Source organism: Sabethes cyaneus, chromosome 1 (genome assembly GCF_943734655.1).
Source record: "Sabethes cyaneus chromosome 1, idSabCyanKW18_F2, whole genome shotgun sequence".
In the NCBI taxonomy this organism is placed as follows: Eukaryota; Metazoa; Arthropoda; class Insecta; order Diptera; family Culicidae; genus Sabethes; species Sabethes cyaneus.
This window is the reverse complement of record NC_071353.1, coordinates 42,110,443-42,245,664: the sequence shown is the minus strand read 5'-3', so window position 1 is coordinate 42,245,664 and position 135,222 is coordinate 42,110,443. Positions and strand designations below refer to the sequence as shown.

General features: G+C 40.3%; 8 protein-coding genes across 21 annotated transcripts; 2 read left to right on the top strand and 6 right to left on the bottom strand.

Moving 5' to 3' along the window:
• Window positions 1-14,468: 14,468 nt before the first annotated feature.
• On the top strand, window positions 14,469-34,129 carry LOC128732710 (intermembrane lipid transfer protein VPS13B). The gene is made up of 12 exons (XM_053826030.1): window positions 14,469-14,540; window positions 14,630-14,919; window positions 14,977-17,668; window positions 19,193-22,304; window positions 22,990-24,555; window positions 24,622-24,734; window positions 24,893-25,424; window positions 30,190-30,404; window positions 30,465-30,955; window positions 31,009-31,151; window positions 31,215-32,975; window positions 33,281-34,129. Exons 2-12 carry the CDS (start codon window positions 14,655-14,657, stop codon window positions 33,743-33,745), a joined length of 11,355 nt encoding a protein of 3,784 aa, XP_053682005.1. The 5' UTR covers window positions 14,469-14,540; window positions 14,630-14,654; the 3' UTR covers window positions 33,746-34,129.
• On the bottom strand, window positions 25,397-27,950 carry LOC128732713 (alanine--glyoxylate aminotransferase). The gene is made up of 4 exons (XM_053826032.1): window positions 27,158-27,950; window positions 26,041-26,136; window positions 25,737-25,982; window positions 25,397-25,669 (listed from the first exon to the last, which is right to left on the bottom strand). Exons 1-4 carry the CDS (start codon window positions 27,826-27,828, stop codon window positions 25,501-25,503), a joined length of 1,182 nt encoding a protein of 393 aa, XP_053682007.1. The 5' UTR covers window positions 27,829-27,950; the 3' UTR covers window positions 25,397-25,500.
• Window positions 33,877-39,820, bottom strand: LOC128732715 (protein THEM6). Of its 2 annotated transcripts, none has more exons than XM_053826034.1 (2): window positions 39,714-39,820; window positions 33,877-34,758 (listed from the first exon to the last, which is right to left on the bottom strand). In XM_053826034.1, the coding sequence occupies exon 2, from the start codon at window positions 34,756-34,758 to the stop codon at window positions 34,177-34,179; it is 582 nt and encodes a 193-aa protein (XP_053682009.1). In that variant the 5' UTR covers window positions 39,714-39,820; the 3' UTR covers window positions 33,877-34,176. The 2 variants fall into 2 exon arrangements, with proteins under 2 accessions (XP_053682009.1, XP_053682011.1); XM_053826036.1 differs by lacking the exon at window positions 39,714-39,820 and adding an exon at window positions 34,888-34,994.
• On the bottom strand, window positions 34,935-36,539 carry LOC128732711 (nucleotide exchange factor Sil1). Its single transcript, XM_053826031.1, has 2 exons — window positions 36,295-36,539; window positions 34,935-36,233 (listed from the first exon to the last, which is right to left on the bottom strand). Exons 1-2 carry the CDS (start codon window positions 36,410-36,412, stop codon window positions 35,017-35,019), a joined length of 1,335 nt encoding a protein of 444 aa, XP_053682006.1. The 5' UTR covers window positions 36,413-36,539; the 3' UTR covers window positions 34,935-35,016.
• A 271-nt stretch (window positions 39,821-40,091) lies between the features above and the next one.
• Window positions 40,092-41,131, bottom strand: LOC128732714 (protein THEM6-like). Its single transcript, XM_053826033.1, has 3 exons — window positions 40,936-41,131; window positions 40,638-40,864; window positions 40,092-40,570 (listed from the first exon to the last, which is right to left on the bottom strand). Exons 2-3 carry the CDS (start codon window positions 40,765-40,767, stop codon window positions 40,107-40,109), a joined length of 594 nt encoding a protein of 197 aa, XP_053682008.1. The 5' UTR covers window positions 40,768-40,864; window positions 40,936-41,131; the 3' UTR covers window positions 40,092-40,106.
• A 544-nt stretch (window positions 41,132-41,675) lies between these two features.
• Window positions 41,676-44,418, bottom strand: LOC128743637 (thioredoxin domain-containing protein 9). Its single transcript, XM_053840255.1, has 4 exons — window positions 44,334-44,418; window positions 43,117-43,306; window positions 42,683-43,042; window positions 41,676-42,623 (listed from the first exon to the last, which is right to left on the bottom strand). Exons 2-4 carry the CDS (start codon window positions 43,291-43,293, stop codon window positions 42,504-42,506), a joined length of 657 nt encoding a protein of 218 aa, XP_053696230.1. The 5' UTR covers window positions 43,294-43,306; window positions 44,334-44,418; the 3' UTR covers window positions 41,676-42,503.
• Window positions 44,419-55,357: 10,939 nt separating this feature from the next.
• LOC128741751 (uncharacterized) lies at window positions 55,358-68,286 on the bottom strand. 3 transcript variants are annotated; one of them, XM_053837777.1, is made up of 2 exons: window positions 67,932-68,286; window positions 55,358-57,553 (listed from the first exon to the last, which is right to left on the bottom strand). In XM_053837777.1, the coding sequence occupies exon 2, from the start codon at window positions 57,487-57,489 to the stop codon at window positions 55,900-55,902; it is 1,590 nt and encodes a 529-aa protein (XP_053693752.1). In that variant the 5' UTR covers window positions 57,490-57,553; window positions 67,932-68,286; the 3' UTR covers window positions 55,358-55,899. The 3 variants fall into 3 exon arrangements, with proteins under 3 accessions (XP_053693752.1, XP_053693760.1, XP_053693742.1); XM_053837785.1 differs by lacking the exon at window positions 67,932-68,286 and adding an exon at window positions 57,918-57,998; XM_053837767.1 differs by lacking the exon at window positions 67,932-68,286 and adding an exon at window positions 57,710-57,802.
• Window positions 68,287-72,772: 4,486 nt separating this feature from the next.
• On the top strand, window positions 72,773-131,029 carry LOC128733018 (oxysterol-binding protein-related protein 8). Of its 11 annotated transcripts, XM_053826547.1 has the most exons (13): window positions 72,773-72,924; window positions 73,053-73,207; window positions 73,301-73,599; window positions 75,814-75,924; window positions 117,721-117,776; window positions 125,692-125,841; window positions 125,954-126,185; window positions 126,259-126,480; window positions 127,266-127,414; window positions 127,476-127,654; window positions 127,932-128,796; window positions 128,994-129,310; window positions 129,368-131,029. In XM_053826547.1, the coding sequence occupies exons 3-13, from the start codon at window positions 73,443-73,445 to the stop codon at window positions 129,648-129,650; spliced, it is 2,721 nt and encodes a 906-aa protein (XP_053682522.1). In that variant the 5' UTR covers window positions 72,773-72,924; window positions 73,053-73,207; window positions 73,301-73,442; the 3' UTR covers window positions 129,651-131,029. The 11 variants fall into 11 exon arrangements, with proteins under 11 accessions (XP_053682522.1, XP_053682523.1, XP_053682529.1 ...); XM_053826548.1 differs by lacking the exon at window positions 75,814-75,924 and having other exon boundaries at window positions 72,774-73,207; XM_053826554.1 differs by lacking the exons at window positions 72,773-72,924; window positions 73,053-73,207; window positions 73,301-73,599; window positions 75,814-75,924 and adding an exon at window positions 116,223-116,338 and having other exon boundaries at window positions 117,180-117,776.
• The last annotated feature ends 4,193 nt before the right edge of the window (window positions 131,030-135,222 follow it).

Genomic DNA, 135,222 nt, shown 5'->3' with positions numbered 1-135,222 from the left:
CCTTTCAAAATTTACTACTGCAGCGAAAAGTGTTTTGAGGAATGCAGCTGCAGTTTATGATAGAAGCTAAATAGAAGCCACTTGTCGTAGACTAAGGTGGTTCGATCACTTTGACTCATTTTTGATTCATTTGACATTATCGTCTCAGCCGAGCAAAATTTGATAAAGTTATGTATGAGATATTTGTAGAACTCGTCATTATTATCTACAATTTTGCTGAATAAAGTGTTGATGTAACTTTAGTAGTTACGGCGCTACAATACTAGTACCTCTTTAGTAACTAAATGAACGTTCCCTGGTTCTAGTTGATCACTAATTACACAAAAATAGATCTAATCTGATCAAATAACACTTACACTTCGATGTAGTTTGTTTTATGTCAACACGCCTCGGTAAACAAACTCTTAAAAACCTATGGTAACGTGAAAAACTTGATGATTTCAGTGTTTACTGTGGTTTCCAGCAACGCCTTTACGCTTCCCTTGAGAATTTTTGTTTCTACATTTGCACGCATTAAATCAACCAATCAGGAAGCTGACTCTTTTTTGACAGCAAATTGGCTCTTTTGCGATACAACGTGTCACGTTCTGTCCTAGCTCTTACCCAGCAATTTCTCGTGGTTACAACCGTAATTTGGGCAACCTCAGTGAAGATCGGGTAACCCACCCGATGAAAAGTCGTATGCTGACAAGAAATAAGACGCTCATGTGAATGGAAAGTATTACTACAAGAAATTACCTTACCAGCAATTTGCCAGCCTTGAGCATCTGATCCCATGTCAGGGACGGCTCGTGATAGTAGGCGTCTTACTTCAGGTTAAATAGAAGCGGCTCACGATAGCGTCTGACTCGAGCTGGTTGGTAAATTAAAAAAAAAAAAACGCGTTGTCTCGGCACTAAAGCTAGGATGGCAACCTAGCATATGACAACCTAGCTAAACTAAACTATTAGGAACATTCAAAGGAACACGTATCGGTATATTCGGTTTAGACCGAAGCGACGAAACTGAGACAGTGAATGAAATCTCAGTATTTGGAACTGCAGATCGCTGAATTTCGAAAGTAGCAACCGGGTGCTGTTCGAAACTTGTATACAGTTTTACCAGAGCGAAGGCACACCAATACACTGGAAACGGGCTTTATTATGCTGCGCTAGGTAGATTGCAAGATCGCGTGACCCACTTGTAGGTCACCCGGCATCGCACGTACAAAAACGTCGATTGACCGCACTCTCTTAGATGACCGGTTTTTTAATGTTATGAACATACGTTCCTTACGTGATTTGGACATTGATTCTGATAATCACCTAGAAGCAGTATATGTGCTATTAACCATCGAAAAATCATCGAAAAATATTTGTTTTGAGTCTATAATGACATCAATATAATTATAGAAGCTGAATATCAGGCAGCTAGACAACCCAGAATCTTCCAAGAACTACGCACGAGGATAGTTAGGTGCTTGAACTCTCGAACAGGGAGCTCCGTAGCCACAAGGTTACCAAGTCCGCTTTGACAAGCTAGTAGTCACAGGTTCGAATCTTAATAGAATCAGGCCACTCAATGTCAGGTGATCGTAGCAAGAGCTTATTCTTAGGCTCATCATTACCTTTCCTTCATGCTGAATTCCATATTACCCCGATGAAGCCTCTTGATAGTACAAAAGTAATTCTTATAGTTCAAGTGTACTGGTCAGAGGGACGCAATGAGTCCTCGCCAGGGACGACTATAATTAGAGATAGTACTGCTAGTGAGGAACAAGTGGGTAAAGTAGAGCAAGTTTTGAAGGAAGATTAAACCCCCATTACCCACGCGTGCATAAAATTCACTCAATAGTGATATACTAAATAGTGATTATAGTGGGTGCCACAGTGTGCAACAAATTGTGCAATGAATTTTCCGCAATTGTGATCAACGAACTGAACGATGTAAGCCATCGTTCTCTAGATGGTGCCTATGCCTAGCACAATGTTCTCAGCGACTTTCCCCTTGCTTATTATACACTTATATTTATACTCGAGCACAGCGGTGAGGCTATGTTTCAAAACGTGCCTTTTTGGAAAATGAGTGGTTTTGCCTAGGCGAAGGAATAAATGCGATTATCTCGCCTGTTTGTCTGTCGTACAAGGTTTCGTCGGGAATTATCTCTAGCGGGCTCCGTGGGAGCTCGCGTCACTGCGGACTATCCGACGCAAATTCCAGAAATGTCGGGATTACATCACATATTTGTTGATTTCAAAGCAGCATACGATAGAGTCGATCGAGAGAAAAACTATGGCAGAAAATGCACGAACACAATATTCCGGACAAACTGACGCGACTAGCCAGAGCCACATTGCATTGCATCAAGGGTTGAGTTGGGTGTGCATCTAGGGAACAGTCTCGAGTACCTTCGACACGCTGTGAGGGTTGAGACAAGGTGACAACTTTCCCGCTGCTTTATATGCTATTCCAATAATCCGACGAGCGGGAATCGAAACGAGAGTCTAACATTTTATCAAAATATAGTTTAATGTAGGTCTTTTTTTCTTTTTCCTGTATGGACTCATCACTGCGACCAGTATGGTTTGATCTATTGTGATATCGCCCGGGTGTTTGCTGTATAACCCGCACTGCATTTATTTTGGCTATAGTCGCTATTGAGTGAGCGATATGCTTATTGAATTTTATGCGTGCTTGTGTGTAATTTGAGTACCCTTCCCTCAATGCTTTTTCTCTACTTTACCCACCTCGTTCCATATGACAGCGCTGTCCCCAATTATAGCCATCCCTGGAACAGCTAACCAGTGCATTGAACTATAAGGGTCTCATTTTTGCAGTCAACAGGCCATATCGGGATAACGTAGAATTCAGCACGAAGGAAGGGTGGTGAGGGGCCTGGGAATAAACCCATGCTAAAGTCACTTTGCCATCGAATGACCTGATTCTACTAAGATTCGAACCCATGACCATTCGCTTGTCAAAGCAGACTCGGTAACCTTGCGACTACAGAGCCCCCCAATATCCAAACTGCAGAAAATTTTCTTCTTTTGGACCAATTTTTTAGCTTTCAATTCAAACAGTTCAACAATTCATGTTGAACTCTGGTCACCCCTGTTCTGTGTGGCAGTGACACCGGCGATTATGACAACAATCGGCACTGTCGCACTTTTCTCATTCGTTGGAAAGTACCTTTGGGTACATCGGTGTTGCCGTCAATGTACCACTTTGTTCTATTCCACTATGTATTGCAAAGAATCTCAAGTACGTCACTCGTTGCACCAATGAATAACTATTGCTGAAATAAAACTATCGAACATTGAATGACACACAACAGTACACGAGCTGCAGTTTTTTGGCCATCCTGATGATACACATTTAGACGGTGTTTACGGCGAAAACGATACATGATATTATATCATTGACGGCTGCTACCGAGACATGTTATTATGTCATCGTGGAAAAACGAGTAAGTACAAGACAGCCGCATGCCAAGCTTTGATCAATCCGATCCACTACCAAATAAGCGAACTATCCTTGTTTCATTTCGGTCAAAACAGCACTAATTATGTAATATCAGATACGTTTAAAAGCAAAAGGGTAGGTTTATTACACATAAATGTAAGAGTACAACGCTCTCAATGTTGATATTTTGACATTCACCTTATAAAAAGCTTTCTGCCGATTGGTTTTGCAACTCGTTTTTTGTCACACGTAACAATTGCACTAACGTTTATTACCGTGTAGTTATCCAAACTACTGAATAGTGTTTCGTTTTTGAGACCGTCTGTCCTTTATAAGGATAGTCTTCTGAATGATCGATTTTCTTCCTTCATCCAACTACAATCTATATACATAAACATAATGTCTCGTCTGTGAAAAGGGGTCGTTTTCCTCTCCTATGTTTGCTCGTACTCATACAGACACACCAACAATGACGTCATGTCTCAACTTTTTAACGACGACCGTAAGGATGCTGGAAAAATATGCTCCGTTCTTCTCTTTCGTGAGGTTTCGTCATCCACTCACACATGCACTGTGTTGAACATGCTCCTTTTTACACGAACACGTGCTACAAAACGAGACATTAGTCGGCATGAACTGAACAGGAACAACTGATGTACGCAAACGTTGCGTGACTGATTATTCCTATGGCGGGATTATACCTAATGCTCAGCATGGTTAGTGTGTGAATTGTGCAGGAATGTCTGGTATTTCCTGTTAAGAACTCTATACTTACAAGCACTGAGCCACCGGGCATCAGCACGTTTCATTTACGCAACATGAAATCACTTTCGTCCTTGGTACTTTCACCAATTTTAGTGACGAAAATTATCGTAAATTTAAGAATTTTGTGTGAAAGTTGGTTTCGGTATGCCAAATTAAAAATAATGTATCGGTTATAACTAACCAGTAACACTACGTATACGTGCGTCAAAATGATCAACCTCATAGGACTATGTATAAAATTCTATGCGGCACCTTTATCTATCTTGCCAAAAGCATCGACGAAACATTAGCACATCTGACGCACGACTAGCCGAACGGAATTTGGATGGTTTATTTGAAACATGATGCAATATTTGTATTACTGGAGGTAAACTTACCGTGCCTTACACATTGATTTTCAAACACACCCACTGGCACAGAAAATATTGTACTTCAAACGACCTCTGAACGAAATTCGTCCGCCGTAAGGAAATGCACGTTGCTAATGGAAGCCGTCTACTAACAAAAATTCTGTGCGCTCTATATATGTATATTACCGCTAAGGCTGAAAACATGAGCCACTGGTAAGTTTGGAAAATTCGCCTAACTAACCAGGGTATTCTACTAGGTAGTTAGTAAAATGTTCACATCAAAAATCTATTTTTGTCGTAAAGATCTATTTTGATTTGGTTCTATTGAGTCCACAGCTCAATGTCAAACTCAGAAATTTTGTTTATAATTTTATTCCAACACCGAAAACTTATAAAACTTGGATGTAATTGCAATAAAGAAAAGGCCACGAATCATATTTGACAAATAATGTAGCTTTTGTTTACATAGCAAACTTAGTTTTTGCGATAAGATAAATTGCTTTCTAGAAAAAATTTGGTTATTTAAATGTAAGTTTGTGAATAAGACCAAATCTAAGAGTCGTTATAGTTGTAAAATATAAAAAACACACGTTACGTTCGATATAAACAAAAATTACAGAGCGTTTCAAAATAGGCGATACCATTCCTGGCAAGCTGCAAATTATAGGCGTAATAAGTTGAATTGTTGAAACAATGCGTAAATTAAATTTTCTGAACCGTGAGCATTTGGCATTTGGCCCTGGTGAAAGTAATCGTTATTAGATTTTCTGTGGCGAACATAAATGCTGGTATTAGGTATCTGTTACGATGCAGGATTTTTTTTTGGGCAGGTATAGTGAGCTAAATATTAATTCTAAATATTGATTATGTGATATGGATAAAAATATACTACGACTCACAATTCAGAACAGCATGTTGTATACATATATTCATTCTCACATTTTCTTTATTCATTTTCTTTTCCGTCGTAATCATATACCATAGCAAATCAGCATGAAACAACATGGGGGCTCGTCCCATTGCAAACGTGCACTAGTGGTGGTCGTCTACATGCCTCACGGCTGTTTATATCGTTTGTTAGTTGAATGGGAGAAGAAAACCAGCAACATATGAACGACTCTCTGTTCTGAATCGGATGTAGTAATCAACAGCCAAAATGTGAAATTCTATTTTAAAATAAAAGAAAAAATAACTTCAATCCACTAAATGGTGAATAGCTTCGTCACTTTGTCTTGTATATTTTTACATATGCAGCTCGATTCTACATTTTGATGAAGGCCATTCTGATTTAATTTCCCAACTTGAAATAAAACCCTCCCTAGGATTAATTTAACCCTCCCACCCTCCGGCAAAATCGCCGGAACTAAGCGTGTAGGGCGCTATATCTCTGCGTATTAGCGCTGGTAAGAGGAAATGCTTATCAACTTAGGGACTCGACTGGCTCATTTCATTGTGCCTGATTTTTATTTTCGGGTATAAAAAATTTAAGTTTGTCACATGGTTTCGGAACCCATAAATCTCGCATGTCCATAGCATTTTTTGAAATAAATAATAATAAATTATGGTTATGTTTTGTAATACCATTACCATGATATTAAATTTATAAAGGTGTATTTTAGATCTTAATTGTTCTTTACAAGAAAATTTTCGAATTACCGGTGCTTACATACATACTAGGAGTATCGTTTTGAATGGCAACTTAGCATCGTTTGCTTTCGTGCCTCGCTCGTTGCATTTTTGTTTGGTTTTAAAGGTCATTTTGAATTCACTAGGGCAATCTTAGCAACGACGCGTTAACAAACCGGAACCTATATTGAAGTGTTATAAGCGATGTATCTCGGCTGGTAAATGGCTTGGTAATGCGTACCATCGGTTCCTTGTGCACTGGGCATAAAATAGACCCCACAGTGGTTCATAGCCTCTTACCTAGCAACTCCTACCCCAACCTCCTCGTGGTACCAGCCGGGATACGAGCAACCTCGGGTGGAGATCAGGTAACCAACCCCGGTGGAAACCAAGGTCGTATGCTGACAGGGGGGGAGGGCTCCTTCGAGCTACGTTGGCCCTCCGGCGATACTGTGGGGTTGGTTGCGGGCTTTGCAAGCCTGAACCACTAAAAAAACCAAAGCAATGGACTCCGTAAGTAATAATAATAACTCTAATCGGAACAATCGGCAAAGACCCAGGCGACGAAAACGGACTAACGATTGGAAATTAGGAACATGGAACTGTCGGTCTCTAAATTTCCTCGGAAGTACCCACGTGCTTTCTAAAGAAGTGAAGAGCCGCAAGTTCGACATCGTAGCGCTGCAGGAGGTATGCTGGAAAGGAACGATGGTACGTACGTATAGAGATGGTCATACCATCTACCAGAGCTGCGGCAATACACACGAGCTGGGCACAGCTTTTATAGTGATGGGCGAGATACAGAAGCGGGTGATCGGGTGGTGGCCGATCAACCCCCGAATGTGCAGATTAAGAATCAAGGGCCGATTCTTCAATATAAGCATAATTAACGTGCACAGCCCTCACCTCGGAAGTACCGATGATGACAAAGACGAATTCTACGCGCAGTTGGAGCGTGAATACGACCGTTGCCCAAGACATGATGTCAAAATTATCATCGGGGACTGTAATGCTCAGGTTGGTCAGGAGGAGGAATTCAAACCGGTGATTGGACGGTTCAGCGCTCACCCGCAAACGAACGAAAACGGCCTAAGACTTGTCGACTTCGCCGCCTCCAAGAACATGGCCATACGTAGTACCTTCTTCCAGCATAATCTCTATCATCGGTACACCTGGAGATCACCCAACCAGACAGAATCACAAATCGACCACGTTCTGATAGATGGTCGGCACTTTTCAGACATTATCGACGTCAGAACCTATCCGGGCGCTAACATTGATTCGGACCACTACCTAGTGATGGTAAGGATACGTCAAAAACTATCTGTTGTGAACAACATACGATACCGCCGCCCGCCACGGTATAATCTAGCGCGACTGAAGCAACCAGAGGTCGCCGAAAGCTACGCGTTATCTCTCGAAACCGCGCTGCCGGAAGAGGGAGAGCTGGATGAAGCCCCTCTTGAAGACTGTTGGAATGCCGTGAAAACAGCCATTAACAGCGTAGCGGAGAACGTCATAGGCAGTGTGGCACCGAATCGACGTAACGAATGGTTTGACGAGGAATGCCAGCAGATATTGGATGAGAAGAACGCAGCGCGGGTACAAATGCTGCGTAGAGCCACCCGTCAGAATGTGGAGCGATACAAACAGAAGCGGAGGCAGCAAACCCGACTCTTCAAGGAAAAGAAGCGCCACCAAGAGGAGAAGGAGTGCGAAGAACTCGAACAGCTGTACCGCTTTCACGACACACGGAAGTTCTATCAGAAACTCAACGGATCTCGCAAAGGCTTCGTGCCGCGGGCCGAAATGTGCAGAGATAAAGATGGAGGTATCTTGACTGATGACCGTGCGGTGATCGAAAGGTGGAAGCAGCACTACGATGAACACCTGAATGGCGTGCAGGCGGAAGACCATGATAGCGGAGGAAGTGACCACATTGGTGCAGCAAGCGACGAAGATGTGCCACCCCCATCGATAAGGGAAGTTAAAGAAGCCATCCAGCGGCTGAAGAACAACAAAGCAGCGGGAAAGGATGGCATTGGAGCGGAACTTATTAAAATGGGCCCGGACAAGTTGGCCGGCTGTCTGCATCAATTGATTGTCAAGATTTGGGATACGGAACGACTACCGGAGGAGTGGAAAGACGGGGTTATCTGCCCTATCTACAAGAAAGGTGATAAGCTGGATTGTGAGAACTACCGAGCCATCACTATCCTGAATGCCGCCTACAAAGTGCTGTCCCAAGTCCTCTTTCATCGACTATCGCCAATAGATTTGTGGGAAGTTACCAGGCCGGCTTCATGGAGGGTCGGTCTACAACAGACCAAATCTTCACCCTGCGGCAGATCCTCCAGAAGTGCCGCGAATTCCGAGTCCCCACGCACCACCTGTTCATCGATTTCAAAGCCGCATATGATAGCGTAAACCGACAAGAGCTATGGAAAATTTTGGACGAAAACGGCTTTCCGGGTAAGCTTACTAGACTTATCATGGCTACGATGGATGGGATCCAGTACTGTGTGAGAATCTCGGGTGGATTGTCGGACCCATTCGAATCTCGCAGGGGACTTCGACAAGGAGATGGTCTTTCCTGCCTGCTATTCAACATTGCGCTTGAAGGTGTTATAAGGCGAGCGGCGATCGAAATGCGGGGCACGATTTTCAATAAATCCAGTCAATTTATCTGCTTTGCTGACGACGTGGATGCTGTCGGCAGAACATTTGAGGCGGTGGAAGATCAGTACACCAGACTGAAACGCGAAGCAGAGAAGATTGGATTGCAGATAAATACGTCTAAAACGAAGTATATGCTGGCGGGCGGGACCGAGCGCGACAGGGCTCGCTTGGGCAGCACCGTGGTAATCGACGGGGATGAGTTCGAGGTAGTCGACGAGTTCGTATACCTTGGCTCGCTGGCAACAGAGGACAACAATACCAGCCGTGAGATTAAAAGACGTATTATCAGCGGAAGTCGGGCCTACTACGGACTACACAAACACTTGCGGTCGAACAATCTGAGCCCCCGTACAAAGTGCACACTGTACAAAACGCTAATTAGACCGGTTGTCCTCTACGGGCACGAAACGTGGACATTGCTAGAAGAGGACCTACGAGCACTCGGAGTTTTCGAACGGCGGGTGCTAAGAACCATCTTTGGCGGAGTGCAAGAGAACGGTGTATGGAGGCGAAGAATGAACCACGAGCTCGCGCGTCTCTACGGCGAACCAAGTATTCAGAAAGTGGTTAAAGCTGGACGGATACGTTGGGCAGGACATGTTGCTAGAATGCCGGACAGCTTTCCTGCAAAAATGGTTTTCGCATCAAATCCGGTAGGAACAAGACGAAGAGGGGCACAGCGAGCGAGGTGGCAAGACCAGGTGGAGCGAGATCTGGCAAGCACTGGGTGCCCGCGGAACTGGAGATCAGTTGCCATGGACCGAAACAGATGGAGAAATTATACTGCGCAGGCCTTGTCATAAGACGTTAGACCAATTAAGTAAGTAAGCGATGTATCTCGTACATTCGAGTCGTGAAATCGGTTGCCTAGAAACATCGCGCGTGTAATTTCTATTATATGATTATCAAATATCAAAAACTGTACAGTTTTTGTACATTTCCCTGATAAAGTATTTGTTTGTTTGTTTGTCTTTTATTGCCTAATAGCGTAAGGATTATCCTTTTAAAAATCCTACTTCCGGTTTGTCAATAGGTATAACATAGTCTTACATTTCTACACAATTATTTAAACAACTATTACTCTTATTACGATTCCAAAAGTCGATGCAGCCTCTCTTAAAAACTACTTCGGAAATTGCACGCTTTACTATAGGTGGTAAACAGTTCCAATTTATTACACCCCGGACGAACAATGAGTTGGCGTAATTCATGGTGTTATTTCCCGGAATAACTAAATTTTTCAAATGTCGAACGCGGGCATGTATTCATTTTCGGTACAGTGTGGCTGGAGCTTGTGTTGCTGTCAGCTTCCTCAGGAAAATGCAGGCGCGATACGGGTAGAAGACTTGCAAAGGGCGTCCCAACAAATTTTTTTGGAGGGGGGTCACGTGATCATACCGGCTCAATCCAGTCAAGCACACACAGCAATTTAGAGCTATTCAAAGGTAATCGAAGCAGGCTGTGCTGAGACGAACGTGAAAGACATCTCCGAACAGAAAATGCGGTAGGATTAACGATTTGAACATTTTTAGTTTGTTTTCGACTGGTGCCGCAGACATACACACATATAACGTCCGCAAACCAGCGTAAATCTTTCCGCACTGCTATGTTATTAGCTCGTCCCATTGAAGACCGCTTTGGAATATAAATCCCAAATTACTAACTTTTTCTGACCACTGAATATTCTTGCCGTCCATCTTGATGTCGAGCATCGATGACGTTGCCCTGTCAGTTCTTCGACGTCTGCTTGTAACTAACAGTGCCTTACTTTTGTCAGCATTAATCATCAGTCCATTTCGCCGGGAGCATTCTGAGATCATTTCTAGGTCTTCATTCACACTGCTGATTATATCGCGCATACACGGGCCAAGTCGTCCAATGTAGAGTTGAACATCATCAGCATACATTTGGATAGAGCAACACCTGAGAACCGTCGGAAGGTCATTTATGTGACAACACAACAACAAAGGGCCAAGAACAGAGCCTTGGGGTACACCAGACGTTACTTCTACCATATTCGAAAAGCGACCATTGCAGAACACCGTTTGTTTTCTTCCTTGGAGATACGACTGGAGTAGGTTCACAGCTGCAGAAGAGAAGTTGAATTGTGCTCCCAATTTATTCAATAGTTCCCAATGAGGAATGGCGTCAAAAGCTTTCGAAAAGTCCAATAGAAGCAGGATGCCTACACCTTTTTTATGAACTATTGCCGCTAAGTCGTCGTGAACCCTCAACACGGCGGTTTTGATGCTTTGACCTACACAAAATCAGTTTGGAATTCACTTAGTAGGTTATGAAGTCATTTGCTGTTTGAGAAGTTTCTCGAATATTTTTGACAATCCGCATAATATGTCTATAGGACGTAAATTGGTGATGACGTTTAGATGAGATTTCTTTTTTAGTGGCAAAACCTTTACTTGTTTCCCACAACTCGGAAACGTAGAGGACGCAACGAGATAATTATATAAGTGAGTTATGTGTTGGATAACCAACGGTAAGATGACCTTAATAAAACCGATAGGTATACCATCCAGTCCTGCAGCATTTGACTTGATTCCCCAGATAATATTAGTAATTTCCCACCAATGCACTGAACGAAAAGTGAAAGCGTTCGGCGATGGTGATGTTGCGCTTGAAGAACTTCTTTCTATGGTGTCACTGGTGGTCACTGGTTCGATAAAAAAACACTATTTATTTCGTCAGGATCAAAATCGCTGAGCCGCGCTGTCTGATCTTTCCCAACACCCAGGCTCTTCACATGCTACCACAAAACTTTTGTTGACATCTTACTATCCAGGTACCTCTCAATGTACAACTTGTTAGCTCGTGCAACTTAAGCATTTGCACGATTCCGTAGCCTCTCATAATGCTCGCGTTTGAAGATCTTTAACTGCGGTGCAGCTGTTAACCAATCTCTGTATTCAAGGTCACGTTCGAGTAGGCAACGTCGGACACTGTCATTAAACCACGCGTTGGATCTCCGACGGCTGGTCCTGATTCGCAGAGGTATGCAGCAATCGTGTACTTTTTTGATATGGAAATTGTAAATTCCAAAGACTCATCAGGATTTTCAATTTCATAAAAACTATTCCAAGGAATCGCGAGAATTGCATTTTCCAAAGCATTCGAGTCAAAATTGACAAAGTGCCGATAAGTGTTCACGTGTACAGGTTCTAAGACACTAAAGTCGGTATATTTCTCGTGGTAATTTCTTGTGTGTTTTCCTGTATCAATTTCCACTACCTGTTACACAATGGCCACGTAACCAAACGCATCCTCAAATTGTAAGCGAGATTGAATAATAGTGATCGCTGTCGAACAGGTCGCAGAATTATACCCGGAATGAGCCCATGTATCGAATGATGGCTATTTATAACGATCTTCAATCCTTAATTTCCATTGAGATGTCAAGTGGTCAGCTTAAACATAATCTTAAACAGTATTTTAATAATCATATGTAAAATTTTTATGTATTTACTTACTTGTTAGAATCTATATGTACATCTTTAAGTGTGATAACGGGCAAAGCCTATACATCAAATAAATCAAATCAAATCAGCAGTACGCAATAATTGTATTGTGAAACTGAGTTGTTATTTATGCAACTTTTTACAAGTTAAATGCAATAACAAAAGCACAACTTATAAAAAATCGTTTGTTATCGATATTAGCTGCACATGCGTTATAAACGAATAAAACGTATGGTTACGCTTTATTTCAATAACACATATATTCGCAGTGAGTCAGGTAAAACAGTAGCACACAAATCATCACGCAAGATAAGTTTGCACGGCGAAGTTATGTATCTAGAAACCGTTTCGAAAATTCGTTATTCGTTTATAACGCATATGCAGCTAATACCGATAACAAACGATTTTTTATAAGTTGTGTTTTTGTTATTGCATTTAACTTGTCAAAAGTTGCACAAATAACAATTCAGTTTCGCAATAAAATAATGGCGTAGTGCTTCAAATACGCACTTCGCATTTCAAATATAGTATTTACGTACGGTATTTTTAGTGATCAAAATTAACGATATTTTCGATATAAGGGCGAAATTTTTCGAAACCTTTCGAGCCAACAGGATCCTGCGAACACAACGCATATTCGCAGTGAGTCAGGTAGCACAGTAGCCGAATTGTTGATGATCCATAATTCCAAATGAAGTGCCGCTGTGTATTTTAAAATTAATAAACTGCAACACATTTTATCCATTATAATAGGTTTTGATCTTAGTTTTATTAAGACAAGCCGTGTAATAAATGTAAATTAGTAATAATTTGTATAGTGACAGATTACAATGCAAGTTGTTGCGATATGTTCAAAAATAAACAATGACTGTTAATTTGCAGTTTGCGTTCAGTGATTAGCGAAATTTCCACGATTATCGAGCAAAATATATCGGTTAGCGAATTAGCGGTGCTACCAGTATCCAGCTTTTTCCGAGCCATAATGGCGGACGGCGTTCGTAATATTTGAGCAGCATTTTTGACATTTCCCTAGTACATCGCACGTTTTCTTTCCTTACATTCCTTTTTTTTTACCATGAACGCGCGGAAAGCAAACGTGCGATGTATTAGGGAAATGTCAAAAATGCTGTTCAAATATTACGAACAGGTCCGTCATTATGGCTCGTAAAAAGCTGGATAGGTCGAGATGGTTTTTTACCAGCCATAAGAGTAGACGTGTCACATTACGAGTACATAATATAATAAGTAGTCTTTCTGAATTGTTCATTAAAGTTAGAATGAGTAAAATAACATGTAAAATATTTTGTAGTTTTGTTTAATTTTGTTTTTCCAGTTGTTTTGGATTTGGAGTTTTTTGTTGCTAATTTCAACCCAACAAACATTTTTGTTTAAGAGTAGCTTATTCGATAGTTAATACCCGTGAAACAAGCGCTTGATAAGCTATTATAAAGCAAAAATGTTCTTCGGGAAGTTTTAAACAGAACGTTTTTTAGCTATATGGCAAAAATACATATCCAGCTTTTTACGCGCTATAATGGCGGAAGCTATAAATTGTGTTCGTAATATGTGAACAATCTTTTTGACGACTCTGCATACATCAAAACTGGGCACTCTTCTCCTGTTCGGCAGTGTTGCTCTTTCTTTCGTTTACGCAAAAGAAGGAAGGCAATAGTTTTGTTTACATTTCGCACAGTTTTGCTTTCCTTCTTTGACGTAAACGAAAGAAAGAGCACGGTAGTGTTGCAAGAGAAGAGTGTCAGATTTGATGTATGCAGAGTTGTCAAAAAGATTGTTCGCATATTACGAACACAATTTATAGCGGCCATCATTATAGCGCATAAAAGGCTGGATACGTGTCCAAAACATTTTCCTTCATACCCTATAAAATTTTACGTACGCATTCAACTGACGCAGCCCGCTTAGGTAGATGAAATTTCGGCCAAATATTTTCGACTACCGGCAACCCAAACCCAGTTATTGTTTTTATACGTATTCTTGACGTTTGTCCTTTCTTCATTGTAGAAATTATCGCTAATCAGCGAGAAACCCGAGAAAAGGAAAAAAAAAACCGAAGAAAAAACAGTCTCCGTGGAATTTTGCAGTACCTAGTTGTTTTTTAATGTTATCGGATATTTTTTATCACTAAGCTGGGCTTAATCTGACAAAATTGCTATTAGACCATGTCAACTAGATCAACCACCAGCAAAAGGTAATGCTCAAAATTAGTAAAGTGGCTTTTAATGGTGATTAAAATACAGAATAACATTGCGACCAACCGATCCCGTTATGTTGCAAAAGGAGTTAATATAAAACCTTGTTAAAAATGTTTAAAATTGAATCGTACATTACCCCAATTATTTTGAGCTATGTCGAAAAGTACGTTAAAAACATCCGTCCGGAGGACTCACAGGTTTCCCTGTGGGGCGGGGAAGTGGTGTTCCAGAATTTGGATCTAAAATTAGACGTTCTGGAGGAGGAACTTTCACTGCCGTTCCAGTTTCTGTCCGGACATATTCATGAACTAGCTATTCGAGTTCCATGGACGAAGATAGCATCGGAGCCAATAGCAATCACAATCAACACAATTGGTAAGTTACACACTTAACGAAAGCTGCAAATTTAGTTCTTATATCTGCTTGTTTTAGAATTCGTTCTTAAACTGCAAGAACCAGGAAACCGTAGTGTTCCCCGGAAGGATTCTACCAGAAGAAAACAGCACACTGACGAAACACCTCCGCCAGGTTATATGGCTTCTCTGATTAATAAAATAGCCAACAATGTGTCGATTAGATGTCACAATGTAATCCTGAAGTACGTGGAAGAAGACATTGTTGTTTCAATGAATATCCAGCAATTGTCGATGGAATCAGCCAACAGTAATTGGCTTCCGGCTTTTATTGACATTTCTCCTACCAGGATTTCTCTACGAAAATTGATAAACATTGTCGATTTAACAATTTGCTTGGATAAGCGAAACTCGGCCGGTAAAATTGAAATGTGTCAAGAACCTGTACTGTATAGAAGTACGCTGCAAGCGCGTGTACTGATGAAGTACAACAACGCCTCGACACAAGACAAATCATCTATCACAAGAATTGACGTACACAGCAAGTTTCTGGATTTTAACGTTTCATCGCAACAATTTCCTATGCTGATGCGATTATTCGAACTAGGAATGGCGCTAAAGCAGGGTAAAATTAAAAGTGAAATTTCTCTTGGCCAAGAATCCAGCACGGAAGGCGAGAACGACACGGGACAAGAATCGTTGCTTTCATGGGCCTGGAATTTACTACCTTCGTTTTTTCCGGAGGAAAATGAATCTGATCACACCGACGATCATGAATTTCATGTTTTTCATTCTGGTTGTTACGTGGATAGATTGAGAATGATCTTCAAGACACAAGAGCTGATTGGTGATAGCATGGTTGGAACCGCTCGAAAGATCAAATATAATCCATTTCTTCAATTAGACTTACATGATGTATATGGAGAGGTCGTAATGTGTGGTTTGAAATGGTTTAACTTCAGAGGAGGAATAGCCAAAACAGGACTTCGCTCGCTTGAAGACTGTCCCTGTGGACACCCATTAACGGTTGAAAATATTTTTTTAAGTGAGTCAGGTGATGTGCAGGATAACCAACACATCAAAGGTTCCTTCTTCGATGGTGGTTCGAGTGAATGCAAAAAGTACAATGTCAATTGGAGCTACCACCTAGGCACGTACAGTCAAGATGTTTTGTTAGCCAGATCTCCAGCCATTTCGTTAGACGTCGTGCATGAGGTGCAAGTACCCGATGACCGTAGGACTTCTGAATTCGGAAGTGATTTGGAATTCAGCAATTTATCAGAGAAGTATATGATTCGGGCTTTCCTAGGAAAGTTTTGCATTAAAATAAGTGCAGACACTCTACATCGAATGACAACCTTGATATCCTACAGGAATGCTTATGAGTATTCTCCATATTACGAGGATAAACCTATTCCGAGTATACAGCAACTTCCCCCACCTTCGGCTGAAGATTATGATGCACTGATGAGTGAAATCCCGTTGAAACAAATGCATATTACGATTATAACACCACGTGTAGATCTACACCCGCTTGATCATAGCAAGCTTCAGCCAGGTAGAAAACGTAGTTCGAGTAAAGGTACGCACAATCCTTCCAGCGCAATAGCTTCTATTGAGTTCAACCGCATAGAGTACAACATTCTGACTCCACTCTACCCTAACCGACTCATTTTTACCACCTGCCAGCTTCCAGAACCGCCATCTAAGCTATTCGATAGTTGTTTCCGAGCCGTATCTGGTAATTTAGAAAGAATGCAAGCAAAGCTTCTATACAACGATTCGGAAATCATCTTTGCTACAGCCATCAACTTGAACCAACAGCATCGGAATCTAATTTACCCAGAATTATGGCCAAACATTGAGTTGAACAAAACCGAACACAACCTCGGCATCTCAGATGTGAAACTGATTCTTAATCCACATCAACTTCTGGCAGTTTATTCTATCGGGCTATCGTTATTGAATCAATCCCCTAGCTTTTATCTATCTCTGGATTTCCTGTCAGCCATACGTTCGCCTACTGCTCCTACGTTGGACCTCTCTATATCAAGGGCCCATCTTCGTCAAATTTTTTGCGAGAGAACTGTTTGCTACAAGTTAACAGCCCGAAGTCTACGCTGTTTATCCTACACTCCGGCAACTGCAGACACCCAACGTTCTCTAACGGCTCTTTGGCCAGATCATCCCACAGAAGAAGACTTCCTCACCGTAATCGTTCAGCTGCCCGTTAATCGGATTCTGCAAAACCTCGAACATCCTCCACTGTTCTATGGTCGGTTCCTGGATTTAAGTCTCAACATGGACCCTATTTTGTATGACTATCTACGCATACTATCGCAGCAACTTGCTGTATTAGAAAGCGATGACCATTTAACGCGCGGCCATATTCGCCATTCCTTCAGTCCACGCAAATCCTCGGAACGGTTACTGCCCCCGAAAAAGAGTCATTCGCAGCCGATCACGTCGGTACACTCAAGCTCGGATAAAGTAGATACGCCAGCCATAGCAGTGGGGCCGGCAGCATCAGGACTACCGGCCGTTCGACCCAGTTCTACCGTCCTAGAAGACGATACCGAGCGGAACCCGACTCAAAACGAGCCTGGTGTTGATTTGGAGTTTTGGCGACAGCTAACCCGCCGAATCATATTTCACTTGGAGTTTTGCCACTGTACGGTGTATTTTCCGGAGAAAAGTATCGTACAGGAATCGGGGTACCAACAGTACAAACCGAACGAAGAATTTGGCGACAACGAGATCGTGATGATAAAGTAAGTTTCCTTGTTTTATTTTTTATTGAATTTTATGCTTTTATTTTTCTTTTTGTTTTCATTTATTGGAAAGCGGTTTTAAACTGTTTAAAATCCTACAATCTTTTGTTATTGTTTTGAAAAAAAAAACCGATTTGGGACAACCCAGAACTACACGTCTTCAATTGAAAAATCAAAATAAAGACGCGGAATCTGAAAGCTCACATCTAGGAGCTGACGAATATTTTAGTTTTTCGATAGCAGCTCCGAGAGGCTCATCAGATCACAAAAAAAAGTTGAAGCTTAACCGTTGTTAGAACCGGGAACATCTAAAGCACCTTAGCTTCCGTATATGCAGAAAAACGGTTAAAGATCTGCTTGAAGTGTACTGTAAATAGCATACATTTATCGTGTTTCAAGATCACTTAGAAACAAATCCACCAGCAAACCTTTTTCTTTTCTCGTAGCACTAACAAATCGCCAGAAATGCTTCACATTGCCGAGCAAGTTTCCTTTCGTTCCTAGAGTTAGCAAAGTTGGGAGTTATTACACCGTTTGCGGAACCTGGTTTTCTGTTTCTATTCGACAGACTTCGCAATCTACTGTTAGAATACAGAGCAATCGTCAGGCTAGTGCTCCCAGTCGAGAGTCAAACAGGCATATATAGCTACTGTTGGCACCAGTGCCAACATGTGAAGGCGGATGGGTGAGCGGTGCCTTCTTACCGCCGTTGGAACAATAGTCACGGTAACAACAGCTGGATGGATTTGTGCCACACCACTGCGAAGGGTAGAGTCCAGAGGCGACGCCGAAGAGGGTGGAAGGGTCACGCAAAACACTGAATCCTAGCCGGAACGGTTTACCGACTAGGGACGACGCCAAACTGGAATTCTTTCGGATGTCGGGAAAAGATCACTTTTACTTAACACTACTTTTATTAAACTATACTTTTGCACAATGTGGCACTTTCACTTAGTTCTTATCACTTGTTGTTACTATCACGGTGGTTAAATCGATGTTGTCTCTAAGACGGTTGAAATACTTATATTCTGCATTCTGTTAAACGCCCGTATTTATACTATACGGCGCGACATTCTGGTCATCTCGGGCAACTTCGGGAAGGTTCGACGAAATACATTGCTGACATAGGAAAGAAGTGCCTAGAATGTTCGATGTACGTTGCTAGCAGATGCAGGCAGTTTGGGGATGCTTCTCGAATCTTCGAAAGCACGTGTTTCATACGGTTGGCGGATTTTAGCGTATTTTTCGCTGTCGCGAACAGCTACTAATAGTTAAACGGTTATTACAGCTTCAGAAATTGACGGTTTCGTACCGCAGGTTTAACAAATCTGTACCGCTCGCCTGGACGTCGCGGTTCGTCGTCGTTTTTTTAAAGCAAATCATTTCAACTCGATACAAAAATGTAAATTGACGAATTTGTATTATTTTGCAGAATTTGGAACATTTTCTTGTTGTTTACATTATTTTAAAAAATGGATCACTAACATTGTTCTCATACTCATCTATTTATCGTCTTTCCTCTAGACTCCCTCTGATCACCGTTAATTCAGCATTCAAATCGACTAGCCTATCGGCCGGTATGTGTCGCTTCCCAATCAGTCTTGCTAAGTCGGTATGGCCGGACGATCGTGAAAGTTTCCCGTGGACCGTGTCACTGGCCGATACATCTAGCTGGACTTACCAGGACCGACGGATGAACAAACTTCTCGACGAAACGACCACGAATATTTCGCTAGTGTTAAATTTTAAAGATGATGGCATCGCTTCTTCGACCTGTTTTCACGTGGACACTTCTCCACTGAAGGTGAATCTATGCAAGGATCAACTGCGGCTGCTCAGTTCTACTCTGAGTAGAATACTTTCGCTCCCGATGTTTGAGCGCGCTAAGGAACGTGGTAGCAAAGAAGAACCGCAGTTGCTGGAAATTTCGCAGAAATCCGGCGGAACGACGACTGCTACCGATTTGAGGGATTTTATGGATATTACACACAATTCGAGTGTAACTTCAGATGAAACACTGAAAGAAGGATGCAAGAAAGGTACCACACCAATATCAGTTTGGTTACAATGGACATTTTCCAAAGTTACGGTAAATTGTATCGCAAAAGATGATAGTGGTCAACCAAAAGTGAAACTTATAGTCGAACTTGAAGACATCATTTACAGTTTGGATATGCAGGACGTATACATGCAGCTCAAAGCGAAGATTGGTGGTATGAGTGGTCAGTGTTATGAGTTCCTTACTGAGAAAGCAAGTTGGATAAAGAATGAAGCTCTAGCACTAACTGTTCAAACAGAACTGAGCGGGTCGAGTAAATCCGGGAATGATGCATTTCTGAATCTAACGATCACCAAAGCAGAGACGACTAACGTTCACACGAAATGGGACACGATTAGAAAGAATCGAGAACAGAATGATACTTTAATCGAGGTGATTTTAAAGATTGAACAAATTGACTTGAGACTTGACCTCGATCTGATTGAAACTTGTGCAGAAGTTTTAACTATATTCTGTCCTAAAGATAACGTTGAAGCCCCACAAACTGTATTTGGAGTGAAAGACCTTCCGCTAATTTTGTTTACTAGTAAAGGCTTGCGGTTATTTGTTCCAGCACGAGAATCCACAAAAACGAGCAACGCATATATATTTACTATCAGCTCGATCACAATGCACCACAATGTGGAAAATCCACTTTGCCGGGTGCCGCTCCGTCCTGACGTTTACACGAAGGCAGCACAAATGAGGATTCTTAACGTGCCCGGATCTAAGATCGAGGACCGACAGTATGAACTGGTGATGAAAGACATTTCTCTCAGTACAGCTAATTGGTCAGATATCGTAGCATACATCGAAAGCCAGACATCAACATCCGCGCATCACGATAATCCGGCATTTGAATGGAATAATTTGCAAGACGTTCAACGATCAACCGATTTTGACCTCAATACAATTTTCAAAGAATTCAACTTCTCTGTTATCTACGCACCATGTATCATATACAAAAACGTCCTCATCTGTGGCCAAGCAATGGAGCTCAACTGCATGTCCGATCTTTTGATGGATTTAAACCTCGATCAGTTACAGCTGGCTGGTCAAGTATCACGGAAGATGATAAACATTGTTCAAATAATACTGCCACCAGCTCAATCTGTACCATCGCCACAAAGCAGCGTCGTGGATTTCAATCCATCTCTATTCACAAGTCTTCCCAGTCAGGATACAATCAGCATCGACTCCGTGAAATCTTTGCGGGAGGCAGACCCCCCACGAGTTCGCCGGAGCTACTCAAAGTTATCTAAATGCGAAGAAGATTCGGGTGTTGAAACTTTTAGAACTTCCGATGTAAAACAAACTGTAGCATCTAGCAGTAGACGTAACGGTGGGTGCTCACGCCAACGAAAACTCTCGACAAAATCGAGTTCGGAGCAATTAAAAAGTATAACTGCTCCGGTGCCAAGCCCGCAAGTTATTCCGTATGAGGTTTGCTTCCTTGGCGGCTACTTTAAAGTCAATCTTTACGAAAATACAACCAGCAAAGAAGATAAATCCAAGACATTATTTCGATGTGTATTGGCTCAACCCAATGGATTGCTCTCGTTAAACCTGCTGGAACGAGTTGTTCAAATCTCACTTTTTGACTTGATCGTTGAATTAGATGGTTTATCCCTGTTGAAGACACTTCCAGGAGAACCTGATGGTTTGGGAATACCACAGCCAATCGTGAAAGTTCGATTCGTTACTAGCTTTACTAAGAAAACCAATGAACTGAGTGTTGATTTTCGGCGACCTATGAAACTAACAACCTCCCACCAGAAGATGAAAGCGGTTCGAGATTTACTGGAAGTACTGACAAGAACTGTCGGTGATCCAACAGTAAAAGGTCATTCTACCAACCGACACAGAAGGCTTCCCAGACCTATCTTGAGCCGCAACAAATTTAAAATGATCAAGTCGTATATGTACGACGTAGAGAAGGTCAGTGTATGGCTTTCACAAGCAATGATACATCTCCAGGATGAAGACCAGAATAGGTACGATTGCAAGTTATCATTTTCTTCGATTCAATGCTCACTTCGAGTTCAAGATCGGCCGGAGCGTATGTCTTTCAACCTAGAGCTTAAGGAGCTAATCGTTTGCCAAAGCTCTTTCGTAATATTGCATCCTTTTTCGTTCAACTTACAAGCCTGCCTAACGCAAGAATATTGGAAACGAGATCCACTAATTCAGGCCAAAGTTAAATCGGACTATCTTCAGTTGGATTTCAGTTCAAAAACTCTTCATGAAATCCAGCAAATGGTGGCATTGTTTGTAGATATGGTGGCTGTACTGGAATGCGACAATATTGCAGCAAAAGCACCAGAAGTCAGTAGTACTAACATGACACCCAGTAGGGATAATCTTATTCAGATTGCTGCGCCTGGTTTTTCACAAAAAGAATTTAAAGGTACACAGGAGGAGCACTATCAGGACGATCTTCGTGCAGGAGCTTTTCAATTTGTTGAGTCCACTAAAGCCAGCGAGCTGCCACTACCGTATCAAATTAAGATCATCAATCGCGAAACCGGTATCATATGTTGGCGATATCCACAACCTAGGGCGCTATCTAATGTGACAGTTTATCCAGTGCCAATGAACGTAAGTACTTGAAAACGTCAAATAGTATCTAACAATAGGGACTTTCATTTACAGTCATGGTAGTCCTGCTCTTTGTACACCGCAAAACAAGGCTTTGGATATAAACATCTTTTCGACTTGACGCTTTTTTATCGACAGACTTCGCGGCGTACAGGACAATTCGGGGGGTAGTGCAACGATCCTACTGGCTCTCTTGCAGTTCAACCTAACCCGGATTCGAACAAATACGATGACTGGCTTGTTAGACAAGCATCGTACGTCGAAGTTATCTGGGCGGTTGCACACCGATTTTAATTATTCAACTGTTATGCATGGGACATTTATAGAGCTAATTATTATCTATAAAATTGTCCAACTAAGTATTGGCTTATCTTATGTATTTACAACACGACCAATACTTAATTCAGTTTTTTTGCAGATAATGATAAGCTCTATAAATGCCCTATACATAACATTTTTAAATTAAGCCTGGCTGAGGCGACCATATAAGTTAAATCAGCGCACAAAGAGCAGAACAACCATGTTTTAGTACGAGTATTTTAAATTTGTAGTACAACTATTACAATGACAATATGCTGGAAAATCGTTTTTTATCAATAGCGCGTAGTTTTTAGGTTAAATTATCATTTTGCCACAAGGCCTGTTGATGTACAAATAAACAAATAAACAATCGGTTTTTCCACAGGCATCCAAAGCTGTCAACATCCGGTGCAAGCTCGAGTACTATTCCGAAATTTTCGGCGAATTCTTCGAACTGTGCCAATTTACGTTGTCCGAGAATGATAAGACTGACTTGCGGCTACCGTCGCGCAAAATTGCTTCCGCCATCTGGCGGATCGAAATGACTCAGAATGTGATCTATGAAACTGCAGAGAATGAAGATGAAGATCAGCTGAATGATAGCGATAATCTAACTGAGCCGGGCAAATCACTGATTTCTAATATTACCGATGCATTGAAGGACACTTACCTTTCCACAAGTCGGGTTGTTAGTCTTCCCTACCGGTTACATCCGAAGATTTTTGTTGCTTGCATGCGTGTGGACTCGATGTTCAATTCTAACCTAGTTCCAAATGTTGAGCTAGCTGTTGAATTACATCCAGTTCAAGTCAATCTTTTCAATATTGTAGACTACAATATCGAATCAAATCTTCCAAAACCGTTCGAACGGTTTCACTTTTGCAAAGAAACACTCGAATCGAGAAGTCACAAATTTTTAATGTTGAATGCCAATACATTGAAGATACATACGGCCATCTATGATAACTTTGACGTACAGCTGAGTGGAGAACTAAACCTTCTCTGCGATTTGCTGGATTATAGTCATTACACGTTCGAAAACGTGTTAGATGTGGTAAATATAAAAACTATAGCCACGATTGAAGAGGAAGCATTTGATATCAAGACAATATCCGATGATATTTCGATTCGTTGTGGACCTTCTGTTTTGTACAATCTGCTGGTGGCAGAAAAGCTGTGGAATTTTCCTCATGATTCAGTTTTACTATACGGGAAATACATTGTTTGTAATCATACGCATGTGGGTATTAAAGTTGGTCAGCATGGAACTGGAGAATATATTTTTCTTGGCGTTGAAGAGCTATGTCTTTATGTGTTCAGAAGCTACCACCGGAAACAATTACTGCAGATCGTGTTCAATGAAAACACAAAAGATATAGCCACTGAGCCTTTCCCGGTAGCTAAAGAAGGACTGTTTTACGTTAGAATTCTTCCAGCGCACGAAGAAGATGTCGATGATGATAAGCTGTTCGTGGTTCGGATCGAAAATTTAAGCAACGCACAGAAACGAGTGTCCATCGAGGGACAAATCAATTTTTTCAATATGACTAGTCAGAGATTGAAAGTCCAATATCGGCTGCACAAAATCATACCGAATAGCGATAAGCACTACGTAACTACGAGCTTCTGTGTAGATCAGAACTCAAACGTTAATACGTTCGAGGCGGCGAACAGCAAAATCCAACAAAGCATTAAAATCGCAATCGATGGCGAGAAAAAGGGTTGGTCCGGTGACATTCCAATGAGAGAGATAATGAATGGTTTAAAACCGTATCTGGTGAAGATTCCAACTGGCATGACTAAGGAAGGGTACCTCAGCTATTGGGTGCGAATTATACGGGAAAAAATCTGTGCTGCTAGTGATGAATCGACAGAAACTTTCAATGAACGAGTACTGGTTATAATTTGGCCACTTTTTATGGTCCAATCAATGCTGACTGTAAATACGATGGTATGTACGACTGCTTAGAAATTGCACTGTTGAATTCACTAGTAAATTTCTTTTACTCCTCCGCAGGCTTACGAGGAACAAACTGATCAAAGTCATTCGGTTTATGGTCAAGGCGAGCGACGTCAATTCGTTTTGTCTGGTACAAACACTGACGAGCACGAGTTGCTTTTCCGAATGAAGTAAGTAATTTGATTGATACTTTAGAAAAAATTATCTAATTTAGTAATAGATTGCTTACAGTCCTTTGTATGTATCGAAACTGATCGTTCTCCGTAGACGATTAAATATTTTAAAATGACAAAAGTAACTCATAAAATTTCTTTGTTACCACCAACAGTTTCAATTCACCACATGGAGAAGACAGACGGAAAGCTCTGCTATCGTATCGCCTGATCGAAGGTCGATCTTTCTTTCAAGTGCCGGAACGTTTCCGCAAAGTAGAGAGTGCAATAGAAATGCTACAAAAGAGCCATAAACTACATTGGCCTTGTTCGCGAGAGGATGAGCTTCGGTGGAAACGAGAAAATGCCATTCAGGAAGCTACACTTCCGCTGTACCATTGTGCAGCTGCTCATGAGATGTCCTGTTGTTTAATGCTAAGTATCGTTCCCTGGTGTCTGCTTATAAACCAGCTTGGGTGTTCAATACGCCTAAAGAATTGCTCGACCGGCGAGATGGATATAGTGGAACCCAATAATATAGTGATGCCCCATTACATGGAAGTTGGATTCACGCTGGAACTGGATATCGATATCACACTACAATCTTCGCTAATTTACTTGACAGAAGAATCGAGAAAACAAGCAGCTAACAGTTATGTGTTACCTATAGACGGATCAATTGACGTCACACTACGATCGGATGATAAGGTATGCTTTGCTTTATTTATATTCCATAACATTTTTCAAACACCTAAGCTTGTTCTGTAATATCAATTGGACATGCTTACATTTTACCCATTACTTGAATATCGCGCTTAACCGCTTGAACCGAATCTTTAAAAACTTGCAACACTCGATCCACCCGTTCTGCAGTAGCATTCTGACCCATCAATCCAATTCGAAACACCTGTCCCGCAGTAGGCCCAAGCCCTCCGCTAATCTCTACCAAATAGCTGTCAAAATAAAAGTGAATAATTATTATTACTCGTATTGTTAGCTAGATTTATTAAAATCACTTACCTTTTCATCGCATGTTGGGAAACCTTTAACCAATCAATTCCCTGTGGCAACTTTATCGTAACAACAGTCGGCAATCGGTCTTGGGAAACGGCATACAGCTCGAAGCCAGCAGATTCCAGGCCATGGTACAACCGTTTGGCACAGTCCTGGTGGCGTGCTATCAACGCTGGTAGACCCTCCTCGCATGCCATGGCGATGGCTTCTCGTAGGCCATACAATAGGGTACAGGAAATCGTGTGGTGGTAGCTACAACAAAACTCTTGATTGGACTGAAGAAACAAAGCACTCGTTGAACTGTACTTACATGCGCGGTCTACCGAAACATCCCCAATAGTCTCCCACTAGCATCATATCCCAGTAGTAGACCTTCACTTTGCTGCTACGGCGCTTGTAACGTTCACTGAAAGAAGAATGTTTAAGTTACACAGGAATCTAAAATTTGGATAATACATATATGCATAATCGGACTACTGCTATTCTGGGCCTACTCTCTATTCTCCATATTCTAGATCTGGACAAAAAAAAACTAGTACTATTTATTGCGCTTCTTCAGGTTCCTGAAACGGAACAATGTCGTGTGGGTCCTATTATGTGAGTCTTGTCGAGCAATTCGAATCGTCTCGGTCACTGTCGAGCGCCGAGTAACAGAAAAATACATCCGCTATATGCGTGAAACGGCTTTAACTACTAGATAAGTTTTGATGCGCCATAGTCGCTGAGGGTTGATCGCTTTTTTAAAAAAATCAAAGTATTAAATCGTAAAACAAAAATTTTGAATGAAAACGTCAGCAAATTTTCTCTGCAATCTGGAAAAATATTACCGTTCTGATTCAAACTTAGAACAGTTTCAAACTTCGAACACTTCAGAATAAAATGCCTGTTAGTACCATAATATGGTAAAATATTATGCTTATTATTATCACCGGATAGAGGACATTCTACCGACCACGGTGGTATACAATAAGAATAGGTGTACTTTATGCACCTTTTTCCCGAAAACTTGACACCATACCTATTGTTTCTTGCGCTTTGCATTTTGCATGCGATGAAATTATTTTTATGAACGTACTTCGTATATCCGTCCAGTGCAAAAAAAAACCCGAATTCTCAAGCACAAGCCATACAAAATAAATAAGCCGAGTACATCTAATTAGTACCACATCACACTCAATTATCTCGACAACCAAAATAGACATGCAGTTTTTTGGTATTCGGACGTCTGCTGTTATCATTCGCGTTGGGTGCAAATCAAATATTGCACGAATAACATTATTACTTAACCGCAAGCCGTACGAGCAATCTCATAGTAATTGAACAACTCTCCGAACAATGATAAGAGCATCTACGTTTTCAGTTTACGACTACGACGAGATAATGAAAATTTCTTCCGAACAATCAACATACGGCAATTTGCTACTCACACTGCTCTGTGTCCAAACGATACCGGTGTTATTCCTGGTGGTGCTCCCAAGACCTTCTGTGAGCCAGTATACACGGCATCGATCTCCCAGCGATCCATGAACATGGGTGTTCCTCCCAATGAAGCGACAGTATCGACAATCAGTAAACAATCCTGCTTGCGACACAATGCTCCTATGCCCTCTAGACCCTGGAGAACACCCGTTGATGAATCTCCCTGGGTCAGAAACAGCACTGATGGCTTATGGATCAGCAATGCGTTGCCGATTTCCTCTAAACTGAGTGATTGACCTGGTTTTGACTTAACGGTTCTCACATCAGCCCCGTAACGAGAGGCCATATCGGCAGCCCTGTCTCCCCAGTGGCCAGTATGACCGATCAATAGAATATCACCATCCTCCAGAAGATTACACAATGTGGCCTCCATTCCTCCATGACCTGACGTACTCAGACAAAACGTAGCAGCATTGTTTGTCTGGAAAAGGTACCGAATGCCTTCTTTGATATCGTCCATGATTTTCAGTGTTTCTGGATGCAAATGGCCCAGAATCGGGCGTGACAGAGCATCAAGCACCCGCTGTGGTGCATTAGATGGACCAGGACCCATTAACAGCTTTTCCGGTACAGCCAACGGTTGTCGCAAAGCAGCCGGTGCGGCTACATTGTATTCCATATTGCAACTAGGTAGCTTGAATTTATGTTTACTTCCAATGATCGTTCACTTTCACTTCACGTTGCCGTTTGACGCACTGTGTGCCACACAAAACAGATTTCGATTGAATGAAGCACCGAACGTGGAACAAACAGGTTTTATGCTTGCGTACGATGTTGTTGTGCGCGCGGTTAGCAGTGCTGCCGTTGTTTGAAGTTGATAAGGCATTTTTTTATGATTGGTTGACAAGCTTAGTACAAATACTATTATTCAGCACGTTGTTATTCAACGAATGTATTTTATTTATTCTCTCCGGTGATAACTGTACGCATCTATGTGGCGGATGCTATCAAACTAAATCTCTACCTTCTCTTGTATGGAAACTTTTGAAAGTGCTGACACATGTTTACGTGGTATCAATATAACTTGCTTTCAAAACGCACATTACTTAAAGACATTCTCTCGGCAAAGAGTTCGGCGGCATTGTAGGAGTTGCGGTTTTTCTCGACTAGTTGATAACAACCTGTATTCTCTGTTTGCACAGATGTACGTTTGCACCGAGAAAAAATTATTCTATTTAGGCAGATATTTAATTTCTGAATGTATTTAATCAATCGTACACTATTAAATCATTCTTTCAAATTATATTCCGATCAAACAAAAAAAACGTAATTTTATTCGTCCTCTTTGATAGGTCTTTATTTCAAAACAAACGTTATTTAAGGTGAAATTAGTCGTCATCGATTCTGCTAATTTCAAAAACAGTTTTTTGTTCATGAAAATATATTCGCTGTGTTCAGATTGGAAAGCAGAATGCAGTATTTACATTTTTATAAACAGAATCCCGCTTTTGGGCCCAAAAACTGCTTCTGAAACTGGGTTATCCGACGAAAAGTTGATGACTGCTAATTTCCCGTTAACCATTATAATATCTTTAGCATATTGGTCAATGAACTCACACTCGCACGCACACTAAAAACCTTCTACCGTTATGTTGTTCCTTGTTTAGTTCTAACTGTATCAAAAACAAAACATAACTTTAATTTATACCTTTATTATATTGCATATAACGTTGGATTTGTTGAGAAATAATTCTTATATTTTGTCATTCTTTCATCATTAAAACCAAACTATAAAATAACGAAGAAAAGGAAAACCTCACAATGGAAGTCGTTCACTCACTAATTTTTGTTCAAAATATCAAAAACCTGCCCAAGTTTAAATTTGCTAGGCCCTTTACGGTGAAACGATACTGAATCGTGGCGTCCATGTGAGGATTTGGGTACCATCAATTCGGCCATGTTGCGATTCAGTACCGTTTCACCTGACTAGTGATTAATAATTGTTTAATACGGTTTCGCATAGATCGGATATGTTTTCCCGTGATGCACTAGACATTTGCTCCCGCTTCAACTTTAAAGCATTTTTTAGCGTCTCTTTGCTGGTTATCGAGTGCTTCCTAATGTTTCCTAAAGAAATGGAAACTTTTTTCTGTTCCCAATTTCTTTGCACTACAGTTTCTTGTTTTGACTTTTTTGCAGATAGATATTTCTCCGCGGCTACAGAAAGTTTTGGAGCACTTACTTTCGGGTCTTCCTTTGTCTGTTTCACAATTCATCTACCTTGCTGAAAATTATTCTCATGGGAGTTCTTTGTTTATCTTTGAAATTAAAGAAAAGAAAAAACTTTTTCCTTAACTACATATTCGCTTCGATTCTACATTCCGATCGGGCCCGTTTCGATCAGAAACGTCCGAATCGACGTGTGTTATAGCATACGTTGTATTCTGATCGAACCGAAATTTCTGATCAGATCCGGGACTGATCGATATGTAGAATAGAAGCGAATATTTATTCGCGATAGATAGGTATCTGTCGCGATCTGTGGCAAACATAGATTATGGCAAGTGTCTTTGTAGCAATTATACGCATGCATCTCTCCGTATAACAAACCTTTTTACCAATGGCTAAATAGGGTGATGTGTTAAGGGCTATCAGCTATTTATTGAAAAATCGTCGAATTGTCGAATGTTAATACTTTACGAATTCATGGTCTCAGAATGGTACTTTATTTTTGCCAGTGTCAGTTAGCATTAGGGATTTATCAAAACAGCTTATCAACGAGAAAAATTATATGCTTTTCCTGCGGTTTACTTTCTTCCTGTTATTCTCTACCTCTTCAAGTGTATGGTATGATCTTGTATCTAAGAACATTGACCTTTCATATAATAAATAGATGATTCATGAAGCTTCAAATTTCAAGCTACCTCTTCAAGTGTATGCTATGATCTTGTATCTAAGAACATTAACCTTCCATAAAACAAATAGATGATTCATGAAGCCTCAAATTTCAAGCGTTGCCTGATTATATTTTTATCCCCAGGTGGCCCATCTGATTCTCACATCAACTATGGAAAATAACATCCGAGTGATCATCGTGGCTTCACAGTTCGTTGTTACTAATTATTCTAGCATCGATTTACAATGCTGGTGTTTCGCCGTACTAACCAACGAACGACTGGAGCAGATACGACAAGGCGAAAGTGGATCTTGTTCGGCAAGCTTGAAACTACTCTGTAATGATCGAAAGTGTGAGAAGTAAGTTCCGTTTCCGGTGATCAGACTCCACTTATCATATAATATTATACTCGATTTTAGCCCCCAAGGTACCGCGCTCACCGTTTTCAGTAACCTATCCAAGCACAAAAACAAGCTTAAATTCAACAGTACCTACAACTACTACTTGACAGTATATCAGCATGATAGGAACGAATTCTCTAGTCCGATTTACCTCAACCGCGCTGTATCGCGTAAAAGCATATGTGTGCAATATGAAGATCGCTACACGGCACTGGCCCTTTCAATCGTTGAGCACCGGGGCCAGCAGTACATCTCCATCTATGACGACCCGTGTCCTTCGTTTGCCGTTGAGAACCGAACTGATTTCAACATTTACGTTGCCCAGTCAGAATCGATAAACGTCAATAAAGCGGCGAATGCGGTTACGGAATGCACTGTAGATACCAATTTTGTGTGGTACCAGATAGTAAGATCTCGGCAAACCGTATATTATACACCTCCAGCAGTGGATTCGATCTTTCCCGAAGCACAGGAAACTGAGGTTGCGCTGATATTTGCCTGTGTTAGTGGTAAGGTCTCTGTATATGTAATCACAATCAAATATTTACTATTAATTTTTCAGGGAGTGCAATCCGGTGGTCCTATCCTGTTAAGATTAATGAAAACAAAAACATTTTCTTAAATATACCGCTCTATGGCGATTTGAAATTGGCTGTGAATATTAGAAACCGTACCACAGAGATAGTAATAGATTACATTAGCCAGGTAATTTATACCTCACATTGAGTATATAAACGTTTAAAGTATGTTTTCTTTTAATTTGTACAGGAACTTGAGTTTTCGGCAAAAGACATCCGAACACGGTTGTCGAATCCAGTGGCACTGCCAGCAGATCATGATCCCTTGCTGAGGAGAAAATCTGCACCATGTAATACACTGCCGAGCCCTTCAGTTAAAGGGCTCACAGCCAACCTTCCATCCAAGCGCCTGTCTTTCCGAGGGTATTTTGAGTCTCTCAACGTAAGTCTTTTTAATGACCGAAAAGATAAATGCTGCTCAAAGGTGGAATTGATTTCGTTCAACTTTGATCGCATTGGCTTAGAAATGAACAGTTGCGCTGATGGCGGTAAAGCCATGGTTCAATTCGCCAACGTTCAGGTGGATAATGAATTGCACAATACAGGGGAATACGATTTTCCGGTGATTCTGTGCAGTGAAGACCATGAAACGAAAAAAAGCAAAGCGGCAGTGATGCCCAGTCAGTTTACTCTCGATGACCATCTGGAAGAATTAGCCAAACATGCGCTGTGTTCAATATTTGTCGAAATGGAAGTGGATAACTGGACTAGCGTCGAAGGCTTGAGACTAAAGATCAATCCAATCCGAGCATACATTGAGGATACATACATAAACATTCTGCTGGATTACCTGATGGAATTCCTTCCGATGAATTTGCTATTTCAACCGGAGCAAGCAGTGGAGCGTATTAAATGTCCTCCCGGACAAGTGTTGATACCCAGGCTTGTAATGCATCAGTCTAGCTATTTAGCAGATCCAATCAAATTTCGATACATTCGTGTTGAGCCCCTGCACGTTCTGCTCTCTGTCCATACCTGCATGCGACTTTATATAGCATTAGATCACAGTCCGTTGGATTTCTCTGCATTCGAGCGTAATCATGTTCGTACGCTTCCTATACGCTTCGGAAACTGCCTTGGCATGCATTATCTTTCCGGTGCTATCTTCGGTGGAGGTTGGGTCATTGGATCACTGGAAATTCTTGGAAGTCCAAGCGGTTTAGCTAGATCCGTTACGAGCGGTCTGCGTGACTTTGTGTCTTTGCCCATGCAGGGACTATTCAGAGGTCCCTGGGGATTCCTAGTGGGCCTTACGCAAGGTTCTACTTCATTGGTTCGTAACATAACCGCAGGAACTGTGAATTCCGTTACGAAATTGGCTACTTCGGTCGCTCGTAATCTTGATAGATTGACATTAGACACAGAACACGTGCAGCGAACAGATGCGTTACGACGACGCCGACCTCAAGGAATGACCGAGGGTTTTACTCAAGGTTTAACAGGTTTAGGTATAAGCCTTTTGGGCGCTGTGGGAGGTTTGGCACATCATCCATTACAAGCTAGGCGCCCGATCGATGTGGTAACCGGTGTCGGTAAAGGTATTGTCGGTGCACTCGCAAAACCCATCAGTGGTGCTGCTGAACTGGTAGCTCTCACCGGTCAAGGAATGTTGCACAGCGTTGGGTACAATACGATGCCTACGCCAAAATATTCCGAACAAGTTATGCACCGTCTCGAGCCTATTTCCTACAAAGCTCTCTGGGAACCACAGGCACTTTGCGACGGCTCGCTTTTGTTTACTATTCATGCTACTCTTACCACTCGAAATCAGTGTACCTTAGTAGTCGTCGGAGTCTACCTCAAAACGTTGATGTTACTCAGCGTGGCCCAGGGCCAGTTACTGGAAGTGCTAGATCTCAAAACTGTTTTCGCAAGTGTAGACTCAACTGATCCATCCCAAGTGATACTACGAATAAAGCCAGAGCTTCCTCCACCACCACCCGATTATACGGTAAGTCGTTGAATTTTATGTTGAGTAATTTGAGTACACTTTCTATTTTCGAAGTGGAGATGATTTCAATATTCTCTGATGTTATGTTATTCGGCTTTATTGTTAAACACGATGTAGCGGTGTTTCAATCGAATTAGGATGATACTAACTTGTGAATACGCTAGCAACAGGAACTGGGAGAATGATTCTATTGAAACAGCTATGTGTTCAATAATAACAATATAAACACAATTCAGATTATAACACGCTTCCGTAACAGAGCTGACATACTAAAAAACTTTCTACATTTTTTTCTTTATTTTTAGTCTTATCCCATATCTAGTCGCACCTACCAGTTCGTGCAGGAATCCACAATGCAGCTCCCGAATTTGTCTGCCTACAATTTCCCTTCACTGGCAACATCATCACAAGGCAGGGTTCACCAATCGAACCACAATCGTCCCTTCAGGCCAGCTGCGGCAGGACTTGAGTCCGACTCAGTAGTGGTCTTAGAAGAGGATTCCACGCGCATCATTGGTAGCAACAATGGGGTTGTTGATGTCTCCTTAACTCAGCATGAGGAAGACGATGTAGTTTGTGAGAATCTTACCTTTCTCGAGGGCGACGTTCCCGTCATCGAAGGTGACGATAATCGACCGGACGATAACGAGCGCCGCCTGGTGCTATACGTGGACGAAAGCTTGGGCCGCTATCTAGTAAAGTATATCAATTTGCTCAAAAAAGGTCTGCAGCCGGCCGATACGGTTGCTTTCGTACCATTTGGTAAGTAACATTCCAATCATATAGTCATTTACCCAAAATTCAATGAAAAAATCGAAATAACAATTAATCAAAGGTGCTGGTTATTAATTTTTTAGATTTGTTCATAAAGGGGTTTGAAACTTTTAAAAAAATTCTTTGAATAATCACTGCGCAAAATTGTTTTCGGAACAGAATATAAATTTTACCATTAAATGAATTATTATTGCCAATGTGTACTATAAAATTATAGTCAATTTAAATTTTTAAATTTTTTGCGTAAATAAATCTTTTATACCGCTTTACGGGCATGCAGTATATATTCAAACACTTCTACAATTATACCCCTTTAGAACAAAGTTTTATTCTTGTAACCTACAAACATTAATTCGAATTAATAGAGATAGATCAATCATTACACAATAATATAAAGATGTAAAACAATAGCTTATTTGTCCGAAAACTAATCCTTCCTTAGTTTCTGACTGGAAGTTTCAATCGAATCCAGCCACTGTTTCAGTTCGGTTGGCATCGGCGGTTTTTCAACTCCTGGAAATCCCTTCATCAGTTCCTGCACATTTACTTTGGTAACGCATTGCTTGGACATTGCAACAGCACGCACGAAACCGTCGGTTAGTGTAACAAACTGTTGCTCCAGATAAATTGCCTTATCGTCCCACCAGACGAGGCGGGTTGTGATCTTATATGCATTGAAAATCGGAATCGTTCGTCGGTAGCGTACACTGGAAGCACCCTGTACGGCGCCACCCCCTTTCGCCTTAATTTTACCGTAGATACCGGTTAGTCCGTAGAAATGAAACCGTGCGAAGTCCAACTCTCGAATGTAACGAGCATTGTTCATGTGCCGTATGAAAATATCCACGTCTTGTGTAGTACAGAGCCCGTAGATTGTAGTCTGATCGGTTACTTTGCGTTTTCGTTGAAACAGCATCCCATATCCAAGGGTAACGACACAACGGATAAAGTAGTTGACATCCCAAATTACGTACAGCACCAAAAGCGCGACTAGCAATCCACACAGCATCTAATAAGTGGAGAAAATACTATCAATATTTGATTGTTTCTTATGATTTTTTTTATGTTAATACATTCATACAGGGTTTACTTATTAATACTGTTGGTTGAAAAAAAAAACCATCCAGGAATACCATACCTTCTTAACAAGCGAAGATCTTAGTTCAGGACATTTTCTCAAGTAATATAGATCTGCTTCTCAGAAAAAAAATAAACTGTATTTATCAGTTTAACTGACCAAAACAATTCTTCACATTTTTCCATCGCATCACAGTTCGTCTTTTCTTTTTTCCCTCCCATACAACTCCTCTACGAATTGATCGATAGTATGCTGAATTTCCTTTAGGTAGGCCGCGCCATCCTTTTCACCGTTCCACTCGTCCAGCCGTGTGTCCAAATTGTTTCTCAGAACAAGCAAGGTGTGCCGGAAAAGGGCACATTCAGACCATACTTCGTGACAGAGGGTGGGTCTAATGCTGCGTAAAGCGCTTACCACTTCCTCGGCCAGAGATTCGTCCTGTAGTAGGCCAGCCTTATTCTGGTGGAAAAATTCTCCAGCTCGTCTGCAATAGTCGACCTTAAGTAGACCTTCTGTTAGTTTCGTGGACTGGTAACGCTCCTTCGTGATCGGATCTGTTTCTTTGTCTGACAGTGCATATTCGTAATCCTGTACTAAATCCGAAATAAGGCGAATAATTTTTACCTTCACCCGTAATTCGATGTTCTTTCCAAGAACGTCGAACAAGAGACTGTAACCATGAGGAGTAAGCAGTTCTTTTAGAGCATGGGGAAATTTTCGAACTAAGCTACCAAAAGCATACAATCCAACAGAAATTTCATCCGATTTCGTAGATTGCGAGATTTTGCTTAGCAAAATACCTCCCCCGTTTCGCTCAAATAAAGCAACTTTTGCCTTGGGATTATTCTGAGCAATAGTTCCAAATAACTTGAAGCCATGAATTCGTAGTGACGTTTCCGTTTGGTTCAGGCAAGGCCATATAATTTTTTCTATTCCTTTTTGATCGATGAACTCTATAGCATTATCTATCTGATGAACCAAATATTGCAAGTCTTCAAAAAGAGAATCCAGTTCTTCTTTAAAACTAGTTTCAGAAAGATCAATAAATTTGCGCAATTGTTCAAACCGTTTCATCAAGTTCTTCATGATGTCGCTGTCACTTTTAATCTCTAGATTAGCTTCTTTTAGATCCTGTTTAATCTGGTCATAACTCTTGTATTTTGCTTTGACCTTCTTCTGTTCCTTTTCATTCAGTTCAAATTTATCTGCCGGTATATTTTGCAATGCTTCCTTAAGTTTGTCTATGTTTGAAATAGGAAGTTGAGCTTCGTGATCCTGCAAATTGGCTCCGGCTACTGTTGAAAGCGATGACTGTGTATTGTTTGAATCTTTTTCCAAAAGTTTTGCTTCTTTTTTGCCAGTCGATAGATTGATGCGCACATGGAGACCTTCCGGAATTGATTGACCTGTATTGCGGAAAACACTCATAAAAGTGAACCATAAGGCACCATTAATTTTACGTCATACCTTCTACAATTTCTTGCCATTCCTTGGTGGCCACAAAATTAGTGCTATTTTTTACATTTCCTCCGGAAGCAGCAAATAATCCCGCTACAACTACTATTATTACTGCTTTTAACCGCATTTTGTGTTCACCAAACTGTTATTACTTTAAATAATAAGATTTTTACTTTTACACTTCTTTCATCACTCAATTTTAAATTAATGAAAATAAAAAAATACTGCTTTCACGATGTGCTCTGTGTGCGACTGATAAAAGATACCTGTTTTGTGTTCGGCAGCGGTATGGTAGGTTCTGTCGGTTCGATGCCTGAATTCTACATACACGTCAGTAATTTCTAAACTCACGACGGCACGCACACAAAAATAGTGACTTCGATGAAAAGCGATGACAGACATTTGTGCATGCCAAAACTTGGGATAGCATTATTCTACTGTTTTACCTAACTCACTGCGAATATGCGTATTATTGAAATAAAACGTAACCATACGTTTTATTCGTTTATAACGCATATACAGTTAATATCGATAACAAACGATTTTTTATAAGTTGTGCTTTTGTTATTGCATTTAATTTGTAAAAAGTTGCATAAATAACAATTCAGTTTCACAATACAATTATTGCGTACTACTGGCACATGAAATATAACGTTTAAGTACGTTATTTTTAGTGATCAAAATTAACGATATTTTCGATATAAGGGCAATATTTTTCGAAAACTTTCGAACCAACACGATCCCGCGAATACAACGCATATTCGCAGTGAGTCAGGTAACACAGTAGTTATAATAAACTTTTTTAATTGCCGTAGTCCAAATGCGGGCGAATGCGGCAAACCAATTTTCCTTTATAGTATTAATTTCCCACTCTGAAATCCATTTTCAGGGCACTTGACCCCGGAAAATCACCGCAAAATGGTTTTGAACCAAGGGACCCCGCAAAATGGTTCTAAACCAATAAAGTTAATGGATGATTCTTTTCTTGCTAATAGGCCGTTTGAATAAAAGAGTTGGAGCAAATGCTCCCATACGATTTAAACGGGAAAAGCAAAATAAACTGTTTTATTCATACGGCCTAATGTATCAGCTTTCTTGATTCCTTCTACCCCGGAGTGTCCTGGAACCCAGTACAAATTTATTAATCCCCTATAGATCCCCCCTTACTAGTGTCACCGGTCGCGCGGTCATCAGCTGTCCTAAATCACGAATTCATTTATCACTCCTAATTCGTCGACATCAACGGTTGCCGTCCATTTGGTTTGCGACACAGTTATGTTTAGCCCAATCCTCCTAGATGCTGCTTTCAGTCAATATGGGTGGCCTCCAGTGTCCCGCATTCATCCAGAAGAAATCTGATCACTTCAAGTTACGGCCATTTCCGTGAAACCAGCACAAGTAACACCCTGAGGGAGAAGCCAGCTCAGTGACTGATTGATAATTTTTGTTTTCTTCTTCTTCTTATTTTTGATGCAGAATATTTAAGTAGTAACATTTAAATCAAGTCAGCATGTTCGGGTTTGTGGAGGGGTTTGAAATTTAATTGCAAATAAATCCTTCCTCTGTTTCGTTCAAACAGGCTAGCCCGGTTTACAGTAACGGTTCGAACCCGGTTTGCGCCGACAGTTCGGTGCACAATAACAACCCCTACTGGCTCCGCTTTCTCAGGTAACACTTATTGATTTGATCATTTAAGGACATGTCGCAAATCATATCAATATGAGTATCAAACTTAAAGGTTTTGTGGGCCACTGACACTGGAAGCATTTTCAGGTCCGTATAGCTTGGCATGAAGTGATCGTTTTAGGGATTATCCGAAATCCTATCAATATGCGTGTCAAACTTCAGGGCTTTCAATCCTCATAAATTCGTGAAGTTTGACATCCTTACTGATATGGTTTCGGTCATGTTTTAAAATGATCATGAAGGTAGGAACGTTACTGGCAATATTTTTATAAATGATTTTACTGAAATGACCATTATCTGGGTTGTTTCTCGACGGATCTTCGTTCTCTTTTTCTCAATCTGGAAATGAAATCTAGTTTTTGGACAAATTATGAATATTATTACATTTTCGTGACAGAAAAAGACACAAGCGATGAAAAGTATCCGTTTTGGACAACTCCGGATAACTTGGAATATCTCCAGTGTTACTAAATTTCATCAAGTAGGAGATTTGGCGGCAATTTTCAGCGCAAAAATTTTTCAGCTTTCGAATAAAAGCAACAGAATTATTGTTCTAGCTAGCATACGTTTTGTGCTAGTGCTAATTTAAAGGAAACAGAACCGAAAACTAAAAATGTTTAATAACTCTGTAACGATTGAGATTTGGTCATGTGCGTAAGATTTTTTTTCGTCAAATGTGATCAATCGCCACCTGAATTATGTGTACTAAGCTACCTGACACCCTGCATACGTTAACGAGCAAACGTAATTTTCTTTAATGAAACCATTAAAACAGTGAATCTGTGAAAACTGGTGAACACAGATAATTATCATCTCTAATGATCTAATTCAGAATGACTTATTGTGACTCAACTCGCTAAAACAGCATGTAAATATCCGATTCTTACAGACCTAAAGCAAGTACCTCTATGTAAAAGCCACCGTAGGATAATATTAATTGCGGTGGCAGTGAAAAAATAAATGCCTACTTCTTCAAATAAGCATAAATTTTTTTATATTGCTGTCGGTGCATTCGTTTTTTGTAGAAAATCTAAGGGAAGCTCAGTAGTTCGTTGACTTTAGCGCTCAGCTACCCCAGACACGAAAAGTTAAGATCTGTGATAATTTTCCATACAATCGGGTAAATTTTCTGAGTTGCGAGATACATTTTATAGAGCATACATTGCATTTCCGTCATGTAGGTACGAAGTTTAATAAAAAAGATTGAGTGATTTTGATCAAATTAACTAACAGTGGTTATTAAATAGAATGCTGCTATTAAATAAAACTTTCTGCAACTGCTGCTTAAATCTTGTTCCGGTAATCTTTATTTGCACGTTTTAATGTGGTGTTTCTGACTACTAAGGTAGATAATCACGAAAAGTAATAGAACAAGTAACTGATCATGCCACTTTAAATCATGAGGAAAATCCGTTGCGTACCGCATTCAAGAATAGGTACGCTTTTCAACTCTACCACTCTACTGGATAGCCCGTTTTGCCATTTGCATAAACTACGTGAAAGGTTAATAGCGGTGCTTCAAATATTATTCTGTCTGTCAACCCCTGTATCGGCTGTACAATCACAGCTTAAACGTGACCATCGCGGAAACGGGAAAGCGAAACGAATAAAAACCACTAACTTTCACCGATCACAGATTCACTTTCCCCAAAATCTCGAACATTGAGATGTTATTCAAGAACGGTAATCCATAAATTCTATTTTGTATGAACATATTTATTGCTGGTAGCATGTGCACTCACCCTGTCTGTAGAATAGCTGAATAATTAGTTTTACGGTGACTATATTTTGCTACGCGTCGTGTGCTTTCTGTTCCTCTAACCCTCAGGCGTCGAATATATGGCAACATACGATCAAGTTCAAGAGCGCCTCGCGACTGAAGCTTGCAGTTTGATTTTGTAGGTATACCTTCAAAAACGCTTGCTGCTTGTCCGGTCTTTCCACCGCCGAGTTTATTCTCTCACCTAGCCGGGTGCACGTGTGATGAACGATCACCTTTACCAATACATTGAACGTTTGAACCTGATCTTCATCACCATATTGCACCGTAGTCAACATTCAGGGGTTTCTACACGTTTCACTCTACATACGTTCTTAAGCTCCTTAAAATATATAGGTCAACCTTTTAAGTGTTTTTAAATTTGTTTTTTATTGTTATCTTCTTTGCGTAATTGTTGACTAGACACCTCATTTGCTGCTAACCAGTGACGTATTTCGTCCGGCTGTGGTGGCCTGCTCAGGCATTCCTCGAATTGACCGATGAAAGCGACCAGGTTTACTTTCTTCGCAACTTGACGCGAAAAGCCAACCGCACGAATGAAGCCGTCCAGCAGCGTGATAAATTTGTGCTCAAAATAGATACTCTTTTCGTCCCACCACACAAGGCGCGTTTCCACCCGAAAAGGCTGCAACAGTGAAATCATTTGGCGATAACGAATCATCGTTGCTCCTTGTACCACTGAACCGCCAGCCGCATTGAATTTAGTCCAGAACCGGCATCGGCCGTACCATTGGTAGCGAGCAAAGTCTAGCTCCCGCAGGAAACGAGCGTTATTCATGTGATTAAGGAATATGTCGACGTCCTGGGTGGTACATATTCCTGGCGATATTGACAGTCCATAAGTATTTTTCAGTACCTAATAAGAGTAAGTTACACAAGTACTCACCATAAGTAGTTATTGTTTCTGTGAGCTTTAAATTTCTCTTGGACAGTGCAATGGCAACGACTGTACAGAGAGTTCGAATGAAATAGTTCAAATCTAATGCCACATAAAGCAGAACTATGAACCACCACATTTTAGCTGCCAGGAAGACCACTTCACCTTATCACAGAATTTTCAGCTGGTTCTCCAAGTGCTTGTCAAACGCTGGTTTTCGATTCAAGTTACCATATCTGTGAATATGTTTACGAGAAAAACAGTTTAGGAATCTTCCAATTTCAGCAAATATCAGATTTTATCCTACCATTTTATTAACTTAAATGTTGATCGACATTATACCAAAGCACTAGCTGAGTTATACAATTCAATCAACTTGATTTGATACGATGCGTATGATGATTGAGTAATAGACACTTCGAAAAAATATCACTGTACGTTACGTACAATTATAAACTGTCACCTGCTACGTAGGTATTGGCAGATCTACTCTGCCTATACCGATTACTAATACGTAGCGATATAAGTACTGTACTGACAGACGGTAAGAAAGTATGTGCCATGTATTTTCATAGCCGCGAAACGTGCACATCACTGTTAGCGCTGTTTGAGATAACATGTTGATTACAGATTCAACAAATAATTTCCTGAAGTTTCGTCATTTGACCGGTTTCACATACTATGATGACAGAGAGGATAGCAAACACCTGTGCTGCGATGCATTTGCTTTAATAATTAACTGTTCATTTTGGGCGAGTACTCCAAAGAGCCAAAATCACACTTTAAAAATTCTTATAATCATATCTAGCGAGAGCGATATAGCAAGTTTTTTCGACTCCACTTCTATGGACATTGTAGATCTTCTTTACTCGAAACACTTCGTTGATAATACCAGTTTTATCTCTTTTGTATCTCACGCAGCCAACAGTTAACCACGTACTTTTGTATCTCCTTAACATTACTATAATAATCAATCTATAAATCTAGTGCAGTGCTAAGAAAGAAAAAACACATGCCGGTAAATAGAAAACTTAGTTTATTTGCGATTCTATAAGTTGCATTTTGCAAATTCAAATTCGTCAAATCAGTAGCAAAATAATATAGATAGGTATCTTAATTCTATTTTGTTACGCGACACTAAACATTGGGTCGCGAGGATGCTTAGCAAAGGTTTCTGCCTTTATGGGTTCAAAAAGTTTCATTTCTGTTGACAGATTAACGGGTCTGGATATACATAGCAATCAGCAGAAATCATCGCCAAAAACGGTCATGATTGTAAGTAAACTATCACTAGTACTGTTATTTATTAGTTTAAAACTACATTAGTTGCAGCAATTGAAGTGCGTCGAAGATTTTTATTCGTTATTTTTGATTTTTTCGGCTCGACGATAACAAAAACTTGTTTTAATTTAGGAGCATTAAAGTTTCCATCAATTTTTGAATAGGACTATCATAGGACATTATAAACTGAGGTAAAATTCAAAATCAAATCATAGACATTCCTACTCACTAGATCGAATGCATTCAATATCCATTGTAACAGAAACAAAGATCGGCATAGAGTTAGAAAGCATTCAATGTTATTGACACTAGATTAAAAATGGGTTTTAGCCGATGATAACATGACCAGACTCCAGAATATACGGCACATTCCGAAAGTCTTCGATTGCCTGTGCGAATGTGTTGACTAAAGAGGTTCGAAAGCTTTACTAAATACGCTCTATACTACAGTTCCGCTGCAAAAGCGTTTCGGAACACCTTTTGTAAAAAGCTTTTTGTTTGCATGGTCTATCTTTTCTGTACGAATTGTTGTTAGGGATGTCAATTTGAGGACCAGTTACTGTAATGAAACACAATGATAATAATTTAAATGGCTCAATCGTCGAAGTCAATGTCTGAATCATCCGAATCGTAGCCGCCGCGGATAGTTTTTTTAGCAGCATATGTTGAAGTCTTTTTCTTTTTCTGGTCATCAGGAGGTGTTAAGAGGTCACCCTGAAAGCATAACGTTTTGTTATAGTACAAACGCATAATTTCTGCGAAATCAAACTTACACTATAATTTATTGCGCCAGACTGTGCGATTCGCCATTCAAGCATGTCGGTGCTGAAATCGTCACAATTACCGAGATCGGTGAAACCAACAATGTAATCCTTGGTTTTGCTGTCTTTAATCAGTGCTATACTTGGAATCACCTTGATCCGCAGACGTTGTGTCAAGAATGGGCATTTTTCGGCATTCACCTTACAAAACTTGGCTTCGATATGCTTAGTGGCGAGTATCTTCAGGTGCATATCCACGATGCGGCACCGTGGCGTTGAGTCGCGATAGAAGTGGCACACGATATTTGCAGACTTTTTACTCACCTCAAAAAATTCCTTCTCGTCTGCGAGTTCGCTGTATTCTCCATGACCCTGGGGAAAAAGATGACAGCTATAAATGATCTTTGCATCCTGAGATATAGGTACCGATGGAAGAATCTACTTACATTATTTTTCCATTCTTGTCGCTGAGCAGCTTGTTTCTTCATTTCCTGAATTCGCTGCTCGCGCAGTTTTTCCAGATCCTCGCCACCGAGACTATCCAAGCGAGCCAGCTCCCCGTCCAGCTGTTTCTCCAACTGAACTGCAGCGTTGATCAGGGAATTTTGCAGCACTTGTTCCATGGCCTTTAGCTTGCTAGTGATAGGAAATCAAAAATAACAATCTATTTCATTTGATTAACCAAGTCTTTGTAGATAATGTTCACAGTACAGATTCAGTAATTTCGTAGAGTTTTGGTAATTGAATTTTGAACACTAGTCAAAAAAAAATAAAACCTGAGCAAAGAACATGTGAGGTATATGTTATTAGTAGTTTCCATAGCAAAAATTCGAAATCCGCTACAGAGTTGCCAAATGAAAATCATCTACCCTAATAGAAAAAATAATTAGTACACTGTTATTTAAACTATTTACTATCTATAGTTTACAGCACGACTAAAATATATTCTTCGTAATAACTCTTCTTATTTCAAGTGTCAACTCAATTCTTGTATAAATAATTTCCTAACCAACATTTAAGCCTATTTAGCCTATTAGCAACTGAATAAATCAAAAATTATTCGAATCAAAATACCTAACTTATTACTGTGATACCATGGAAACTATAGCTAAATAAAAAACTGAAAGCTTTCATTCGTAAAATTTACGATGAGACATAAAAATAACAATTACATTAATTAATCGCCTGGTTATAAAGATACTTTTCGGTGTTAAGCTAAAGACCCCCTTAGAGCACAGTATTCGATTGAATGAACTCAAGAAACAAAAACCAATTATTCTGCTATTATATTGGTTAAAATGTCACTTATTTATCCGCCCGAGTACTCAGAAAAGCCATGCGAGTTATATCGAAATCAGTATAGGCGTGTCGCTCAATCAGTAGGTTTTTGGCCATTAATAATCTGGAAATTTTTCTATTACCGGAAAACTGTGTAACAAACTATTATATAGCAGTATTCTTGGACTTCTGTCACTTTCGCAAGGAAGCAAATCATTCGGGAAAATCATCCCTTCCAACGCCCCCAACCGGGTCGGAAAGATGTAAAGCACATGATCAATGTTTCGCCGCATATTGCTTCAAGCAATACAAGAACGACGAGACCTTTAGCGGAAATCGACTGCAAATATGCTAAATTGTCGTTTGAAAAGGTTTTCCTACTTACTGCTTTGTCGATAAAGTTGAAATTTACGAGATTTACTAGCTCCCGTTAGTTTTCCTGTCTCAAATTGAATCACTTCACCTTCGTCCGTTTTACTGCTGTGCTGTTTGTACTCAACAGTTACGAGTGTGTAAGTTTTTAGGCTGGTTTCGCCATCGGCATCTTCCATGTGCAACAGAGATAGCAAATGTGGGGATACCTTCTTCCGTCGATGTTTATTGAGAGCGTGCGATGAATCTAGAAATAGGGTATATCTACCACTAGTTGACCCTATTTTCCTAACAGTGGACCTCGCCCAAGCAACCAGAAGTTCGAATATTGCGATTATTATCTAAAATTTTTCTTTCGTAGGTTAAGTTGTGCGCCTAACAGTTGCGCGCAGCTTTGTTCTGGTTGCTCGCAGTCAAAGTATCTCTTTTACACTCACACGAAATCTCGTAAGAAACTGTCAACGCAAGAGTGATGAGAAAAGCAACAATGTTTCTCTCTCGCTCATCAGCTGAATGCTAGGGTAGCTTGCTTCGTGTTTGTCCGTTCAAACATGGACCAATTTTTTACAAACGCAATCAGCATTTAAATTTTATCATTTTCGGTTAACGTAAGACATTGTAACTGTGTTGTTTGTAAGTCTGTACGTAATTGAACAAAACAAATGTTATGTAAGAAAACTTACACGTGCTTACTCTGTCAATAATACATGATTTACCTTTGCGCACAACTATATAAAGCTGAAAAACGAAATATTTTCTCGGGAAGCACAATATTACTTGACACGCGAACTTGAAAGTTCACAATTAGTTCAAATTCAGTTCCGTGGAACTTTCTTGCTGATTAGTAGTGTATATCAAGTATACGTGGAACTAAATGCGGAAACGAAAACGCGGAACACTTGGGTTCAAACCCAACAAGCAAGCAAATGCAACGAATGTAGAAGTTAGGTAGAAGTCAAGGGGTCGGACACTCAGCACATAGTGCCCCGGCACTGCAGAGATATCAAACGGCACACCTCTGAAGCCTTATAAAAAAAACATTTATAGGGCTTTACACACCTCCGGTTGAATTTTACATATGAAATGGGAGCACTGCCAGTTGTCAAAATCATCTCGCACGGTTGCCAGATCTATCAGATTTTAACGAATTTAACTAATCTTGCAGTTCGGCACTTTCGGTACAGCATCGGCACAGTTCGATTCGTTTCAAGTCGCCTAACATAAAAACGGCTGTGCCGAGTGACCGACCCCTTGGTAGAAGTATAAAAATGGAACATAGAAGTGCTGCTAAATTTTAGTTTTTTTTCAGTTTTTGACAGTTTATTTCGCAGCTGCTTAGCATTCTATGCAGCGAACTCAAGACAGCTTGCAAGTTCGGTTAATTACTAAAAAGTGAAGCTGCTATTAGCAAGCTATAGATTAATATACATAAAGCTGTTTAACCCTCGTTGGACACCATTATACTCTTGGTTACTTGGGCGGGTATTCACGAGGGGCAAGACACTTCATAATATTATCATAATATTAATATATTAGGCTCTATTAAAACCCTATAAATGTATAAATAAATGTAACTTTATAGGGCTTTCGGTTATATTATGGGTGGGAAAGGTCAATATATTAAGGTTGGAAAAATATTTCCATTGGGAAAAGTAATATATTTTCGACAGTGTCTTGCCCCTCGGGTATTCAGTTTTTCGCGCGTAATGGCGGCTAGTGGGCAAGGCTGCTGATTTCTCCTGTGAACCAAAAATCGCTGTGCGTATCATTCGCACCGTGCTAACCTTTTACATGTACACTCGCTTGTCTCATCGGAGACGAACTTGTGTGTATAGGGAACGAAACAAGTGATTTTTATTTTATCCACCCCATCGGCAGGCAACCATGTTTTCGCCGCCAACATCTCGTGTGTGCGAAAATGAGATAGCATTTCATCACTTCGTTTCACTCGACTGCCAGCAGCTTGATTTGGGCCCGCTGTCAAATTTTGAGCCCAGGACATGCTGTCGCTGACGTTCACTGCAGCTCGATATAGAGATGTCGATGGGGTGATTTTATCCCTCTTCTGCATTGTCTTTCTATTCAGCGATTTGTTTTCTTTTACAAATAAGCGCCCAACATTCGGCAATGATTCGCTTCAGTATAGATGTGATCCTATTGACTCACAGGCGAAGCGAAGCAACGTGATGAGAAGCGATGCGATTGCGAGGTGATCATATGCGGTTGCTTCATATAGATTGTTCTGTTGGCTAGCGCTGACGGTAACGTGTCTACCCAAGTAACCGCAAGCATTAACGCATAACCCCATATTGGCTGTAGCTCGGCATCGCTTATACCAGACAGCGGCATATCAGCATTTCGCATGGTTATAACACTTATGTAAACATCGCTAATGCGTTTAAGCATTACCGTAAATTAGCATTATTAAAACCACTATTTGCGTATATAATGTTACAATATGTGGCTTACAAGCTTTTGAACAAATCTTTAAAACGTACCGTAAGTGTTAATAAAATGCTTATACCGGACTTCGTTTTTGCTTATTTACGGCCACTACTCATGCTCTGTTTCACCTAGCAGCCGCTATCTCTTTTCATCCAATTGAATTCTAAAACGAACTACGAACGATGGTTTAAGTACGACTAATTACAACCCCACTCATCTATAACAGCTGTGGTTGAGATATCAAAGGCGCCAGCAAATGAACGATGCAGGGATATACGCACCCAGGTTCGAGTCTCATGAAGGGTAACATTTGAAATGTAAAACAAAACAATTCAATCGAGTAACGCATAGCCTGAGAAGCAGCTAGAATCTGCGGCTTTAAAAAATAAATTTGAAAATATATTTATTTTTGTCTTTTGACGCGCTGGCCGAATTGATGTTTTTATATTTTTTTCGCAAACTAGCTAAAAATAACGATATGTCGATAATGCAGGCGAAGCGATGTTTAATATATGCCTTAATGGTGCTTTAGCAATTGCTATTATAATGCAGCTTTAATTTGACAATAGTGGGGCTCGAGTGGGGCCCTTTTCCATTTTATTACTGCATTTATTGTACATGTAAGAAAATAATACATTATATGCTATGTTTTGTAGCGCACTATAAAGCATTACAATTGAATTGATATAAAGCTTCGTGGTTACTTGGGTAATCTAACTTTCCCCGTCTAACCGTCCCTTCATCAATTGTAGAAGCACCGTTTTAAAAAATATTAATATAATGCTTGACCGCACTTCAAGGTCAAGACTAAAAACACGAGGTTTGGTCTAACTCTCATTCGGTTTGTTTTTGTCCATCAAATAAAAAATATTGCTCGGTGAGCAAAAACCTTCGATTGATTTCTAGAGAATATTCTTAGAAAATTTGCCCTCCCATGGGTAGGTGGTTTGTCGCGCACTTCGGCACAATCCTAAACTTAATTCCGCATGTAGAATGTGTAGGGAACGTAAGTTAGAAGAATTAACGTAAAATAAATCTAATGAAACTAAATCATTTGTTTCAGTGTAACTGAAATTGCTTTGGATGTGTAGCGAGAATTTGTAATCCAGCTTTTTACGAGCCATAATGGCGGACGTGTTCGTGATATTTGAATAGCATTTTTGACATTTCCCTAATACATCGCACGTTTTCTTTCCGCGCGTTCACGGTAAAACTAAAGGAATATACGGAAAGAAAACGTGCGATGTATTAGGGAAATGTCAGAAATGCTGTTCAAATATTACTAACACATCCGCCATTATGGCTCGTAAAAAGCTGGATACGAACGGTAAGAGACAAGGAGAGCAATCTAACTCCGCCTGCAAATGACGGATCTCGGTAGAAGCATGTTCGATAAACCTGAAAATACTGAGAACCTGAGCAGAGGGTCCAAAGCCCCTAAAGGAGGATGGTTGAATAGCTGTTATCCATGGCTAAAAGTAAAAACAAGAATGGATAAACCCCTAATCCAAGGTGTCATGCGACCCGTGCCGAGGGATGAATGGTGGGAGGGGGGGTTCTATAAATACCCAGCCTCAAACGGAGCCTGTGGAGTACCAGAGCGCCCTCCACAGTAATCAGCCCTTACCGCATCATGAGGGGCTCTGATGCGGCGGACTCTTCTTTCCCCTCAACTCGTGGGATTCTATATGAATAATCAAAATCAAAAAAAAGTAAAAGTGATAGGAAAGGCGTTTGTATCGAGGTCTGTACAAACGGATGCCTGCCTGTCAACGACTGACCACACCGTAGCCCTTGTGACTACGGAGCAGTCCAGTGACAAGATATCGACTAAACGTGCAAGGCAGTCCCCAGGGGAACAAACCCCCACGGGCCCGAAGAAGCGCTTGATCGCTGAGGATCGCAAGCAAACTGTGAAACCCTCCGAGGGTAATAAGACGCAGTTAGCTCCCGACAATCAGTGGGAAACAGTGAAAAAGAAGAAGGCCAGGAAGAAAGAGGAGGATCGAACTCCACCGAAAGTGGCCAGAAAAAAGAGGAGCAAAGGCGATGCCCTTATCCTCAAAACTGAGGGGCTGAGCTATGCAGAAGTTTTGAAGGCCATGAGAGGGGTGGAGCAGCTGAAGGGTCTTGGCGCGGATGTGACTCCCGCACCGGCGACATGATCCTTGAGCTCAAAAAGGATGCCACTGAGAAGGGTTCTGCCTACAAAGCGCTGGCAGAAAAGGTCCTTGGTGATGGCACACAGATCCGCGCACTGACGCCTGAGCTGACTCTCCAGCTTAAAAACCAGGACGAGATCACTGAAGCGGTCGAACTGACACGAGCTCTCAAGGAGCAATGTAACGTGGTGGTGACTACCGAAGCAGTTCGTCTGCGCAAGGGACCGGCGGGAACCCAGGTAGCTACAATAAGACTTCCACTGGTAGACGGGAATACAGCCCTGAAGGCGGCCAAGCTGAAGGTGGGATGGTCCGTGTGCCCACTGAGCGTGTTCCAGCAGCCGGAGGCTTGCTTCCGGTGCTTTGAGCGAGGGCACAAGTCCTGGAGCTGTAAGGGGCCTGACAGAAGCCACCTGTGTAGAAGATGTGGCGGTGCGGGCCATATAGCGAGGGACTGTTCGGCGCCGCCCAAGTGCCTGATATGTACAGGCCAACGGGACGCTAAGCACACAACAGGAGGCTCAAAGTGCCCGGCAGGCGCGCCTGCGACTAAAACACGGGCGTAGTGCAGGTAACGCAACTAAACTTGAACCACTGCCATGCGGCCCAGCAGCTGTTATACCAAGCAGTTACTGAGTCGTTGACGGACATTGCCATCATCTCGGACCCATACCGCATCCCTGCCGGAAACGGTAACTGGGTCTCGGATAGGTCCGGGTTGGCGGCTATATGGACGACAAGCAGGTTCCCGGTTCAAGAGGTTGTGTCAACTGCAGACGAGGGATTTGCGGTTGCCAAAGTGGGTGGAGTGTTCTACTGCAGCTGTTATGCTCCGCCGATTTGGTCGATCGAGCAGTTTACGCGGATGGTAGACCAAGTATCAGTTGCGCTGACTGGTCTAAGGCCGGTGGTTGTGGCGGGCGACTTTAACGCTTGGGCGGTTGAGTGGGGAAGTCGTCGCACGAACCATAGGGGTCGGATTCTGCTTGAGGCTCTGGCAAAGCTCAACGTAGACCTGGCCAACGTCGGCACCACAAGTACCTTCAGCAGGAATGGTGCAGAGTCTATTATCGACGTGACATTCGGCAGCCCTGGTCTGATAGGAGACTGGAGGGTAGACAATGGCTACACTCACAGTGACCATCAGGCGGTCCGCTATGGTGTTGGTCAGATAACGAGGAGGCAGGCGGCGGGTAGAGCCAACACTCCAACCACCCGTGGGTGGAAGACATCATACTTCGATCCTAAAGTATTTGTGGAAGCGATCCGAAGAGAGTGCGGTGATCGCGATATGCCCGATCCGAACGCTGATCATTTGGTTGAGGTGCTGTCGCGAGCGTGTGACGCCACCATGCCTAGGAAAAGCCGACCTAGGTATGGTAGGTCACCGGTTTACTGGTGGACAGAAGAAATTGCGGAACTCCGCGGAGCCTGCTTTCGTGCAAGGAGAATTACGCAAAGAGCTCGTTCGGACGAGGGCAGAGCAGAATGTCGAGTAGCACTAGTTGCTGCACGCGCAGCGCTTAAGCGTGGGATAATAGCTAGCAAGCGAGCCTGCTTTGAAAGGTTATGTGCCAGTGCCAATGCGAACCCGTGGGGTGATGCCTACAGGATCGTAATGGCAAAGGCCAAGGGCGGGATGGCACCCGCAGAGAGATCGCCAGAGATGCTGGAGCGGATCATTGAGGGCCTCTTTCCGCGCCACGAGCCAAGGCCCTGGCCTCAGGCCGCTGAGTCGTCCCACGGCCGACGTTCCAGTATCTCAGACCATAGCGTAGGATGGTCTCCGGGCCGAACATCCAAAGTAACGTGGGCGACGGTGGTTTAGAGGTCGGGGAGGAAGTAACGGTTACGAACGAGGAACTCATTGAGATCGTTAAATCCCTAAAGGTGAGCAAGGCACCGGGACCAGACGGAATCCCGAATATGGCCCTTAAAGCGGCTATTCTGGAGGCTCCCGAATTATTCGGGGCAGTAATGAGTAGATGCCTGGAAGCTGGCAACTTCCCGGACAGATCGAAACGACAGAATCTGGTCCTATTGCCGAAGCCGGGAAAACCTCCGGGTATCCCCTCGTCATATAGGCCGATCTGTCTGCTCGATACTGCCGGCAAGGTGCTGGAAAGGGTTATCCTTAACAGACTCGTACAGTACACTGAGGGTACAAACGGTCTGTCAAGGAACCAATTCGGCTTTCGAAAAGGCAAATCTACGGTGGATGCCATCTTGTCTGTTACTAAGACAGCCGAGGTGGCAATCCAGCCCAAGAGGACAGGTATTCGTTATTGCGCAGTTGTCACGCTCGACGTGAGAAATGCGTTTAATAGCGCTAGCTGGGACTCCATAGCCAACTCGCTTCGGAACGTCCAAGTGCCGGTGTCGCTGTACAGGATCCTGGAAAATTATTTCCAGAATCGTGTGCTATGCTACAACACGGAGGAGGGTCAGAAGTGCGTTCCAATCACCGCAGGGGTTCCGCAAGGTTCCATACTGGGCCCGGTGTTGTGGAACGTCATGTATGACGAGGTGTTGAAGCTAAAGTTCCCGGTAGGGGTGGTGATTGTCGGCTTTGCGGATGACATCACCCTGGAAGTCTATGGTGAATCTATCAGAGAGGTTGAGTTGACGGCTGCCCACTCTATGAGCATTGTTGAAGATTGGATGCGATCCAGGAAACTGGAGCTAGCGCATCATAAAACGGAGGTTATCGTGGTGAACAACCGCAAGTCGGTACAGCAAGCAAAGATCAGCGTCGGGGACTGCACTATTTCGTCAACGCGGTCCTTAAAACTTCTGGGAGTCATGGTCGACGACAAGCTCAAGTTCGGGAGCCACGTCGACTATGCCTGCAAGAAGGCTTCCACAGCTATTTCGGCATTGTCTCGTATGATGTCTAATAGCTCTGCGGTATATGGCAGCAAACGAAGGCTATTAGCCAACGTGGTCCAGTCTATACTTAGGTATGGCGGACCGGTGTGGTCATCGGCGTTACGTACCAAAAGCTATCTAGCCAAGCTGGAAAGCACCTATCGTCTCATGTGCTTGAGAGTGGCGAGTGCGTATCGCACAGTTTCACATGACGCAATCTGCGTCCTAGCAGGTATGATGCCTATTGGCATTATCATCAGCGAAGACGTAGAGTGCTTCAACCAACGAGGAACTAGAGGCATACGGAGTACCACAAGATCGGCCTCGATGACCACATGGCAGCGGGCATGGTCTAATTCCACAAAAGGTCGGTGGACACACCGACTTATCCCGGAACTATCTGGGTGGATCAACAGGCGCCACGGCGAAGTCAACTTCCACCTGACACAGATTCTGTCAGGGCATGGTTGCTTCAGACAGTATCTGCATAAGTTTGGGCATGCGGAGTCCCCCGCGTGTCCCGAATGCGTGGATGTTGAGGAAACGGCAGAACATGCTTTCTTCATATGCCCTCGTTTCGCGGGCGCGAGAAGCAGCATGATGGCAGTGAGCGGATAGGACACTACCCCGGATAACTTAGTCCAAAAGATGTGTTCCAGCTCGGACATCTGGGGAGCGGTCAATGCGGCTGCTACCCAGATTGTACTCGAGCTACAAAACCACTGGAGAGCCGATCAACGGCGAATAAACAGCCTAACTACCATAGTCCAGTAGTTATCTAAGCGAGTGCATTAAGCACAATAGCCCCTCCCTGAAGTAATACGGATAAGGTGGTGCCAGGGGGGATTGAGGCTGGAGACTCGAGTAGGGTTTTAGTGGGTCGGGATCCTCACGCCCCATTAGGGGGGTCGGGATACCTAAACCCCACTCCCTGAGGTATCTTCTCAGGTGTCTGATAGTACCGTATCTTCTAAGGCGCTCAGCAGATTTCCCAACTCGTAAAAAAAAAAAAAAGGAGAGCAATCTTGAATCGCTCAATATGAGACTCACGTATACTGCTCTCGATATATATTTTGTTCTGTCCATTGCCCAATCCTGGCAGACTTCAACTGGAATTCCATTTCTAACTAAATCTTTTTAGAGTATAGCTCTTCAAGTAAAAACAGGTATTCGATTCTCTGGCTGATTCAAGCGATAGCGAAGGGCTGTCCTCAATATACCATCATTCCCACTTCCTAAAATATGGTCATAGTACATAATATATGGCCATGGTATGAGGATTTTTTTCGATTCAATACCATCCTCACAGAATTATCAACGTCGTTAACATCTTATTAAGTCTTGCTTCAGTGACAGCTTGCACTTAAGACTTAACACGGCATATATACATATCTCCAAGTGAAGTTCTACTTGATCTACCTCATCCTTTCTTAGTTACAGAATCATTTCAATTGACCAGGGTCTGAAGAGCATCCAAATCGGTTGACTACCACTACAAATAGGCAATCAATGCCACCGGGAATAATACGAGCGATTACCAGTCCCCATTATATCGCATCTGCTCTATTTTTCGGAAGTTCAAGTAGTTTTTCGATAGTTCTGAGCGATAATATTGCTCTTGAATAATATTCTGCATAAAATATTCGAATATTCGAAAATTTACGCCAACAGCTACTATACTGCAATATGGTATGGTATGGTATGGTATCTTTATGGTAGATAAAGAAGCGGCTGTGGCTTTATATGAGCATAGGTTGTTGAACAGCGCTGGGTCAATCGCGATGACATGGGTAATTGGATAGATGAGTAGCGTCCGTCCTAGCGAGTAGTTAGTCGGTAGTAGCATAGGTGATGGACAGACATAGAATTCTTGTGATATTACTAACCCGAAAATTGCAATCGGCATGTTGATTAAAAATTTCTTCTTTTCTTTCTCTGCCTGATCTCTATCGCTTCTTCTCACGGCAACAATGTTGTCGTGAGGGGCGGCGGGAGATCAGCCACAGGCGACTGTTGGCAGCGATGGATGAGGACGACGTGGTGCCGTGAATAACCACAAAGTAAGAGAGGGACGAACAAGATGAGGAAACAAACAAAGGAAGGAGAAAACAAGATAAGTTCAAGTCATCTTATTATATATTCACCAAGTACACAATTATAACGAGCCAAGTTCTGTCACTCTTCTTCCTCCTCATTAATCCATAATCACCAACGCATTATGGCGCTAGCGTTATCCGCAAGGATTCTTTTATCATTATCACAACCACCTTATCTCAGCCCTGGACAGACTTGGCTCTAACTGCCCCACCTCGTGCTGCAAACAGAAACAGAAACAGAATATTCTTAGAAAATTTGTCTTCAAATTTGAAGTGGATTGATTCCACCGTTTTCGAGAAATCTTGCTCGACTTTTTGGAAACACGGAGAACACAATTTTGAGCAAGAGACGTTTAAAGCTTGGTTCAAAGTTACTGACATGTTCTCACAAATGTGCGTGATAATGTAAAGATGTGACACATTGGCATTAAATTTTCTGTGTACACCTGCTATATTTACATTACGATCGATTATGAAATAAAAAGAAAATCGATTTTTCGAAAGTTCTAACTGTAGGTATATAACGCTTTAAGGTTACTAGTCTGTTAAAAAAACAAAGTTAAAATTTTACAATTCAAAATATGTGTTATGTGTAGTTATTCCTGTTTCACGTCGATTTCCTCAGAAATAGGAAATACAAGCTAATAAACGTTAAATTACCCGAGGGTCGTTAAAGGGCGAGGGTCCACTACTATTATACATACGTTAGTACCTAATTGATTTTTAAATCAGAAATAAAATTGATAAATATAAAACTTTTTAAAAACTCTATGGAAACCATTATTTACTTTACTTATGTGTCCATGCCCGCCGGCCCGGCAGAACAAAGGGATTAAATCAGAGATCTCCACTGCTGACGGTTACCCGCCATGGTTTTTACCTGTCGCTAGCACAGGTTCATGCCCACATAAGCCTCTGGGACTGCCTCTTCTACGCTGTCCTTGTCGATTCCAGTCGAGTGCTTCTCTGCAGACCTCATTCGCTCCTTTCCTCAAGGTGTGTCCGATCCACTTCCACCTGCGTTCACGAATTTCTATGGCTATCGCTATCGGCCGTTGACACCGATGATGGAGATCCTCATTGAATATCCAGTTGTCAGGCCACCAGGCACGAATGAAAAAACCTTCGCAGGCACCGGCTAATACCTCCCAGTTGGCCTCGAGGTAAGACGCTGATCTACTAAGCCAGTCGTCGTATGTTCGAATCTCGGCTGGGAGAGGCTGTTAGTCAATAGGATCGTAGCACTGTCCTGTATTCTAACAGCTGGTTGCGAAGTCTGTCGTATTAAAACAGAAGGTCAAATTTCGATAACGGAGTTAGCACCAAGGCTTTGCTTTGCTTTTTGGCTAATAAATACCTGCTGCAGTTTGCGAATCATAAATGAGGAAATGCTGAACATACTGAAATAAAACAAGTAAGCGATTTTATTTATTTTTATTTGACAATTTTTAATTTTACATCTCTTGTTTATTTTCTGAGATTTTTCCCGATGATTTACTAAACGTATCCGTTCACATAAGTATATAGTATTTGTTGCTACTTTATTTGATTTTTAGATGAATATGTATGTTTTGTTTAAAAAAATCCTTATTACACCTAAGAAACATCTGGGTCCCAGAAAACAAAGTAATTCTTTGAACATCAAAATGATTTGATATTTACGATTGTCTTCCTCTTTATGCAAGACGAAAATTAATTATCGCATTCGGGTATAGTTCGTAGATATTGCATTCTTTTCTTGAAATAGAAAAATCTCATTTTGATAAAAAAAAAAACAGAAAAATCGCAGCCAAATTTTGCGACAGAATTTACTTAGACGAACTAAAATTTTGGACTTTGGAATACTTTTAAAATTCCTTCGGCTTGAAACAAAAACTACATAAAAGAAATTGTTTCACATTCGAATGAACACTAGCCTTCGGCGGAAGGACTGCTAAGTGACATTAAAAATTACAATAGCGAATATAGGACAGTGAGTTCAGGTGAAAAATATTAATGCATCAATGCATTACATAATAATACAAAACTGTCGCTTGTTGGTGACATCCTTAACCACAACCGGTTCACTTCCGTCGCCGGAATCGTTCTTTGCAGAACTGTCACTCATAGGTTCGGTGGCAGTAGAAGGGTTCTCCTTGACGGTTGCATGCTGTTCGTCCTTAACATTGTCGTCATCGCCAGTAGGCTTCACAAGCTCTTCAACTTTTTGCTGCTCGGCGACATCCACTTCCATCTTGGCTTCTTCACCAGAAATATTGGCAGTTGTAGTAGTTGCCTCAGCTGTTACAACTGCGCCGGGTTCCAGATTGTCGTCGTCGAAGTTCCGCTTGGCAACTGGGGTGCTTGCTTGCAGTTTAACACGTGAGAAACGATTTTTGAGCATTGTTACCGGACTTGCAACGATTTCTAATAATCCACTAAAATCCAATCGGCCACGTTTGGGACTGTCGACTACTTCTTTCACATCCAATGCATCTGATGTAGATTCCGGTGTCATTGCTTTACGCTTGCGAGATGATCCTGGAGCTGGTGTGCGTAGGCTGTCATAGTGAATTTCTGATCCAATTGTTACATTCAGGCTCGATGTAGAATCGTTGAGTTCAACTGCTGAACGATATGTCAACTGTATGTCGGTTAAAGGTCGCGTAGAGCGACGACCGGAAATAGCGCGCAGAGGTCGATTGTAATCGGACACCGGAGAAGTTTCGTTTGACTCCGGAGCGCTTGACTGGCCTTCGCTAACGGTGCTCAGATTAACAGCGGTGCTGGCATTTTTAGTAGCCTCATTCATACGGAATGGACTGATTCGTGCTCTGGCCAGCGGACCGGAGCCAAATTTTAGAAGCTTCGATTTTCCACCGGTGCGCGGTGGCATTGGGGAATCTTCGTACTCGGATGGTTCGACGATTAACGACTCCATTTCTTCGCCCTCGGCGTTGAAACCTTTCAACGTTTTCTCAGCGACCAGTGAGCTTTCTGTTGGTTTTTCGTTCTTCTTCTGATCTGGGGTTACTGTTGGTTTTTCGTTCTTCTTCTGATCTGGAGTTACCGGCAATGGAGATTCCTTAAGTTTCTTACTGGAAGTATTTTTAGAGGAAGAGTTCTCCGGTTCGGGCTGCGATTGTTTCTGAGGAGTTGAACGCGGACTTTGTTTAATTTTTTTCTCTTTTTCTTCTTCTTTTTTCGATGCCGCTGAAGCAGTCTTTACCGAGGTTGCAACAGTTTCTTCAGCTTTCCCATTAGTTTCCTTTTCAGCATGAGTGCCATTAGAGCTCGTTCCATTACTAGCTGCAGCTTTTTCATTGTTGTCATTCACTGTTGCTTCCTTCGGAGCATTGTTGGTGTCGTCCGACAGTTTGGCTATTGATAAAACTAGAGTTTGTGGCGATTCCTTGACACTGGTGGCGGTCGGTTCCGTCGTGGCCGGTGCGGCAGAAGATTTTTCACTGACCGCCTTCAGCGAAAGTTTTGATGAACCTGTTTTATTGTTTCCGTTGGTTGGTGATGTGGGACCACCTCCAGGACCGTAATTTTGAAAAACTTGTGGAGTACGTCGCCCGGAGGGCGGCTGCTGACTTGACTGTACCTGCAGGGACATCGTTGCTGCGATAAGTTTTCCTCCGGTAATGTGCTGATGTGATAAAAGACCAAATATGATGCGCCTGTAAGAAACGAAAAAATAAACGTTTAATGGCAAGATCCAAAAAGTAGTTCTGATAAAGTCGGGCAGTGATAAAACTTTTTGCAACCTTCATAGATACGCATATTTCGGTTACAATGTGTGGCCTTCTTCGGTGTGTAGGAAGTCCAAAACTTACCAAGCGCATAAGAAAAGCATATCATCCAGTTTCTTAGTATAAAATGAATTCATGATAGCAAGTGATCAATCAAACGTGTTATTAAAAGGCTCGAAGCCAAGCACATGTTGAATTTGTATTTGAACCAAGCCATACTATACAGGTTGATCTAGATTTGCGGAAACAAAGCAATTTCGAGGAATTCTACAGAAAGATAATTCTAACTTACTGAAGTAGCGCGAAATGGACCAGCCTTGGTCTTCACCGTTTTAGAAACCAAACAAAAAACTGCTGAAGTGTGCCGGCTTTCCACTGCTAACAACCCGGCATACGCTGAAGGCACATCAAAGACCAGTGATGAGTTAATTGGCACAGAGGAAAAATAGCCCTCACACACTCATAAATGCCGCAGCATACGTTGCCTTAGCTCTCACTATCATTTGGTTTACCATGCTAGGGTGTGTTACCTACCTACACCAGCATATTCGAGCAACATTCAATGTAGAAATAACCGGACTACGAAATAATGGTGGTATGAGAAAGAGAGAAGATTGATGATTTGCCGGTTCGGGAAACGAACACAAAGGAATGCCACATTGGTAATCAGTTCAGTACGCATATCATGAAGTCAGTCCGACAAAACAACTTTTACATAATTTATATGAAGCATATATGCTATTTTATTTAGTGTTTGTTACGATATTGTGAATGTCTTCTTGTATCGTAGTACAGTAAATTGAATCCCGCCATTGATACTTATTCGGTGATGAGACTGAGTGATAATTTGATTTGTTGTAACATAACGTTTCGTTAAAATAATTCTATCAGACATATGCAGGAGTTTAGACAACATAAAAAGTAACTAGATATACCTACTCAGTGATTATCAAAATATCGCATGTGTGTCAACTTTGGTTAAAAATAGCTTTAAGCAGTATTTTTACTGAGATGGTTTTATACCACTACATTATTTTGACATTCCACATACGAGATCTATTGTGATCAACATATTTTTTACTGCGCGACATTTTTTTTCATTTTGATACCGCTACAGAAGACGACATATTCGTAGACGAATGCGGTCCATCCAAGTGAATGACATTGATCCGGCAGTGTTATACCTCCCAAGGCCTATCACTGGCTTTCCGAACCTTTTTGCCGCGCAAAAAGACACCTATTTATAAACTCGAATCGGTCTATTGAGCAGTCGCCAATTATTCTGCGAAACTCTTCATTTAACTGTCGTTGTTTAAAGGGTGAACAAGCTTAATGCCCAGGTGGACTGTTGCACCAGAACTAAATTAAACGAATGACCAATTCCGATAAAAAGCACCAAATCTTAGCATTGCGTTATGCGATTACGAAACTGACAGCAACGTAGATCAACGCGTTTTCTTTGCTAACGACGCTCCGTTCATTGACACGCGGAGAACGTCATTCGATGAACATGGCTCAAGAGATAATTGGTTAACCACAGTAAAGTTACGGTTGGATCCCATTCAAGTGACCCAATGTGTGACTGATAAATAAAACAAACAGCACAGTACGATCAATTTCACTTTCTTCGTTTGCTTTATTTTGTGTTTGATTCTACCTTTTCATGCATCACAAACTTTACGCTTGGCTCGTTATGAATGACTGACAGAAGTGTGAAACAAGATAAACAAAGTTGATTTATTTGTGATGTATGGATCCTACTACGATAAGTGGATCATATCATATACCTACGTCAGAAGCGGCATAAGTATTTAGCATAATATGTGTGCATGTAAATAGTTTGTGAATATTTCAATCTTTAATTAAAATGTGCGGTGGGCAAAACTAGGAACGCATACGGTAATTCAAATCATGACACGATCATCTTACAACCAACATTTCCAAATAAAAATAAAGACACTTTCTCAGCAATTTGGAAAACAAATAATCTAGTAAAGTAATCTGGTAGCTGGCGCAATTGACTAGAAAAACGAGCATCTAGCCGAAATGATGGGACTGAGCGATTCCCTTTGGTCGAATCCGAACCGATGAACACAAGACCTTATCTGGGCAAGTCTTCTTATTATTTTTGGTACACAAACTGGCAATGCGACGTGGCGTTGATGCGATGGTCCGCCGTCCAGAATATCTTGAGGTAAGAGATTTTTTTGTTGGTCCACTGCGACGATTCTATTGTGGCAGAGAAGAGCCTTTGTTTGGTTTATTGAGAAGCTCTGAAGAAATCCCATAGATATGTTTGTAGACAGGCGTCCCTCAGTTGACCTGATGTCTCATGACAAGGCCTGCATAACGTAATTTTTGCGTAACTTATCAAAACGTAAAATGCAATAATTAAAAATTTTCTTGGCTCTTGAGCTTATATAACCGAAATACTGTTGAACTTGACGCATCTGCATGGCATGAATTGGTTGCTGCCATCAGTAGCTACCTGGATCTTGCATTGAAATTCTTTTATGTTGCCGTTATAATCAGAAGAGAGGTACATTGAAGGGAACTTAACAGCAAGCAAAGCAATAGGTATAAACGTCCTTAAGAACTTGACCCTTCTTTATCGACAGACTTCGTAGCCGGTTTTTAGAGTACAGGCCAAAATATTCCGTCAAGAAGACTGGCATCTCTTCCTTGCGCCCATACAAATGACAATTCTCGGGATGTGTCGGATGTGTCAAAATGCATTAGTATCGCCGTAAACAGCCGAAGACACGAGACACGAAGAAAATTTCTCATTCGCAGATACGTCGAAATGAAAAAGTACCCGAGAATTAACAGAAGCAACAGCGCACCCCTCCCGATTAAAGTTGAAGCTGTGTATGTGTACATGTATTAGTGGGAAAAGATGTGTGCGAGCGTGGGAATGCATTGCATACGTGTTTGTGTACATCCATATAGGGTGTTTGCAGAGTGCACATGTATTGGAGATCTGTTGGGCAGGCAAAAGTGACAGCTCCATATAAAACATAAGGGCAGGGAAGAGCAAGATTTTTTAAATGATTTATTTTCTTCATTTAAAACAAAAATTACAAATTGCTTTATACATATGGCAACGTAGTATATCTGTTTACTAAATACAGTGGACCCCCGTTCGTTTGAACGATTCCTCATGCAAACTAACGGGGTTACTTTTTAATTTGAACAACTGGTAACCCGAAATATGCTGAAACCTGTGTGAACTGGCCGCCCTGATCTTTGTTATTGTTTTGGTGGTTTGTTTTAGTTGGCAGTTGCAAGTGCGAATATTGCATTTTCCGATCGGATTTCTCTCTTAATCGTTAGGAAAACGAAATGTGAAACCGATTAAACACGCTAGGTCAGTACAAACGAATCGAACAAATGATGTCATGTTGAGAATGACATTTGAACCATTTTTAATTTGCACGTCGTGCAAACCAACGGGGTTCAAATTAAAAAGTGTTCAGATTAAAAATGGTCAAACGAACGGGGGTCCACGGTAAAACAATTATTTTCAACAAATAAGCTAAGACACGGGAGCAATGATCAAAAATGTAACTATGACCTATATTAGTGGGATAAAACTAAACAAATATCAATATCCAGCAGTTGCTTTCGGCTAAGAAAGTAATTTATTATGCTAAAACCAATTTTATATTCCGTTACTTTCAACTTGGCCTATGCCGTATACTGCTTAAAAAACAATATATTTGGGACACCGATTTAACGCGAATTCACCGAAACCCTAGCTACCAAATGTCAGCATATATTTTAGGGAACATTTGTCGGTTACTTTAACTATTAATTGCTTTAAAATGATGAATAATTTTAGAAAAAATGATAATTTTATCCGCCACGTTTTTGCTGCAATTAATAGGAAAATATGCAATGTGTGCCCAACAGATGTCTTGCATGTGTGTGTAGCAAAAGCCCTATTCTAATATACACAGTACACACTAGTGTATGTTAGTTCAACTTTAACTCGGCAGATAGCATTGCTGTTACTGTCGCTCGACTTTTGGCAAAGTTGCCTGTCCTCTTGACGGGGTGTTTTTGGTACAGGATTACGCGGCTACTGTGTTACCTGACTCATAACGAACCCCTAATTCCGAAATTCTAAAATCTCTCATGCTTTTATTTTTGGAGTAAACATGTAATTTCTTATGTTATATAGTTGATATTTGTATGCTCTATTCGAATGTATGATCAATTAAACGAAACACCACAACGTTTGTTAGTTATGAGACCCTCCCCCGTATATAACGTATATTCGTTATGAGTCAGGTAACACAGTAGTACAATGATCCTATTGACGCAATATTGTCACCGCTCAGTGGAGATTCAAACATACGCGACTGGCTTGTTAGGCCAGCATCGTAACCCGGAGCTAACTGGGTGGGCGTTTGAAGACAACCTTTCATTGTTAAATTGAACCCTATAAAAAGTTATGCGAGAATTGTTCCATATGCTAACTTGGTCAATGACCCCTCCTAGTCTCCAGTCCCACCGGCACGCTATGATTATCATTTCTCTCGCTGCGCCCCTCTTCGTCTTGTTTTAACCAAATCGTACACTCTTAAATGCTTCTACCCGTGAATAGGTCGGATTCAGTTAAAGCTGGGTTGAAACTACTCAAAATGCCTTTAAAAAGTGTAACGGGTTACTAGTAAAATTTTGGATTTTTTTTGGGGCCTCTATACTCAACAACAAACGAGCTCAGAGGGAAATGAGAGTATGTATGTGTTAGTTCTCTCTCTCTTCTCTTTTTGTCAATATTTTTTGTTTTGTTTATACTTGCCTTGTTTTGCTTAAAATGACGCCGAAACAGGAAGCATTTCGAGAGCGCATTGTACACTTCTACGAACTGTCACAGAAATCTCGGCAAAAAGTGTACGGTACAACATTTAAAAAGCGAATATGTTGCGGCTTCGACTGTTTACCATATCCTAAGATGCCCAACAACTAGCAAGCAAACAAGGTAGTGGAAGACCAACCAAAATTATGGACGCAGAAGGACATCGTTCTCTTTCTCGTTTGTCGACCAACATTTGAAAGGGGCGGATAAGCCAACTGTCAAACAGAACGAGTGAGAGTTCATTTTCCTATGCTGCTCCAGCAAAAATTAACTCTCGCTCGGTCTGTTTGACAGTTGGCTTATCCGCCCCTTTCAAATGTTGGTCGACGTTTCTTCAACAACAAGCCCTCTAGTTTGACTATGAAGTATTCCACCACGCACACATATAAAGATTTTTTGACATTAGCTGAGGCCCTCGCTGAGGCTGTTTGCAGTAGGAGTAATATCAACAACATCAAATTCCAAACTCCCGGATCCTCTCCTCCACTCTTTGCTCCCCTCTCACTCCTACATAAGCGATCCTCAGCAAATGTCATTCTCGTTGGTGACGAAACCGCAAATTACTTCATCAATTAAAGAGCAACATGTGAAAAGGGCCTCTGTGCAAATGAGAGATTCTCTTCGTGTCTCCTCTCTTCCGCTTATTATGGCGATGCAAATACGTTTTGTCCATCTGCACACCATGCAGATGGACAAAACGTATTTTGACCGGATAGTGCATCATCGCATTACTAATCTAATCTAATCTCACACTAACGCAGCCAATTCTGGAAGGCATCCTGGAAAATGACGATTACTTGAATCAATCATTTTTCTTGTCAACGGCCAGGCCAACTGCGCAGCATGTACCGCAGAGAGAATTCCAAGGAATCAAGTGGAACTAGAAAAAATACCTAATTCCATCAAACTCCTTGAAATCAAGGGAAGGAAGAAAGCGTGGACCTCCCGTACCAAACGCTTCCCATATACATAGATAATGATTTATTTACAGTCGTTGGGAGTATCTTTGCTAATAAGGGTTAAGTGATACTCCGGACCCTCAGGGATGAACTAATGGTATTTAGACCAGAAGCCAGGCTGCAATTGGCCAAGGATATAGCGTCTTATTTCGCTCTCTGAAAATAGATTAGTTTACCAAAAAATTAGTATAAATCATATAATACTTGAAATTAAAGTCGTGTGGTTTAATGGTTGCCTAAAACTACATTTGTAAGGTTAGGAACTGAAAACCGCACGACCCCGCACCTCCTAGCTTGGCTACTCAATTATACAAATTGAAGTATTTCCAGGTATGGCCACGTGGAGGCGCTAGGTAGGGGCTTGGGATGGCTAGAGCTATGTTGGGCGCTTCTTCCTAGTTGCCTTCCCCATTTCATACCCGGATAGTGCATCATCGCATTACGCCAAAAAACACAACCATTCCTGAATACCCATTCGATCCCATTTGTACCCAAAAACCACGACCGAAAAATCTGTCTCAGTGCACCCAATCGAAGATTTCTTCGGGATTTTGGGTTCCTTGGTGTACAAAAATAACTGGAGAGCCACGAATTGCAAACAGTTGATTGATACAATCAAGAGATGCATTCGCAAAGTTGACCTGATGGCCTGTTCGGACATCAAACGGAAGATGGCATCGGAGCGGAGCTTATTGCAATGGGACCAGAAAAGCTGGCCGTTTGTATGCATATGTTAATTGTTAGAGATTGGGATACGGAGCAGCTACCAGAGGAGTGGAAAGATGGGGTTATTTGCCACATCTTTACAAAGGTCGACAAGTTGAACTGTGAGAACTATCGAGCGTTCACTGTTCTCAATGCCGTCTATAAAGTGCTGTCATAAATCATTGTCCGCCGATTATCACCAATTGCGAACAGTTTTGAGGCAACTTTTCAACCGAGCTTCGTCGAAGGGCGGTCTGCAACGGATCAAATATTTACACTGCGGCAGATCCTGCAAAAGGGACGTGAATACAGAGTTCCCATACACCATTTGTTTGTTGACTTCAAAGCCGTATATGATACCAACGGCCGGAAAGAGCTATGGAAAATCATGGACGAGAACAGCTTTCCCAGGAAGCTCATCAAATTGATTAAATCTATGATGGATGGTACTCAGTGCTGTGTTCGGATTTCGGGTGGATTACCAGGTTCAATCGAATTACACAGATGGCTTTGTCAAGGTGATGGTCTCTCATACCTGCTGTTCAGAATAGTTACAAGGTGTTATGAACCAAGCGGATATCAACACGCGGGCACGATCTTCAACAAATCTAGTGAATTCGTCTGCTTTGCCGATGACATGGGTATTTTCGGCTGAACAGTCACCAGACTAAACCGCGAAGCAGAAAGGATTGGGTTAAAGGTAAATACGTCCAAAATAAAGTACATGCTGGCCAGCCAAACCGACACGACCGACGCCGCTTGGACAGTAGTATAATGATCGACGGCAATGTGTCTGTCTTGGCTCACTGGTAACAGCGGACAATGATACCAACCGTGTGATTCGGAGGCGTATTATCAGCGGAAGTCGTGCTTATGGGCTTAGAAAGCAATTTTGGTTGATCAGACTAAAAGTCTCCGTACAATGTGCACCCTTACAAGATACAAGAGGAGGACCTGCGAATGCTCGGAGTTTTCGAACGACGATTGCTAAGAACGATCTTCGGCAGCGTACAAGACAACGAAGTATGGAGGCGGAGGATGAACCATGAACTCGCACAGCTCTGGATGGAGTTTAGCGCCTAATTTCGTATGTTCTGCTCCCATACCACCCACTCTTGCTGGCGAGTTTTTCAGCCACTGGATAGCCTCTTTAATTTCAACTATCGGTGAAAATAGCCTATTATCGTCTTAATGAAGTCACAGCCTTCATCGAAGTACTACTGCAGCTGCTTGAGATTTTGGACGCACACTCAAAAAAATCATCACGTCAAGTTTACGTGAAAACATAGGTAATTCTCATCCATCACACTTTTCATGTAACATTCACGTGAATTGTTGGTAACTCGCACTCATACTAACCAGTTTACGTGCGATCCAGGTAAAGTTTATCAATTTTCCCATTAACTAGTACATGAAGTTCACGTAAGTTGCTGTACAGAAGTTTAGATGATTTTTCACGTGAATGCGACGTGTCGATTTTTTTGAGTGTACGGCACCTCACAGTCCAAGTTATCTCATTAATTTCATAACGACATTCAAATTTGAATTAGAATATCCACTTCAAACTGGTCTTTGACAAAGTAATGTTGAGGTTCCAAAGTCTCTGTAATAAACAACTTTATATGCCTGGTGGTGCTTTTATTTTGCTTGTGAGGTCGCATTTCGTTGCAGGTAAATGATTTGTTGCGAACGATGAGTGTTTTGTCTCGAAAGGTACAGAAACAAACCTGAGCGAAGGTTCAGACAGAAACAAAAACTTAATACCCATGCTTTCATCGTTGTCGCGTCGCTACTCAAACCAAACGAAACCGGAAATCGACTGCGAAGGCTCGTGCTCGTTCAAAGCACGCCATCGATTGTATGTCGATTGTTCATGGTTCATTGATTTGCTGCTAACCTAGCAATGTCGTATTAATATTACAGGGCACTCCTAAGTAGCATCAAGTGTGACATGCTGATGTACATTATTAGTATTGTTTTCTCTCCAGTAAATGGTGTCAACTTTACACATTATATAGCAGATTTGTCAATTTTGTATTGGAATCATTTTTATTTTAACAGACTTTTAATGTTAGTCGGTCACGCGGGTTTTGAAATGAATGCAACCAAATACTTTATTATTGACACCAGTGACACCTGATCCCTTATCCGTTAGAACGAGAAGCTAACCTATTTTTATATAAGACAAATAAGAAAAGGTTCAAATCAAAACAGGTTTTCTCCCTTAGCGTCTTGTTTTTCTTCATATTAAATTCCAATTCTCGCGCAACATGTGAAAAGCGCCTATGTGAAAATGAGAGTTTCTCTCCCTGTCTCCTCTCTCTCTCTTTCGTTTATCACGGCAACAAGTGCAAGTGCACTCCAATGCAATTTTTCTTAACCAATAGCTGGCTTATAACGCCAGCAACCGTTTTGTGCAAAATTAATCCGTTCAAGTGCATTTGCATCGCCCTGATAAGCGGAAGAGAGGAGATACAAAGAGAATCTCTCATTTGCACATAGGTCATTTTCACATGTTGCTCTAGAATTGATTGCCAAGTAATTAGGAACTAGATCAACTTTTTTTATAATGTTTTACCTGTTAAAATATCAACGCTCCACTCTAGGTCGTCAGTAAAATATGCAAAAAAAAAAAAAAAAATAAAAATAAACAAACTTGAATCAATTTATGTGCATCAGTAGATGCTACCAGCTTTCGAATTCGCAACATTGTACCGTGACTTGAATGGATAGGTGTTTCTCAGGCTCTCATACCGCTGGCCTCATGTAGATGTGCGTTATACAATTTCTCGTAATAAACATAAAACTTTCTTCTTTCTACGTCTCCAACCTTCGCTTATTTAAAGGCTCAGCATTTCTTATGAAGCACTCAATACACAGCGTGATTTTGAAGCTGCTGTCAAAGTAGCAGGTTGCTGGCTGTGTTTATATACAATGTTATTACAGAAAGCATATGACAACATGGCATGAAATAATGTTCAACAAGAAACAGGCTTAAACGGTTCAAACGCAAGGTACGTACACAATAGGGACTGTTTTTGGAGTTTTCTGCTTTGGACCTCACTAAATCTTATATACCTATTTCTATGTATGCGTCAGTTGATTAACATTTTTGGGAAACTATTTAAATTACTGTGTAACTTTATGGTACTAAATTTTTGAAGAATTTATTAATTACTTATTCAACACTATTAAATAGTTGAAAAAAATTTTCAAAACCATGTTTCCGTTATCACCACAGTAACATTCAAAATTTATTATTGAGTTTCATTTCTATCACAGTTACTTTCAGCAAATTCAAGTGATCTTGATGCGACCAATGAAACACTCAATTGGCACGGTATTTTGTCGATTTCTCTCAACTAATCCCGAGTTCAAAAATCGCAAAATTATTCGTTTCTGCTTGATAAATCACAACTTTTAGAGGCTCTCCTTTTCACATTTCAAATCACTAATTCTAATTCTGTTCACTACATTCGTAGTCGCCTTGCGAGTTTGTTCAGTTTAATACCCACAACATATCGGAATTTTTCCTCGGTGTTCACCACTGGCTGCGGACGCCATTTTTGAACGAAATGTGCTATCCTTTTCCCGCTGCCGTTGAAATCCCGGGTGTTTTCCGCTCATTGCCATTTAAAGACGGTCCCTTCCCAACATAACTACTATCCGCGAAAGTCACTGATCTTTCCTCTTCTGTAAACTAAAAATAAATCTCACAACAGGCGCCTTTTTCCTGTAAAAACTGCCAAATCTGTCTGAAAAAAATGCACATTTTTACCTTCGCTCTGATGCTGCTTCCGTCGTTACTGGCTGTCTAGTCGTCGTAATTTTCCAAAACGAAGATCGCTTTGGAACAAGGGATTCGATATTCCACCGCTTTGTGCGCTTATTCCAAATTATTCAACGAGCTTTTTACGTAATTTGTCACCAATCCAATTACAAAGGATTACAATTTTCACCTAGAATTTTCAAAACGCCGCACAACACAAACTGCGCACACTATTTCACTGAATAGCCGTGAGATGGTGGTTTTGGTAGTCACTAGAAACAGAACATGAGAACACAAGGAAAATCAAAAAACGGAAAACTCTTCCCCAACAAACAACATCCAACTAACGAACAAACCGAAAGGATCGACGCTCCCAACACAACTGAAACTCTGAGACAAAAACCACTTATTTTGCGTTCTCTCTTCGTACAATCTCTATACAATCTTCTCGCGGCAAATGTAGTGCAGTGTTGCAAGTTTTTAGTTTTTTCAGACTATATGAGCCATTTCCAAGGGGTTTCCAAACCAGAATCGACGAGAAGTGTGTAAAAGGTTTTTATGTAATCAACAAGTAATCCTTCAAGTCACGAATGACCCAAGCTGTTAAAGTGACTACATATCTAGCTTTCCACGAGCGATAATGGCGGATATTGGGCACAAGTGGGCACAATCTTTTGACATTCATTGCAGGAGCGTCGAGTGCACCCTGACGGAGTTACCACAGATTAACAGACGTAACACTGAAGCCTCACTCCATCGCCAATAGAAACGATCCTTTCAAATTTTCACTTAAGCCAAAACTCAAACAACAGTCGCTGCGCGAGAACGCCACTCGCTTGCGCTGTTGTCAGATAATATACAAGTAATTTTATAGCATTGCTAAATTTATAGCAAACTACTCTAGCGTAGCACGATGACTGCACCAGGTGATGCTAGTGTTTTTTCCAAATTTGTCCATGAAACGATGTTTTGTTAAAAAATTTGTTCGAAGTGTTACGTCTGTTAGTCTGTGGAGTTACTATGGAAACATCCGCATGATTGTTTGTTGTTCGAGTGTAAAAATGTAAACATTGTTTAATTTTGCGGATCAGCTGAAGTGAAACATATTGTGCTTCCCGAGAAAACCCAGGTAACCGCTAAGCACTGAATTAAGCTTGAAAGCTGCTCTATATTTGCAAGTTACATGCTGCCAGATATAATTCAGCATTGTCAATGCATAGCAGCTTTAAAATGGCATTCTCAATGCTGAATTAAAATTCACTTGAAGCACTATGAAAAGCTGATTAGATGCTCTAAGCGAGCTTTATTGCTGTTACCGTCATCAAAAGAGATTTTGAACACTGGCTCACACTTGCAGGAAATCTCCTTACGAACGTACGTGTGATAAAAGAAAAAATGCTTCCCTCTCTTTTTGTCTTACGAAAAATCCTGCACCGCCGATAGAATAAACATCAACACGAATCTATATGGCATATACAGACGGATAATATGCAAGAAATATTTCTATAGGTACATGTATGCCATCACATAAAAAGAAAATAAAAGGTAGGTAATTCTCCCAAAGCGCAACTTATGGAAGAAACCTGGGAAGAAATGTGAAAAATAAAATCTTTCCCTCCATTCCGCCTTGATAAGCAAATCAAACATCCGAGTTAAGAATTTCTGTAATTTAAGTAGAGCTATTGGCAGCTGACTCGCAACTACCATTTACAGATCAACTGGTAAAGGCGTTGCCCTACTCCTCCAAGCCTCGTAATCAACAGATTTGGCTGGCGGTTCAATTCTAAAGCGGGGTACGCTGCTGAAAAGTAATGGGTAAAAAGATAGGACAAGAAATGCTCAAGAAATCGATTTCGTTTACGATTTCTTAAGCAGTACGCACTTCATAGGAAATATTATTTCACGTTCAGATGGCGCAGTTTTACATGCAGGTGAATTAAAACGTCATTTTTCCGTACGGAATAATATCCGGCGCAATTATTACCACAAGAAAAAATGACAGGTGGTTGCTTGCATTGGAGTTGTCAAAATTTCTTCGGTAAATAGCAAGATTTTTTCTTGAGCTGTTTTCTTTTCAGCAGCGTACCCCGCTTTACAGTGAACGTGCGGAAAGAAAACGTGCGATGTATTAGGAAAATGTCAAAAATGCTGTTCAAATATTACGAACCCGTCTGCCATTATGGTTCGTAAAAAGCTGGATAGCACAAAAATCGAAAACGAACAGTAGAGCAACATTTCAAATAGGCCAAAGTCAAAACTAACAGTTTCGAGAAAATCGATAATGAAACTTGAGCATCATTTTTTAACTCCTTATTTGATATAAACAGTGTTGCTTAGAACTGAATGTCGCATTTTGATGCAAAAACATAATAGTTTAATGTGTAAAGCAACAACTAGCAGAAAAAACATTGATTTACTTTGTAATTTGCAAAAATATGCGTTGGGCCGTTTTCAGAGATCTTTCGGTAATACGACTTTTTCATAAGGCTGATTTGATTATCAATTGTTGTTGGGGCCTTTGACATGAGGCTTTTATTTACTGTCAGTGGTGATATGATTTTGGCGTTGGGCCGGTTTTTAGACAACGTTTCGCGTTTGGCCTTTTTTATCGTGTTGTTTTGAAGCAACGGATAGAAAATGTTAAAAATTCCTAACTGGGACATCGATCAGCTTTTTTATTTCTACTAGAAAAGTTGGGGTTTAATTTCATCGGCAAATTTGCCAGCTCCGTTGAACAGGTTTGTGAAGCGGAACGTGTTACCCGTGAGGTGCGGGAAAATGTGTCGATTTACGTTAAGAATTCAAACTTGCTGTCTCCAATTTGAATCATTTCGTTTCGCGTTCCAGAAGCGCCGCAAAAACAATGTTGATACATCTTGAATAAAGCCTGGAGTACTTTGCAAGTATGGTGGATGTAACTACACATAATTATATTTGGACAAGCCATGAATTTATCACTATTTTTCGCGGAGGACTCAAATGTTGGTATTGTTGCCATCGATAAACTTGCCATCGATTACAACTTTTATGAGCTAGGTCGGTTACGAAATTAGATTCACAAAAAGCGAACCAGCATCGAAGAGCGGTCCAAGGTTATCAACTGCTGGTTGGAAATAGGTGGAAACTCCGCAATAACAATTTCCTTTCCAGTTAGTTTTAGACTATTAGCATCAATCTTCCAGCTCAAACTACGATTCCAAGTCATTAACGACTCCACCGATATTTGATGTGTCCTCCTCGAGATGATATCTTGAAAATTTTCCGGTTCTTCAATTTCCAGCAAAGGTGATGTTTGTGGATACTCTTCTGTATGCATAAAACTGTTTTGCAGGATAAGCCTTCGGTTTCCACTTCCGTTTCATATTCGGTGGCAGTCGCTATTGGTAGTTTGAAGCAATGCTGCAGTTCATTCATTAGCATTTCTAACTCACCAGAGCGTGCAAGTGCATCACGCCTTGGCAGTTCAGCGATAGTAAATGTCTCGGGAGCGCAACTAACGAACTCTGTCCGGTCCCTCCACAGGTGATATATACATACAGCGAAATAACTTTTTTCGTGTAAGCCGGAAAGTAACTTAAATGTTTGTTACAGGCTTAAGTACTAAACATGTCGCTGTGAAAGGCCGTGTTATTTATGCAGGTAACAACGTAATGTTTTTTTTATCGTCCGAAATCCGAATACGGGTCTTCCGCGCAATTGTACGGCGGGGATCATCTTCGCAGCAGCAACTGCAGAACTGGCTGTTTCTAAAATGTTTAATTTGCATTGTTAACAATTAATTACCAACGGAAATCCAAAAAATGTGTATTTATTACTTACTAGACGTACTTAACCGGAGATGGCCAGTGATTATTTGCCACTATGCGTATAGAAATCCCACAACAAAAATAGGGCCGAATGCAAAACAAAACACAAACTGCGTATAGGCTTTTTCATACAGAAGGTCCAAAGCACAAAATGAAAACTTTGTTGCCAGTTTTCACATAAGGCTTTTTCAAATTTGCTTTTTAAGACTCATAAAGTTTTCAAATCGCTATGATGTTTGGTATTATTATAGATACTTAAAAAAGCTTTAAATATAACCAAAAAACCAGTTTTTTTATATTTTGCACTTGGGTCCTATTGAAATGTTGCTCTTGAGTTTTGGTGCAAAAAAAGCTACACCGGTGTAGCTACACCGCAAAAACGAAAACGACATTTTTAGGCTGTGAACCATTTCGCGAAATTTTTAACTTTTTGGTTAAAATTTGACAGTTCGATGGTTATTTCTCCTTGAGTGGTTAAAATCAGTTCAGAATGTGAACCATTTCATATTTGACGGATTGATAGATTTTTTGCTCAATGAGAGCATATAAGGTGAGGAAGAAAATATTGTTTTTTTCTGTCCGAGTTAAAATCGGAGGAATTTTTGATGTTCATTTGCTTTTATTTGATAGATAAAATTCATCTCATTTCAACCCGGGTTGTTTGAACAAATTTATAGTGCGATAAGCATCCATACCAATGTAAAAAAATCTAACGAAAAATTAGTGAAACTTGTCGAAGCTCTCTTCCTCACCTGTGCATATCTCATTGGCTCTCAGAACTTGGTTAAAACTAACCATGCTCCCGGGCAGGGTTATTTTCGGAAAACCATCGAACTGTCAAATTTTAACCAAAAAGTTAAAAATTTCGCGAAATGGTTCACAGCCTTAGATACCTTTGAACACCTTTGGAGTTGGACACATTTGGGAATACCTTCTTCATCAGGTTTGACAGATCACTGTCACATTTTATGACGTTCGTTTCATGACGTTTGATTTGGGTTTATTTTTTTTTACTTTTACTACTGACATCGAAAAATTCCTGATCCGTGCATCCGTCGCGGTCATCGGCACAGTTCGCGAATTACAATCGTCACGTCAGTAGCTAGCAAGTCACAGATTACATATTTCTTCGTGCGTGTGTCTAGAGGTTGATTAACATTTTTTTCTTTGAGCATCTGCTACATTCGAATCAAAAGGTTAAAAGTTCGCAATCTTTACTCGTTTACTGGTCGTATTTCTGTGTTCCGTGAAATTGTGTGCGTTTATTTCACATGGCATATTTGCTGTCGTGAATGATATCTGTGAATTAATATTTTCATTTAAGCTAAAGGTTACAATTGAAGCAATTGAAGGGAAGTCATAGTGAAAGACCTTTTAATGCGCTGAATAAAATTATTAAAGGGCAGTAATAATAGCGAGAAAGTTTAATAAAAGCAGAAAACGGAAACATATTGTAATACTCAGATTATTGCGATAGAGGTGAGAAAAGCAATAGTAATGAATCAGTGAAATTACGCCATCCCATCGATAGAGTAGAGAAATCAAATTCTGTTTTTACATCTTCGTTTCCAGATCAAGCAGTGCGAGTGATAATTCTTGGTGCACCATTTGTGATGATGTTTATTCATTGAGTTTTGGTGTGAAACGATATACCTACCAATACATTTGCTGGGCTGCACGGTTCTCAATTTAGTGAGGGAACAGCTTGTACGGAATGAGTAGCAATACCGGACCATCGGCTAGTGCCAGTGCTGTTTCAACACCTATCAATACCGGAACCCGACCTGATTCGGCTCCGGTCTTTGGGTCATCCAGCGTTTTACAGGCGTCGACTCCACCGCATACTTCCGCCGCTGGAGGGAAGTTTTTAGGTAAGCTGGTTATGCATTTGGTTTGATGTTTAGCTCTAACTTGTTCGTCTGGTAGTGCCAATCACTTTGATATTGTTTTATTTTAACGTTTCTTGCTCTTCGTGTTGAATACGATTACTGCCGTGTAAAAGCTATGATAATAATTTAGCATTGCACCGTAAAGTGCTTGTAAGTGCGATGTTTGCATTGTGTTAAGATTTACAACATACGCAATGTCCAGAGGAATTGGCGTGCGATAGTTGACCGGATATCGACTTCTTTCTCCCTCGTTTTGCCTTCTTGCGCCGCACGCCGATTGCACGCCGGGCCATGCAAAATGTGCTATCCTCTGTGTGCAGGTGATTTTCGTTTTGCTTCTTGTTACCCGAAGTAAACCGGAATGTTGTGTAATATTTTGCTTCCATCATCATGCACATCCATCGTCCAATTACTGTCGTCATTGCCGCAAATCGCCGCCATAAAGCTGGTATTTGCGGGATGATCAGTTGTTAATATAGGGGTTTTACTCTATTACCTGTTATAAAAGTTTCCCTGTGTATATTTGTATATGATATCTCTCCTAATTTAGCGACGACAATTTTGATAGTGTTTCTCGGTAATTTTGAAATTAATGAAAGAGTATTTAGCGAGTAAAATCTAATAATTTTTGACACTGTCACTCTAAATTGATGATGATCGTAATATTCTATTTGTAAAATATCGGAAAATACATGATCAAATTGAACCATTGAAGATAAGCGAAAAAATTAGGACAATGTTTTTCCAGCAAAACGATAATAATGCAAGTTGCCCTTGCTATGACCAAAGGACCCCAACTGTGCGAAATTTTTAAAAATTGAATCGACATATAAATGAAAACCTAAGCCAAAGCTAAAATAGTAAGAAGATGTTTGCTTCCCCTATCTCTTCGGAATGGATGTCTAGCTACATCGTTTTCATTTCCTCTGTCGTCACAGATGGTAGGATTTTGAAAGTATACCAGCTTTTGAACCATAGCAGCACAAAAATTAGCTTGACCTCTGCCAGCAGAGGAGCGATATTTGTGCGGATTGTTCGATTGAGTTCAAAATAAAGGATTATTAATAGCGATTTTTGAGCATATCATGTGCAAGAAATTTGTGCAAATAATATAATCAAAATATAAAATGTGGTGTACTTATTATAATACAAATTGCCTAACGTTGAATTGGATCCAGCAGCAAACACTGTCACCTAGGTTATCAGTGGTATTGTTATTAAAACGAGTTTCGATGTTCAAGTACATACATCGTAACTTTCACGCCGATTAGCCGAAACCTGGTTACTAATTTGCGGATGTTTAAGATTTTCTTCGCTTCACAATGTGTGCCTTCTCATTTCACTCTTGATTCGCGATCCGTAAAAGTGGATGATTGTTTGCCAACTGGTTCTTATATTTGCAGAACCATCGACCGTAACTAACTGCAGAACAATCGACACGGGTCGGTCAGTGCAATACTCATTATAACCTGCTGTGTAGTGGCCACACGAGGGACCGTCCACATTGCAGGGATTCGGTTCGGTCTATACAAGTTTAAAAGTGAAAAATCATGGTACCCTACAAAGTTGCACCGCAGGCTCGAGATTTATGGTGTCAACAAGTAATTAAATGAGTATAACGATTTTCACGCTAACAAAGAGTTAGTGACACGACGCGAGTTTTACAACTTCTGCTGTTATAAACAGAATTATTGATAGCGTATTGAAGAAAAGATTTCTAATTGGCTATACACTTACGTTATTTCTCATACGTCATTAATTTTCGTGGCATTCAATTAAAATGAATTTACTCCATTTAGACTGTTTTAGACTATTTTGCTTTTCAATTTTCTTAATAGTAGGAAAATTCTAGTTAGTCATCTCTACTACATTAGTGTTTGTTTAATTTAATGGGCCAGCCATTTAAAGTTAATAATTTGAACTTTTTTGTTTTAATTTTTCCAATGTTTATTTTTTACTGTATGTCAGATTAATCGTTATTTCATTGTTTCCTTTTAGTTAGTATAATACTGACGACTACCTGTTTGTTCAACGCACTCTCTATAATGACATGATTTTGTGCTTTCTTTCTATTTCTTTTTTCTTCATATGGTTTTTATTTCGCTGCACTTACCACCTGATTGGCGAAATGGCACCATCAATGATTCAATGTATATTCGTGATAACTACGAACTACCTATCGACCGCTGAGTGCAGATCCCCGTTCGGCCGAGGAGAAGAAATCCCGCCGGACATCGCTGCAAGTTCCATTGCCGAAGCTGCCCTCGTCGGAGAGTCTCAGCCTTAGCCCGGGACCGGTATCTCCAGGTGAATTTTATTTTGCTTGTTGGTTGGTTTCCGTAGATTACCTTCGTTCGATAGTGTTTTCTTTTCTATGTCGGGGATTCGAAGTTACGAACATTTGCGTTAGATTCCTGGTGACTTCGAAATTGTTGTAAATAATGTGTTTCCTATCTGTCTGGAACTTAGAAGTAATCGTTTTTCTCGAATGGCTCGTACATTTCTATGGAATTTTATTGATCAATTTCTTATGGAAAGAAATCAAAATTAATTCAATTTTATTTAATTGGCACCTATGTGTTGAGAACAAATTATTTACATTTGCAAAAAAAGAAATATTCCGAGCAACATTTTTGAGTAAAACGATCCAAGTATCAAATTATGTCGATTAAAACTGTTACTAACCAATTATTTGATATTACTATCACTATACGTGTGTAAGATAGTAGGTAGCAATGAATAATAACCTTAATATTCGGTCCGATTATATTAGTATTCCGGTCCCGAGTTCATGCTGCTCGAACCAAATTATTGATGTTCCCTATTAAATATATTATAGAAATCTGTGTTGTAGTTGTATAAATCTATTTTAGTGCCATTTCGCATGAATTTCATTTTGTTTTCTTAATATTTTTACACCGAGCATGATTGCTGTAAAAATCGATTAACTTTTTGAGATTTTTTTTATTATGGCTGCTAAGACTATCCAAAATGTGAGTAGTGTAACCAGGCACTCCGCATAATTTAGAGAATGTATGAAACTATTTTGATGTTTTGAACAGGAGGGGTTTTTTCGCAAAATTAATATTTGATCATTTCCAAATTTAATCATAAGAATGAAAATACCGTTGGCCTCACTGGCCGTGAATTTAGAGAGTGTACCAAATAAAACTTTGGACGGAATATGTAGCTGTAATGTTATTAATTTAAAATATAAGCTTTAACCGTGCGGCGGAAGCCGCGTTACGTTCCAAAGCCGTCTTGGTGTCCACTGTGCAAGTCGCATGCTCTTGCATGCAAACAACTGATTTACCAATTTTCTTCTGGATTTCCGAAATTTAGGAGCTACCCTTCAGATTTAATTTCCAACGAATGACAGCGAGTAAGGACAACATATGATTCAGCGGTCGAACTGTGTTTCTTTGACCGGTCTGCATTATTAACGGTACTTTATTCGTACTCTATCCTGCCAAACTATATACATTTTATTTAATATGAAACCGTAAACCTTTCCACTGCCATACCAATCTTTCTTTAACTTTTAAATTAGAAGAAATAGCCTGATTTTGTCACCCGAACAAGATCGGGAACTTCGCTAACTGCTCGTATAACAGATAACAAAAAAAGAACCGAAGAAATATTTAAGAATAACTAGTTTTGGAACTAAGTAAGTTTTTATAAAAGAAAGGCATGAATATAAATAATTCTTCTGAGAAAAGCGGAAAATAAGAAATTTTCCTCGTGTTTAAAAATACAAAATTATGATTGCCTCGTGCAGAATAGTGAAGTCCTAACTAAAGTTCAATTGGTCGAACAGCAATCATAATTACGGTCTAAACTGTTAATCCATAAAAAGATACCTTGATTCTCATTGCATATCCATTTTGTCGGCTCAACGGTGCATTTATCCTCAACGAAAGCAAAGTAGCGAGACATTGTTAGTGATATATGTTGAGCAGGGGCTAATTGACGTGTAGTACTGCCGATTCGTTTCATCCCCAAAAAATATTGACCATTTCATGTTTCCACTGGGTAGCTATGGTACAAGACACACTACTCGTGTGTATCTCTGTTGATTTATTTAGAAGCACTTCAGTTAATCAGTCGAATCAACCGAAACCTCTGGACCAATTCAGATTCAAATTTATTCAATACCACTAAAAACCTCGGAAACCGTCCAAGTCCAAGTATTGGAATTTGTTGCCGGTCTTACAATTGTGATTATTAATAACTAATTTAACTTACCAAACTGACTTAGGTATGTTTTTTCGTGTAGCTTCCTATGTGATCTTTCATTACTTGTGAATAATATTTTCTTTCTAAATTGCTGTGAAGCATACTTGTACTCAACACCTATCGAAACTTCTAGAATCTGTCCTGAAATTTCTTGTTAGTAGATAACAACAATATACGGCAGTTTACAAGCAAATTCATGAATCACTTCCTCATAAAATAAAGGCCTTCGCATTAGTTCCTCGTGGAACTCACTCTCTACTGCCACCACAATCAAACTTGAAAGTCGGTTTTCCGACAAGGTTAATATCAAAGTTAAGGTTATGAATGACAACCTTACGGCGATGCACGCACTTGATGGCAAATAGGCATATAACTTTGCGGAACACCACCAAGCAATATGTGGTGGTGAGTTGTTCAATGGTATCGCTGAACCAGTAAATGAGAAAATTTTACGAATGGTGCATGCAGATATGGCAACCGCGCTCTATTATCATTTTCGAGTAAAAATTGTTTCACTCTCTCTTTTTACCTCCTTCATTGATACTGAACTAGCATCAGGAACTGTGTGTTGGTATGCTTGTTGAATGAGATCGCTGAACCAAAGCTCTTGTCGTGTTGAAGGTTTTACTCATCGTAGTTTCGTGGCTAAATAGAATAGAACCTTGAAGCTAGTAGCAGTAGTAGTAGCAGTAGCAGTAGCAGTAGCAGTAGCAGTAGCAGTAGCAGTAGCAGTAGCAGTAGCAGTAGCAGTAGCAGTAGCAGTAGCAGTAGCAGTAGCAGTAGCAGTAGCAGTAGCAGTAGCAGTAGCAGTAGGAGAAAGCCACCATCACTTCAAGGACTTGCCAATGTATGTAGGTAGAATTACAGTAGATCCAAATTTGGTTATCAAATGAATTTCACACTAATGCTGTTACAGAAGGGCCAAAAGGGATTGGGCAGACCCACAAGCAGAGGCACCTGTGCGCATTCCGGGGTTATAAGAGTCGCCTTCCAGCGATAGGGTCCTTCCATGTAATAATCAATTTCGCTGTACCAACTTTAACCCACGTGATGATTTGTTTGTTTTGAATTGAGAAGTGCCATATTTGCTTCAGATCTTAAGGATTCAGGTTGGCAATCTACTCCATCACCCAGCCTTCCACATTTATGATATCAATAATAATACTATTAATAATATGATATTAAGATGAAATGTGGTATCCCGTAAAAAAATTTACATCAAATTTTGTAGTAGAAACAATGTGTCTACAACAGTTTTTATTGTGCACATTGAAACTTATGGTAAATTTATTGTAAAAGTGTCTCAAATTCAAATTATTTCATATTTTTGTTTCTTGTTTTATGCAATAGAATTGGCCATATTTCATCACAAATTTACTGCTTTTTTTCAATTATATTTTATTTTTTCGCTCAAAAAATTACCATAAAAGGACGATAACTTTCACTGTAGACGAACGCGTTCGCGAAAAAATAGATTTTTTTATTGTTAAGATACTTAGTAACCCGTCATTTCTATGGTAGAATCTCTCAACACCATGAATGTTATGGTGGACTACAATAAGTTAGCTTGATGGTTTTGTTATTTTTTCTGACGACAAGTTTTATTGTTTTTACTGTATTTTGTATTCTACTGTTACCATAATTTTTATCTTTGTACTATGGTTATTTTTTTCCTGGAAGTATGGGCAAAAATTGAACAATCTCACCAGCAGTCCTTCGTATGGAATAGAGTTGTTTCCTTTAAGGTATAATAAGTGCTTCTAATAACTAATTAAATTTTTTCATTCTGGTATCCATGTGCAGTATTAAAACTCGTTTTGGCTAAAGTTTTTACTATATAGCAGGAGATGCTTCATAAGCTAAAACGAAAAAAATAATTAAAATAACTTATATTAGCTTTATCTATTAGCAAGGCCGTGTGACTCCGCCGTCTACGACTAATTTTAGTCATAAATAAGTTTCTGCAACCATAAGTGCGAAACATGTGCTGCTTGGGAGGGGGAGGGGTTATGGAGAGGGGGGCACGAGGAACGTGAGTATTAATGTATGTTCCGCCATAAATCCGGAAAGCTTGAACGATTCTTTATCAAACTTCATCACACATGTTTTGTTGACATAAAAGAGAGTAGCGCAGGGTAGGCGGTCTCTTTCAAGGGGGAGGAAGATTCAATTGGGTAAATGGGTGCATTTCTCTTGCATTTGGAACGATAGCAGAATAGCGTGGCTATTCATAAGGGGGTTCAAAAACGTAAAAAAGGCGTTGTCTCGCTTTATAGGGATTACCGAAAAGAAGACAAATTTACAAGTGGTTGGGGACAACAGGAGGGAGGGGGATGTCAAATGTGTCAAAATATCGAAGCCATGAACAATAATTTACCATACTTCTTATGTGGCTAACGATGAAGGCTTGTCATCGTAAAACTTGTCACTGTTAAAAATAAGATCCTACCAGCATGGCTGGAAAAATCCCTTTTATCTTCAAAAACGTTTTTAGAAAAAGCTGGTTACTGGTACATATGTCACGAAAAAAGACACTCAACGTGACGAATACGCTAATTAATATGAGAAAAAATTATGAATAATATGCTACAATAATTTCATGACATTATAAGTCTTCTGAAAAAGTAAAACAATTTGGTGTTGTGAAGTGCATTTATCATATTATTCCGCGAGAAAATATATTCCAAGTATTTCAGGAGCTAGGGCAGAAGCACCGGTTTTAGCCATAGCACCTGTATTGGCCATACTTGTATTTAAGTGTCAATTGATGAAATATATGGCTAATAACACTAACTTTAGAGGAAACTAAATTAAACTTCTGAAATTTTCCCGTATAACCTATATGAAAACTAATACAAGAAAATTATTATTCTATGAATACGGTAGAAATAAAAAGGGCCGCTTTTAATTTCCCACATAACCTATTGCCAGCATAGTACGACAGCAAGTTTAAGTACATTACATTTATTATCCAAAATTATTTATTTTTCGTTGGGTTTCACATATGATATAATGGATTATTTTTCAAACCATATCGATCATATGATAAACGTAAATTAGACGTTTTTATAAAAATAAAATATGTTTAGTCATAGGAGGCCAATAGCTTTCGCTGTGCCGCTTTTGGCCATACGTCAAAGCGATTTCATATTTCATATGCCCGTTTTCGCCATACGAAAAGTCTATTGTTATTTAGTTCTGAAATTGTAGTCGTGGATATCCTAAATTTGTTCTTTTTTACCGCTGGAAGACAGTGAGTTACTAAATTGATTAATTTTTCAATTAAATTATTAATAATTTGATACTATTTGCCTAAGATTGTACACAAAACGATGGCTTTATCGAAAAACATTGCCTGTCAGGCGTATAATCAAAGTACGCTTCAATCATGTGTTCAGGATACATCAACGTCTTTGGAACATGCGGCCCGTAAAAAATACGGTGTCTAAGATCTACAACTTGATAGCGTGGCAAGTGGCAAAAAACCATAACACGGGATACCGGAACGATACTGTCTAAGGAGGAGGAAAAGATTGTTTCCTGGCTTATAGAAATGCTACGTCGCGATTTTCCAGTGCAGCGCCATTATTCAAGTTCCAGTGCGCCGTAGTTATTCAATGTGAAGGATTTTCTTACCAAAACCCTCGTGATACTCCATTCAAAAGCAATTTTCCTTTTACTTTTGCCCTTATGATATCTAGTGATAACTACTCGTCACGATGACAAGATTTTAAGAAAACTGTGTTTGAAATCCAAATATTAGGATATCTCAAGAATCTGTCCTATGTACAGCTGAAAGTTGAATGCAATTTTTTTGCAGTTGTGGTTTATGGTAAACGCTCTTAATTTACGGTGTCGTAAATCGGATAGCTTTGTTTGACTAATTATACCCATAGCAAGCAATAAAGTAAAGCAGAAGTTGTTGAATCATCGACCATGAAAATTATCGAAAAGATTTCCCATATTTGTTTATATCGCTGCAAAAACGCATTTATAACTGAAAACTGCTTTAACGATTAGAAATAATTTCAAATAAACTTGAGCATAAAGAAAATAATATTCTTGTTTTGACTTTTTTTCTCGAAAACTAATTTTTGCAAACTTGAACGAGTAAAGGTTAAAATTCCTGGAGCATTACTGATCCGTTGCAATTGCATATTTAAAGATAACTAATTCAGTAAAATAGATTACATGGTAGTTTAACATGTTTTGCGATACTTTTTCAGCAGGGTGGCCAAAATAGGAACACAAAGTGGCGAATAGAAGAACACGATGGCCAAAATAGGAACCCAGCAGAGGTTTTTCATTTGACAAAAATTAAAACAAAAGAGCAAATTTCCCTCAAATAAACTTAAACATTATGAAGATTAAAACTAAAATTACCTGTTGATGATATTAAACATATTTAGTTTGTTCGTTTTTTTAAACATGATCGATATCCTTGAAAGTTTGACAAACTATGGCCAAAATTGGTGCTTTTACCCTAACAGTTAAAACGAAAAGGTAACATACGTGTTACAAGTTTTTTTAGATGTTTCTGTGTAATAAACTTGATATGCGATAGCGCATTTGCTTATATCTTAACATTTTCAATCAAAACTCATCGCGATGATTCAAAATTAAGGCTATTCGTGTTTGATTGCATCACTTACGATCAATTCATGCATTAAAAGGCGTGAGTTTCAATTCGCTTTTCTCTCACTTTTATAACAATTGCTAGAAGATTTGACTCTTTGGAATCACCTTTGAGAGTGTTGCGAGCCGAAGCGGTATTTTTATCGATGAATTAATAGCAAGACTGCTTAAACTCGATGATGAGTCTGTTCCAAGTAATTAGGTATAATTGTAACAACGGCAACCAATAGGGTACGGGTGGGTATTTTCAGCTTATTAAGCCGTAACCTGAACAATATTCATGAATTTTGTTGAAACTATTTATTCGAGATAGGATTTTCATACCAATTGGTTGGATAGCATAACGGAGTGCATTTTGTTAAAACGCTTTTAAATTTGATTTATAATCGCGATAAATGATGAGATTGCTGCGGATATTTCAAGCCTGCGACATTAGTGTGGTGTCTGTGGGGTTTGTATTTTCAGCAGGCCGAACACGCCTGCAGTTTTTGCGTTGTTTCCACTGAGACGCACCATCACATTTCGCAGGCATACAGCAGTACGCATTTTAAGTGGTAAAAATTTTATTGCTTAGTCAACAGGTAAAACATCACCCCAATGACAGATTGTACTATATAACTATAGATGCATAAAGGTACACACGCATAGGCAACATAAATTAACATAATACACGCTTAAAACTACACTTATTAGTTTGACCGAAGATTGCAGCGACGTATGCTGATATCCAAGGTACTGAGCAGCGCAGAACATTCGATGTGTCCTTGCAAGAGATCACCAATAAAGCACGCTTTTGCTACATTTCGTCTCTCCTCTAGTAGTTCTAAATTAATAAGCATGCATCTGCTAGGCAGATTTAATGGAGCCGTCCACTTGAGATGACTTAGAGCAAAGCGGATGAATTTTCGCTGAAAATCCTCAATGCGTTGAGTGGTAGTAAGGAGACCAGACGACGGACGCATATTCTAGGACAGGTCGCATAATCGAGCAATACAGAGTTTTCAAGCAGTAGACATCCTTAAACTTCTTCGCGAAGCGAAATAAAAAGCCCAGCAGCGAAGAGGCTTTTGACACGATGTAAGCGATGTGATCCTTAAAGGTTAGTTTAGTGTCGATTAGGATTCCCAAATCCTTGACTGTTGATTCGCGCTTTAACTGTATACCCTCTAAGGCATAGTTAAAGTGGAAAAGTGATTGTCTTCGACCAAAAGAGATTAATATTTTTTTGAAACGATGATTTTACAATTGATGAAGGGACGGTAAGGGAAAGTAATGAAGAAGGATTTTTTTGGGAATGGAGGGGAAAGAGTGGAAAGGAAGGGGGGGGGGGGGCGTAATAGGTAGCTACGCTTAACAAGTTGTCGTTGTGACATGGGTCGAACCAAGCTATAATCAGAGATTATAACCGGATTTGAACCCACAACACCTGCCAGGGCGTGTGGCTCGCTGGTACCCGTGTACCCCCCTTCCTTTCCACTCTTTCCCCTCCATTCCCAAAAAATCCTTCTTCATTACTTTCCCTTACCGTCCCTTCATCAATTGTAGAATCATCGTCCCAAAAAAATATTAATATATGCCTGACCGCATTTCAAGGTCATGACTAAAATCATGAGTTTGGTCAAAAGAGATTATCGAGCATTTGGATACGTTAAGCGACATACGGTTTATTTGGCATCATTCTGCGAAAACTTCGAGCTGTTTTTGTAGGAAAAGTGTATCTTGTGGTTGTTTTATAGTGTAGCATAGCTTTAAATCGTCGGCGTACGAGAATTTCATGCAATTCCAAATGAAATTGGCATCGTTCGTATATAATAAGAATAAAAATGGGCCAAGGTGACTCCCTTGTGGAACGCCGGACCAAACTGAGAACGGAGATGAAATATGATCACCTATTTTAACAGACATACTCCGGCCGCTTAGGTAAGATTGGAGCCAAAGAAGCAAATGTTCATTCATGCCCAGTTTATCAAATTTAGCTATCGCTATTTGATGATTCATAGTATCAAATGCTGCGGATAAGTCTGTGTATATTGCTTCCACTTGATTGCCAGTCTCTATTTGGCGTATTACAAACGACGTGAAGCAGGTTCAGTTGGTTGACGTAGATCGTTTTGGCATAAATCCGTGCTGGTCAGGCGAAATGTAATATTTGTATCTCTGGACGAGCTCTTGAAGAATAATTAACTCGAGCAGTTTAGAAGTGGCTCCTAACGCAGCAATACCTCGATAATTTGATACGATTTGCTTGCAACCTTTCTTGAAAACAGGAAAAACATACGATTATTTCCAGCAGTTTGGGAACACACCTGTAGCTAAGGATAAGTTAAATACTGTTGCAAGAGGTGTCGCAAGTGTCTCCATGCAGCGTTTCAGAATGACTGACGGGATCCCGTCAGGGCCGTATCCCTTAGATGATTTAAAGGCTTTTCCAGCTGATATAAGCATGTCAACGGAGATAACAAACGGCAATGCGAGTGCAGAAAGTCGGGGAACGTTTGCTGTAGCGACAATTACATCCTGCGGTTCGAGACGTTCATTAGTGAACACGTTACTAAAATGAGAACGACACAAGTCTGCGATGTCAGCAGTGGAGTCGGCTTCGAATAAACCATTGGACATCATAGAAGGCAATCCTGATTCTTTCCGTTGCTCATTCACGTCAATTCGCGCCAGAAGCTTCTGGGGTTTGCCTTGGGGTGGCGTTGCAGATTGTTCTGGTAGGCGTTATACAGGCGATCATTAAGTAGTTTGTAATTAGCATTTGCTTCTAAATATCTTGTCTTCGTGGCTTCGGAGCGATGCTTACTGTGTTGTCTAAGGGCAGCACGTTTCACCGTTTTAAGATGCCTCAGATCGCGGTTTGTCCATGCTGGTTTAGATGATACACGCTTAGTTTTTACGGGTACAAGCTGGTCGATAGCATAAAGGCTAGAGATAATCGATGCTGCGAGATTGGCGTCATGATCGCGGAGGGCCTCGTCCCAATCAAGAAGTGTAAATCGTTCATGCCGTGGAAATTTGCCTTAGTGAAATCGACAGGCTTTCAGAAGTGTCCCGAAAGCGTAGTTGTGGGCTAATCTTTAAATGCCTACAGAGCTTTACGAGCGGTGACGGAGCCTCCATAACCAAACAGTCTGCGCATAATTCATCGGCAACGAAACATAGATCAAGCGTGCGATGATTTTCGTTTACAATTCCACTCATCTGTTTGAGTCCAGCGGTGCTATATGCATCGAGCAGTTTTCGCGGGGCTATTCCAATAGAGGACAGAGACGTGACCGGAAAGAAAGATCCGTAAGGGTTGCACTGCCAAGTAATCACGCTTAAATTAAAATCACCAAAAATGCTGCGCTGCAGCTGCGAAACAATCCAGTTGATTGAATTAACATGTTTTTCAATCAGAGTTTCATCGTTTACTCGATCAGGAGGAATATATACCACGCATAGATAGAGTGTTCCGTCAGCAGTAGTAATCGCGACCCATAATTGTTCAACCACTGAGCAATCTGGACGATTAACCGCACGAGACTTGAAATTTGAACGAACAGCTAACAATACACCACCTCCTGTGCGTTTGAAACTATTTAAAGACGACCGGTCCTGTCGATATACGGAGTAGGAGCCATTGAACAGCTGGTTCGTCAACGTATCCCGATCAGACAAACATAACAAAATTATAACAAATCATGATATTCTGTTATGACGGTATTTCTAACATAATTTGCTATAAGTTTGGTCTCGTTAGTAGTTAAAATAACAAAAATTCTATCAGAACTTCTTAGCAGCAGTAGCAGAAATGTAACAAAATTTGTTATGTTTTGAACAAAATTATATCAAAATTTGTTATGATATTTGTAACAGGTTTTGTTATAATTTTGTAAAAATATAGCAAAAACTTCATTGCCTTTATCTGCTATATCGACATTTTATTTTGGCTAAATTGCCAAAATTGCACAACTATTTTATCAGGAACATTCACAAATAGCACAGAAAAGAACTTTCATTCATCGTTTCAAAAATCGTTCCGGTCGCGGCCGGGATTGAACTCACGACACATCGCACAGAATGCAACAGTCTTAACCTCTGTGCTAGAACTACTCTTGAATGAAGGTAGATTAAATGCTTATATGATTTGGCCGATAGCTCATTCGGGGTTGCCGGTTTTTGCTTCGAGCTGTCTATAAATAGAAAATAAGCGTTCAATCCAAAGCCAATCAAGAAGACGAAGAAATTGAATCATGATATGTTGCGCCACTTTAACCGTTATGTGTGCGACAAAAAAACACCTTTAGCAGGGCGAGAAGGGTACCCGGGTACCCAAAATTGATATTGTTATAACATCAACAATTTTAAACCGATTTTGATGAAATAGGTGTCATTTGATTCGTTAATTTATCTAGTTTTGAATTATCTGGCCATTTGGCCATTAAAAGACATACGGGGCCCGAAAATCCGGAATTCCGACAGAGTGTCCGCTGTGAGGTAGAGAACTGATTGTATTGCAGGAAAATCGGATATAAAAACTCTAAAAATTCATACAATGAACTATTTCATATAATCAGATGAATCAGCTTGGCCATTCCGGAGTAGGTTCCTGTGGGGTCATGGGTGGCTAGTCTAGGATTGGAGGTAAAACCTAGCAGTATGTGTATCAAAGTTCTTGGAATTAATTCGGTAGGTGATATTTTTTACATTTCGATGTATTTTGATTCGTTATTTCGAAAATGGTTTCTACGGGGTCACAGATGATACCGCAGGATTTAAGATAATGCTTAGCATTATCAGAACAGTTCAAAACGTAGAACCATCCGTTATACATTTGGAACCAGTTCCGAAATTATTAATCAGTACTAAACTGGCCATATCAGTTCAAAACATTTAAAAGATCCGCTAAACCAATTCTAATATTGGATTAGGCACCCAACTGGTCATCTGTAACCCTACAGGAACCCAATTCTGGAATGGCCAATGCGATTTAAAGTCACCAATTTATATAAGATAAAAAAAAGGATCCAAAATGTCAAGTTCAAAGCTAATGGCTTTGCTGAAAGCTGATATTCTTCCAAAACAAGCGGCTTCCCACGTTTTACCGGACGTTGCTCCGGAATTACCGATTCCCGGGAACTACATGTCATATGATGGCCAAATGCTTAAACTAATCAAAACTAGATAAATGTACGAATCAAATGCCACTGGTTTCATCCAAATCGGTTCAAGATAGCCAAAGCTATGAACATAGCAAATCATGGGTACCCGGGTACCCTTGTCGCCCTCCTACGTAATAAAAAAATTCAAGTGCCTCCCATTGCTAATCCCCTTTATGGATATGCACCAAAAAACCCTTAATTAATTAAGATCAACGAGTTTTATGGTGTCGAAAAATTTCAATGACGTATGTTTTAAATTGAATGAGTTATAACTATTTTAAAACTGAAAAGGTACCCGGGTACCCTGTTGCACACATAACGGTTAAGAATGTTGCACGAATTGCCATTAAATATGGTCGGTGTTAAATCAGACTGGACCAAGTCGCAAATTCAAAAAATGAGTTAATGATAGCTAGCGATCAACAATTTTCTAAGCTGCATTTTACTTTAATGTTACTTATATGTTTCTTAAGGTGCATTTAGATTAGGCAATTTTTTAGCAACATGTAGAATGCGACATGTTGCTAGTTCTTGCTTGCATTAATCGTGGGAAGCACCAACCAGCACCAAATTTAGAATTTTTACATTCTGACCTAAAACAAACAATCTGACAAAATTTGGTTCAAATCCGTCAAGGTCGATTACATTTCGGTTACTTCGCGTAGAATTACCCTAATACGTGACTTTTAGATTTTAAATTTGCAATAATTTGAGAACGACCTAAGAAAAAAGTTTATATGATATAATGCGTAGAATTTGATTTTATTTTAGTTTTACAAAAACTTGTCAATTTTCAAAGATTATAAAAATTCCGAAAGAGCTCTTTACCAGATTTTAGAGCATTATTTGTGCTTAAAAAATCTTAAAAAAAGACATGTTTTGAGATAATTCACAATTTATGATTTTTATCGCGTATTTGCAAAGCTTTTTCTTTCAGTGTAATTGTTTACTGGAAATACACTTGATTTACTACGAATTTTGCTCTGACGTCATTTTCGAAAAATAAATAGTTTTCGAGATAGAATTTTTTGAAAAAAATATTCTATTGCTAAATACGCTCTTTTTAAAAGTTACTCTTGACGAAAAAATATATTTCATGGAAAATGATTCGGTGCGGGATTGTAAATAGCAAAACTTCATTGCAATCAAAACTAGTCGAGACAAACCGTATGCAAGCTGGAACAAGCTGAAATTGCTCTGAAACAAAATTATAACAAATTTTGATATAAGAGCAAAGCTTGTAATAATTCTGTTAGCCTCATTATTTTGTCTGATCAAAAATATAACAAGTTCTGTTATTTGTATCTAATTGAGATATTTTTTTGTTATATGTTTGTTATAATCATTTACTCGGGATTCTCGTTCAACCACGTTTCAGTGAACGTTTAACGTTTGAATTAAAGATTCGAGTTTTCGTACGTAGAGTGATCTGGTTTGAGCGCCAAATGTTTCGCAGACCTGCAAAGGCACCCTTGGCCTTCCTGATCCGTGCGGCTATATCAGTCGTGGTACCACCATCGGGCGTTGTCTGGCTACCAAGATATTGAAATGCGTCTACCTGCTCAACTTGTTGTGCCGCTACTGTGAAGTTGGTGAAATTGTCAGTGTTCATTATTATAGACTTAGTTTTTGCTATCATTGACTGTGAGACCTGCTGCCTGGGAGCTCTCGGAGAGGTCATCTAACTTGCCCTGCATGTCGTTTCGGCGTTGTGCCGTGCAAGCAAGATAATGTCGTCGACTAGGTCGAGGTCATTTAGCTGCTCCATCGTCAGAGGATTCCAAGGTAATCCTCGATTTGGTCTACTGTCAATTGCTCCAACTAATATCTCATCCATAACGATGAGAAACAGAAGCAGTGATACAATGCAGTCCTGTCCCACACCAGCAATTAATTTGTTTAGCCGTCCACAAACTTTTTCTCTATTTGTTGGTCATCTGTCGGTAAAACAGGCAAGCAAATTATTTACATAATATTGTATTCATCCGCTACTTGCTTCGCGAGCCTGCCAAGCTCAAGTTACACCTGAGGTATCCCTCCGGTTGGTCTCCACATGGTAAAAGAAACTGAAATAATTATGCAAAACAATTGTGCAAGGTAGTGTTTCCTTCTCGGAAATTCTCGCTTCCGTTACGGGTTCATTTTTTTTACGAGATTAATAAAAGTTTTTTTAAATAGATCTTAATTTACCATTTCATCTTTGCCAAGCTGCACTTGGTTTTATTTGCTGACACTGTGAGATCTACTAGCTTGACAGGAGTTGTAGTTCTTTTTCTTCCCTTCAAAGCACAGCTGAAAGATACATTTCCAGCGCAAGTAGCGTAAAAGCTTAATCCAAGAGGAGACGTGTCGCTCAAGGTATGTCTTCAGTGAATATATGATGCAATTTTATGGAAATTCTTCGGTGAAAAATCCATTCGCTCCAAGAGGAAAATGACCTGGATGGTGGTTTTGTTCTGTGCGATGCCTCTTCATTCAAACATCTCGAGCAGAAAAGTTGGTTTGCTTGAAGAAAAAAGAAATAATAGCTTTTTGCCATTTTCACGATTATATCCGTCTGTTTCGGGGACAACAGAAAAAGAAAAATGGCATTTTAGGTTTGTCTGAAATTGGTTTTCTGGCTAACAAGCGTAGCAGCCGAATTTTAATTTGACGTTAGCAATGGAAACGAAAAGCGAACATTGAACAATGGTCTTCATTTTAGAACCTTATAATCATCGGGGATTGTTCTGTAGGTCGCACAGTTTTTTTTATTTGAGCTGTAATGTTTAATCTTTTATTTCTGTTTATGAACATAAGCCACGTTTAATGTTTAGTGTTTGTTTCTAGCACGTCAAGAGAATATAAATGATTGCAACTCAAATATACCACTATATTTTAGATGTGATAAATGGTTAAGAGTACGGTATTCCTCGGTTAACCTATTAAAAATTTATTGCTAGTGTCCGTTGGTACAAATGCAAAATTTATGATAGATTAGGGTAAGCGTAAGCTTATGTGCTTCCTTTACCCACACAAAATTCATCAATAAAGGAGAGAAAAACTGTCAAATCCAATATCGAAAGAAGCAGAACCATTCCTAGTGATGTTGGGAATGTATAAAACCATTTCTAACGTGTCACTCGAAACGAGAACGAAAGCGTTGTGACCTAACCGAATGTGAGGGGAAAGCTGTGGCATATTGTAATATTGTGTGTACGGCAAAATGGCTTCATCATTGAAATGGAGTCACAGCGAACGTGCGATCGTAATTGGAGATTGATTTGAGCTGATAGCCTGGAAGTGTGTACCGTCCGAGTTGGAAAATTTCGTGTTGCTTGCGTGAGTTGCCTCGGTTGTCACGGGTAGGAAAATTTTATGATATCGTCTGCGAACCGAAAAGATTCTGGTGGGTTTTAAGGGATATCATAATATTCGATTCCGATGCTATGCTTGCTTACCAGTTTTATTGCTTCGCAATGATGTAATTAACAACCGTCTGAGTGCTATAAATATGTATTTTTGTGAGTACGATAGTTTATACCCCGTTCTGAGTGGTCCCAATTGTTATTCTCCAGCCTTTCTTTCTTCACAAGTTCATAACTTTGGAGCTACTAAACCGATTTTATTGATTTTAGTACCAAGTAAATGATATTTTAATGAGTTTTTCAGAAACAATATTGAGCTAAAGTTTTATGATAGCAAAAATATTGTAAATATTTGTTTATTATAGTGTTTTGACGGTGCACAGACCAAAGAGACTCCCATTTTTATGTTGTTTTTGGAAATCTAATAACTTTTTTTTTGTTAGATTATAGTCACTTAAACCGGCTTGGGCCATTCGTGACTTCTGCAGGGTAGGGATTTGAACCCGGGTCCTCGGCGTGGGAGGCGTGAATGCTAACCACTACGCCGGGACTGACGCCTAATCTGATAACTTTTTCTAAGTAACACGTAGAAAATTCGGAAGAGTATGATTTCCAGTTTTTGAGTTAAAAAAAAAGTTATAAGAGTCTGAAAAGTCCATTAAAATACGTTGCATTTATTTCCAAAAACATTAGAATCGGTTCAGTGGTTCAAAAGTTATGAGTTTTTAAAGAACGCAAGAAAAAACAGGCTGGTAAAATGATGATTTTTGAAACCACCCCAACTTAGAATGGAACACACTAAGCGCCAAATAAAAAATGCAGATCTAAAATATTGCTAAAAGGATTAAGTGCAAAAAATTTGAACAACATCGGTGCATTTTAAAACTTCGATAGTACTTTTTTCATGGAATTACTGCATAATTAATTCTAAAAAAAGCTCTCACTGCTGTAGAAAATGATGAAGAAAATCGCTAAATTTTAAGTGCTCAATGCCTCGCCACTACTTTTGTTCGTTTTTCCAGTCTTTATTCTCATCTTTCAGTTAGTCCTACAAGTCCTCAAGTAAAAACACATTGTGTCATTGATTTTTTTCTCCTAAAAACAATAAAGAGGTAAACGCATAAAATAGCAGAACACACTGCCATGTACATTGAGACAGGTTTGAGTGCCACATTCAGCTCGTTACCGGAGCTCAAGATTTATGCTCGCTATTAATTTCGCTACAGCATGGTTCGCGATACGTTCAGCAGTTGCTTCTTATTTTGCGAATTAATTTTGGACCCCGAACCCTGATTACTGATTTGGAATAGTTTATTCATATTTATGTGTACGTCTGAAAGTTATATAATCCATAATAAGTGTAGTGAAAGGAATTAACCTCATATCGCACGGAATGTTTGCTGATAGTAGAACATTCGCATTTACGAAAATAGACCCCCTTGAGGCTCTTTTATTCTACGGTAGCCTCACACCACGACGTATCGTGACGTCAAGCGGTTTCTGTCTTTTATTACCGGCGACATGTTACATGTATACGTAAGTCCCCCTGTCGTCTGCACTGAAGCAGAAGATGACGCATTTTGTGATTTAGCTGTATTAATGTAATTTAATTCCTTTCCTGTTCCTTTTTTTTGGGACGGTTGATTTGTACAATTTGCGGTTCCACCCACCCAGTAAAAAAGCTGTGTCATGTTGTGGTAAAGCTTGTCCTGTTCTTTGAAAGGTGAAGTTTCTACTCAGCTTTGTTGTTCAGAGGAGATTTCTCCTCGCAAAATAAGGGGATTTCTCAATTCCCTTGGAATTTAGGATTTTGCGACGCTGCATTCGACCGTCGTTTATCGCATTTTAAATTCACGGTATGCCAGCCAAGTTTGATTTGATTTTTTGTTTGTCTAATGGTTTTCAGAGTGATTGATATATTTTCCAGCATCATTTTTCTAATTTTTTTTTAACTTTCTATAAATCAATCGAAAACTGCTAAACTCCTTCTTGGCATAAAAGATATTTACAATTCTTTCGTCGTGATGTGTTTTTTTCTTTCTCTCTCGTTTTAAACACCAACCAGTAGGAATCCCTACAATTGCTTATTGATTTACTATCTAGGTTAAGAGGGAATAACCTGTTGCGCTTGAAGAAACGGCTAGGCAACCGTTTCTCGGGTGCATATCGTGTGCTATGACCTCTTGTCTCTGTAGCCATTTCCAGGTGATACTTATACGGTGTGCCGCTGGCAACTAGTGCGGTGTCTATTTTTAAAACAGTTGCACATCCGGAAGATGCCCACCTTTTGTTGACTGTTCCCGGATGGCGAAGGATGGGCTTACCACGCTGGTTGTTTGTTTTCTCCTCCTAGTAGGGGAACCCGTTGCTATTTCTGTCGGCGTCTAACATAAATATATGCTAATGGCAGGAAACGGTGTCGCAATTAACGGCCTTGTTGCTATTCCATTGCACGGTTGACTCGAGGTCACTGCTTTAATTGAGATTTGCTAATGAGCGACAAGTTGCTGTTGGTTCTCTGGGGTTATACGGTGCTGTCATTCATTAGGCAGCAAGTGTGGAAGATGTAGAGAAAATGATTGTTTTGTCTTGATGTGGTTTATCAACTTTTTACTTTTAACCATAAATCAGGCCTATCAGCCGGATTCCCCTAGACCGTACTGAGCACAAAAAGGAAACTTTGTTGAAATTACGAAATTACGGTCATTAGGCGAGGGATTTAACCACAATGATTCATGTGGTCATCATTTTTATTTGTTTATATCTGAAGATTCTAAGGGGTTAGATACAGTTACAACCTTTTAATAAGAACATTTTCGTAAAACTTCGTATTAGACTAATCTCAAGTTTTTAGTCTTGACCTTGAAATGCGGTCATACATATATATTAATATTTTTTGAAACGATGGTTCTACAATTGATGAAGGGACGGTAGGGGAAAGAAATGAAAATTTTTGGTGAAGGAGGGGAAGAGCGGAAAGGACGGGGGGGGGGGGATATTGGTAGCTACGCTTGACAAGTAGAAAACCCGCGCCGAGAAACGCGGCTAACACACGCTGGCAGACGAACAACGTCACGTGCAGTACCTTACCTTGCAAGTCGTAAGGGCCGGCATAGTGTCGTCGTCCTGCCAGTAAAAACTAGTTAGATTTAAACTTCTCGCTCGGTGGTAATCTGCAATTGATGTAGGAAGCGGCACCATATGTGTCGATAGCCCAACCAAACGCGTCGCAATCTTGATAAGTGGATTTTGCAGTCTCCTTTTGTCCAGCGCCTCTATGGTTCAAAGGTACAAGTACCAGCGAACCACATGCCCTGGCGGGTGTTGTGGGTTCGAATCCGGTTATAATCTCAGATTATAGCTTGGTTCGACTCATGCACTTTCCAGCATTGGACAAAAGGTAGGAGTCAAAATGACCACTTGTCAAGCGTAGCTACCAATATCCCCCCCCCTTCCTTTCCGCTCTTCCCCTCCTTCATCAAAAAATTTTCATTTCTTTCCCCTACCGTCCCTTCATTAATTGTAGAACCATCGTTTCAAAAAATATTAAACTTCGTATTGCCACATAACATAAATCCTGAATCGCGAATGGCCTTTATCACAATCTCGAGTTTTGCAAGTTTGTGAAGAGTTTATGAGTGCTTTAATATACAAATTTTCTTCACAGTAAAGTAGAAAATAACTCCCCCCATTGCTTAGCCTGATAAAATAAAGCGGTTAGCATTTAAATATTCGCCATCATTACAAACCATTTCGCCGAATATCATTTTACGAAACCTTAAGCGGGATGTACCATTTCACGGAAAATCTTTTCGTAGAAAGTACCAATTCGCACGCAGGGGTGACCTAACTGAAGGAAAGTAATAGAGATCAGTAGATCTACGAAAATAAATAAACCTAGATAGAGGTGATCTCTACGGGGGACTGCCCCCCCCCGAAGTGGCCGGCGCTTCCGACGGCAGGTCGCCGGCAACACTCCCGGCCTGTGTCCGTCTCGCCCTGAATCATCTAATGTTACTATTGATAGCTTCTGGTGATCTTGTTATTGCCTAATGTTTTATGAAAGCGTCTAAAATTTCTTGAGTTCGATTAGTTTTTGAGTAGCGCGAAAATTTCTGTTTTATTTGAATCTGTGCCCCCCCTCTTAAAGGAGAGAGGGGCCATAATTCCCCTCATAAAGAGAAGAGGGGTCTCAATTCGCCATAAAAAATTGCCTCCAAAAACACCCACATGCCAAATATGGTTCCATTTGATTGATTAGTTCTCGAGTTATGAGAAAATTTGTATTTCATTTGTACAGGAGGCCCTAAAATGAGGAGGGGTCCTAATTCACCATAGAAAAAATTCTTGCCTCCAAAAACCTTCACATGCCAAATTTGGTTCCATTTGCTTGATTAGTTCTCGAGTTATGAGGAAATTTGTATTTCATTTGTATGGAAACCCCCCTCTTAAAGCGGAGAGGAGTCATAATTCTTCTTCTAAAGAGGGGAGGGGTCTCAATTTACCATAGATAAAATTCTTGACACCAAAAACACCCGCATGCCAAATTTTGTTCCACAGACAGGCAGATAGACAGACAAACAGAAATCCATTTTTATAGATTGTAGAACATTTTCAGCACAAAACATTGAAAAACAGCCATTTTTATTTCAACTGTTTTTGGTTGGAATGAAATTTTTCTGATATGTTGGATACCATGGGTGCGCGACGTTAGGCATACGGACGATAGGCTTAATGGCATAATGAACATAATGGTCGTCAAACATCATTTTCAAAACTTCTCTTTCCTATGGATACGCACTTGAGCTGATCATAACTCCGTCACAATACAATGAGAAAGGATAACCCATTTCACAGAAATATATTTAGCATTTGGCATAATGTAACTTGCCATAACAACATTGGCAGGAACACAAGCAACCATTTGGCATAACGACCTTTCGGCATAATGTGGTAAAAAATATTTTATTACCTTTCATAGATGATTCAGGGCGAGACGGCCGCTTCGACTCACTGGCTAATGCCGAATGGCCGAATAACAAATAGCCGAAATCCAAATGGCTGAGCTTTAACAACTGTCACAGAAGGCTGAAGTTGTTTTTGGCCGAATAAAAAAAAATACTAACCGCTATTTGGCCCAGCTACTAAAGGCCAAAACAAGAAAGGCCGAATCCCTACTTGGCTGAATCTCGCCGACTATTTTCTCGAATAATAGTGATAAAAGTAATGTTTTTAGGTCGATGTTAAGCTGATGAAACCATCATCAAAACAATTAAACGATATTTTCGTGTTATATAGTGTGTTATGTGCAACTAAACAACAGCTGGTGAAAGCACCTCACGAACATTCTCTTATCCGGGACAGGATTTGCTGTGCGCCCGAAAAAGAAATTGATATTACAAATGTTACAATATGTGTGATACAATGATGTACCGATGTCAGTGCCTTGGTTAAAATCTCAGCGCCATTGTTGACAGTGCCAAATCAGTATACAGCAGTTCCCCGACTAAGGCGGTTTCGAATGTGAACGTTTCCAATAAGGACGGTCTCGAGTAATTCCATTAAAAGGCAGACGAACGTGCTTAGTGGAGTCTACGTAGTATATGGAATTGACTTAATTGGTTCCAACATGGCATAACTCGTGATCCTGACTGAATCACAGTGGTCGAGTTTCGAAAAAGAGCGGACATTCGCAATTGGTTAAGAAATGCGTCATTTTTCAAGGGTGGTGTCACAGCGCATTTTTCTGCACTATTGAGGTGACCATTAATTCACCTATTAGGGTGATACGAACTTTTGTTTTTTGAATAAGGCCATTGCAAATCATTTTTAAAGTTTTTGTCCCCCCCTTGAAAATTGGCTTGAAAAATCGGTGGGGCAAAAAAATAATTTGTAGGATTCAAATTTTTTTTATAAAATCAATTGTCTGTGGGCTCTACAGTCTGAAAAACTCGAAAAATGAGTGTACGAGTTGAGTTAACACTTCTAGCACGAAACAGAAATGGAAATTCAAACAATGGAATTTCTGAAAATCGCCCAATATATTTTTCCTAATTTTTGTCTAATTTTCGTAGTTTTTTGCATAAAAAACAAAAACACATATATTATAAGCAAGAATAGATTTAGTTTTCACGTTTAAACTTTAAATAAAAATGCCTAAAACCCATTTTTTTGGCTCGATTGAAAAATTCATTTTGTTTTTTTCCGCTCCCCCTTCAGTGGTCGAACATCGGAAGGACAAAAACTTTATAATGACCTAATTAAAAAAAATCCATGAAGTTGCAGAACATACTAAAATAAGCAACTTTGCTGAATATAGTTACTATTTATCTCTTGCTGGTTGCGAAAAATAATGATATGTTAAAAAAGTAGAACACTTAAAAATCAATTATGCTCAATAACTTTGCTCGTGTGTTCTAGAAAGTTATGCAGTATGTCAAAATAACCATTTTCTCTGAAGATTGTTTGTTGCCAGTACGCATTTTTAATGAGTTATGAAATATTAAAGAAAAAAATTCGCGCTATTCAATTTTTTTTAAATTTTGGGCAACTTCTGGTAAACTAATAACTTTCATAGGAAAGTGCTAGATTTGATAAAATATTTTATAACTCCTTAAATATGCATCTTAATGAAAAAAAGTCTTTACAGAAAATATGTATTTTAGCATATTGAATAACTTTGTAGAACCTTTGACAGTAATAAAAAGATCGTGTGCAAAGTAATTGAATATAATTGATTTTAGTGCTCTTTTTAAACACATAATTATATTTCGCAACCAGTAAGACATAGATATGTACAGAATATCAGAAAATTTGCTTATATTGGTACGTTCTACAACTTTTTCGAAACCCTAATAGTGCAGAAAGTTGCGTTATATTTTATTATTAAACTTCTCCGAAGACCCCATCCTTGAAAAATTGCGCATTTTTTACTCAATTGCTAATGTCCGCTGTTTTTCGAAACTGGACCACTGTACGTATAGAACGCTGGTGTCTTTTGACAAAGTTGTTCAGTAAATCAACAGGTTTTCATTGGATTATAATATTTCGGAATTGTCTCACTAGGTGGCGCTAGTATATATGTAATATTTTTATACAGGCTGTAGCGCAAAACAATAGCGCAAAACTGATTCACTACGTGGCACTAGCGTATATGTAATATTCTTATATGAGTAATATTCTTTATCTTGTGCTGCTGACTATCTAGAAAGTTGCGATCTTCGGGAATGTTACTCAAATGACTGCCAACTTCAGGATGATATGGAAAATATCGCAGAACTGCCTCACTACGTCGCGCTAGCGTATCTTTGTGCTGCTGAACGCTCAATTTTTTTCTCTGACAACTCTGGCAACAACTTCACTATCTGCAAAAAAATCCATCGTGCTTCTACCATCTATTAATACTACTTCCTAAATTGCCAGAGAAATCCCACATGCTCACTTATTCAGTTGGTTTCAGTCACGTGAACACATTTCCAGCTTCTAAACATTCTTAACGATTCATGAAAAATTAATAATCATAGAAAATTGTTGCATTTTTATCGCTATTAATGCGGCATTAATGTCACACAGCATTAAGGTGAAAGTAGTCGTCATCGATTCTGTAAATTTCAAAAATAGTTTTTTTTGTTTGAAACAAAAATTTTATTCATGAAAATATATTCGCTGTGCTCAGATTGGCAAGAACAATGCAGTGAATACATTTCTATGAACAGAACCCCGCTTTTGGGCCCACAAACTGTTTCCGAAATTGGACTTTTCGACGAAAAGTTACTGACTGCTAGTTTCCCGTTAATAATGTGAAGTTACCGGCACACGTAATGTTACTTTTAGTAATTAGGCTTTCACGTGCTGCAGTATAATTTTCATGTCTTGCAAGTTTATTTCGAGCAGTGCCAAATTATAAAGGATTTCAGCTTGCAGAGAATTTTTATATGCGCCCAGCATTATGTAGAATTACGAGCAATATATTAACTAATTTCTTAACTAGTTAAATAACCACTGTCACTTAACCCTTAAATGCGCAATGTTGCTTTTAAAACAACGTAGTGAAAAACATCCTCAAAGTAAATTATGTTTACCGCCTTTAGATAAGTAAGTTTTTATTTAAAATGAATTATTTCAGCGTGCACATTATTTAAGGGGTAAATAACTTTTTCGAAGAAAGCAACTTCTTTTCTTGTATTACTTTACATCATGAGTTATGGCAAATACAGTAATCACATATAAAGTAAGGAGGGGTAAAAGTGCGATTCAATGATTTATCGGCGTAGATTCCGAGTGAATTGACTACATTGGCATGGATGGGTGACTACTTTGACAGCTTGAATCTAACGTAAACTTTGAATGCTTACGAAGCACAGTTGCAGAGTTAAGTGCAAATGTTATTTGAGGACGGTTTTGATGTAATTTTTCATTATACGATAATATGATTATACATAATACGATATCAACAAGAGGATATTACTTGTTGAAAATTTGTAGCAGCGTTTTACATCACTAACATATCTGTTTTGAAAATACGGTGAAAAGAATTTACAAAAATATATTTCGCTTTTTCATAATTTAATCAAACCCCGTCAAGTGCCTAGCGGGGTAAAAGTGCGATTCACGGACGGGGCAAAAGTGCGATTCATGAACGAAGCAAAAATGTATAGCTAATTATATACAGCCTTAGGCACTATATTACAGATACTAGAAATGAAAAATCTGCAGAAAACTGTGTGCTCTACAGATGTTGGCCGAAGGAAAACAATGTTTTTCCGCTGATGAAACAAAAAAACAAACGTTTGGAAAAGTTTCGATCTGACAGGTGCACAATACACCAGCGCAAAATGGGCAAGGTGCAAATTGAGAATATTCCTTACCGAAACATAACGCAGATTGAAGATAAGATGGTTTTGTTAGCTACTGCTGTTTTAATTTCATGGATTCGTGCTTCGCACTTTTGCCCCGCGGTAATCGCACTTTCGCCCGGCTAGTGGGGTAAAAGTGCGAATTGGCACTTGATCAGAAGAATAAAAAATTTATTTTGCATTACACTATTATTCCAGACGATTTATAGTTGAATGTGAAGACATTGAGTTACATTGAGTTATTTTACATCACTGTAAAATATATTTTGTTGTTGTTCTTGTTGTTGTTGAAAATTGATGACAACATCAAACATCGCACTTATACCCCGCCCTACTCTACACCAGCACCGCCGGTCGAGTCAGTTTTGCGCTACCACCTTGAAGGTGGCAGCCATTTGAGTAACCTTCCCGAAGACCGCAGGTTTCTAGATAGTCAGTAGCGCAAGATACAGCCTATTTAAGAAAGACAATTCCGAAATAGTGTAGTTAGTTAATGTAGTTAATTGATAGAACACAGGACAATTGCGGTGCTAGTGCTACGATTCTGTGGACTCTTGCACTTTCTCGCAATCGACACTTGAACAGACGACGACTGGTTTGTTAGACCACTGTCGTACCTCGAGGCCACCTGGGCGGCAAGCAGGATTTTCGTTAAAAATCTCTTATCAAAAAAAACGAGTAATTTGACAAATGAAATGCGCTTTGAGGTAATTGTATAATACTGAAATACATTCGATCTGACGGGCTTTCATAAAGTTGAAAAGTTGGTGTGGCGCATTAAACACGAGAAAAACTTAAGAAGGAAGGAAGTGGTGCTGTCCTCCCGGCATCCTAAATGGGCCATCATACTGTGCTGCTTTCGTTCGGTTCTCTGCACCGACCGTCCGTCCGTTCTACGCTTCCTCTGTGTGGTAGGATATTTCATTATTCAATCACTTTCCGGAAGATCGATACGGACGAATTGTGTGTATCGTTCGGCGGGATTATACGGCGCCAGCCAGCAGTACGGTTTCCGACTCCGTTCCGACTGGTTTTATCCCATGCTGTACGCAAATCCTCCTAGCCTCAGGCTCGGGGATACCGCTGCGGAATTGACAAGTGACTCGATAATGGAAATGACGAATAATGGGATTTTCGAGATGAAATGAGGCTAAATGGAGTGATGCTTTCACGAGCGGAAGTGTAAACACTCTTTAAGTGGACGCATTGCACTTCGTCAGTATAAGAGCATGCGATAATACGTTAACTCTGGGAAATCGGGTAAACCAATTTGGAGCTCAAGCATTTGACATTTGATTTGTTTCACTCTGCTAATTAGTTGTGGATAGTTTCATGACAATATCATAAAAGCGAAGTAAGGCCGGAGTTTCGACGTGCAAAACGAAATCATGCCTTATTACGTTCCTCGGGCTTTCGCGGTTTTCACGTAATGGTTTTTTAATTTAATATTTTATAATTCAGTTTTTTTGTGTCATTTCAATATCGAGAGATTTTCTTCTACTAATCGCTTTTATAACTGACTTATGTTAGTGGGAATTAATGTGTCGTTTGTCGAATTAGTGCTCTATATATTACCAACGTTTTGAATTAATCCGAGCGTTACGCTTTGTTTATTGCCATCGCTATTGATGGCTTCACGAATCCACGGCTATTAATGTCATCATCGCGTGATTATTACGTATGTTCAATGGAATGGATGCTTGTGGAATTCAATTATTGCTCCATCGACTGAAAGTTGCTGCAAATTTCCCGGCTGCATGCCGCATATGTTCTATGGCGTACGTAGATTGAACCATATCCTTCGCTTCATTTTCCAGCGAAGTCCGGGAACCAGTGTATGTGTAAGGATGGAACTGCAGTGCTGGAGTACGAATTTGACCTACTTTGAAAAGCGAACGCGCTGTGTCATGCATTGCGATGTGAAATACTCGTACGCGATGAAAGCCCCATCTGCTGCAGTATTTTAATTTCAAGCACGAAATTTCATTAAGCTGGAAGTGTATCGTGAATTCTAGTGCCTCTGCAGTTGGTGATGATCGAATCTGGAAGACAGTAGGTTTGCACGGAAAAGCTATAACAATCAGATCTTTTTCTCTTATGGAGGCTTGCCATTAAAAATGACGAAAAAGGTTGAATTTTAAATTTAATATTTACCTATCTTATGAATAGTTATGACTGTGTGAGTTAAAGGTATATTATACAAATATACCTGTGTGTATACCTCACATATACACAAATTATACAAATAAAGTTATACAAATAAAGTTAACAAAGAATTGCTCAATTTCATTGCATTTAAATCATTGAAATGAAGTTTTTATCTTCGACGGAAGTAAGCCAGTTTTATTTTCAGTTAGGTATTATGATGCATTCATTCGGAAGCCATTATCGTTAAAGAATGTTAATTGCACGATTGTCATGTCAATTGTCAAAATGGTATGGAAATATAAAAATGATTTGTTCAGACTATAACTTTTTTTTGTTATCAGCTGCATTTCCCATGAGCATTAGTCAGATTGTAGTTGCGATGATAAACCACCTGTTCTGTCTGTTCCATAACAACTGTGCTTATCCACTGCTCCTTTCTGTACGGCATCATATATATGTTTTTCTAATAAACGCAGCTTACGTGAGATTTTAAAACGTGATGTTCATCCACTTACCACCATGCTGGTGGTGATGATTTTTTCTCGAAATATAACTGCAATAAACCTCCTTTTCCTCCCCCACGCTCACACACATTGCCCTTGGCAGCAGTGTGATGTACGTATTATAGAGACGGGTGTTTATCACATTAACACTCAACAAGTGAATTGTTGGTTTTTCGGTGCTAGGCCACTTCTTATCTGGCTTACATACGTAAATATGCGAAGCTTAACAACCTTTGTTTGTTTTACAAGTTTTTTTTGTAGAAGAGAATATTTTATTTTTCTATTAACATGCTCTTCAAAATGGAATTACATTGTTCTGCTGATCTGTTGAATAATGATTAATTGTAGTATGGAACCTAAAAATTTGCAATATCGAAGCTAAATCAAACCGTATTATCGAACTCACCGAACCATCGAAAAGTCTTAGCGAATCACCTTGCAGAGAGGCATTCAGCGAGACTCTTTGAAGTCAGCCGATCACGAATATTGATTTGTGATTAAATACCTAATGTGATTAAAAATGTCTTTGCTAGAACTTTGACAAAACTTGTGTGAGTTCAAAGGTCACTTAAAACGTGCTTCGTTATTGTAATTACAGAGTAGATTGTCACATTTTTTTTGAGCCAATAAAATGCATCCAATAAGGTTATTAGGTTGAAAGTGTCGTTTTAGTTTAAATAAAAAAATTAAATAAACAGACAAACATAAATTATTTTTTGATAGTGTTTAGACGTAAAAGACTATGTCTTACAGGAAAATCTAAAAATGCTCTGGTTCTAGCATTATCTGCTACAAATAATTTCGTTTGACTGAATCGTACGCCGCCTTAAAATTTACAAACAGATGATGAGTCTGCAAGTTGTACTCCCGGAACTTGTCTAGTAACTGACACAGGGTAAACATCTGATTCTGATCCTCATGAAAATCAGTTTGGTACTTGCCGACGAATGACTCCGCTAACGGTCTCAATTTTCAGAGCAGGATACCGGAGAGCAACTTATAGGCATAATTGAGCAATGTAATGCCGCGATAATTTTTACACTCGATTTCGATGTCCTTTTTTAAACATAGAACAAATGAGGTTATCCAACACTCCTCCAGAATTTGTTCTTTTTCCCAGTGGCGACTCGTGGTGGTTTAGCTTACCTGTTCAACCAGCGAAAAATACAAATTAATACGCAGCTTTTTTTATTATCGAAATTCTATATTTTATTAATAAAACAAACAGGGGTATTCACGTAGCGCTTGGTATGTTGTGTAAACAGTGTATTTCGTGTATATGCTGCCGCAATTCGCATAGCAGTTCCGGATTCTATGGAAGCGGCAGAGTAGCGGCAGTACAAATACGCAATACACCGTATACGCAACATAACAAGCGCTACGTGAATACTCCTATTATTTAAATAACAACGGAATACGGCGGTTTACTTTACCAGCAAACTCGTCTCTGAATTTTAACTACGAACCTAAGACTTTCCGTTCAATTTACCTATTGAACCAAATTCAAGAATAACCACCACACGCACCACAAGCAATATGCGTAAGTTGTTCAATGCTAAAGATGAACGAGTTAATGAGAAAATTTTGCGAATAATGCATGCCATCCCCTTCGTACCAATGCATTGTTCCTGGTGCTGATCTCTAAATCAACGTTCAAGCGTTGTATTGAACGTTGTATTGAAGCTTCGTGACTAGATAAAACAGCGGGGTGCTATCCGTATCTTAACGAACGGTGTTTGACAGTCCACTTAACGAAGGGCGCTATTTCAAAAAATGCAAGAAATAGCGCCCGTCTGACAGGTAGATTTGCTGCCAACCTTTGTCGAGATGTGCTGAGATGTTGGCAACAAAAACATGGCACCCATCGCAAGCCCCTGAGATAAAATGGAATCAAAGCGCAGGCCATGAAGTAATTTGCGGTTTCGTCACTAACCAGAATGACATTAGCTGAGGATCGGTTATGTAGGAGTGAGAGGGGAGCGAAGAGTGGAGGAGAGGATCCGGGAGTTTGATATTTGATGTTTTTGATATTATTCCTACTGCAAACAGCCTCAGCGAGGGCCTCAGCTAATGTCAAAAAATCCTTATATGTGTGCGTGGTGGAATACTTCATAGGGATATGTGTAGTAGTAAGTTGTTCAATGCTGAAGATGAACGAGTAATGAGACAATAATGCGCCCGCGCTTTCGAGTAAAAGCTGTTTCACATTCTCTTTTTATCTCCTTCGTACCCAGAATCAACACCAGGAATAATGTGTTGGTATATGCTTGTGCATTGAGATCAAAGCAACGTTCAAACGTCGTGTTGAACGGTTTGCTCAGCAGCTTCGTAAACTAAACTAATAATTTACCGAATTATTCGTATTGCATATGCGTCGGTTCGGATGCGGATGAAAAAAAATTTTGTCGGGTTGAATTTTGTTGCCTGTCCTATGAACAGGTTGAACATGCGGACGAGTCGCCACTGCTTTTTCCCTAATCCTGGCAATGATCCGGTACATAGCTTCGTACGACCGCTCGCTCCCTGTTTTTAAAAGTTCAACCAGCATACCGTCCTTCTCTGCAACCTTACCCTTTTTCAGCTCACTGATTGCTTCTTTAACCTCCTCCTGTGTTGGTGGATCCACAGTTTGGCCATCGCTCACAGCTCTTATCCTGTTCCCGCTGATCTTCGTGTTTACCTCTCCATTCAATAGCGTTTGGAAGTGCTCCTTCCACCTGGTTGTTACTGGCACCGCTTTGTCAGTAAGAAGGTTGCCAGTACTATCATTGCACATCACAGGTATGGTAAAATTCCTGCACCTCACCGTTTTCTAGAAACTCCGTGTGTTGTTACTGGCGACTTCTTCCTCTGCGCCAGCGAGCTTCTCGTACTCGCTATTTTAGACGGCAGGTTATTTTTCCGCGGCTCTAGTCTCTTTATACCTTTCTCTGTAGTCGCATTGAGCATGCGACTCCTGACCTGGTTCCTCCCATTTGACACTCTTTTTCATTCGCCACCATCTCTCTCGCAGTTGTTTCAATGACAGCATGGAGTTTCCTCCGCAGCCCATTCATATTTTCCTCTTTTTGTTCTTGCTGTTCTGCGAAGAAACCGAAGTTTCTGTCATATTCCGCTGCTACCCCACCTGATGTCAAACGCTAGATGCTGAAATGCAGTGTCCTCTCAGTGCGAGCCTTATCCGCGTTCGACAACCCTGCGCGAATCTTACACGCAACGAGACGTGGGTCAGAATCGTTAATTGGTCCCCGAAAAGACCGTTTATAGACGATAGCCGAAAAGTGTCGGCCACGAGGCTAATCAACTCAAACTTATTAAATATATTTTAAACATATCACATATTTTTACTCGGGTGCTAAATATATTTACCCGTATTAAATATTTTTCGAAAATTTCCACCTCCTTCTACACGATTTTGAAGCCGTCAAATCTCATAACAGTATGCGACAAGAGTTGTTATGATGAGGTGAACACATTTAAAATAGTAAATATATTTATCACATATTGAATATTTATGCAGGAAGTGATTTACCCCGTGGTGTCGACCGTCAATCAAAACATACTCAATCCGAGAGCTATAGTTTCAATTTGGATACCTCCAGGTGTGTTTTCGAATATTCAGACGTGGAAAGTAGGTACAACAGATTCTTCGGCCGCGCAAAATTTATGAGCCTTAGACCATTATTATTAGTCGACAGGTGGAGGTTATGTCTTCCAGTGACAGGATAAAAGAATTATACCCTCTTGATCTGCGTATTTACATCCCGATGGAATAAAACTTCAAAAGCAAGGCATATGATCGACGTTATTGAAAAACAAAAAGGTTATTAACGGTCCCATACGACTACCTTGTGTGAATTGCAACGAGGCTGGAAATGCATTTGTCACTATCAGTTTACAAGCTACGAGGCAAAACTGTACGAGCGCTATACATTTCCACTGACACGAAGTTTTTTTCACAGTTTGCAATCACAGACAAACTAGTGTAGATTTATCCCTAATGATAAATGGTCTTCACAGAAAATGTGCTTTTGAATATACTGGAGAACTTTCCAGAACATTTGAAAGGAATATAAAAATTGTTGTACTTTGCTATACAATACGCCTGAAGAGATGCAATATAATGCTCATTCTCTGCTGTTTATAGTACAGATGATTTTTTTTATTATAGTCACTTTAACAGCTTAGATCATTCGTGACTTCTGCGGGGTTGGGATTTGAACCTGGGTCCTCGGCGTGAGAGGCGTGAATGCTAACCACTACGCGGGTTCGCCCCGTACAGATGAAATGTACTCAGCATTGCCAACCTAAAACCAATGATTCGAGCGAATCACTTGCATTCATGTTTGGGTTGTTCTATACATTCATTCATTCTCAATAATAGTGAACGAAATCAAATGTGAATCATTCATTCATTTTGGACGTTTACAATAAACGTAAATATTGCTCCAAAGTTCTAATTGATTTCGTTCAGCCAGGTTTTGGTTGATTTTGAAAAGCAGGCAGTTTGAAAACCTTAACTTCGAGATCTAAAATATCAGTCAAGAGCAAGAAAATTGACTGACAGGTTAGTCAAGCAATCATTCAGTACTGCAAGTCACGAATGAATTGTTTTGGAGGGTAGAAAACTGAGAAAAACAAACAATGTCAGCAGTTTAGTAGTCATGTCCCTGACTGGCTGACAGGTAAAGGACCACTACACGGGGTAACATTGTATGCTCTGAATGCGTTTTATATTCGTCTTCTTGCACGGCTCGGCAATTTTTTCGAGCAGTTGATACATCTATTTCGAATTGATTCATTTAGTAGAAGCCTTTTGTGGGAGAACAAGTACTCAGAGTGGACTTAACTTTTATTCTTTTACAATTTTGATTTGATTGATTGATACACTTCTGAAAGTCATTTTTCCACTCCAATTATTTCACGATAGAAACAACAAGAAATAAAGATGAAAAAATAATTCTCTCTTTTGTTGAAACAACATTCACCTCAAAAAACCATGAAACTTATTGCTCGGGTGGGGTGCAGAACTTTAGTGACCTACTTGCGTTTGGTCTCCGGAGACAGCTCGAATTTAAGCGGACTGTTGTGGCTTAACAATACGATAACAGTTGTGGGCGTCCGATGGATTGTTGAGACAGAAGATCCCCGAAGACCTGGTGTCGTCAATTGATTTTGATAAAAGGATAAGGGTGCTTTTTGGTTCGATAACGATAAGACACCGTTTCTGTGTCGGCGGTCGGGTGTTTCTGTGCTATAGCAACCGAATCAATGTTACTAACACCGAATTGGGAGGGATTTTTCTTTGCTTTTGTCGTTATTCCAAACAGAGTAGTTTCCAACGATTTCGGTTCGGTGATTTTAACACAAAATAATCGGAAAGCGGGAACGCTGTGAAAGTGTACTCTGTATACACCCTCTTGATGATGGTGAGCTGAAAATCCCCTTTGAATCGCGAGTCCGCGTGCCAGCATGGTGTCGCGATGAGTTTCAATCAGATGACTTTTTACCTTGCTGTTTAGCGCGGATTTATGCCAGCCGTCCTTTGCTACGGTTCATTGCTGCCGAGTTTAGTGCTTGCTGTCTCTTGCTTTTTACTTTCATAAATTGCTTTGGTATGGTTTATTCACTTGGAGTTTTTTTTTTCAACGAATCCTAATAGTGCAGGATATGCTCTGGTACGTGAAAAAAATAATCATATTCTACCGTGTTTTGAAAGTGAAATTTTACGACCTTTCCTCGTCGAAACTTGAAGTTTCAAAAGGTAAACGTTAATCACTTATCCAAAGGCTTCTAGCACATTGCGAGCTTTAAGCTATTGAAATGATTAATGACTGTCGAAATCGTTGCTGAAATGGGATTTTAAATCTTAAAAAATTATATACGTTGTATGATGTTTAGATGTTGATGAATGGCAGCTCTGAAATGAGCTTGTTTGACACTAACTTGATATTGAGTAATTGTGTTTAGATAGATGATTCTTCAACTGACTTGCATCTTATTTTTATGTTACCTAGTACTTCAATTTGGAATGTATCACAAATTATTAGTAGTGCCTTTGCAACTGCCATTAAGAAATGCTAAAAGGTGTAGTCTCTATTCAAATAATATTTGTTTTCTGCTAGCAGGTCTGCATCGACGATACCACAGTTGGAGGTGTATTGATAATTACCGTATGTATATTGAAATCAATTGGGTATTTTCGTGGCGCACTTAATTAAGTGCGGAGCACCTATAGAGAATTGTCCTGTCTATTGTTCACTTAAGTACCTACAGAGTACTGTCGTCCTTTTGACATTAGGCTGTATGACTAAAACAGTTTGCTTTACCTCTCCCGTGTAAATCTTGTGAAAGAAGTAAAGCAAACTAATTCATGCAAGGTATTGTCTCATGTTCAAGTATGTTTATCGTCTTTTCTGTACGAGTTTTATGTATTATATTCGTCAATTTTCTGCTTCGCGTCTGTAAATTTCATTCCGTCGTGCCTTGGTTAAATTAGTTTTGTGATATTACTTTTTGTTTGTTAAAATATCGAATTTGTATTTTACCTGGTCTCTGTTATGTGCCCTATTTTATCGCATGGCTATAATTCAACTAAGTGACATACATATCTTGGTTTAGAAACTTCGAAGTTAAAAAATTACAGAGTTAAAGGGTGTCCCACATCAAATTGCATCACGGAATAATTGAATATTTTCTCTCGAAAATTTGCGTATAAGTAGTTTAGAATGTATTGTTTACACTGTATTTTTATCGCTGTCTGTTTTTAAAAATTTGGAAAAAATGGCGTCACCCGAAAAGCAACCTTTTTTGGTGTTTCTGAGTTTCTACTGTGGATTATAGCGATGCCACGAAACGAAAATCTTATTTGCACTACACTGTGCGATCTCCAAAAAGCGTAAAACTAGTTCAGGAAATCTCGCCGGGCGGCATCGAATGTAGAATCGAAGTTATGGGTTCTGGTACGAAGCAAACCCGCTTACCCCACAGCTTGCGACACCGATTAAATCCCCAGTGGAATGGTTATTATAAAGCAAAGTTTTTTTTTCTATTCACCAGCCCGGTCGGTGCTTTATTCTCATACAATTTTTAAACTACTTTGGAGCTTAAGAGTGAAAAACACGCAAACTTCCGCAGTTTTCGAAACTAATAAAATTTCCCTGCTTGTATAGGACGGCTTCCTTAAACTCATCAATATTCTAAACTTTGTTTCTTCTAGTAAGGAGAGAAAAAATTGCCGCAATTTTCAAAGGCACTTCCCTTCCGTTGGAAAGTGTGACGAACGGGAAGCGATGTTTCGCTTTCGCTTTCGCTTTTTGTACATTTCCGTCCGCCGGTGAACCGGACCGCAGCTGGAAAATTATTCTTCTGGAGTTCCTATTACTGATGGGTAGAAGTTTTGTGTCGTGACAAACAGCAGTTAAGGAACCGGAAGTATATAATGGTTCCACAATTTCCCTGCAATGTAGTGACTTGTTATAGTTTTTTTTCCTCTATACTACCGGTGCCTATTTGATTGAGTAAACTGCAGCAGCAATTTATGGTTGTTGCACGTCAAACGGCGTCAGTCAGGGCTCACGAAGTACGCTTTTTACCACCATCGAAAACTTGAGTTGCACAACACTTACGAACAGTGGAATTGTCTCATCTCGTCGCCTAATCGTATAATCTATTGTTCATCTTGACCTGGATGGCGGAAAATGTCATCTATGAATGTTTGTCATTATTGTTCAATTAAAATGCGATGACACGTGCTTGATCAGATAAACATACAACAGTTTACAGCGACAACCACACGTGACTTCTGTTAATTACCTTGTGCGACTATATGCAGGTCCAAGTGCAAACTATTTGCGAGGCAAAAATGCACTGCTCCTAGCTGTCGCGTATGCATTACTGAGCCGGGTTGCACATCGAACATTTTTTGCTTTCTTTTCACGCCACATCGCCACAGGGTGTGATCAAATGTTACCTTTCTGACTGGGTTTGATGATGTCATCTGGGACTGTTAGTATATTCTTTTTCCGCTCTGTAGCCGTATCGTACAATTTCTCCACTACAAGTGAACGCAAGGAAAGAGGGGGATCGAAGTTAGTTATCACTGGAAAATAAACATGAGCCAATATGTTGGCAGATCGTCATACCATCTGCTACAGCTTGTGCGTAGAACTAGATTATATGTTTATGCGCGTACGTGTGTGTTAAACGGGACAGTCTGGTTGGTGTTTACTCTCGCAAAATCTCAATAAGTAAGCATCAGCGGTTCGATGTCGACCTCTGAACTTCTAAATGGGTACTTTCAACATTATTAGGGCAGTATTGACCGTATCAATTCAGGCGGTGTACGGTGTCTGTCTTATTACTTTTTTCTTCTATTCTGCCGAGACTAACCCAAACCGTAATGCGGCATCAGTGTTTGTCAATGACGATGACAGCTTTCTGCTAACAAGGGGCGTTCAAATGGCTTGGAGAAATCAGCTGATTGATTAGGTTATTACTATGTACTTCTCATATCGATAATAAAGATTCCTTAATTTTATTGACAAAATACAAGGTCTTGGCGCTGTATTTCGAGGGAATTAGCCCTTCTGCTTTTTTGTTTGACAGACTTTGCAGTCAACTGTGAGTGTACAGGACAATTGCGAGGCAGGGCAGTCGAGATTCGAACATACGACGACTGGCGTATTGGACGAGACCAACAGGGAGGCTGCTTCGAGTTAAGTGCTCTCGCTCAATAAACAAACGTGTTTTACCCTGAACAATTGTTTTGAATAATTATTTAACATTACGGTAAATCAAGTCAGCCACATTGAAGTTTAGTTAAATACACTTAAATCATGTTTTACGTCCACTGTTGGAGTTCCTAAGCGGCCCTGTCGCCCAACCCAACTCAATTTTCTCTGCTTTTGCGCTGGTGTACTGATCTTTCAGCGCCTTAAATGTTCTGCCGTCAACATCCACCTCGTCAACAAAGTAGATGAATTGGCTGGATTTATTGAGAATCGTCCCCCATATTTCGATCGCCGCTCGTCTTATAACACCTTCAAGCGCAATGTGTAACAGCAGGCAGAAAGGACCATCTTTTTGTCGAAGTTCCCTGCGTGATTCGAATGGATCCGTCAATCCACCCGAGATTCTCACACAGCACTGGATTCCAACCATCGTGGTCATGATAAATCTAGTAAGCTTACCCGAAAGTCCGTTCTAGTCCAGAGTTTTCTATAGCTCTTGTATATTTACACTATTATTTGCGGCTTTGAAACCAATGAACAAGTGATGCGTTTCTGGAGGATTTGCCGTAGGGTGAAGATTTGGTCCGTTGTCGACCGACCCTCCATGAAACCGGCCAATAACTTCCCAAGTAGCACACTATTGGTCCATTTAGTTGAAGCAACCGATTTACGACTGAAATTAGTCATATTGCGGTTACTACAACAACTTTGTAACAACCGTGCTAGTAGGGTTCCCACGAATCTATTGGCTATTGACGATAGTCGATGAAAGATGACATGGGACAGCACTTTGTAGGCGGCATTCGGGGTAGTGATCGCTCGGTAGTTCTCACAATCCAGCTTATCGTCTTTTTTGTAGATATGGCAAATAACCCCGTCTATACACTCCTCCGGTAGTCATTCTGTATCCCAAATTTTGACAATCAATTGATGCAAACAGTTGGTCAACTCGTTCGGCCCATTTTAAGAAGTTCCGCTCCAATGTCATCCTTTCCTACTTCTATGTTGTTTCTCAGTCGCTGTACTATGGGCAAAAACGAGCGAAAAAACAGCCCCAATTAAGATACGGCCTGCATACTGATAAATTATAGATGATCCTATGTAAAATTTTTCAAAAAATCATATGGTGCCCGTCCCATTCCTGTTTGTCATCGGGAAGAGCCCCATTAGGCTTATTTTCCACAATTTTTAACATTTTTTCACACTTATTAGGTTATAGCAAGCTAATCTCGGGGAAACCAAAACCTAAAAACCTAATGTGTGATCACAGACTAACAGACGTAACACTAAAGCCTCATTCCATCGCCAATAAAAACGATCATTTCAAATGTTCACTTAAGCCAAGACTCAAACAACAGTCGCTGCGCGAGAACGCCGCTCGCTTGCACTGGCGCTGTTGTCAGATAATATACAAGTAAATTTATAGCATTGCTAATTTTATAGCAAGCTACTTTGCGTAGCGCGAAGACTGCACCGGGTGATGCTCGTATTTTTTCCAAGTTTTAGGGGTGTCATTGAAACGATGTTTTGTTAGCAAATTTGTTCGAAGTGTTACGTCTGTTAGTCTGTGATATTAGGCTTTACCTGCTACTAAGACCGTGTGGCTCAGCCGTCTGCTCAAAATCTACCAAACCTCGTGTTTTAGTCTTGACTTTGAAATGCGGTCAAGCATATATATTAATATTTTTTGAAACGGGGGTTGGTCTACAGTTGATGAAGGGGTGCTGGATCCAGCGCCTCTATGGTTCAAAGCTACAAGTACCAGCGAGCCACTTGCCCCGGCAGGTGTTGTGGGTTCGAATCCGGTTATAATTTCCGATTATAGCTTGGTTCGACCCATGCACCTTCCAGCAATGGACAAAAGGTAGGAGTCACAACGACAGCGTAGCTACCAATAAGCCCCCCCCCCACACCTTTCCACTCTTTCCCCTCCATTCAAAAAATTCTTCATTACTTTCCCCTACCGCCCCTTCATCAATTGTAACGGGTGGCAACTAAAATTTTTTTCTCAAGCTGTCAAAAAAAGTCAAAGATACATGAAGAAGATCTGATTTACCGAAATTAAAGATACATTATCCGTTGTTGAAAAAAAATTAGTGTCCGTAATCGGCTGTTCAGCGATTCTTTCGTTTGATGTCGAAACAGGAGCGTTGTACGGCCGTCATGTTAACTTTGCGAATGCATCTCTTGATTCTACTAATCAACTGTTTGCAATTCGTGGCTCTCCAGTTATTTTTGTACATCAAGGAACTCAAAATCCCGAAGAAATCTTCGGGGGTCGAGGTTTTTGGGTAAAAATGGGATCGAAAGGGTATTCAGTAACGATTGTGTTTTTTTTGGCGTAATGCGATGATGCTCTATCCGGCCAAAACACGTATTGTCCTTCTGCATGATGTTTTTGTAGAAACGGGATCAAAATTTTCTTCAAGCATTCGTCTGGTGCATCTCAATTGATAGCCAAACCAGAGGGCTTGTTGAAGAAACGAGAAAGAAAACAATGTCCTTCTGCGTCCGTAATTTTCGCTGGTCTTCCATTACCTTGCTTGCGAATAGTTGTTGGGCATCTTAGGATATGGTAAACAGTCGAAGCTGCAACATATTTGCTTTTTAAATGTTGCACCGTATACTTTTTGCCGAGATTTCTGTTGCAGTTCGTAGAAGTGTACAACGCGCTCCCGAAATGGTTCTTGTTTCGACGCCACTTTAAGCAAAACTGGAAAAGCATAAAAAACAAAAAATATTAACAAAAAGAGAAGAGAGAGAGCTGGCACATACATACTCTCATTTCTCTCTGAGCTCGTTTGTTGTTGAGCATAAGGGCCGCGAAAAAATTCCAAAATTTTAGTTGCCACCCGTTAGAACCACCGTTTCAAAAAATATTAAAAGGATACTTCATAATAGTGATTTCTTTCGATCTTCAACCCTTTGGTGCCTTTGGCGGGTCAAAAGTATTTCTCTTTGAATTCCTATAAATTCATGATAGTTCATTTACATATATGTATATTCGCTCATACCTGTTCATTATAGTCTAATCTATCTATTCAAATACTTTCGTATTTCGTATACTAGGTGAATTCTCTAACTTTTTTCTTAACAATCAATAGTCATAAACTTCTGCACCGTAGTGTTTTCTTTTCCAACAATTTTAACTACTTTCGGTGAATCTTTTTCGAATTTTCCACGCTGTTCGCTGGTTTTATGTGTTTCCTCAGCTTCGCTTTCGTCAAAGTTCAAAAAGTTTCGACAGGACAAATTTCTGGACATTTTGGTGGGTACATGTCATTCGTTATCTTATGCAGCATTCTTTGCCTTATAGCGCTGTAGCGAATTCTTCGAGTAAAGCAGAAAGCGAGTTCAGGCCAAAAGATTGTTAAATATGCTGCTTGATCAAAGCTAGCAACCTGTTTTGCAGACACTCTCTCTCGTGGATTTTTCCTTTCATTTACGAGATATTTTTCTACATTTGTATATGGCTTGCCACATCATAATATCTTACCAAATTGTGCGGATTCTCTTATGAGGTATGAAATTGCGGTCGCGACAACGTTAGTCGAGTTTTATGTAGGTTTTGTCGTCCATAATAATAAACCTCGATTTCTTGGTCAGCAGTTTGTCCTACAGCTTCCGAGCTCTTGGTTTCACGGATTCAACCTGTTTAGTTTGGTCGAAAATCAGAGTGCTTCCGTGCTATTGCTTTCGGCAGGACGGCGCTACATCCCATACAACCCGTTAATTGGGATGTATCTGAATTTTTTCAGTTTTTGAAAGATAGGTCTTTTGTTTATACTTTCAAAGAAGTTTAAGTTTTTTTAATATATCACTATAACTACTTACTTGTACATAAGGGAAAATGATTGTCCATATGGCACAAAAATTGTAAATTCCTGTGGTTTCTCTACGTTTACGTTATTTTTTAAATAAATAACACTTACTGGATATGAGTTCAATGCGTAATTATTGCTTCATCAATAGTCATAAATGTTGCTTCAAACTATTCTTTCTTTATTCTGATATTATTTTCGACACCTCCAGGCGTACCATATCCACTAAATGGACAAAATTCAATGTTTAAGGCGTAAACAGCGATAGCATCAAACTGAGTTGATGCACAAGAGAATAATGATAACTGGAAAATTTCGAAAATATGTTAAATATCTGTGCAAAATAGAGCACAAAATACATTATTGTCATTATAACTCGTATCTGATGTGATATATCATCACAATAAGTATGTAAAACGATCTAAACAAAGTGCATTCTCATTGGGTATTTTGTTTTGAATTTTACTCATTCTCGTGTTTCGGCTGTACCATCCAGTTTTCGAATGAATGCCGACGATGTTCAACCTCAGCTTCGTTCATGATGAAATCCAAAGCTTTAAGTAAATGCATTACCGGTGAAGGAGTTGAATAGTTTGTTGTTAAAATGTGATGAATAACCATTCAAATGGTCACTTTTTCGTAAATTTTTCAACCACTGCTTCATGCTTTGTACCCAGCTCTAGTGTGCTACGATCCTAAGGACTCGTAAAAATCTATACCACACTACACTCGAACAAACAAATGACTCGCTAAACTAACATCGTTCATCAAGCCCTATTGAAAAGTAAATAGTTCTGTTATTCTTTACTATTTACAATTTCATTATCTTTGATTAAAATAAACAAAGTATTGGCGCACCCCTCGGAGTTTACAGTTTCACTTTTATTTACTCGCCAACGGATTGTGACGGTGATACAGCGTACGATGCAGGCGATGATAGTTAAGGCAAGTTGCCGGTGTTTGCCATAACCCTCAGATTTATCATGAAACCGTTTACTCTATTGTAGTGTAGCTACTAGCTAGAAGGTGCTTTAAATTTCGTTCGGCAACCGTTTTGCGCTGTATTCCTCAGCGTGTGCTTCACTACACATCGAGTCTATCAACACTACTGCAGCATACTACGGCGGTGCTGATTGTCGCGATGACTCGTTTCGCAGTTACTACTGTATGTATTGCACATGGCTCAGTCGGTGTTCTGCTGTTGTTGTTTTGTGCTGGCCTCTTTAGTACCATCAAGTGGTCTGTCGTGTCCGGTTCTAAAGTGAGCGGGTTGGTTTTGTCGGTGCTCGAAGCAAATGTAAAAAAAATGATACGCGAAGTGCGCTCCCAATTATTACCTAATTGAATTATTAACGTCCGTAAATGCGTGTGGTTTTGGGTAGCGCTGGGTCGAACTTACCCTAGTACCGTAACATAGTACCGTAAAGTGAAAGGTACACCCTGTAAACAACCGGGTTCATCGTGTAGCCCTCCCCGAAGAATGTTGGTTGCATGCGTAGTGTTTTGTGGTTTGACTTGTTAGTAAAAGTTCTTCGGCAACTACCGTGGAGAAAAACCACCATCAACAGTTGGTGTTGAGCGCCCGCGTTTTCCCTTAATTCTCACCCCGTCCCTTGTGGGTGGGTTCGAATTGGGGGGTTCCATTCAGTGAAGCCTGTCTGGTTCGGGTGCATAAATAACGTGCGGTAAACAAAGTTAGCGCGGTTGTTAAGTCGATTGAAATACGACTTTTAATCTATATGTATATAATTCGACGCATAAACTCGCATTTGACGTACCCGTTTATGGCATTAAGTAATATGAAACTCATTTCACATTTTTATCACAAAGGAAAATGTGCGGTTGGAAAAAAGAGAAATTTTCGTTTCTACTAACGATCTCCTGTTTATGTGGTCAGATGATGTTGGACTTAGAATATTGTGTCGGATAGTACTGTGAATTCGACAAATGGGCCGTGAGCTGTGTGCAAATTCCCCATGACCATTCCTTTGTGAATGCACGATGTGTCGTCAGAATAGTGAAATTCCTACGTCTTCTGCATAGTTTTAAATTTAACTGGCTGACTTGTTTGTTCAGCCTTTTTTGCATATCACGAGAAAAAGTTGGTGCACAACAATTGTTTTGTAATTTGTTTACAGCGGGTGCATTTTAGTAGCAGCAGTCGACAGCGGAACTATCGTGAACAGCAGTCATGCATATTCGACGATCTTTGCAAGCCCCAGGTGACTTTGCGAGTTGACCAATTGTGGCGGCGCATATGTTTGTTGGCCAATTTTTCGCGTTTACGTCCGTTGATAAACTTCTGAATCACCGTCTAGGAGGAAGAGGAAGAACAGAAAGAGTGTAACTATTGAAACAACAACAACAATGAATTAAGCAGCATGTGATAAGTGGTTGCAATTTTGACAGTCAATGTTTTGTTTTCGTCCAAACTTGATAACGACCCTGGTTGTGTTTTTAGAAGCAATACGTGATTCTTTATTTTACGTTTGTTCGTTGGTTCGGTAAATTATCACCATTGTAGAAGAGCTGAAAGCCGACACACTGACGAGCAACAGTAGCAAGTAGTATAAATGTGTATCTCCAGAATAAAACGAGCAACTATGCTGAATCTATGAATTCCTCCTAACGAAACCCAAGGAAAACCGTTCAGTACATGAGCTATGAAATTCTTTCTAGGGATCTCAGGATGGAACGACAGCAGTCCAAAACTCGAGGCCGGCTTCCCAGATAAGGTGAGTTTTTGAATAGAATACAAGTAATTTTATCTCAAAATTTTCAAGGCTAAGTTTCGCTGATCGTTATCGATTTATTGCTGTACTTTTCACCATGTGATTCCAACTCGTTTGATAATGGAAGCTCATGCTTGGGTGAAAAACATTCGCTAAAGGTCGCACCTAGCCCCGTACTGTGAAACTAGCAATTTTTGAGTCAAACAGGAAAAGTCTCTCTATGCATTACTGGCTGTGTGGTAACATAGAAACAGAACATGTTTGAGGCATTTATTGTGCAAAATTTTTTGCAGAATAATTTTGGGTCTTTGGCGAGGACAGTTTCATTACAAATAGTTTTGCTATTAGCCGTATTTCATGTGAAGGAATGTTTGCTTGCTCGGTTTTTTTTAAATAGTTTGTTGCTTGTCATTATTTTCTTCTATCAATTAGATACTACAAAACAATCTGTGGCTTCGATAGCGCAAGTTCACAGGATACTGTCCTCGTCGTAATAGGGGATGAATAATTGAAATTTAATATTCTGTGTATTGTGCGGAACGAGCCATCACTGCATTGCATTGCCACTGGGGTGGTACCTAAACCGTTATGAATATTCAAGCGACCTCTCTGCCAGGTATATACGCCGGTCGATAATTCGCAGAACGTTTATTATTCAACTTAATTGAATATCACTGTCGGTTCAGTAATACATTGGCCCGCAATTTGCCATTCTGTGGTTGCTGTTTAATATTCCGTCGCAATATTCATTGAACAGCAAACGAAATTTCACACTTTCACATTCAATTTTAAAACTTTTAAATTGAATTCACTTTTAGAATTTTAGAACGTTCTTTTGGATCATTAATAAATTCCACATGTCAGTTACGGTTCAAATCACGCCACATTGCTGCCGCTTGGTGTAGTAATTAGCGTTACCGATGCTGAAACCAACGAAAGACTTCAGCTTGCAATTCACACGTGTCGAGGCTTCGTGCAAGTACGAGCCGGTCTACAGTTACCTTGGTCTAGAAGTTAGCTCGTTGTTTTGTTGGTTACGAAAATTTTATTATGCTTTCACTGATGGAAGGGTGTGTAAAAGTATGCGATTATTAGGCAAATGTGAAGACTTTCATTAGGATATAACAAAGCGGTTACAGTTTCGTGAAAGAAATGAAATGATTGCATTCCTTAATGTTCTTTGAAAAATATTGAAAAGAAAAACGATTTTTTTAGAGTACTCCCGATCAGATGATTCTAACAAAAATATTACAGAAATGTAGCTCAAGTTTTGGTATTTCTATCAAACTCTGTTACAAATGTGATAGAAAAACTTGCGACACACAAAATGTTCCACCAAGTTTCTATCTTCTTCTGTTACTTATAACACGCTTTGTTAGAATTTGGTTATACAGCAGAACAGAATGCTGATTTTTTAACTCATCTTGATATATACTAGATCAAATTATATCATAATTTGATGTATTTGTGATATGCTTAGAGCAGATTTTGTTACAATTTTTGTTATTTTAACTACTAACGAGATCAAGTTTATAGCAAAACACAAAGGAGATTTTGTCATAAAACACTTGTTATTTAGAACTCATCAAGAAGATGTAAAATATTTGTATTGGCCTAACTTGAGAATGGCTGGGCGTAAGAAAAAAGTTCATATGTCATAATTTGTTCAAAATGATGTGTGGAATTTAATTTTGTTTCAGAGCATTGTAGGGGTTGTGGAGTTCAAAGGTTCATCACTATTCACGATCCACAGAGCCTGGGAGGAGGACTTGGTTCGAGTACGGTTATAGTTGGCTCCGTTTTTAGCTTGGTTTGATCCACGGATCACCCAGCTTGGAGCAGTACACAACTTCTTAAGCGATACTTCAATAACCCTCCCTTACTTCATTTTCTGCTCTTTTGTGTTCACGCCTGTTCTCATTCTGTTTGGATCCTATCAACATATTTGCTTCATTACATTTTACCGTTGTAAAAAGTGAGTTAGGGTGCTGGACGCTGGTCTACGGCGGATCTTCGTATACTTTCCCGACATTGGCATGGAAAACCGGCATTATAACCAACTTTAAGGCAAATGACACTAAAACTTATACTTGGAATCAATATTTATGTATTGTCCTTTCGTAATCGACAAAGGATAATGTAAGAAAACCACTATTTTTCAAAAATAACAATCTTCTTGGATTTACTCAATGTTGCGAATCGAGCGAGAAGTCAACGATGCTTACTCACACGCGAAAGAGTATGAGAAACATAGCATTCAACGCTTATACTGCGGCTGCAGGCGTAAAAGAAACAGCCGCCGTTGCTGTGTGCAGACATTCTGCTACCCACACACACGCGCGCGCGCATCCTCGCATCATTTTCCTGCATAACTTATTCGCGAGTCAAAAAGCTCGTAAGGAATCAGCTGCCCGTGTGGCTGGTGGCGCACTAGGATATAAATTTTGCATTACTTTTTCTTATGCAGAAAAAGTCAGAATTATTCATCTTCACCCTCGATTCTACTCACGGGTGGAAGTGCGAACCGTCGCGAGTAATCGGTATTAGCAGCTTGGGCTGCAACGACGAACGAGAGTGACGACTGTAGCTGTTAGCTAAACACACACTCACTCAAACACACAAAAACTCGTTGCAGTACGTGAATAAATAAGAGCGAGAGTCCGAAAGGGATGCTTATGCCGGCGTGTCGTTAGAATGAGTACGTGTGTGTGAGAAAAGTGAAAAATTCATCTCATGGAGCATGGAGTTTAGTTTTGTTTTCCCAATTTGTTTATTTTTCACACATTTATAGACATATACAGACACATCATTTTCATGAACAATGCGATTTTTAGTAGAAGTAGTTTCGTGTCATTTGTGTTTGTGCATGACGAACACTGAAAATATTTTCTATGTGACAACTAACTTTTCATAGCATTGTGAGTTTTGATTACAAAACACAACATTCTAATTTCAGTAGCAAAAACCATGTTCAAAAAGTTTTCCGGGAACACTTTAGAAACTTTCAGACACCGTTAAATACCTTGGATCAAATCTATAAATGCGCTGTGAATATGTAATAACTTTTGGTAAGCAAAAGGGCTGAAGTTTTTGGAGCGTCTTAGTAGAATACGAAACCTGGAATTTAAATAAAAAGAAAACTGATCCAATTTGATTCTACAATGTGTATTTTATATTTTACGTATTTCGCCTACGACACTATTGTTGATCTAAACTTTTGATTTTTCGCTTTTTAAGTTGGAGCGATGGAACTAATTTTGATCAGACCGAACATATTTTCACCCTCAAGGTGCTTTTTTAAGCAGTCCTGAAATCTGAATTTTTATACGCCTCCATAAAAAAATCCCTCAAATTTTTCCCCCTATTCAGTAAGTTCGCGTTCCTATCCGCGAACTACTAATCGGCATCTGCATTAATAGATTTGATATTTTTGGTCCGTAGATGCGTAAAATGCAATCTGTCCAAATTGTTTATCGGGGCATACACTCACCGCACCGTTCGGCAAACGGTATTCGTCGTATCTTTCATTCTCTAGAGTTCTTATGGAAAATTGCGAGTTTGGCCCATTTATTTTCAACTGATTAAAATACGTGACACTGCTTAACTCGTTCCTTACCCTAAATTGGATAAGTTTTCTTTTTCTTTCATTTCCAAGCAAAAGGGGATAAAGAGGTGACTGAAATCGAAGGCTTTAATTCTTTTCGACTATTGTGATTTAAAGCCTAGCCTTACTTACTCTACTTTACTTTTTCGGCGACAATCCGTTTATCGGACCCATGCCGAATTCAGGAGCCGTCTCCACATTTCTCGGTCTTGGGTTGCCGCTCTCTAGTCGCCTCTAATACCCGCTGCGCTAGCATCCTCGTCAACAGCGCTTATCCAACGGGTGCGGGGTCTGCTTCGAAGTCGTCGGCCTTTGTCGGGTTCTCTGCTAAATATTATTTTCGCTGGTCTCTTATCCGGCATCCTTGCTACATGGCCAGCCCATTTTAGCCTGATGTGTTTTAATCGCTTCACAATATCCGCATCTTTCTATACTTGGTATATTTTATGATACATGCGCCTGCGCCAAACTCCTTTGTCTAATACGCCGCCAAGAACTGATCGTAGGATCTTACGCTCAAAAACGCCAAGAGCTCGTCGGTCGCTCTTTTTCTACGTCCACGCTTCGTCGCCGTAGAGTACCACTGGGCGAATTAGCGTCTTATCGAGTTTTGTACGGAGTTGTAGGCTACGGGACCTCAACTGACTACGTAATCCGTAGAAGGTTCTGTTGGCAGCCGCTATTCGCCTTTTTACTTCACGGCTCACATCGTTGTCACATGTCACTAGCGTACCAAGGTAAACAAATTCGTCGACCACTTCAAAAGTATCTCCATCTATCACCACCATAGTTCCAACACTCAAGGGGCTACTACGCTCTCTACCGCTTCAGGATTTATGATTAGCCCTATCCTCGCAGTTTCCTCCTTAAGATGCGTGTACACTTCTTCCACAGCTCTACGGTTAACACCGATGATGTCGATGTCGTCCGCGAACCCTAGCAGCATATGAGATTTCGTGATGATGGTACCACTTCTCTGACCTTTGAATAGCACTTTCCAATGCAATATTGAACAGCAAATTCGATCGTCCGTCACCTTGCTGCTTCGAGCCATCTAACATTCTAACGTTGTAAACGAGTACGAAGTCTCACCCGCTATCCTGACATTTGAATTGGAACCATCAAGAGTACCACGTATCAGCCTAATCCAGGGGCTACGCCCTGAAATTTTTCTTAGGGGGGGTTCATACTCCGGGTTCTTCACTTGACAAAAAAAATTAAATAGATAGGGTTTATTTCTAATTTCCGTCGTAGTAAGGAAAGCCACTCTAATTTTCATCATTTCTCATGTGGATATAATAAATACTCCAAAAGCTCTGCTGCTGATTTGACTCAAACACACTCACCTTCCGATCCGTGCCCTTTGGATTCACTAAAAAGCGATTAATAAAGCATGTGATTGAACTTACGCAATTGACTTTATATCTTAAATTCGTCGTACCGTTTTAAAATCCGTCCATCAAAATTTTTCATCGTCCGAACTAAAAATCACAATAATGTTTACGAAGCTAAATGTTATTCTGCAAAATTTCTGAAGGGTATGCAAGTTTTCCCGGCTGCAGAATAATAACAATGCGTTGCGTAAGTTATTTTCATTTTATGAATGGCGGAAATTGAAACGATTAGTCGACATTTTCTAGTAGAATCAATATATATAGAATGCCAGTGTCGCTGCAGTGCTCGTGGTAAACATCACACATTTGAAAATTACGTATTTACACTGTATGCGCATATGTGTGAGTGATCGATTCGAAACGGGAATCTGATTGTCAAACTAAAAAGGCAACCCAATAAAAAATCCTTCTGCTTTTCCGTAAATCACGTAGGATAAATCACCCGATTTGGTCGTTTTAGGGTATTTCGTCGGCAGGAAAATTTTCTATTGGGCAATTTGACAATGTAGTTCCCGTATCCAAGACACGAACCAGCAACATGTTTGCCACCAAAATATCCATGAAACACCAGCGACACTGGCATTCTATATATATTGATTATACTCATTTTCTTCTTCGTCGCACGAAAAAACGTTGGAAATTTGGGTGCTAGGAATTCTTGGATGAAAAAAAAGCATCTAATAGATCTCAGCTCACTTTGTTTGATCGCGTATGAGAGGCAACAAACTAAAATAACTAGTTTTGCATTGTGTGTCATAAAAATCGCAGATATTTTTAATATTTTTTGTGTTGGATAGGACGGGAAACGGCAATTACGACGAAGCAGCAACATACCCTATAAAAGAAGATTAATGTTGAAATTGCGCCTCCCAGTTGACATCGTGGTACGTTGTATATTCAAATCTTGCCTGAGAAAGACTAATTATAGTCAATAGGACCGAGTCCCTTCCAGGCGTGGCAAAAGTCGAGACAAGTTGACAGCTTAATCTGCATGCTTTTCAACATCACCCTTGAGAAGATGATCCGGCGAGCAACATCAAAACGAGAGACTCAATTTTCAGTGAAGGTAGCGAACTTCTTGGCTGAAACTTCGCAACGGCGGAGGCCATCTGCGCTAGACTGAATGCGGAGGCTAGTCGGATTGGGCTAAAGTAAATGCGTCGCAGTCCAATGGGATCGCTGGTGGCCGCGGTTAACACAAATAAGGAGATCTTGCGGCGCATTTAAGCAAAAAATCGAGTCTACTTTGCCCTTTGCAAGACGCTTCCATCCGGTAGCAAACGATAGCCACCGTACGATGCTGACAAAGTACCTAGCCCTTATTAGACCGGTAGTTTTTATGGATTTGACGATACTCACTGAGGACATGCCCGCACTTGCGGATGATATTTGACGGAGCAAAAGCTGGAAGCGAAGAGCGGCGGAGGTACACTAGAATCTCTTTTTACGTCCATTTATTTCACGTAATTTCCTTTTGCGTCAATATTTTTACGTACGGAATTTGAATTAATGTCGTCTCGTTTTACGTCTAAAATTTGAATTAACGTCCACCCTTTTTACAACCGATAATTGTGGACGTTAAACGAGATTTGCGTGTATATGAGTCACGAGCAGCAGTCCAAACCCAGTTAAAAGATAAATTTTTTGATCGGGAAGATGCCTGAATTATTTACGTGGGATACATTGTTTCTTTAAACACACGTTTTAATTTGAATACGTTGAATTTTATCTTATCTCGTTAGTACAGAAGATTCTCAAGGTTTTTGACTGCCAATTATTGCTTGGTTTGGATGATAATGATTGTTTCCAGTCATGTCCAGGGTTCCACAAGGCAGTCATTTCGGCCCGTCTCTTTTCCTGCTATTCACAGTCTTCTATTTGCTGATCTTTATAGTAAAGACACAGTACAATCTGCTTCTTGTAGTGACTTAGTGCTTTCAGTGTTCCCTTACAATTTTTTGCTCTGCCTCGAGTGACCCTAAATGCTGTTTTCTCTTACAACAGTTTATTTTGAATTATACGCAGATTGAATACAATCAAAAGTATAACAAATCTTTCCTCGACACCCCATAGATCAAACAACTCGCTCCGTATGCTAAATAGCATGTCGAGTAGACCCTTTAGTGCTTTAGTAGAAAAAGAGAGAGGATTTTTCCTCAGTACAAAATCAGTACAGATAGAACTAAGCATCAAAACACTGTGAAAGAAAATATGCTCTTCTTGCCAGCTATAATCCCTGTAATGCAGCATCTGCGATTGAGAAAAAATCAGACACTTCAAAAACTGTCATCTCGATTGTTATGATTCGACTGTTACTTTATTGTGTCCAACCGACTGGAAGGTCAATCACTATATCGGTATCGCTGGTATCGGTATGCCCAAAGTGGTAAATGAGTTCGCTTGGGGTGCGCATCTGTAATCCGTGCCTGAGAAGTGATGTGATAAAAATAAAATAACCGCATGGCATTCAATTTAGTTTTTTTTCTGTAACTTTTGTCATTTGGTATGAAGAGTTTTAACAAGAAATTGATCCTGGCCATGAATTCTTTTCAATAAAATTTGATCTAAAAATCTTTGTTTTTGTTATTTGAGTGATTCAACTAAACATTATGAGAAGTGAACAAAATATTACTGTTTTATTATTTTGCCTTCTATTTTTTACTGAAACACCGTTTATTAAAGCACCTAGTTGTATTAAAAAGAACTGATATTTCTAATTGATTCCCTTAACTTTACCTACATGTTGAATGCGAAACAGCTGAGTGCGATACGTGCATACGTGCTGCTTAAATAAAAACACACACGTGCTGGTTAATTAGAAACACAAGCGGTGCGCTTGAAAAAAAAAGATCTAACCTGTATGTACCTCATTTATCATGCAATTTAATCGGATTGTCTATTTCCTGATTACCACCACCAGCAACCTAACAACGATGCAGCAAAGCTGAACCGCAAGGAATCTTACAAAGCGCAACGAAAAAACTACCGCCGTGAAAAGAAACGAGTAGCATCCGAGTTGCTCAACTCGCTACAGGATCCGGCCGTAATAGTACTGGCCGATTGGCTGAAGGTAGGTGTTCAACCTTGTTCATTCTAGGCATTTTAATAGTTTGATTTGTTTAATCTATTTTATGTTTTTATTTTGAAAATGTTAATAATTGAGGTTTTTTTTATATTTTCAGATACGGGGCACCCTCAAGTCATGGACAAAGCTTTGGTGCGTGCTTAAACCGGGTCTGCTGTTCATTTACAAGAGTCCGAAGACCAAAAGCAGTCACTGGGTGGGAACGGTTTTGCTCACTTCGTGTCAGGTGATCGAACGGCCAAGCAAAAAGGATGGTTTCTGTTTCAAACTGTTCCACCCGTTAGATCAAACGATATGGGCTCCTCGAGGGCCGGACAAGGAAACGATGGGTGAGCCTGGTTTCATGACTTTGGTTAGTGTGCTGTTCACTTTTTTGACCAGTTTTTTCTTCATACATTATAGGAGCAGTTGTGCAACCGCTTCCCACATCCTACCTGATTTTCCGAGCTCCCAGCCAAGCCGCAGGAAAATGCTGGATGGATGCTTTGGAATTATCCCTGAGGTGTTCAGCGTTGCTTGTTCGATCAGTTCCTGCTATTGATACTAATGTGTGCGAGGGCGCCACCAGTACTCACGAGACTCAATGGTCCGAGGCGGACTATGAGAAGCACTTTGACGAGCATGGTAAGTTGTCTCAAATGCTCCGGAGAAGGCTAGGATAATTTTTCGATTCTCAATCCAGTACTAATTCGACCGTCTTTTTTCGTTCGTTGTTCCTTTCTTGCTTCCACTGCTCGTAATCTGTCACTAAAAATATCTTGTTGTTTCTAAAAATTGATGTTTGCATTGGAAATCGCTGCTACTTACACTAACCCCCCGATTGTTGGCTAAATTAACCGCTGAAATGTTGACCCCTTAAATTGCTTTCACGATTGTTAGTTCCCAAGTTGAAAGAGCACCTGAACTACCTGCTTAAATATTTACCTCCTTCCCCGCCGGACAAAAACAACCTTCGAGTAGAACCTTTCAAAAAGTCATATCCCCGTAGTCCGTGTCCCTCGCCAACGCCAATATTTCAGCAGCTGTATCTGGCAGTCGCTCATTGGGAGCGCTATCTGCGGGATTCTCCGGAATTCATACGCCACAGGGATGCGGACCGGGACACACTGTCACCTTGCAGCAATGACGATGTGTTTGATGAGCACTCCGTTCCCGGCCAGAGACGTAACTCTCTTCAGGTGGGACTATCCCCGACAGCGGCTGCCGATTGCGTCGGGAGTGAAACAAAAACTAGACGCCGTAGTAGTCCCGCTGAGTTCAACAAAGAGCCCGCAAGGTTACCCTCAAGCAGTGGAGTTACAATACGTGTTTCGGACAGCCAATGTTAGATGTTTCGTTTTTCTGTCTTTGTTCTATTATGCTTTTGTACACGTTTGATTTCAAAACCAATTAAGGATTTTGTTTTGTAGATTTGGATATCGATAGTCAACCGGACCAGGGAACTCTGGTCATGTCCGCTGGAGAATCCGATTCCGAGTCGGATTTAGGTGATGGATTGGAAGTGGAGGAGTTTCCTGAGACAGCATACGTTCACTGTCCGGAAGAGGAATTCGGCGCTGTAAGTCGAATAAAATTTATAACCGAAGTTTCAAAATTTGAATACTTCATTTTATACTTAGGCGGGAGAACAAGTGGAAGAGCTACCGGAGGAACATAAAAGTTTGATATGGTTCTTGGTCAAACAGGTTCGGCCCGGTATGGATCTTAGCAAGGTAGTATTGCCGACTTTTATCCTGGAGCCTCGTTCGTTTTTGGATAAACTTGCGGATTCCTACTACCATGCAGATATTCTATCAAAGTAAGTTTTTTTTAATTGACCATGCACAGCCTCCCAGTTGGCTTCGAGGTATGACGCTGGCCTAATAAGCCAGTTGTCGTATGTTCAAATCTCGGCTGGGAGAGGCTGTTAGAGTCAATAGGATTGTTGAGACTGGCCCTGCAATTGTCCTGTACTCTAACAGCTGGCTGCAAAGTCTGTCGTATAAAAACAGAAGGTCAAGTTTCTTTATCGGAATGTAGCACCTAGGCTTTGCTCCTTGTTTTGCTTTGCTCAGGACTCATTTATTATTTTACAGGGCTGTTCTAGAGGATGATCCATTTACACGTATGAAAACTGTAGTTCAGTGGTATCTGTCGGGGTTTTATAAGAAACCCAAAGGCCTAAAGAAACCTTACAATCCTATTTTGGGTGAAACGTTTCGCTGCTATTGGCAGCACGAAAACGGTAGTCGGACATTCTATATAGCTGAGCAGGTCTCGCATCATCCACCTATTTCCGTTTTCTATGTGACGAATCGACAGGATGGGTTTTCCATCAGTTGCAGCATTTTGGCAAAGTCGAAATTCTATGGGAATAGTACTTCGGCAATACTAGAAGGTGTTGCAACGTTGACATTGCTGCCAAGAGGCGAATGCTACACTTTGACTGTTCCTTATGCCCATTGTAAGGGCATTCTAATGGGAACCCTATCAATGGAACTCGGCGGCAAGATATCAATCGAATGTGAAAACACTGGTTACAAGACGGAGCTTGAATTCAAGTTGAAACCTTTCTTGGGAGGTAACGAGTATACCAATCTAGTCACCGGTAAGTTGAAGCTAGGGAAGGAGACACTAGCAACCATAAATGGTCACTGGGATGGCGAGATACGGATGAAGGATAGCCGTACCAATGAGGAAACGGTGTTGTTCAATCCTACAACGGAAGTCCGATCGAAAAGATTGCGCCGCTTTGTAGTACCGATGGAATCGCAAGGTACAAACGAATCGGAACGGCTTTGGCAACATGTCGCTGCCGCTATCCGCAGAGACGATCAGGTCGGAGCCACTGAGGAGAAAACGGCTCTGGAAGAAGCGCAACGAATCGCGGCCAAAGAGCGAAAGGCCACCTGCACTGAGTGGGTGCCGCTGTTGTTCCAGCAGGATCTGGTCACAGGGCAGGTATGTGTTTATCAGTTTATACGTATGTTTAATATTCGCTTAAATACAGAATTTTGTGTTGACATTTGCACCTATTTATTAACGCTCTATTGGGTGCAGAAATGGCCTTACATTCTGGACATAAAATTAGCTTTGTCATAATTTTAAAACAACAATCTTTTTCTCGAAGCACGATAATTAATATCAATCATTTCCAGTACCACTATAAATATGCTGACTTGCGTCCGTGGGATCCGCGGAATGATCTACGTCAGTACGAGTGTAACTATCGCATCCAAACGAAAACACGTCATCAGGCCCCGATGGTGCGTACCGCCTCGGTTATCAGCACAGAACCGCTCAGCATTCTGCAGGCAGAATCACGTAGTTCATTGCGGAAAGGTCGCCTGGTAGCCGCTGGAGTGGCCTTGAAGACTCGCAAAATCTCATCCAACACGTCCACGCCGGATCTGAACGACCCGAATTCAGACTCTAGTCATTCGAACGATCATACCAACAGCATCTCCAATGCCAGGTGAGGATGTTTATTGGTGCTAAAAGTAGATGCAATATGAAATATTCTGCCTTCTAGGGTATTACATTCACTGGACGACATCAACAAAAAGTTGGAGGAACACTCGAAGAAACTATCGAAGCTACAGTTGGACCTTGACAAGATAACCTGGGCACCCCGAACCAGTTCCAGTGATGGTGGATTCCTTGGCTCAGTCAGTTTGAGGAGTCTCGTGTTCGGGGTTATTGGGTTTTTGCTGCAAATCTTTGTCGTGTGGCTTTTTACGAAACGATCTCTCACGAAGATCGGTCCATCGGATGCCGGAGGTGCTACGGCACCGTCCAACGACGGTAGTCAATAGTGTAATGATTTATGCAATACTTGGATAGTTTTATTGAAGTTTATTTTTATGTTGATTATCTTTATATTTTACCACAATCCATTCTACAATCTACACACGGAAAGTAGTCCCGTAAAGCATTTTTTGCGTTTACATAAAAAAACTGGATTAAGCTATTACAACACAACATAGTTGTTTTTATGGGAATGGATTGTATAATTGGTTGCAGTACTCTTCGGGTGTTCAACGGTGAACAATCTATTAATTTCAAACAATTGTGAATTACATAGGGTTTAAACCACCTCTAAATCAGCATGCAGGTAAACACACATTTTGCAACTCCTTTACAAAACTAGCATTTTAATCTTACTACATACTTTTTGAATGCTATAAAAACTCAAATAGCGGGGACAAAAACCGTTCTGACTTGTTCCGTAAGCGTAAAAGGAAATCGGTTGGAAAAGAGACCCAGCTGCAGATGCTATTCCATACTAGAAGCCATAGTAGCCAATATTTCGTCCCTCCATCCTGAAGCTTTACGGCGAAAAGTTAATGTAGACCAAGCGAAAAGCTCCCTTTTATATACCTACTTACATTCCGCATTAGGCTGAAGATTCAAAAAATGAATTTCTTTACAAAGACTTTTATAGCAAACAACGTTAAAAGATAAATTATGAGAGATAGTAATGAAATTCGATTCCCAATTACTTCAACTATTTATTCATAGGTGGAGAAGAATGCAATAATTATTGTAGTTGTTACCTCGAATTAAAGGAAATAAACTTTTTCCTAAATAATCGTAGCAGAATACAAAACAGTGGTGGTAAGATTTACTTTTCGGCAAACCCATATCAGTAGTGAACCAACCAGTCAATCATATTATGCATAATTCTTTTAGCATCACAGTAGTTTTATTTGATAGTAATAAGGCTTCAATACTTTTACTTAACTTGTTCAATACCCTACTATCAATCATCTCGAAAAAATCCAAACCACAGTCTGCTTCCGGGTACTATTTTGTCGTACTATTAATTATCTCTAGGTATAAGCGATATCAATCATTTCCGAAGGTTTCCCAGCAGTTAAAGTTTTGGTGTAGTGTCTAGTGGGCGGTTGTGTATATTTTTTTAAATATTCAAGCAATGATTTATCCAATGCAGTCAAAACGGTTATCGAATCAGAAGGTTAATGCTAAGTTGCTATTTTGTAACTAGAAGCGAGAGTAAACTAACTGAATTTTGCCGTTATCATCTAATTGCAGCCGTACTAACATAAGCTAAACTTTACAATATGCTAGCACTAACAGGAAGTTTATGGAAATTATTGCGCTTTGCGCGCGCCCAATGGATTACTAATAATATGCATCAAATTGTTACTAAAATACAGCTTCACTGGTTACACGCGTGCTTCGGAAAGGTTTTTACTGGTCCTTTTGGTGAAGATGACATTCTTAGGATGGAAGCTCGTATAAACTTTGGGAACTTGTGGATTGCTCCGTCTTGCAATGAAGTATAACGTGCCCACACATCATATTTTCGTTGATTTCAGGGCAGCAAACGATACAATCGAGCGCGAACTGCTATGGCAGATAATGCACGAGAACTGTTTTTCGGCTAAACTGAATCAAAAGTACCCTAGAGTGAGTGTGCTACGTGTCTTTTTCGGGGGCACTCTCGTGTCCCTTCGAAGCGCGCAGAGGGTTGCGGTAAGGGAATGGACTGTCTTGTATGTTATCCAACATCGCTATTGAAATCAGAGATCTCCACTACCGACGGTTACCCACCGTGGCTTTTACCTGTCGCCAGGACAGGTTCTCGTCGACAGCCCGGATGTCGTTGGCTAATCTGCGTCACCATGAGCCTCTAGGTCTGTCTCTTCTACGTTGTCCTTGCGGATTCCAGTCGAGTGTTTCTTTGCGATCTCGTTTGCTCCTTTCCTCAAGGTGTGTCCGACCCACTTCCACCTGCGTTCACGAATTTCTGTTGCTATCGGCCGTTGATGACATCGACGATGGAGTTCCTCATAGGATATCTAGTTGTCAGGGCACCAGGCACGAATGATCTATCGCAGAAAAAAAGCAAAGCGCTGGGCTGAAACGGCTTTCTAAGACTTGACCATTCTTTATCGTGTTCACCAGACTTAATTTTTGGTACATTAACAATAAAACCTGCTGCATGGGAGTTCTCGGAGAGATCATCGAACTTGCTCTTCATACCGTTTCGGCGTTATGCGAGCAAGACGATGTCCTCGGCTAGGTCGAGATCATTTAACTGCTTCATCGTTAGAGGATTCCAAGACAATCTGTCTACTGTCAATCGCTCCAACTAATATCTCATCCATAATGATGAGAAAAACAGCGGTGATAAAATACAGGTGCTGCACCAGAAGTAACCGTTATAGGGTCGGAAAAAGCGCCGTTGTGCAACACCTTGCACGAGAACGCCTCGTACTGAGCTTCGATGAGATGGACTAGCTTATCTGGAACTCCTCTACGCCTAAGTGCGCTCCAGATGCTTTCGTGGTTGAGTCGGTCAAACGCTTTTTCGAAGTCAACGAACACTAGCAGAAGAGAGTCCTGGAATTTGTGTTGATTTTCTCCAATATAATTCGGAGCGTTGTAATATCGGCTACGCATGATCGTTCAGCACGGAATTTAGCGTGCTGGCGTCGGAGAACAGCGCCGATCCTCTCTTTACTTTACTTTACTTTACAGAGTACCTCGAGAATAATTCAGAGCAATGTGATGCCACGTTAGTTACCTCCTTCAGTAAGGTCTCTTTTTTAGTAACTTTGGCCAATATGCCCTGCATCCAGCCCACCGGTAAAGTTGCGGTTTCCCATATATTGCTGAAAAGTTTATGCATCATCTGGGCTGATAAAGATGGGTCAGTTTTGAGCATCTCGGCTGAAATGCAGTCTATTCCTGGCGCTCTATTGGATTTCATACTCTTGACACTCTTGAAGAATGCAATAATTAATGCAGTTGTTACCTCTAATTAAAGGAAATAAACTTTTTCCTAAATAATCTTGATTGCTGTTACAATTTCATCCAGTGATGGCGCCTCTAAGTTGACGTGGTTAATGCGACGAACTATAGGCGTTAACCGCTACTGGTTTTGTTAGTCTCTGACATTTGAAACTCTGAAGAGTTGTTTAAAATGCCCAGTCCATCGCTTAAGCTGTTCTGTACGGTCAGTCAGTAGCTGAACAGCTTTGCCCTTTAGCAGCATCTTTGTATTCATCCTGGCAACACTAAGGCAGTGAATAATATCGTACGATAAACGGATATCACCGTCGGTGGCGGCGGTTTCTGCTTTTTCTGCTGGGAGTTAGTCCAGCCTCTCTTGTCCCGCCTACAAACTCGTTTAACAGCCCTCACCAGTTCGGCGTATCGTTTACGGGCAGCTATTTTAGCCGACCCGGTCCGCACTCGCTCAATGCCGGCTTTGGCCTCTCTCGGCTTGTTGATCTTCCTCCAAATTTTATCCGAAATCCACACCTTACACCCGCTGCGCACTTTGCCGATGGTTTTGTCACTGGTCGGGATAAAGGCGTTCTTGATGCCGGTCCTTTGCTCTTCGACAGTTTCAGCAAGTGGTAACTCCGAGGCTCGGGATTCAAGTTGTTCGACATAGGCGCTTTTCAGCTCAGGATTCTTCAATTGGTGGACGTCATAATGGCACTCAACTTTCTCCTCCCGGCGTTTGGCACGTACGACGAGCATCGATAACAAGGTGAGGCAATGTCAGCGCTGCGTTTGTTGCATACATCAAGAACGCTCCTTCGCCATTTTCGGCTGATGCAGATGTGGTCGATTTGGTTTTTTCTGTTCGGCCATCGCGGGAAACACACGTGACTTCATGTGCTGGTCTATGGGGGAAGAGCGATCCATGAATGACCATATTGTTATTACCACAGAATTCTGTAAACATCTCGTTATCGCTAGGTCTCTCTCTCTCTTCCTCCTACGCCATGGCATCCCATGACTCGTTCAAGGTCCACGTTGTTTGAGCCAATCTTCGCAGTAAAGTCGCCCCAGAGGATTTGTAGTAGAAGAGGCAGACCTTGAGCCTCATGGCGACGGAGCTTAGCCAACGACATCCGAGCTGTAGACGCGTCTTGGCGATAGGTAAAAGCCATGGCGGGTAACCATCAGCAGTGGAGTTCTCTGATTTCATCCCTTTATTCTGCCGGACCGGCGGACATGGACACATAAGTAAGTAAGTAAGTAAGTAAGTAAGTAAGTAAGTAAGTAAGTAAGAGGATTTGGATGTCCCCGTTCGGGATTTTCTCAACCACACTGTTCAGCTGACTGTAGAAACTCTCTTTCTATTGCAGGTCGGCAGCATCTGTAAGGACAGGATTACTGCAAGGTTTCTAACTCGTGCAACCATTATTGAACAAGGCAACCATTATTCTTTCATTTATCGGTTCCCACTTCATCAGGGTCGCATGAGCTCAGTAGGAATCCAACTCCCCTTTCTCGAGTGGCGAAAATTCGTATGGCAGAGTAGAGCAAGACTTGCCAAAATAATGTTTTGTGTTCATCAGTACCCGGCCAGCGGATTCCGCTAAGAGCCAGACTTCCAGTTTCTAAAGGCCAGCTTCCCTTGCAAGTTAGCCAGCTTGCCCTGCTAACGGAGTTGAAACGGAGCCACTACTGACACGAGGTCTTCATATATTAAAACTTTTGTACTTAATTCGTTGAAAGTAGTTAAAATATGAGAATTACACTTTTAATACCTCGAAACAGTGAGCCCCTCATTCGCTATGGGCCCGACCGTTTAAAAAAATGTGGAATTTTTAACAAACCTTGAGATCTATAGATCACACTGTATACAGTGTGTGTGACAAATTTTTGCAGTAAATGAGATGTTTTAAAAAATAAACACCAGTTAGTCATATATGCGAGGAAAGTTTTGTGGTTTATTTTCTTTCGTAACATATGGGAATTGTAAATTATTTCATTCAAAAAAATCGCCTACCTTTTCAATGACTGTTGATAGACGTTTCCGGAAACTGCGGCATGCACGTTTTACCATGTTTCGATCCATAGATATCGTCACCTGGATGGATCGAGCGACCTAAGCGTGGTGTGAGGCATCCTATTGGTATCCCGCTAGACGACGCCCCACACAAAATAATCCAAAGAATTGATATCGGGACTGCTAGGGGGCCAAGTATCCTTCTCCCAAAGCTTGGAACATTTTCAACAAGCCATTTTCGTGTTTTGTGTGCATTATGAGCAGGTGCTCCGTCTTGTTGGAAGATGGATTGAAGGCCAGCAGCAACCTCCTTCATTCACGGGACAACAACATTCTTCAGAAACTTCAGGTATTCACAGGTTGTTCGAAGAAATTCGGAGGCATTACATTCCCTGGTGCAAGCCACCTGTCATTCTTTCGATTCACCTTTTGGTCCTGATTGAAGTATTTTTCATCAGAGAAAAAGATGACAGAATCATTATGATGAGGATGCTTCAACGGACTCAGAAGTTTTTTAGCATTCTCCAATCGCCGTGATTTGGTCGCAGCATTAATAAAATGATAAATTGACCTCTGCGTAGCGCATACGACTTATAACCAAGGTTTTT

Bases quoted from the DNA above. Each gene is read 5' to 3' on its own strand.
- LOC128743637 (XM_053840255.1), bottom strand. From the start codon at position 43,293: ATGGAACAAGTGCTGCAAAATTCCCTGATCAACGCTGCAGTTCAGTTG. The intron at 43,043-43,116 runs GTAAGTAGATTC...CTTTTTCCCCAG, and splicing joins GACAAGAATGGAAAAATAAT to GGTCATGGAGAATACAGCGA. The intron at 42,624-42,682 runs GTAAGTTTGATT...TTATGCTTTCAG, and splicing joins CTGGCGCAATAAATTATAGT to GGTGACCTCTTAACACCTCC.
- LOC128732711 (XM_053826031.1), bottom strand. From the start codon at position 36,412: ATGCGGTTAAAAGCAGTAATAATAGTAGTTGTAGCGGGATTATTTGCT. The intron at 36,234-36,294 runs GTATGACGTAAA...TCCGCAATACAG, and splicing joins ATGGCAAGAAATTGTAGAAG to GTCAATCAATTCCGGAAGGT.
- LOC128732710 (XM_053826030.1), top strand. From the start codon at position 14,655: ATGTTTAAAATTGAATCGTACATTACCCCAATTATTTTGAGCTATGTC. The intron at 25,425-30,189 runs GTATGCTTTGCT...TTTTATCCCCAG, and splicing joins CACTACGATCGGATGATAAG to GTGGCCCATCTGATTCTCAC. The intron at 32,976-33,280 runs GTAAGTCGTTGA...CTTTATTTTTAG, and splicing joins CACCACCACCCGATTATACG to TCTTATCCCATATCTAGTCG.
- LOC128741751 (XM_053837767.1), bottom strand. From the start codon at position 57,762: ATGAATTCATTTTATACTAAGAAACTGGATGATATGCTTTTCTTATGC. The intron at 57,554-57,709 runs GTAAGTTTTGGA...CGTTTCTTACAG, and splicing joins ATGCTTTTCTTATGCGCTTG to GCGCATCATATTTGGTCTTT.
- LOC128732714 (XM_053826033.1), bottom strand. From the start codon at position 40,767: ATGTGGTGGTTCATAGTTCTGCTTTATGTGGCATTAGATTTGAACTAT. The intron at 40,571-40,637 runs GTGAGTACTTGT...CAATATCGCCAG, and splicing joins AGAAACAATAACTACTTATG to GAATATGTACCACCCAGGAC.
- LOC128732713 (XM_053826032.1), bottom strand. From the start codon at position 27,828: ATGGAATACAATGTAGCCGCACCGGCTGCTTTGCGACAACCGTTGGCT. The intron at 26,137-27,157 runs GTGAGTAGCAAA...TTCTTCTTTCAG, and splicing joins TCGTTTGGACACAGAGCAGT to TGAACGTTACAAGCGCCGTA. The intron at 25,983-26,040 runs GTAAGTACAGTT...GTTTTGTTGTAG, and splicing joins TGTTTCGGTAGACCGCGCAT to CTACCACCACACGATTTCCT.
- LOC128732715 (XM_053826034.1), bottom strand. From the start codon at position 34,758: ATGCTGTGTGGATTGCTAGTCGCGCTTTTGGTGCTGTACGTAATTTGG.
- LOC128733018 (XM_053826547.1), top strand. From the start codon at position 73,443: ATGAGTAGCAATACCGGACCATCGGCTAGTGCCAGTGCTGTTTCAACA. The intron at 127,655-127,931 runs GTAAGTTTTTTT...ATTATTTTACAG, and splicing joins CATGCAGATATTCTATCAAA to GGCTGTTCTAGAGGATGATC. The intron at 129,311-129,367 runs GTGAGGATGTTT...TCTGCCTTCTAG, and splicing joins AACAGCATCTCCAATGCCAG to GGTATTACATTCACTGGACG.